The sequence below is a fragment of the Arvicanthis niloticus genome, chromosome 23 (assembly GCF_011762505.2).
Source record: "Arvicanthis niloticus isolate mArvNil1 chromosome 23, mArvNil1.pat.X, whole genome shotgun sequence".
NCBI lineage: Eukaryota > Metazoa > Chordata > Mammalia > Rodentia > Muridae > Arvicanthis > Arvicanthis niloticus.
In genome coordinates, this window is record NC_133430.1 from 39226500 (window position 1) to 39369907 (window position 143408).

A 143408-nucleotide genomic window follows, 5' to 3' on the forward strand; every position below is an offset into this window, starting at 1 on the left:
CCACTCTATTCCATGGACTCTACACAGCATGAGGTCCAGCTAAAGGGCATAGCTCAATTGTGAGTATGTTTGTCTCGTATTCATGAAGCCTTGGGTTCAGTCCCCAATACCACATAAGTCAGATGTGGTGGTGCCCACCTCTAACCCCAGCATCTGGGAGATAGAGGCAGGAGGACCAGAAGTTCAAGGACATCCTCAGCTACAGAATGACTTCATGGCCAGCCTGCACTACATGAGACACCATCTTCAAAGGATTGGATAGGCCTGTTCCCCTCTTTGCTGTCATTGTCTCAGGCCAGGAATTCAAGGCCTCGGTCATCCAGCCCTGAAAGAAACCAGTGCTTATCTTCTCTCTGCCCTTAGGTTACCCTTGAACCTCTTGATTTAGAGACCTAGGGTGGCAAGAGAACATGGGCTTTGGGCAGCTTGGGGACAGCAGATCTGGGCTCAGGTGGACTTCATCATTCAACAGCAGAAACCTCAGTGAGTCACCCAGTTCTCTGGCCTGTTTCTCCAGTTATGAAACACAGGTCACACACCTGCCTCACCCACTGGGTGAGACTGAGCCAGGCATCAGATGAGGGGAGGAAGGACATTAGGCAGATGGTCCCGGGTTACTGCTGGGGAGAGCAAGTAAGGGTGAGAAGCAGGTCAGAGCAGTAACTGGGAACCTCTGTGGCCTCAAGAATAATTTGGGATAGTTTTGTGTCTGAATGCTCCCAGCTGCCAGGCAGTGGTGGCGCACGCCTTTAATCCCAGCACTTGGGAGGCAGAGGCAGGCAGATTTCTGAGTTCGAGGCCAGCCTGGTCTACAGAGTGAGTTCCAGGACAGCCAAGGCTACACAGAGAAACCCTGTCTCGAAAAACAAAAAACCAAACAAACAAACAAAAACAACAACAAAAAAAGAATGCTCCCAGCTATACAGATAGTCCAGTTTTGAAAGTCAAAACTACTAAATGAGCTGGGTGTGGTAGTACAACCTGTCATCCCAACCCTTAGAAGGCTGAAGGAAGAAAGATTCTGAGTTCTAGGCCAGCCTGGGTTATATATAAGATGGACCAAACAAAACCAAACGAAACAAAACCCAAACCACTGCCTGCCTAACCTGCCAAGCCAGCCTGGGTTATACAGTCAGACTGAAATAAATAAAACACCGCCTGCCTGACCTGCCAAGCACAGTATGGAACCCACTCAGCACATTGCTTTCATGATACCATGAGGTCAACATTGTAAGTTGAAAACTGTCTATGATGGTAAATGCAACTCAGATCAGCTCATACAACTCAAAAACCAAACAGGGCCGCAGAATCAGTGCTCAGGCATGCTGTTAGTCTCCCAAGAGGCTGTATGTGCTCACTCATCAGCCTGCCTGCCTTCTAGGTAGAAAAGTAGCCACACTTGACACTGTCCCATTAGGAGAGAACGATTGCTTTTTCTAATCAAACTTCTTTGGGCTGTTTGAGATCATATTCTTGGCTCTGGATCAATCACTAGGGCCAAAGCAGGCTGCCTGGCTTATCCCTGGTTACCGTCAACCCTGAGCTAGAAGTTGAAGCAAAGACAAGTCAGGATGACTGGTTTGGGGTGGGATGGATGGCAGCTGTCAAGTCCAGGTTTCCGTTAACACCTCGTCCACGGTGGTGACCAGCAGAGGTAACTGGCCTCCTAAGCCCATTTCTTCTGTTGACTGCAACCTCAGTTTTTATTTGGAGTTTGTGGTATTTGAATAAGAATGTCTTTCACAGGCTCAGGTGTTTATAGTTTGTTTGTTTCCTGGTTTGTTTTGAGACTGGGTTTCTCTGTGTAGCCTCTGTAGACCAGGCTGGCCTGGAACTCAGATCTCTCTGCCCCTTGAGTGCTGGGATTAAAGGCGTGCACCACCACTCCCAGCTGCAGGCTCAGGTATTTGAACATTTGATTCTGTGTTAGTTGTGCAGCCTGGGGAGGTTTAGGAGGTATGCCTTGCTGGAGGAAGTGTGTCAGTGGGGGTAGATGTTGAGAGTTCTTCCTCTATAAGTTACCGTATGTTGTGTTTAATCACTGCAACAAAAAAGTTGCAAAAAAACAAAAAAGAAACTGGAGTTTCATTCCTTCCCCAATAGTTCTGGGTTGAGGGGGGAGGGGGAATGGGAGGGTCTTCCAATGTTTTGTGGTTTTTGGGTTTGTGGAGTTTTTTTGTTTTTGTTTTTGTTTTGTTTTTTGTTTTGTTTTGTTTTTTTGTTTTGTTTTTTTTTTTGGTTTTTTTTTTGTTTTTTGTTTTTGTTTTTTTTTGGTAGTTTTTGTTCTGTTTTTTGAGACAGGTTTTAGATAGTCCAGGGTGACCTCCAGCTCACTGTGCTGCTGAAGATGACCATTGATTAATTGACCTTTTTTTTCTTTCCTTCCTGTTGTTGTTGTTATGTTGAGACCCAGTCTCACTATGTGTTATGTATCTCTGGCTGGCCTGGAACTCACAGGTAGATCAGGCTGACCTTGAGTTCACAGAGTTCTGCCTGGCTCTGCATCTCAAATGCTAGGGTTAAAGGCATGTGCCACCACCCCAGCTGGCTACGGATTTCTTATCTCTTACCTCCACCTCTCCAGTGTTGGGATTCCAGGCTTGCAAACACTACATCTGGTTTTTAATTGCCATTATTTTTTAAAAAGATATATTTATCTTTGAGTGCACCGTAGCTGTCTTCAGACATTCCAGAAGAGGGCATCAATTCCATTATAGATGGTTGTGAGCCACCATGGCCAGATTGCCCATGTTGCCCAGGTGTGAGGGGCAGGGCCAGCCCTCCTGAGTGCTACAGCTTGTGGGGAGTGGGATGGGGCCAGCTCAGCACAGACCAGGGAAATCAACATAGCCCAAGGCAGCAGCCAGACCAGGGATGTCCTCGTGGCCTTTGGTGGTAACATGGGCCATTGACTCAGACCCCTGCTGCCGCATGGCCATGGGCCCAGATGTGGTCTCAGGTGGCCGCACAGGCCAGGACAGCACCACGGCCCTCAGGTGGCTACGCAGGCCAGGCCACTCACATCAGGTTGTTTCTCAGCCCAGCAGTTGCGTCTTCAGTCTGCCTCTCTTCACATCCTCGTAGCGCACAAACCATTTTGTGTCTCTCTCCCATCTCTCTATCTCGTACTTGCTCATCATCATAATGGACTTGCCCACCCACACCTCATAGTGGCACCAGAACCCAGCCTCTACCCCGTTTTTTTGAGACGGGGCTTCCAGTGGTTTTTTGAGGGTTGTTATTGTCGCTGCTGTTGTTGGGACAGGGTTCAGGTGACCCAAGGTGACCTCTAACTCTAACTAATGTAACTGAGGGTGACCATGGATTCTTTCCTTCCTTCCTTCCTTCCTTCCTTCCTTCCTTCCTCTTTCACTGAACCTTCTCTTCAGCCCCAGCATTTTTTAGATTGTTAATTTATTTGTGTGTGTACAGCTATGTTCACATGCTTGTCACAGTGCACATGATGAGATCAAAGGACAATTTGTAGGAGTCAGTTCTTTCCTTTTGTGGTGTGGGGTCCAGGGATGGAACTCAGGTAGTCGGGTCCCTATGTATCTCAGTCTGGTCTTGACCTTGGGCTGCTTCTGCCTCTGCTCCTGAATCCTGCAATTACAGATGTGCAACAGCACATGCAGCTGCCAGTTTCACTGTTATCTTTAGTTGTGTAGTCTCCATCCTTGTCCAAGGCAGTGATTGCCATCGAGCAATACGTATGAGTGACGGCAGTATTCAGTGATTGCCGTCGAGCAGTGCGTATGAGTGACTGCCGTATTCAGTGATTGCCGTCGAGCAGTGCGTATGAGTGACTGCCGTATTCAGTGATTGCTGTCGAGCAGTGTGTATGAGTGACTGCCGTATTCAGTGATTGCCGTCGAGCAGTGCGTATGAGTGACTGCCGTATTCAGTGATTGCTGTCGAGCAGTGTGTATGAGTGACTGCCGTATTCAGTGATTGCCGTCGAGCAGTGTGTATGAGTGACTGCCGTATTCAGTGAATGCCATCGAGCAGTGTGTATGAGTGACTGCAGTATTCCGCATGAGTTTTACTGGCCATGTGCATTTATGACTCTCACAGTACACAGTAAATATCCCAGCCATGAAGCTATGGCAGAACACTGAATGAAAACAGATGAGACCGCATCTATATATACCAGGGCCAACTGCAGCCCATGGACCAAATCTGGGTCACCACCTGTCTCCATAAACACAGCTTGGCTTGGACACGGCCACACTCCTGTGGTTTTGTGGCGGAAGAGAGAGTTGAGCATTGTAAGAGAATGTGTTATCCACAAAACCTAAAAGTACTGGTTTTATTTACAAAAAGTATGCATCCTGTTGTTATAGTTGATAAAACAGAGCGGGCAAACAGTTGCCCCTGAAGCATCTCTCCTCCCCAGACGGAAGCAGCACTGCCTGTAGCTCTCAGAGCAGCTCCAGAGGAGCAAGCATGTCTGAGTCAAACTTACCCTGTGCCTTCCCTGATACACACTCCGTGCAGGGCTCATATCTTTTTAGGCCACAATGAGAGTCTGGACAGCATATGGGTATGAACACGTCTATTCCCACTTGGGGCTTTGATACAGTCTTTTGGACTCAAGAAGCTGAAAGCTATAGTGAGCTCCTGCCGTTTCCCGGAACATACTTCTCTAAGAGGTGGTTTGAGTGTAACTTGAGACAAGCTTTAATCTTCATGATGGAATGCCAGCATTGTTGTCCAGATACCCAATACTTCAAGCCAATGGATCCTACCTCTAGCCACAATAACACTGCACCCAGGACCATCAATCACCTGCTGCTGCTGCTGCTGCTGCTGCTGCTGCTGCTGCTGCTGCTGCTGCTGCTGCTGCTGCTGCTGCTGCTGCTGCTGCTGCTACAGCCCTTTTTAAGTTTGTGGCTTTGAGCATACTAGGCAAATATTTTACCACTAAGCTGTTATTTCTGGCCCCAGACAGATCAATCTCTAATCCCTGGCCATTTAAGCTCCTACCCAAAGTATAGTTTATAAGTTTGTACTGGGAAAGTGTAAGGTGTATGCAACCCTCTACCTCTTACGGTTTCATTTTTAAAACATATATTTTCATGTATGCGTGTTTCCTTTCAAGTATGTGTGCATCACATGTATGCCTAGTGGGTAAGGAAACCAGAAATGTGTTGGGTCCCCTGGAACTGGAGGTAACGTGCAGTTGTGAGCCACCATATGGTGCTGGGAACTGAACCCAGGTCCTCTAGAAGATCAACAAACCTTAACCATCACAGCAGCTCCAAAGTTTTCTTTAAATCATTATTAATTTATTAATAATTAAATTATTAACACAATTTATTAACAAATTACTAATATAATTTTATAAATTGATTATATGTTAAAATACTTAAATTATATATTAAAATAATAAAATTCATAAATAATTGTGTGCATGCATACATACAGGCATGTGCATGTCACAGTGTACATGTTAACATCAAAGGACAGTTTATAGGAGTCAGTCCCCTCCGGTGGCCATGTGGGACCCAGGGATCAAACTCAGGCAGTCAGGCCCGGTGGCATGCTTTACCTCACAGACCGTCACGAAACCTCCCTCGTACCGTTATTTAAATTTTATCTGATGGGTTAAAACACCAGGAAGCAACACAGCCGGGTCTGAGTGAGGCTAGCTCTTGGCAGAGACCCTTCCATGGCACTGGTATTTAAGCATCTTTATGGCCTCTGCTTTTGTATGGTTTTAAGTGGCTTCCTATAGAGTCCTACAGGCTGTAGGACAGGGTGAGCGAGGAGGATGCTCTGGTTCACAGTGTCCCTAAGGCCTACGTGATAGATACATCTGTTATGGAATTTATCACCAGGAAGAGGCCCTTGGCAACTGGCATGTTGCCTTCATCTGCTAGAACGATACAGTCACCCACTTTAGCCTTTTGACCCCAGAAAGCTCTCCTTAAGTAAACTCAGTTCTGAGAGGTACCATACCTTCCTTCCTTCTCCAGGCTCCTGGGCCTCTATGGCCCCCTTTCTGGGTGTGTAGTCTGTAACAGCCCCATGGCATGGGAGACTGAGCGGGCTTTACCCTGTTGTAGTACTGACACAGCAAGGTACACTGCAGTTTTGTGCTTCAAAGGAACACACAAGAATAGACTCTGTGGTCCTAAGTTCACAGACCCAGAAAACACATGGGGCTACTGGCCAAGTGAAGAGCACCTGAAGATGGGCCTCTGTGTGGGTTCCATGGCGTAGACTAGTTCTCTGGACATCTGCACTCCTTTCTGAAGGCCACTGTGGGAGCTCTGCCACCAGGTGGGTGATGGCAGCCAAGCAAAGAGCACTAGCCAGTCTAAAGAAGCCTGAATCATTGTCTTCCTAGGATTCTTGGGACTCTGGGATGAGCATGGGGTTAAACCTTCATCTTCGGTGGAGAAGACAACATGGTGATGGGGAGGCCCTTCAACCCAACTCCGGATGAAGGTCCATCAGGCGAGGAGTCTCACAAGAGAGCAGTGGTACAGAAGAGAGCGAGGTGCAGGCTGGCAGTTCCTCTTACTGCCACCTTGGCGATGTCCAAAGAGCTACTGGCTAGATTCTCGCCAGATGTTACTGACCCAGAAACAAGGCTACAGTGAAAGGACAGTTTAAGAATGCCACCTGAGAACCATTCACCCTGGCAGATCTTGGAAGCCTGCCTTCTGTTGCCAGGGAGAGCTGGCAGGATCCCCAAGGTGGGCAGGAGGGGCTCGGGTGGACACAGAGCTGCTGTAGTTTGGTATTTATTTAAAGGGACATATTTCCTGGAGTCAAATGCTATGCTGGTAGTGTATTTTACTCAGGATCTACATAAAATATAGATCAAATAAAATCTGAGATTTCTCTGCAGGCCCACCTGAAGGCTCAATTGGGAAGTTCTCCAGAAAAGAAATTACAGAGAAAAGTCAGTACAAACCTGGAGACAACAGTACCAGTACCCTCTCCTCTACCTAGCCAACTCCACCTATCCTTCTGGGCCCTGCTCCAGGGTATAAAGACATCACAGACCGAAGTGGTTTCTTGACCCCAATTATGACTGCAGCTATCTTCATTACCTTAGGCTTCTGGTGTTAAGCCTTCTCTGTCAGTAGTGGTCAGGTAAACTTGGGATAATGGATTACAACCCAAATCTTTATTAGCAAAATAAACATTGCCAGGGGATGAGAGTTGCTGTCAGACTGTAGCTCTGGATTATTTGCATGGATGGAGTCTCCCCTGAGGTATCTATCCTTTCCCAAGGAGCAAGCCTCAGAAGACTGCTTTCTTGGCATTTCTTGTCAGAGGCCCTTCTAGTAACCCCAGAATTCTGGCTATACTCATCCCAGCCCTTACTTATGGCCAGGATGTCCACCCACCTTGTCCTGTGCAATGGCAGAACATAGTCCCCTCCCTGGTCGGCTGGAGACAGACAAATACTAGAATTCAGTGTGTGGAGGAAGCGCACAGAAGAATGAATTTCAACTTCATTCATTCACATGCAGGAGACAGGAAATCCCCAGTGCACAGGGGCATCCTGAAGGAGTTTCCTTAGTACAGACAGAAGACGGCATAGTGAGCTGGAGAGCTCAATGGCTAGAGCACCTGCTGTTCTTAGAAAGGATACAAGTTTGGTTCCCAGCACCCAGCCTGCACCACGTAACAACGGCCTGTAACTTCAGGTCAGCAGATCTGATGCCCTTTTCTGGTCTCTACAGACATCTACACACACGCACACACATGCACACACACAGAGAGGGGGGGGAGGGGGAGAGAGAGAGAAAGGAAGAAAGAGAAAGCAAGAGAGAGAGAAACAGAGACAAATTTTTTTCTGAAAAAAAAAAAAAAAGCATAGAAAATGTTACTCTTTTATTATTTCAAGGAGGTAATACATAGCCCAGTACACCAAAGCAATAGGGGATCAGAGGCAGCAAATGGCCAGTGGTTTTGGGATTCCAGGCCTCGGGCTGCATCTCCAAGCTCCTGTCTGCCTGCTCAAACAGGCTGGGACGGTGACTCGAGCTTGCTATGACTAGCAGTGGATGGATGAGTGGGCAGTTCCAGGATTCTGCACACCAGCAGCCCCACCTCCTTGAGGCTACTGTCCCGGCAGCAGCCAGCTTGCCTAGCATTTGACTCTGTTTCAGAGAGCCTGGAGTGGACGGGCAGGAATAAATCCTGAGTGATAAATTAAGGTGAAAGCCTTAGTAGTGTTAACACTCTAGACGAGAAAAGACAGCACTGTCTTGGAGGGATGAGTGGGGAGAACGGACTAGAAGGATACTAGGCGGCAGCAATGCCCTAGGAGAACCTCTCCTGGTACATGATGGGGAGAGGCAGGGGCTGGGCATTGGGGGGAAGCTGCTTCCTCTGGCACAGAGTTGACCTAGAGGTTGGTTTTCCACTCATAATTGATTACCTGGGTGTAGTCATCATACCAAGGACAAAACAAGTTTTGCTCATACCAAACATGGCCTCGGAAAGATATGTGACTCAGTTCTGGGGAGGTTATGGGGAGGGCTCAATCTAAGACCCTTCTTCATTCCCAGCCCCTGTCCTTTGCAGATGACTGGGGTGGAAGAGACAAGCATAAGTATGCCCCAGTGGAGCCTGGTGCTCTGTTCCAGAGAGCTCATATTGGCTGGATGCACAGCCCTACCCTTGCATGAAGTTGACATGTATACCAGAGAGGATGCCCGTCTGGTGACTGAATGGTGGCGTGTAGGTGGGGGTCACAGCACTGGCTGGGATGCAAATGCTCACAGACACCTTCCATGTCAGCATCGTGGGCCTGGCTGCTGCTTCCCAGCATGTACTGCTCTCCAACCTGGCTTTCTACATTGGCTCCCAGAGTTTTGGTTTGACAGGTATGAAAATAATTTTAAAAATCACACCACTGTGTATTCCAACCCAGAGCTGATGGCTTTGTTTTGTTTGACAGGAAAGGACAAAGAAACCACAATTCCACAGTGGCCAAGGCTCAAGTAGCACAGAGCGTGCTGTACACCCAAATGGAGAAACCTTGTCTGACGGGGGAGCTTGGGGAGCCATGGGGTCCTCTAGTCGGTGGCAGGATCTGAGGTCACCTCATCTTCGCATTCCTCAAAGCCTGGGACTGGCTTCTGCAGAAAGTGTGTGGTGGCCTGGATCACCTTGTCAGGTCCAATGTTGTACACAGGGTGCGTGGGCTGCTGTGAAGAGATGAGACACAGATTCGTCACCAGTGGCTCTGTGTCTGCAGAAAGGCACCCGGCAGAACTAGACTAAGGAGTGATACACACGGATCTATTCCAGGCCCAGATGTGCAACAAAACAAAACCAGTATCTGCTGACAACCTCTCATAATACACAGTCACAAGGGAACATTATTCAGCCACTTAAATATATGCTTTTGGGGGCTGGAGAGAGGACTCAGCACTTAAGAGCACTGGCTGCTCTTCCAGAGGACCTGGGTTCAGTTCCCAGCATCCACATGGCAGCTTACAACTGTCTGCAACTCCAAGTGCAAGGGATTCAACACCTTCATACAGACATACAGGCAGACAAAACACTGACATACATAAAAAATAAATATTTTAAAGGGAGACAGAGAGATCTCTGAATATGTGCTTTCAAATAGTTTAGTGATGTGGTGAAATGCCAAAATACATTTTGGAGTTTTTTGGATTTTGGAATATTCACATAGACTTTACCAGTTAAGCATCTTTATGTAAAACCCTGAACCAGACCCAGCACCCTAACATGTTACACATGTGCTCCACCACTGAGCTATCTCCTTGCTCCAAACCCTTTTTTTTAAGCACTGAAACTTTCTTATCACCAAATGTGTTTTTAATTAACAAAGTACTATCTGTTAGAGCATTTTCTTCCTTTAGTTCTGTTTTTAAGTCTCATCTAGTCCAGGCTGGCCTCAAATTTACTATGTAAGCTGGCCTTGAACTCCTGACCTTCCTGCTTCTCCCACATGCTGGGATTACAGGTGTGCATGGTGTCTGCCTTTTGTTGTGACATTTTCATGTATACTGTCACGCTTTGTTCTTATTTGTCCCCTAGCCCCCACTTCTGCTGGTCCCCCCACTCTCCCTTGGCAATGCATTCCATTGTCCTTGTGTTTCCCTTCCTGAGACCTTCGACATAGAAAGATCACATTTCCTCTCATATGGACGTAGATAAAAAGTAAAAGAGAAAAAGAAGCCTGGCGGTGCTGGCACACACTTTTAATCCCAGCACTTGGAAGGTCTGTGAGTTCGAGGCCAACCTGGTCTACAGAAAGAGTTCCAGAACAGCCAAACTTGGAAGGTCTGTGAGTTCGAGGCCAACCTGGTCTACAGAAAGAGTTCCAGAACAGCCAAACAGAGATAGATTAGATAAATAAAAACTATCTCCAAAAAACTAAAACAGCCAAACAAACAAAAACAAAGAGGAAAGGAAACATGAGGGGAGGAGAAACACTGTAGCATTTTAAAATTAAAGTTTGTCTATGCATGCACTGCAGTGAGCGCATTCCCGTCCTTCCTTCCTTTGAACCCCTCCCCTTCCCATTCATTCCCTGTGTCTCCACAGACAGCTTGATTTATAGTTTCATGTCCTAGACACATGTCTTTCTGAGACTGCTCCATTCACTTACTATGATGTTTCCAGTTGCAACCATTCCCCTGCAAATGACATGACTGCATTCTTTATGGAGTAAAAGAGTCCCTCCTCCGCCTCTTACTTTGGACAGAATGTATCCCTCCTCTGCTGCAGTTACAGATGTGCACAACCACTCTTGGCTCCAAAATTTTTGAGTGCTAGTATGATACTTGAAAAGAGCTTGCTGTGCAGTGGTGGCACACGCCTTTAATCCCAGCATTTGGGAGGCAGAGGCAGGCAGATTTCTGAGTTTGAGGCCAGCCTGGTCTACAGGTGAGTTTCAGGACAGCCAGGGCTACACAGAGAAACCCTGTCTCGAAAAAACAAACAAACAAGCAAACAAAAAGAGTTAGCTTTTGGGGGCTGGAGAGATGGCTCAGTGGATAAGAGCACCAACTGTTCTTCCAGAGGTCCTGAGTTCAATTCCCAGCAACCACATGGTGGCTCACAACCACCTCATCTCTGTAATGAGATCTGATGCCCTCTTCTGGTGTGTCTGAAGACAGTGACAGTGTACTCATATACATAAAATAAATAAATATAAAAAAGGAAAGAGCTTTTAAAGCACTTTAGATTTTAAGTGTTCGCATCAGGGAAGCCTAACCTGTGACACGTGAGCATTTTCACAGAAGCATCTCAAGTCTCTCACAACTTACTTAGGGCTATGACAGACAGGCTGGCGCTGGCAGGCCACCAGCATCCAGCAAGACAGCAAGAGCAAGCCAAGGGTTAGCTTTAACTCTTCCTATTCCTGTATGTGTCTTTCAGATACTAAACAGCATGGTGTATCTGTATTTGTAATTAAGAAAAAAGGACCACAGCTCTTTTGAGGGTAGAAGTGTCAGATCACATTTCAATTCTTTTACATTTATTTCCCTATATCGCAGAAATCTGAAAGAAATTTAAGATCTGAGACAGGGCAAAATTTTAGACCAGTATTGGGGGCCCTCTCATTCTGGGGGAGTAAAGAGGAAGAGAATGTAACTGCAGAAAAGATTTGAACTTCTTTCTTTACATCCGCCACCTCAAGTGCGCGTGCGTGCCCAGTTAGTGGAGCTGCTTTTCTCCTACTGTGCAGGCTCCAGGGTGGACTCAGGCTCTCAGGCTTGGCACCAAGCACCCTTACCTGCTGAATCATCTTGTCAGCCTCCGTCCCATTTATTTATTTATTTATTTTTATTTAAACAATGTCTCATGTAGCCTAGGCTGGCCTCCACCTTCCAAGTGCTGGGCTTACAGGCATGCATCACCATGCTTGCTTTATAGTGCTGCGCTGACGGAGGGCTGTTTGCATGCTAAGCTCGCAAGCACCGTACAGATGGACAACATGCCCAGCCCTCGGCTCTACAACGTTTCTGAGAGGCAAAAATGGGAGGGGGAAGCTGGACATGGTGGTGCACACCTCTCACCCTCATCCTCAGGAGGCAAAGCAGGCAGATCTCTGAGAGTTCAAGAGTAGCCTGGTCTACACAGAGAGTTCTAGGCCAACCAGCACTGCAGTGAGACCCTGTCTAAAATGGGGGAGGGGTCAGTATTGAATTTCATGAAACCAGTATATTTTAAAACACAAACTGAAAAATACATTATATAAAAAATGTATATCGAATCTTAAAAAATGTTTTTCTATTTATTTATTTATTTCTTTATTTATTTGCTTATTTAATGTGTGGTGCAGGGTCCCCCCATGCCACAGCAGTCAGTGGAGGTCAGAGGACAAGTTGCAGAAGTCAAATCTCTCTTTCCATAATTGAAGAGAACTCAGGGTCTTATGTGGCAACCCACTGAACCGTCCCACGAGCCTTCATGTGAGTCTAAGAAAGAGTCCAACTGACCTCCACTGAGGGGCTGGGGGATGACTCAGCTCATAAAATGTTTGCCCAGAAGCCATAAGAACCTGAGTTTGGTCCCCAGTCACCATGTAAAATGCCAGGTGTGAGTGGGGCACTTGTAATCCCAGCAGCAGGGAAGCAGAGACAGGAAGATGGGGTGAGGGTGGTCCCCATGAGACGCTCAGGCACCGAGGTTGCCCTCTGGTCTCCATGTTCACCCACACATGGGCCCCACCAGAGGCTGAATCACATATAGTGGCTGCAGCCTATAACCACAACCACCCCAGGAGGCAGGGGCAAGAAAGCTGACACGGTTCAAGGCTAGCCTGGTCTACAATGTGAATTTCAGGCCAGTCAGAACTACAAAGTGACATAATAGGACCTTGACAAAAAAAAAAATGATTTTTCATCTATTTGCACTTCTGCTTGAAATATTTACCAATGCAAGCAAAGGAAAGACATAAAAGACAGATGAAAAGAAAAGGCTCAATAATTATATCTGCTGGCCACTGCGGACAGTCTCAGCTGCATTTGTTTCTTGGGCTCATGTCTAGGTACACAGTGTGTCCTTCTGCCAGGCTGCTGTAGCACAGACTGTGGTGGGCAACATCTTGCTCCTTTCTTGTGCTGGGACTAAGCTCGGAGCTCTGACACATCCAGGCATAGACCCTACCCCTGAGCTACATCCCTAGCCTAGGGCTGCCACCTTATGGGGGAAGCACACACACATGCAACAAATACATGGCAAATTGGCGTGTGCTATTGTATGGCAATGTGGACAGAACATTCTCTGATAGCATCTCAGCTGAGCAATGAGGCCGGCCATAATACAGTGAGTGCAGCACCCGGCCCATGCTACAGCTTCAGGCTCTGAGTAACAACTGCGCCTGCCTTAGGGAGCTGTGGTCAGCAATGGGCAGGAATAAGGCCACAGCCCCCCCCACCCCCAGTGCAGACCACTCAAGTCCAGCCTCCGCCTGGCCCACTTCCTCCACTCAAACCCTCACTCATAGGCCAAAGAATGCCAGGAAGGTGGGGCCTCTGAGTTTCCTAACTTGCCCACACAGGGAACAGAGCCAGCTCTGCAGGATGCAAGTGGCCACTCTGAAATTAGATCCCCTGATCTGGGAAACCTTGTAGCAGAGGGGTGTTGAACTCGCCTTACCAGAACATTTTCGGGCACACCCATGACCACGTCATGCAGCATGGCTCCACTTCCGAAGTGCTGGGCGATGGACAGGCCGCTCAGGCAGTAGCAAGTGTGGTAGAAGTCACGTGACCTACAAGGACAGACAGACATCTCTGAGACAACCCCGTCCTTCCCTACCAATTCCCCCAAGTACTGCCACATGAATCCAGAGGACAGTGATACAGATGTACCTTGGACCCTTTTCTATACAGGGTCAAAGGAAGCATGGCTGTTCCCAGCAGTGTCCTTGAAGGTCCCATTTTTGAGTCCTACCCCACAACGGTTGTTTTGCAGTGATGAGAATGGGCCTCGGGCTTCCCACTTGCACGTGGTCCACAGCCACTGCTGAGCCACACCCTCAGCCACAGGAACTGTTCTAGTCTTTCCAGCTGTTCTGGAAAGGGCTTTCTGAGAGTGGTGGTACTAAATTAATGCATTTCTCTAGAAAAATGTCTAGAAATCAGTCACATGCCTCGAGCGCATGCATAGTGTAACCGGACATCTCATATTTACTTATCTTTCTCATTTGCGGCACCATACACAGCACCCTGGGTCTGCGTTTAGTCCTCTAATCTACTGTAGAACAGTTGCTGGATTAGAATCTATTTCTAAGTCATTGGTTTGATAGCCTATTCCTTTTCACTGTTTTACGATGCTCAGGATTGACCCCAGACCATCATAAGTGCTGTGCAAATGCTCCGCCCCACCACTGCTCTGCACCTCCATCCACATATTATTCTAGTTAAATGGGCTTAACAAGAAAAACACAGGACAGAAAAGTAAAAGAAGCCAGGCATGGTGGCACATGCCTTTAGCTCACGAGGCAGAGGCAGGTGGATCTCTGAGTTCAAGGCCAGTCTGAACTGGTCTCTGGCCTATAGAGCTACTTTTGGTATAGCCTAGGCTATATGGAAAAACTCTATCCCGGGGGATGAAAACAGTAATAAAAGGCTACTAAATCAGCCATCCATTTATCTCTCTGAGGAAGTAGGAAGGTGCACATGAGCTGGGGGTTCCAATGAGCGACTCTGGATGAGTAGCCAGAGGTGACCGCTCAATGGCACTGAAAGGGGGTTACCCCAACTGTAACACTTTCCCTTCGCAATGTTAGTGCTAAGCAGATGAAGGACAGGGATGCCCAGGTTGATGGGCCTGGCTCTAAGTGAGCCTGGGCAGCCCATCCCCTCTCCCCTCATCCCTCTCTCCCCAGAGAACACTTACTTGCCAGGTTTGTCCAGAAGGCCCCCCGCTGGACACTGGCAGCACATCAGAATGTACTCCTGCAGCGCCTGCTGATGGAACATCCAGTGGCTCATGCTGAGGGCAGGGTCACCTGGTGAACACAGGGTCAAGAGGGCAGGGATGACATCACTGGTTACTGACTCGTTCCAGTCACTCTTAGTACACTTGCTGTCTTCACCATGAGTGCCCTCTCCTTAACATGGCTGTGTCGTCCAAGAGCAGGTCTAGGTGGCAGTCTCATTTCCCTGAAGCGTACCAACCAACATGGATGACGGTCCAAAACCGCCTCAGTTTCCTGAGGGCACTGCCTTTAGCTCCTCTCTCCTCTCTGCAACTTGTTAAGTCACACCACTTACCAGAGGCTAGTAGCAATAGCTTACTCTGACCTTTCTAACCCTGACCTAAATCCACATCCAAAAGAAACTCCCAGAGACCCAAACATTTGTCCCAGAAGTCACCACTGCTGACTGTTCTGTGCCACGGATTGCACAAGCAAAAACCAACCATGCTGGGAGCCTAAGTCCTGGAGAAACCTGAGTCCTGGGTTTTGTTTTTTTTTTCCATTTCTTCCTATGCTGGGGAACATGCTGTGCATACCGGGCAAGCACTGCACCCTGGGCTCCATCCTAGGCCCTGGGCTCCTTCATTTTTTTAAAATATTTAATTATTTATTTAATGTATGTGAGTACACTGTCACTGTCTTCAGACATACCAGAAGAGGGCATTGGATCCCATTACAGATGGTTGTGAGCCACCATATGGTTGCTGGGAATTGAACTCAGGACCTCTGGAAGAGCAGTTAGTGCTCTTAACCGCTGAGCCATCTCTCCAGCCTGGGCTCCTTCATTCTTAAGTTCAGCTGATACAGCAAAAGAATTGTGCAGGTCACGGTTACCAAGCAGGGAGAGAAGAGAGAGCTCACCACCTTTGTTTTTATGCGTTTCCCTATATAGTGACAATTATTATAATTTTGTAGCTGCGCGTGTTTCATGTAACACTTAATCTGTTCTGCTACAGTATCATCTTCACAATCATCATTCTGAGTAACAGGGAAACATCCCGTTTAAGGAGAGGTACAAGATAACTGAGAAAAATAATAGGGCCAACAATCTCAGAGATATTGACATATAAATCTCTGGGGAGACTTCACAAAAGGCTAACGTGAACAGAGTGCATGAGAATACAGGGAAAACAAGTGTAAGCATGGGGACCCGAGTTCAGATCCCAGCACCCGTGTACACAGTCAGTGCAGCAGTGCACGCCTGTAATTCCAGTGCCGGGGAGGAGGGGACAGGAGGATACTGGTAGCTCATGTTCAGCCAGGTTAGCTGAATTGGCAAACTCCAAGTTCAATGAGAGACCCTGTCACAAAGAACTATGGTGTAGACTGATTGAGAAAGACAGCAATGTCAGCCTCTGGCCTCTATCCATACCTACATGTACATGTGCACACACAAACATGAACATACACATATACCACACATGGCAAAAGAAAATTCCACATTTAGCTATAGAATATTCAGACAGAAAGTATTTTATTTTCTTTTCTGAGACATGGTCTCAGCCCAGGCTGGCTTTGAACTCACTATGGAGCCAACCCTGAACTGATCCACCTGACTCCACCTCCTGGAACGACAGGTGTGCATACACAATTGGCAATAATTTTTTATTTGTTTTATTTTACTTTATTTTTATTTAATTTTTATATATGTGGGTTCTTGCATGTAGCATGTGCCTGAGATTTATGGAGGCCAGAAGATGGTATTCGATCTAGGATTACAGACAGATGTGAGGTACCATGTTGGTGCTGAGAAACAAACCCAAGTCCTCTGGCAGAGCAGCCAGTGTTCTCAACCACCGAGCTACCTCTCTAGTGCCCCCCCTTCCTTAAAAAGAGACAATGTACTTGTTGTCTTAGCTATTATGTTAAATCAAGGAAAAGATAAAGAAGAAACACACACACACACACACACACACACTAAATGTAATTTTAAAAATGTTCCCAGTAACTAAAAGGGTGCATTTGTACCTGTCAGCACATAAGGACACAGCTCTCCTCCTAGAGGAGATTTGGTGACAGGACCTTCCGTGAAAGCAGACACCAGAGTATGCTGGTACCCTAACCTTGGACATCCCAGCCTCCAGATCTTGCTGGGAATCAAACTCAAGACCACACACATGCTGGTTATCTGTAGCTCTCTATCAGGTCATCTCCACTGACAGAAGTTCAGGAGCCAGGAAAAGAATCTCAATCAAGTCAGATAATATGAGCACTGTGTATCTTATGCTACTCATGCATGAGTGAGGGAGGGGTATGTGTGTACACATGTACATGTGTGTACGTGTGCTACACGATTAAGCTCAGAGCCTGTGGGTGCTGGGCAAGTCATCCACCACTAGTTGGGTCGCCAGCCTTGGGGGCAGACACCCATCCCCTCTGAGTCATTACAGGCTGTATACCCTAATTTTTAAAAATTACCCCGAATTATTACAAAGATCAAACTAGATACTTAGAAGTAAAGGTACAAAAATTGCAAAATACTAATAATCTGCTATGTATTAAAGGAGAAGTGAGACATCCTGGGAACGGCAGAGGAGCTGAACATTAAGAACTCAGGCTAGGCATGGTGACGCACGCCTTGAATCCCAGCACTGTGGAAGACAGGTGTGATAACACACATGGAATCCCAGCACTTAGAAGGACCAGACAGAGGTTCAAGGTCATCCTCAGCTTCATAAAGAGTTTGAAGATCATACAGAGCCAGCAGAATGGCTCAGCGGGTAAGGCCCAGGTCTGATCTCCACACGTCCCCTGGCACACACGCCCCTCCCTTCAAGGAATACAAACAAGACTAAGTAATATAATAATTGTTTTTAATTACACGGAGCTGGGAGGATAGATGAGTCAATGAAATGCTTGCTGTACATGCATGAGGACCGAGTTCCACCCCCAGCACCCAGGTTAAAAATCTGGGCATGGCAGTACACCAGTACCAGAGCTGAGAGGTGGAGGCAGGGGGATCCTGAGGCTTGTTGGCCAGCCAGTCTCGTGAAACTGGACAGTGACTAAGGAAGGTAGTTGGCTGTTGACCTCTGGCCTTCCTATACCATTGAGATATGTGTGTGTACACCAGGACATACAGGTACACACACATGCACCCACATACAAACAGAAACAGTACATACATGAAGATTGTTAATATGTCAATGCTTGCTGGGTATAGTGGCACATACCTTTAATTTCAGCACTTAGAAGGCAAGTAGGAAAATCAGGAGGCCACCCTAGGCTATACAGTAAATTCTAGGCTAGTTTCAGATATATGAGACTGTCTTTAAAATTTTTTTTAATCTACATATTCTCTGTCATTTAAAAAAAAAAAAAAAAAAAAAAAAAAAAAAACAATTCATACTGAATTGAGAAAGACCCAAAATAGCCAAGGTAATCCTGAAAAAGAAGAAAGCTTGGAGGCCTGCATTTCCTTATTTCAAAACCTACCGCAGAGCTGTAATAATCATGGAACATAAGGATAGACACATAGCACAATGCAGTAGAAATGGGAATCAGGAGATAGGTTCACATCCACAAGAACTGGACTTCAGCATGCCCGTGATGAAGCCTGGTGGCAGAATGTGTGTCTAGCGGATAAGCTACACACCAGAGCCCCATTCAACCCCAGCGCCAGAAACAAACCAAAAGCCTTTCCCTGTGTGTGACAGCTCACGCCTATAATCCCTACACTGGGGAAGCTCAGGCCTGTGCCACATGGAAAGACCCTGTCTCACAAAATAAAACAAAACAAACCCGTAAAAATAGATCAAGAATTGAAATATGAGAGGTAGATATCAAAACTGTAGGAAGAAAACAAAGATACATTCCCATGATGTCTGTGGTGGTTTGAATAGGAATGGCCTCCACAGACTGTCTGAATGCTTAGCAACAGGGAGTGGCACTATCAGGAGGTGTGGCCTTGCTGGAGGAGGCGTGTCACTGCGAAGGTGGGCGTTGAGGTCTTACATGCCCAAGCTACAAGATCAACATGTAGAGCTCTCAGCCCCTTCTGCAGCACCGTGTCTGCCTGCACGATGCCATGCTTCCTGCTATGATGATAATGGACTAAACCTCTAAAACTATAAGCCAGCCCAAATTAATGTGTTAACTGTGGCGGCCTGGCTCAAGCGATTTCAGAGGAGAAGAATGTTAGTATGTGGCCTAGATACTGATCCTATGATATTTTGGCTAAGAATTTGGCTTTTGACCTTGTCCAAAGAGTCTGCCTGAGGCTAAATTAAAGAGTTTGGATTAATTTCATTGGCAGAGGAAATCTGAAAACAGCCTAGTATTGACTCTGTCATGTGGTTATTAGTGTTCACTCTTATGCAGATCTGCAAGGAAAAGGAGCAAGCTGAGCAAGGAAAAATAGAAAATGTACAATTTGAGGGACACCGGGAAGTAGACTGGAGCTAAACTCCATGCTTCATTGTGCTGAGCCTTTTCTGTTCTAATTAGAAATAAGATCATTGGCTCTTCCACCACACCAGTGCTGGACCTCTAACGCAGGGCTCGCTCACACAACCTAGGGAATCCTGCTACCGCTGAGATACAGTCTCAGCTGCAAATATATATATACATGACTTATTTTTATTTTATGTGTTTGAGTGTTTCGCCTGTATATGTATGTATGTATATATATGACTTAAGTATTTTTATTTTACGTGTTTGAGTGTTTCGCCTATATATGTATGTTTACCATGAGCACAGCTGGTGCCTGGGTCCTCAGAGGTAGAAGAAGGAATCAGACCCCCTGGAAATGGAGTTACAGATGATTGTGAGCCACCATGTGGGTACTGTGAACCAAATGAATCTGGGTCTTCTGAATGAGCAGCCAAGCTCTAGCCAGGCTAGAGAGCCATTTCTCAAGCCCCACAAACACATTTTTAAAAGTAATGATAAAGCCGGGCAGTGGTGGCGCACGTCTTTAAGCCCAGCACTTGGGAGGCAGAGGCAGGCGGATTTCTGAGTTCGAGGCCAGCCTGGTCTACAGAGTGAGTTCCAGGACAGCCAGGGCTACACAGAGAAACCCTGTCTCGAAAAACCAAAAAACAACAACAAAAAAGTAATGTTAAGGCTGGTGCTACAGTTCAGAGATAGAATCTAGACAACTATGGATGAGGCCCTAGGTTTAACCCCCAGTACTGCAAATAAATAAATAATACATAAACTTTCAAGTTTATGGATATAACTCAGTGGTAGTAAATGTTCTTAGCAGGATCTGGGCTCAATATCCGATATCAAAACATAAAAAAATTCTTTTTAAACGCATTTACTTTAAAGAAGAGACGGCTCAGGGGCTAAGAAGAAGAAGTGCCCTTGCAGGAGAGAAGAGTTTGGTTCCAGCGCTCAGTGCCAGGTGACTGACAACCTCTGTAACTCTAGCTCAAGGGACTCTGACCCCTCGGACACCCACATGCATGCACATACCACATGCACGCACGCACACATACACACTCACAATTTTTAAAAATTAAAATATAAGTAACAGCAAATACAATTTTTTAAAAGAAAATTAAAGGGCACAGTGGAGGATATAGTTTGCTTCTCTTAATATTATCCATTGTCAAGGGTTTCGAAACGCTGCCAGGAAAAGTCACTGGACACCAGCTGGTATGCACATGACTGCCCTGGGTGTGGCCTTTGATAGGTTATGTTGTGTCCTGGGAAGCTCTCTGTACAGGGCCAATGATGTAACTGCCATTTAGAGAGAGCATTGTTTATTCACCCACTCATGTTTGTTTGTTGGGAGCATCTTACGGTGCAGTCCTGGCTGACCTGGAACTTGCCACGTAGGTCTGGCTCTCCTTGAACTCTGCTTCTGCATCTTGAGTGCTGGGCTTAGGGTGCATGTGACCAGGCTGGGCAACTCTTCCCTTCTCAGTGGATATTCTCTGTTTGCTACTGAGAGCCTAGGCATCCTCAATTAACAACTCTGCGTGCAATCTCCTAACAGTGCAGTCGCCAGCTTAAAACCTTAAGTATGTTTATGAGTTAAACAGACATTTATATATTATACCCTATAAAACCAAATACCTACTTACAGTCAGTCCACTTGCAGGATAAATTGCCTATGTCCTCTGCCTCCCAAGTGCTGGGACTAACAGCATGCACCACCACGCACGGCCTCAGACTAAGTTTTTTTTTAATGTATATTCTTCCAGAGTTCTGGAAATTCAGTCATACAGTACACTGTTACTTTCTAGCATTCATGTAATAAGGGAAACATTTCCATAACTCTGTAACACTACTTAATGAGCAGGTGACAGTCTGTTGTAAGATGCACCAGGCTTTATGCCTCAGCCTCCCCTCACACACATCTGAACTTCTAAGTTGGTCTGACTCTGCTCTCAAACATATGGATGTGCAAACACGCTCACAGTATGCTTGGACACTAATACGTTGTAAGGACAGTTCCTAGAAGTGGCCCTGTCCTGCTGACGCAGGTTATCCATGGGCTGGGGAGGTGACAGTAGATCCAGCACTTGCTGTGCAGGCTTGAGGACCAGAGTTCAGCTCCTCAGAGCCAGTACACTCTGGGCAGTCATGGTGGCTGCCTGGAACCCCAGGCACACTTGGTGTGACAGAAACAGGGTCTGGATCTCACTGTGTAGACTAGCTAGACTGGCCTCCAACTCAGGAGTCAGGTCCCCTGGAGTTGGAGTTTAAGTCATTTAAGCTAACAAATGTGGGTGCTGGGACCAGGCCTCAGGTCCTCCGTTAGAGCTGGCCGTGCTCGTTAACAGTGAGCCGTCTCTCCCCACCCCTAACATGCATTACTTTGATTCTGTTTTGTTTCTTGAAGAGTTCTCTGTTGTAGCCCTGACTGTCCTGGAACTCACTATGTAGACCAGGCTAGCCTTGAACTCAGAGTGCTCTTGCCTCCCGAGTGCTGGGATTAGAGGAGTGACCCACCACTGCCCATCTAACACTTTATGAAGTGTTATCCGAGCTGGATAACTTTTGTGTGGGTATGTGTGAGGGTGGGGTTGATGTTCACCTGCAGTACTGCAAGCAGGGCTGCATTTCCCTGCCAGCTACTCCAGCTGCAGTCAGCTGATAAAGTAAGCCTTAACTGCGTGTACTTTGTTTCCTTCTCTGCGAAATGGGAACATAAAAAGTCTTGGTGTCACAGGGCTATTTGGGGATCACATGAGGAAACGTAAGTGAAACATTGTGGCACAGTGAATGCTGGGGAAATCTCTGCTGCTGTTAATAGAGCCACCATTCTGGAAAAAAGCAACATCTGTGGCTCTTTCTACAAGCCAGCTCACCAAAACCTCAGCTTATTTCTTCAGAAAAGTCAGCCTCTGGACCTGCGGGTCTCGCCCTTCCTAATGCCGCAGCCTTTAATACAGTTCCTCATGCTGTAGTGACCCCCAGCTATAAAATTATTTTTGTTGCTATTTCATAACTGTCATTTTGCTATTCTTATGAATTATGATGTAAATATCTGATACACAGGACATCTGATGTGTGACCCCTGTGATAGGGTCATTTGACCCCAAAAGGGGTCTCGACCCATCAGTTGAGAACTGCTGCTCTAGGGACTTCCTGACGGTCCTACTAAGGATGAGTCGGAGCCTGTGGAGGCTCCAGAGTGCTGGCCTTTCTGTGCCTCAGTATTCTGAGGCCTAAACCGTAGGGCCCCAGGCTGAAAGGGAGGACAGGGCCTCCGTGTGCTTTTAATCAGTATCAAAGGCATCTATAACTGAACAACTTCAGTGAGATTAAGGAATTAAAACAACTTCAGTGAGATTAAGGAATTAAAACTTAGGGTTCAGAGAGCTGGACGAAGAAGCTTAGGTGCAGGAGGTAATAAAAAAGAATCTCTACTTTTGGAAGAATCTCTTTTACTTTTTTGTGGAGTCTTTTACATCTGAGCAATTAGTCACCCAGCTGAGTCCACAGGAAAGTCTCCCTCTGGGCTACAGGATCTCCCTGCAGGAACAGACTGGAAGCCGGCAGGGTGGCCGCGCCTCCCCCTCCCACCTGTGAGCCCTGTGCTCACAGGCCAGCGTTAGCAGAGTCAGGGGCTGCTGAGTCTCTGCCTGCTGTCTTGCATGCTTTGTGGCGGCTCCTTAGAGAGGAATGTGGGGTTCTCTAGTCTAGCTGCTCAGGGAAGCAGTCGTAGGTCAGCTTACTAACTTTAAGTGAAACATTTCTAGGGGTGGGTTGCAGCTCAGTGGCAGGACACTTGTCTTGCATGCATGAGGTCCTTAGTGTCAACCCCCACTTCTGCCAAATGAAACAAAACCACTGACGCAAGCAGTGGCAGCCAAAACATTTCTTAAAACAAAACAAAAACCCAAACAACATTCTATTTATTTATTTTGTGTGGGAGGAGATCACATGTGGAGGTGAACAACTCACAGGAGTTGACTCCATTTCTATCTGGGATTGAACCCAGGTTGTCAGACTTGCCAGCAGAAGCCTTTACCCACTGGGCCATCTTACTGACCCCAAATAACCTATTTCTGATAGTGACTTGTGCTCAGAGTGGGTGAGTCTTTTCTCATAGGTCCAAGTCCTCTGCTCCTTTCCATACCTGCCTCTCCTGTCACCACTCTGACTACACAGACAGGGGTGTTTGTCACTCTGACATGATCCAACATGGCTCTGCTGTGGCATCACAGCTGAGATGGCAGCTCCAGTCATTGTGGGGCCTGGGGCAGGGTGGGGATGCTCCCTTCAGATAACAGGGAGTGGCTCAGGGGAAGGTCATCCTGCCCCAGCAGGCCAAGGCGGAAGTGAGTGGTCTGAAACCATGGGAACTGAATGGTATTCTGCTCAGACAGCCCCAAGGGTAGGAGGCTCCACACCAGCCCTCAAAACCCCTGGCAGCCAGAGTTTTCTTTCAACTCCTCTCTACAGCACTGGGTTAGTAACAGACCAGGGGGCTCCTCTTCCAGCCCCAGTAGCAGTGTGGACTCACCTTGAGCGTGGAGTGCTCGGTGCAGCAGGGGCAGGAGCCCTGCCTGCCAGAAGGAGTAGCAGCCGTCCACCAGCTTGTTGCAGCGGCCCTGAAATCCTCCTTCAAACCGCATCTGCCGGCTTGTCACCCATTGCTGAGAAAGAACACAGGAGAGGCGGTGTCAGCCAAAGACATACAGCCAGTCACTCTGTGGGACAATATCTGGGGTTCTGGCTTCCCTTCCTCTCCTCCCCTTCCCCAATGGTGACTGTCATTAAAGTTGGCCATTTTGAAGCAACCGGCAGTAATCACTGTATATATGTATATGTACATATGAATATATGTATATATATGTGTATGTGTATATATATATTCTTTGTCTCCTTCATTGCTATTTCCTGTATTTCCTGTCACCCCCTCTCCAGGCTTGTTCTCTTCCCCTCCCCAAATAGTCGCCCTTCAGCGTCCTGTTACATACAGCCCATTACCCTCTCTAGTTCCCACTACCCTGACAACTGCCTTTGCTTAGGTCCTGCGGAAGCAGGTGCTGAGTGCAGAGGCCACACTGCTGTGGGAGGTCTGCAAAGGTCTTTGACACTCAGCTTGGGGCAGAAAACTCAGGCAGGACCACTTGTCTCTTCTCATCACTTCTCAGGGGAATTTGTTCAGAGCGGAGGAGGGAAGTGTTGGGTTCATCTCATCAGATGACATCAGGCTAGTCCCGCCTTCACCTGGTACCTGAGGACATTCACCCAACAACATCTGCAAGTCCCTACCAGGGCTGGGGGTCGAACCACTGAGCATCACTACCAAATGATAACTTCCTGGTCTAGCCTCCAGTGCTCTTGGGGTGCTACAAGAGCCATCTTGGGCTGAAGCTATAAATGGGCACTTGTCACCCAGTGGCCACACCTGATACCACCGCTCCGGCTTATCTCCACATTTTCTAAACACACTCCATAAAGAGCCTTGGAGGGATGAGCAGAACCAACTGGCGGAGCAGATACGATGCTCTTCCTGCTCAGCCTGAGGCCAGAGAGCTCCCCCACTGGACTGAAGGGGAGCAAGCGCATACACTCCGAATCTGGAGCGCTCCTAGACTCGGTTCCTGAATGCAGACGCAAGGAACTCTTTAGAGGGAAGCCTGGACTTCTTCAAAGAGAATAGAGTTAGATTATGTCTCAGGCCATGGCAACACAAGTCAGTGTCGGACGCTTAAAAGGACAAAAACCTGTGGTAACACCACAGGTAGTAACACTTCCCTAGTCAGTCTTAAATGAACCTTCAGGAACTGCTATTTAATGACAGTAAACTAAAGACTCAAGGGTTGGGGGGCAGCCTCTCTGTGCATTGACTCACCCTGAAACATGAGTAGATTCGAGTCATGCTTTTGTTCCGGTGCCTAACGCCAGGGGTGGGACCCCTTCCCTTGAATATAGGAAGTCAAAGCCACCTCCTCTCTCCCCCTCCCTCCCTCTCGTTTTCGAGACAGGGTTTCTCTGAGTAGCCCTAGGTCTCCTGGAACTCGTTCTGTAGACCAAGCTGGCCTCAAATTCAGAGATCCGCCTGCTTCTGCCTCCTGTGCTGGGATTAAAGGCATCTGCCACCACCGCCCGGCTCAGATATTGGTTGTTTATAGCAAAGGAAGGGGGGGGGGGGCACTGGGAAAGGGAGGGATAGCATTATGGACATTATGGAGCACCTTCTGTCTACCAGGCTTTTAATGGGCCATCTTCTTTAACCCTCAAAGAATGATTATTATTCTAACTTTCCAGAGGGAAAAGAGACAGTGCAGCTAAAGCAGATCAGAAGAGTTTCCCAGGGATTTTTGGCTAAGAGGCAGAGGCAGGCTCAGGCCTACAGTACTGACATGTTAACTTAAGCAGTAGTATATTCCTCCTTTTTGCCTAGAACACGTGTACTGGCTGATTTTGTGTGTCAACTTGACACAAGCTAGAGTCATCACAGAGAAAGGAGCCTCCCTTGAGGAAAAGCCTCCATGAGATCCAGTTGTAAGGCATTTTCTCAATTAGTGATCGAGGGGGGAAGGCCCAGCCCATTGTGAATGGTGCCATCTCCTGGCTGGTAGTCCTGGGTTCTGTAAGAAAGCAGGCTGAGCAAGCCAGGGGAAGCAATCCAGTAAGCAGCACCCCTCCATTGCCTCTGCATCAGCCCCTGCCTCCAGGTTCCTGCCCTGCGTAAGTTCCAGTCCTGACTCCCTTCGGTGATGAACAGTAATAAGGAAGTAGAAACTGAATAAACCCTTTCCTCCCTAACTTGCTTCTTGGCCGCGGTGTTTCATTGCAGCAACAGAAACCTTGACTAAGACAACATAAGACTTTATCTTTCATCTCTTAAGAATGATCTCATTGGCCGGGCAGTGGTAGCACACGCCTTTAATCCCAGCACTTGGGAGGCAGAGGCAGGTGGATTTCTGAGTTCGAGGCCAGCCTGGTCTACAGAGTGAGTTCCAGGACAGCCAGGGCTACACAGAGAAACCCTGTCTCGAAAAACCAAAAAAAAAAAAAAAAAAAAAGAATGATCTCATTGTAACATATATCCACAAAGTTGGTCATTCAGTATCAATTTTCCAGAACCTTCATAGAGCATGCTATGTGAGAGGCTTTCTCTCACAATGAGGGCAAAACGCTGCTTGTTACACCACCATAAAATAGAAAAGCAATGCCCTAGAAGGCTCACAATGGCTCAACAATGAGGGCCTGGCATCTGCTCTGAGAGAAAGCTGAAGGTCTATTGTAGCTGGTTTGCTCTCATGATAACCAGGGCAGCAATACCCGCCAAAAGACAAGGGGAATATATTCACTCTGTATGTCCTAGGTTTCCCTTAACCTGACCGCTTTTTGAACACTGGCCAAGAGCTTGGGGGTCTAGAAGAGATGCCCAAATCTCCTAATAGCAAGCTCCCAGGCAGAGCTCTGCCAGAACACAGATATAGAATTTTCACAGGTACTAAATCCTTGGCCCTTAAATGTTTAAAGCTCTTCTCAGAGCCTTTTCTCTTAGGAGATTCTAAGACACATGGTAATATCAAATCCAGAGGGACCATTGCTATTCTTGGGAACATGGGAGAAAGGTACTCTGGGTCATTCCAGGTGGTGGAGGACTCAAGTCCACTCTGGGTCTGTTCAGACACCTCAAAGCAGGCAGGAGGAGAGGTAGAAGGGAGTTGAGACCGAGAGCAGCTGTCTGCTCCTCTGCTGATGCACTGCTGTGCTAACACCAGCAACCACACCTGAAGCTGCCTTCATCTGCTCAAGGCCAGAGCTCAGCCAGGCCTTCCCATCACCAGACCTCCCCATGGTCCCAGATGGAGTCACGTCACCAAACCTGGGCTCAGGGAGAGGATGGTGCAACAGCTACTCACTAGCAAGCTCTTCAGGTTCAAAGAACGTTCCTTCTTGAGGATCACCAGCGCGGCCAGGCCACAGAAGGTGTAGCCACCGTGGGCTTCCATCCCTGGCACCCCGCCAATGCCGCCTTCCCAGTTCTGGCACCTAAGAGATTGAAAGAAGCAGATATGGAGAGTGCAGGGATGAGGACAAGCATCCTGTCCATAATCTGGTGGCAGAGAATAAGTCAGCTCTGATGAAAGCATAGGATGGTAGCACCATGGATAGAAACGTGCTGATTTACTACCTTGGCTGCGTGTATATATGTGTGTGCACGTGCATATGGAGGCCAGAAGTCAGCATTGGGTGTTGTTCCTCAGAAGAACTATCCACTTTAATTTTTGAGACAGAGTCTCTCACTGGAACCTAGAAAATCATACTTTTGGCTGGGATGCCTTTGCCAAAGAGTCCTAGGGATCCCCAAACACATCCCCAGGGCTGGAATTACAAGTATATCTGGCTTTTCACACGAGTACTGGGTTCAGGTCCTCTTGCTTGTACAGAACACTTTATGGGCTCAACCATCTCCCTAGCCCCTTACCTATTACTGTTGGCAGATTCCTTTTCCTAGAAAACAAAACCAGTAGGCCTTGGAAATTTAGAAACTGTCCACTTATGTAAGAAACGTAGTAGCACTGGTCAATCCTCAATGGGGAAAAGTTGCAAAGTACTATATGTAGCAGAGTCAACAAGTTAAAATAAAATAGAACAATAACTGCTATTTCTGGCAATCTTCCAATACAAAGTTTATTAGTTTACTTTTGTCTAGTTTCCTCTTTTTCACTCTAGCTCTGGAGCTCAAACCCAGGACTTCACACATGCTTGACAACTGCTCTACCACTGGGACACACCCACCCCTCTTATTTCCAGTTTCTTTCTTTCCTGTGTCTGTTCCAGACCAGATTTCCCGCAGCCAGGCCGGCCTTGAGCTTCCTGAGCCCCTGTCTTGCTTGACGTCTATGCCACTCAAGTGCTAGGATCCAGATGTGTGCCACCCTGCTGTAGTGATTTGGGTTATCAGTTGGCTTTGTGTTTTGGTTTGGTTTAATTTGTTTTGGTAGTACTGGAGATTAGACCAGGGTGTTGAACACGCTAGGCAAGTACTCTACCACTGAGCTACCTCTCAGCCTGCTTTTTGCTTTTTGAAGTAGGTCTCCCTAAGTTGCCCAGGCTGGCCTAGCATTACTCATTCTGTAGCCCAGGCAAGACCTAGGTTTGGGATTCTCCTGATTTATCCTCTGGAGTAGCTGGAATAGAGGCCCACACCACCAGGTGTATGGCTTAGAACTTCTATGATGAACACAGACACTCACTTGTGCAAGCACACACACACAGTTACACAAAACCATTTTGAGGTATGATGTTGGCAACTATGTTGTATATTGCTCAGGTGGGCTCAAGTGATCCTCCTGCCTCACCTTCACAAGTAACTGCAACTACCTGGGTGTGGTGGCTCACGGCCATAATTTCAGAACTTGTAAGGCTGAGGCAGGAGGACTGCCTGGGCTACAGAGTAAGATCCTCTCTCAAACAAACAAACAAACACCACCAACAATAAACCCCCTAAGTATAAGACTGTGTCCAGCTTTGTAACTGCTCAAAAATGAACTTTGTTACTGCTCAAAAATAAACTTTGTTTTTAAATTTTAGAATTTTCTCTATACTTAATATCTGAGGTAGGTGTAGTAGCACATACCTTTAGCCTAGCACCGAGGACTGATGTCTGAGCTACAGGCCAGTCTGGTCTACACAGTAAGTTCCAGTCCATCGAGAGCTACATATGAGACTCTACTTTATTTACTGAAGTAGTTTCTTTCTTTCTTTTTTTGGGGGGTAGGCAAGGGGTGGTATTCAAGACAGGACTTTTCGGGGGCTGGAGAGATGGCTCAGTGGCTAAGAGCACTGCTTGTTCTTCCAGAGGTCCTGAGTTCAATTCCCAGCAACCACATGGTGGCTCACAACCATCTGTAATGAGATCTGGTGCCCTCTTCTGGTGTGTCTGAAGACAGCTACAGTGTACTCATCATATATATATAAAAAAAAAATAAAGTATTTAAAAAAAAAAAAAAAAAAAAGACAGGATTTTTCTGTGTAGCCCTGGCTGTCTTGGAACTAACTCTGTAGACCAGGTTGGCCTCAAACTCACAGAGATCTCCCTGCCTCTGCCTGCTGGTATTAAAAGTGTGTACCATCACCAACAGTCAGAGCAAGTTTCTTGTTGAACCTGCTCACCAATTCTGGCTAGTCTAGCTAGCAGGCTTGCCCAGGAAATGCCCTGTTTCTGTCACACCAAGTGTGCCTGGGGTTCCAGACAGCCACCATGACTGCCCAGAGTGTACTGGCTCTGAGGAGCTGAACTCTGGTCCTCAAGCCTGCACAGCAAGTGCTGGATCTACTGTCACCTCCCCAGCCCATGGATAACCTGCGTCAGCAGGACAGGGCCACTTCTAGGAACTGTCCTTACAACGTATTAGTGTCCAAGCATACTGTGAGCGTGTTTGCACATCCGTATGTTTGAGAGCAGAGTCAGACCAACTTAGAAGTTCAGATGTGTGTGAGGGGAGGCTGAGGCATAAAGCCTGGTGCATCTTACAACAGACTGTCACCTGCTCATTAAGTAGTGTTACAGAGTTATGGAAATGTTTCCCTTATTACATGAATGCTAGAAAGTAACAGTGTACTGTATGACTGAATTTCCAGAACTCTGGAAGAATATACATTAAAAAAAAAAAAAACTTAGTCTGAAGCTGTGCATGGTGGTGCATGCTGTTAGTCCCAGCACTTGGGAAGCAGAGGCAGGTGGATCTTTGTGAGTTCCAAGTCAGCCAGGGTTACATAGTGAGACCCTGTCTCAAGAGACAAAAGCAACAACCAAAAATGTATAATGGTTATTTTAAATTGTCAACTTGACACAATGTAGAATCACCTGGACAGACAGTGTCAATGAGGGACTTGCCTAGAGGTGGTTAGCTTATGGGTGTGTCTAGGAGAGATTGTCTTGATTATGTTACTTGATATGGGAAGACTCAGCCCACTGTGGGCAGCATCATCCCCTGTGTAAGAGTAGAAGTTAAGTGAGTACTAGTAAGCAGGCCTGCATTCATTTCTCTCTGCTCCTGCCCAGCAAGTTCCTGTTCCCTCTGCTTACTTCTGTTCTACAATGTATCCTAGACTCTGGAAGTAAAACAACCCCCCACAAACTGATTTCTATAAGGATATTTTACCACAACTCTAGGAAATGACACTAGAACTGATTACATCATGGTGGTAGATTACAAGTAAGTTAGATTTTCTTTTTTGCCTACCTATAACAAACATGTTTTATGTATGAAATAACTTTAAGGTCTGTGTGTGCATGTGCACACCTGGACGTGTGCAGGGGTTGAATCTGGGACCTCACTCATGCAAGGCAAGTACTCTACCACTAGCTCTGTCCCTAGGCCTGAATTTTAAATATATTTTTAAGTGACATTATCACAATGCATTTCCTAAAGTCATGCTTTTTCTCTGTTGCAGTGGAACAGCACAGGTGAGCAGGCCCTCATCCAGGAGATGACAGGACCTCCAAGCCTCTTCTCCTAGAAGCCTGGAGTTTAGAGAGCCCACAGCCTTTCTTCTGAGACAACTTGGGCTCAGGGAAACCAGAATGCAAGGTCTGAGACCAGCTGCATGCTTGGAGCAGACTGCTCTTTTTTTTTTTTTTTTTTTTTTTAAAGATTTATTTATTACATATGTATATGAGTACACTGTAGCTGTCCTCAGACACACCAGAAGGGAGCCTAGGATCCTATTACAGATGGTTGTGAGCCACCATGTAGTCGCTAGGAATTGAACTCAGGACCTCTGGAAGAGCAGCTTGCACTCCCAATGGCTGAGCCATCTCTCCAGCCCAAGCAGACTGCCCACTCCCCACACTCTCCCTCTTTCTTTCTGTTTCTCTCCTTTCTCCTCTCCTCTTCTCTCCTTCTCTCTGACTCTATGTCTCCCTCTGTCTCTCTCCCTATCTATCTATCTATCTATCTATCTATCTATCTATCTATCTACCTATCTATCCATCCTATCCACCTACCTCTAAAATCTACACTTCTACCAAAAAGGGAGGAGGGTACAAAATCCCAGCTTCCCCAGCAGAAAGCAGGAGGGATCAGCCGGAGGCCACTGCACAGCACCAACACCTCACCTTTTCTCTACTCATAATTCATAAGAAGCCGGCAAGGTTCACACCCTAGGCAAGAATTTGAAAGCTCAAGAACAAAGCCCTTCAGATACTGATCCGAGAGAATTCCCTGAAAAACAGCAGGGCCTTAGCTCAGCGTGTGCAGGCTCTCATCAGCCTTTCAGTATCAGAGGTGGGATCAACAGAGTTGCTGAGCACCAGATACAGGAGCACATCTCCATAAGGAAGAGAGACCCAGCCTCAAAGGCAGGCAGGGGAGACAAGCTGGGCACAGAAGAAAACTGCTTAAAGTTGCATCTTATTTTTATGTTTTAAAGGTTGTGTGTGTGTGTGTGTGTGTGTGTGTATGTGTGTTTGCATGGATGTTCTGCCTGCATATATACCTGTACACCATGTGCAGTCCCTGTGGAGGCCAGAAAAGGGAGCCAGATCCCCTGGAACTGGAATTATAGAAGGTTGAGAGCTGCTGTGTGAGTGCTGGGGGTGGAACCCACAGCCTCTGGCAGAGCAGCAGTGCTTTTAGCTGTTGAGCCATCTCTGCGGCCCCTTAACGTTGTATCTTAGATAATATCGTGTGAAGGAAGTTGCAACGATGGCAGAGCAGAGCAGCAGAGAATATTAAAAAAAGAAAAAAAAAGTATTGGGGGTGGGGAACCAAACTCTGGAAAACTAAACATAAGATTGGGGACTAAAACAGCAGAAGGACGAGAGAGTCAATGGTAAGGAAAGAGCTTAGAAAAGTCAAGAAGAAGTTAAGAGACAGAGGACAGACCCTCAGTGAGCTTTCAAAACATTAAGTCTCGGATAATGGTGGTGAGCAGAAACGTGTATGGCTGGCCAAGGTGCAGGGACTAAGTGTGGAGTGCTCGTTCTTTGACAGGACATTGATGCCACCCCTCTACAGCTCAGAGACCATCTGAGGGGGCTGGAAAGAATATAAGGGCTGTGAAGTGCTGACAGGCAGAACCCAGCCACTGCAGTCCTGATCTCACAGGACCTGCAATGGACCTGCACTGGGTCTGCCAATGCCACGTCACAGGAGTGGAGGAGGAGCTTACCAGGCCCTACCCCTCCCAGCTGAACAACTGGCTACAGCTGGGTTCTGGGGGAAGAACCACCATTGTCTTGAGCCGCGTACCTACAGAGGAATCCACCCAGCTCCAGGGGATATCCTCACAGCTGTGGTCACACGGACAACCCTGGGAAAACTCACTGAGTCACAAAACAAAAAGACATGAATGTGGAAAAGGGACTTGGAGAGAGGGTGGGGAATAGGTAGGGGGTGGAGATAAGAGAGGGTGGGGGGATGGGGGATAGAAGCGGGTGGGTTACAGTAACTAGAATGCACTATATATATATAATGTACAATGTGTCTAAAAACAAATTTGATAAAGGTCTTTCAAGATGAGTTAAGACTTCTGTAAAAGGCGCATGCCGAGTTATGTTGGCATATGCCTATAAACCTACCACTCAGGAAACCAAGGCAAGATGGCCGGCCAGTAGTACCAATCAGCCTCGGATTCACGATGAGACCTTGTCTCAAAAATAAAAACAAGGAAGGAGAAGCTGCCAAAGAAATACCGCAATGTAATTTCTTGGTCATGAAACATGCTTCCAAATGAGAGGCCTGCTGAGTGCCTAGCACACAGGGAAACTGGTTCACACCGAGCGAGACTCACCACTCCGAAGTTTCCAAACAGCACTAACAAAGATTCTCGAGGTCAGGTGCATGGGGGGCTAATGAGGGATACAGAGAAAACAAAACAAATGCCCAGGGGACCTGGTGTCTTGATGGCCTGGCACGGTGGCGGGCACTATGGTTACCACCCAGGCTAACTCACTTGAATCCGGTGTGTCGCAAATATGTATATAATTTAACATCCCCTCATTCGATACAAAGAAATGAAATACTATCTCCAAGGCACAAAGCTAGCTGTAAACAGACTGGTTCAGTCAGATTCTCATGTTCAGTGAGTGTCCTGCTAGAGAGGCCTCTTGAACACTGGGCTGGATACTCCTACTCGGTGCAAAACATCTCCTAGGCCTGGCCAACTAAGGAAAGGTACAGAGTTCAATGTGACATTAAAACTTAGAGCCGACAACTGCAGAGAGCTGGGCCCCTTCTATACTACCTTATCTTTCTTTTCTTTTTTCCTTCTGGTTTTTCCCGGGGATAGCCATAGTACCTTAATGGTGACAGTGGCAGCCTGGGTCTTAGGGCAGGGCAGGGCAGGGCAGGGCAGCTAAATCTAATAGAAAGCCACCATCTTTAGCAGGAAGAAACAGGCTACCAGAAAGTGAGGACAAGCCAAGAGAGTCAGAGATGGAAAAACCCAAATTAAGCTCAAGTTTCTACGTTGAAAGCACAGACACTGGGTAAACTGAACAGCTTGGAATCAAAACCAATCTGAGATCTGAGCCACCACCCACGGCAGGGCAGAGTACTGTTTGAAGTTTACAGTGTGAGTCTGACTAAGTGGCTTGTCTGCTAAAAACAAAAACATCCTTTGAAGCAATCTAACAGAGCCCACTCTCTACAACGTACCCACCACCATGTCTAGGACACCATCTAAAGCTACTCAATACATGAACACCCAGGAAAATGAGACATGTCCATTTCGCAACACTCACATGTTGAAAAGACCTACAGACAGGCTTTTAAATTTTGATTTGATTAATTTATTCTTCATGTATGGGTGTTTGTCTAACATGTATGTCTGTGTACCACATGCATATGGAGGCCATTAGAAGGTATTAGATCCCCTGGAAATTAAGTTATAGACAGGTGTGAGCTGCTATGGATTACTGGGAATTAAACCCCGGTCCTCTAGAAGAACAGGCAGTGCTTTTTTTTTGTTTTGTTTTGTTTTTTTGTTTTGTTTTGTTTTTTTGTTTTTCGAGACAGGGTTTCTCTGTGTAGCCCTGGCTGTCCTGGACCTCACTCTGTAGACCAGGCTGGCCTCGAACTCAGAGATCCATCCGCCTGCCTCTGCCTCCTGTGCTGGGATTAAGGGCGTGCACCACCACTGCCCAGCAGGCAGTGCTCTTAATAACTGACCCCCCCCCTCCACACACACACACACATATACCCCACCTTACACACACCACCCTTTTGAGACAGGGTCTCACTATGTTGCCCAGACTGTTGCTTGGTCTTGAATTCCTGGACTCAATGGATGTTTCTCCCTTACCCTTCTGAGCAGAAGGGACCAGCACATGGTTCCCCCAAGGGTTTCTAAGCAGATATAATTATCTATTTGCCACAGGAAGTAAAGAAAAGCATACTGGGAAGGCATAAAAAGATGAGCTATCTCAACTGAGAAACAGAGCACTAAAGAACCAAACCCAGGGAGTGCTGAGTTCCAGTCTCAGCACTGCCATCATTCCACAGCGTCCTCAGGTTGTTAGCTATTTTGGAAATCAGATCCCCTGACGATAGTCAGAAGACAATGAAGCAACACTTACAGAATTCAGACACATAGTCTACACCACTGCCAACTTATTAATCTCCAACCAGACAGACCACCAAGCAGGCTTACAAATAAAGATGTATGCAGGATTTTAAAAATGCATTTCCTGGGTATCCTTTTCTGAGAACTTCGGGAGTATTATGCTTTATTAAAATGAATAATAATGATAATAAAACAGGGCTGCTACAAAGCAGGAAAATGAAGTGAATTTCATGCTGGAAGGAAGCCTCTAGATGCCTGCTGTGCATCAAGCTGAGAGCAACCTGTCTAGATCTAAAGCAGGAGGGGGAGGGCTGGGGGGAGGGGGCGGACCCAGAACACACACACTCACACACACTCTCTCGCTCTCTCTCACACACACACATTCACAAATAAATATGCATGCATGTGCACAAATACACATAAAAATATTTTTGAAATATCTGACTGTATGAAGAATAACTTTGTAGTACTGGTGGAGAATTTAGAGAATATCTGGTAAATACATTCATGATATGTACATTAATTCCAGGAAAATAAAAGTTATACTAAAAATATGGCCACAGTATATCATCTGTACATCTGTCATGTCACTGTACTACATTTTATTACATGGTTATAAGTACTATTTCAATAAACTGTGCGTGCGCGCGCGCACACACACACACACACACACACACCTTTTGTTTTCTATTTTTATAAGGGTCTCTTATAGCCCAGGCTACCCTGAAACTCAAAATGAACTCCTTATCCCAGCCTCCTGAATGCAGTGATTACCATGTGGGTACCTAGAGCCACCACACCCAGTCCTGCTTCCAGTTTTTTGTTCTTATAAACATGTCTTTGTCTCTTTTATGCACGTGGGTGAGTTTCTGTAGGAGTGCAGTTCCTGGGTTTCATAAGCAGGGGTGTTTTGAGATATTGCCAAACTGCTTTAATCAATTTAGACTCTCACCAATGCTACTCACCAAAGGTTTTTGATCTGTGCCAATATAAATTATAATATACATTAATGGAAGTCTAAAAATAATCTCAAGTACTTATAAAAGAGCACAGCAAAGAACCCCTAAGACATCTCTTATAATTTTGTACTCCCTTCTGGACTTTAAAGTTTTTATGTTTCTTGGCTGCTTGCTCTCTAAGGACTGGGGACCACGTGACTTCTCCCACCTGGCTATCCATTCGGCCGTGCCTTCAAAGAGGTCTGGAGTGATGATGTTGGTGAGAGAGGCTACCGAGGCGGCACAGTACGCACTCCTACAAAGACAGAAACAGAGGGAAACACATTAGGCTCCAAGGAAAAGCCAGAACGAGGCTCAGAAAAACGCCTGGGTACATTACTGCAGTCGTGTCTTGATATTGGCACATAGCTATTCTTCCTGGGCCTCCGAGAGGTGCGACATTCTGTCGGATAGAGTTGCTCACAACACGACTTCGGTGAAGGAACATGACATTCTAATCTCTCTGTCTCTGCCCAGGCAGACCTACATCCTCAGAGTTGATGGTCATATCAATTTATCTCAAAATAGACTGAGCCCTTTTCCAAAGACCTACAACGGCTCCCACCATCTCATCCGGTGTTAAGAGGTTCGTGGACTCAGGAATCTCTGTCTGGATTAGGGAGGTGTGTGTCCTCTGACAGACTCACTCCAAAGCAGGCCAGCAAACTTGAATAGCTGCTTGAGCCACACAAGGGAAACAGGAATAGGTACATCCTTATGCCTCTAGAGGAAAGAGCTCCAATTTCAAGCGCAGTCGTCAGACACACAGAAACACACCTTTCAGCAAAAAAGCAGGAGCAGCGCTTGGGAAGTGGCTCCATCAGTAAAGCATGCACAACGCCCCAGGTTTGATCCCCGAAACTGGTCATGGTAGTGCATGCTCTAATCTCAACACTCAAGAGGCAGAGGCAGGAATATCCCAAGTCATCCTCACCTACAGGGCAAGTTTGAGGCCAGCTTGAGATACACGAGATACTGTTTCAATTGGGGAAAAAAAAAAAAAGGAAAAAAGGTAGAAACCTGTCTTTAGGGCAGGGCAATTCTGAGGATCTAACTCCAGGCTTTGGACATACCACAAACATTCCCTCCCACCAAGCTGTATTTCTAGCTCCTATCTGAAAATGTGCAAATAAAATAAAATATATCCGTTTGATTTGAGATAATCTTATCATTCTGTTCTTTCAATCATAATTCTAAGGACGCTGTTTCATCTTCTCCACCTGTCACGGAACACAGCCATAGACAGTCTTTTCCAATACCCATCATGGAAAGACAAACATTATTCATTTGAATTCTACTCACAAATCCTTTCTCTAAGAGTTCAGAAGGAACAGGAAAGGGAAGGAAAAGAAAGCTTGTCTCCCATCTTATTCTGTATACAGAGTTAACGTGAAGCCACACTCACCGAGGCACTCTACAGAAATCTCTGCAGAAGCCATGGGCATGACTGTCCTATCAGCATTATGACCAGCCAGGCTCCCAGTTTCACCAGCAGGCATCCAGAGTACACAAGGGTCAAGTGTGTAGGGGCCAAACACTGTCACTGTCGTTTACCATATGCTAACTGTGAAGGTATGATCTAATTTCCTCCAGGCCTTGATCCACTCACAAAGGCTCGGCAGTGTTCAGAGGTTCTTGAATCCTAATGAGGCAGGGAGGGGGCCTGTAATGCAGTCTGCCTTTCATCAGAACTGACAGGGGAGGCAGTTGTGGAATTCTGTCCTCCGGGTGTGACACGGCTGCTACAGTCTTGAAATCAGAGCAGTTGGGATGACTTCAATAGATCTCACAAGATAGTGTCTATTAATATTCCTGTGTAGAAGGAAGGTGGGGGAGAGGCATCAGATCCTTATTGGAGATGTCGGCCACTCCTTTTCTGAAACCTGCTTCCCCTGACCTGGGCTACACATGGTCTTAAAGTCTTAATGAGACAGCTATCATGACTAAATTGTGTCTTTGGTCTGTTATTGCCCACTCAACTGAGGGTGAACAAAATCCACCTCCCAGGATGAGGGCAACTAGTGGCTGGACAGGGGATAAACAGAACGAGAGATGAGTTGGGGGGAATACAGTTACATGGCCTCTGCTAAGGCAGATGGGCTAGCGACTGAGGCTGAGCTGTCTGAGGGGAGAGCATCCATGGGGTAGTGCCAATGCGGCCATCTTCCCCCACGTGGTATGGATAAGCGTGTCTCCGTGCTGGAATAGCAAGTGGGGGTTCCCCCGATACTGATGTAAGACATGAAACAGACATGAGCTGTCTACCCCAGAGGGAGCTTCAGTACCCAAAGTCTGCAGAGGAGATCCCAGGGGAACTGTCCTTCTCTATACTCCTTGACGTGACACAGGGTGACAGGCTCCTTGATGTCTGTACTGGAGACACCCTCAGATGGTTGATGGACTCAAGAACCATCATATATTACAACCCCTGACTCCACGTACAGAGAGACTAGGACTGCGAGAAAACCAAGTTTGATAAGACATCAGCTGAAACTGAGCTGTCTGCCCGAGGGTGAGATTGGCTCACATGAGGAGGAGTTAGAGTGGGAACAGGGCGTGTGGCAGCTGTGCTCCATGTTAGCCTCCCATCAGGATGCTGTAGCCTGGATAAAGACATGAAATGGAGGTGCTGGCTTGCCACTGCTTATGGCTGGGGCAAACAATGGATCTGTACAAATAACCCTCTGCAGTGCAAGAATCTGGAACTCGTGGGAAGAATCAAACGGGGAACCAATGATAGTGAGGGCAGGACACCCCGGAGAGGAGCATGTGAGAGTTGTCTGTGCTCGGCGGGGAGTTAAGAAAGACATTAAAGCAGTGGGCACCCTGGGACTGGCATGGGGTCATGGGGCATTTGAGGTTTGTCGGTGTCCGCACTGGGTCATGATCTTCCTGAGGTAGGAGAGGTGCTAGTGGACCTGAGTGATTTACACTGGCATGGCCATCGGGTTTGTAAAGGGCTAAAGCCATCAAGAGGAAGACTCAAAAAGGAAAAACCAGATAAAATGGCCTGTTGGTGTCCAGGTCACTTGAAAGCAAATGAGGCAAAATCTGTGTTCACATGAAGTTCGTAAGAAAAGCTGACAGAAAACCAAATACTTTGTGAACTTCTAGTATAGTGTTTCTCAACCTACAGGTCAAGACCCCCTTGGGGTCCAACAACCCTTTCACAGAGATCACCTAAGACTATCAGAAAACACAGATTCTTACATCACAATTCATAACAGTAGCAAAATCACAGATGTGAAGTAGCGATGAAAATAAAGTTAAGGTTGGGGGTCAGCACAGCATGAGGAACGGTATTAAAGGGCCGCAGCGTGAGGAAGGTTGAGAGCCACTGATCTAGAACCTTGAACAACAGTTGCCCAAAGAGGTGGGTGACGGACAGGTGACCCCAGTGTGCCCACTGCTATAGGGGAAGGAGTCCTGAAGGTGAGAACTGCCACAGCCACTTCCCTAACATGGTGGCCAATGCTGTTCACACGCAAGGGCCTTACAGGGCAACTAAGGGCCCACAATGAATTGAGGATTACTGACCCTCTTCTAATGTGCAAAGATGCTAGCTTGAACCATGAGCTGCCTCAGTTCCTGGCAGCCCCGAGGGTCATCAATGAACACCAGTGAACTGATACAAAGACAGAACGATGTAAGTAAAAATCTTGCTGGGGTGAACAATCATCCCCACTATGCTATGTCCGTTCTCCCCTTGAAAATACACTGGGAGTAGAGATTCTCTACCCAGCCCAGGGTTCTTGGAACAGCCAAGCCCAGGAAGCCCAGTCAAACAGCAAGTGTGACAAGCAAGAGTGCAGCACTGCTACCTCTTGGTCCTAGGCTGGGCAGCACAGGACAAGATGGTTCTATCAAGCCACCAGGCATGGGTAGGCGTGCATGTGACCTATGGCAGTACCCAAGATGAAGAAGTTGGCTCATGGAAAATGACTGTGGACACAGTGAGCTAAATAAGGTCATGCCTCCCACATACACTCCTGAGTCTTTGGAAGAAACTACTTATACAAGCAATTGGATCAAAGGCAGACGTGCCTTTAATCCCAGCACCAGGAGGCGGAGGCAGGCTGGTAGCCAGCCTGGTCTACAGAGTGAGCTCCGGGACAGCTACACAGAGAAACCCTGTCTCGAACAAACAAAGCAATGGGATCTGTTGAATCTCATTAACAGTTTTAAAAAATATTTCCCTAGCCACTAAATCCTAAAGCCTATTCTCACTTGCTTGGAACAGCTGCCTCCCGTGGTAGGCATTTGGAGATCCTTGTCCCCACTTTGTGAAAAAGAGTTCCTTTTGCATGTGACACAATGTTAACCTCTAGGCACTCTACAGATTTGGAAAAACACCTAGAAGAACAGAAAAATGGAGAGTAAAGAGTTCCAATGTATCCTGGGTGTGGAGGTGTCTCCTTCTATGTTATTGGCAAGGGAGACCCCTAAAGTCCCACTATGCGGGCTATATCATTATCGGTTACATACTAATGGTGTGTAACTAAATGGTAAGACCCTTCTGCTGAAAAGACCATATGCTCTGGTTGCAGAACATGGAGGAATCAAGCTGGGATTGAGCTAGAAGCTCACTGGCTGCTTTTCGTGGTGCCACAAGACACTATGCTGGCTGCCGGGAGAAAACTGTCACCAACAGGCCTGCTTGGCTATGCACTCTCTGTGTTAATGTCATCAACATGACAGGCAAAATGTGCCTGCTGGTGAAGCAATGGTACCACTGTTTGGGGTACAACCAACTACTTTTTCAGTGGAGGGAAACTATGTTGGGTATTGTAAAACAGGGCAAAAACAAAACAAAACAAAACAAAACAAAACCAACCTGTGCAGGCAGGAAGGCCACTGCTATTGTTTTGTCAAATAGTTTATCTTTAGCTTTTACCAGTTTACCTTCCACACATTTGTCCAAACAACAGTTACTAGAGAGACTCAGGACTGGTCAAACTGTTGAAACTGTCTTGTCTAGATACAGCAGCACAATGTTCAGCAGGTAATCATACATCTATCTAACTCCAAGGTTCAGGGGTCACTGCAGAAGAGAATATAAGAATGCAAGACCCAGGAGAAGGGCTGGGGTGTTATGGAATTCTGTCCTCCTGGGTATGACATGGCTGTTGTCATCCTGAAATCAGAGCATTTATGATTACCCAGGTGACACTCAGGAGATTAAGCCTATCAACGTTTCCTTGTTAGAGGAGGATGTTTACATCTTCAGCTGAGACTCCAGCCTCGGCTTTCTTCGTGACTCAGCTACCTATGGTTTCAGAGTGCATGGGATGTTCAGGACTGACTGGGAACTCCAGCGATGCAGCTTTTCTGACTGTCACCCATGGGTTCTGGTGACGCGGCTGCCTATGTCTCCCATGCTCTATGAACAACTCCAGTGCATTCAATCGTTCACCAAGCAGGACTTGGATGGAATTTTCATTGACCTCTTGTTGCCCTCTCTATCTGAGATGAACAGAAATAGACTCCCAAGAAAAGTCACACAACAGGTACCCAAACAACAGGTAGGTCCCAGACACACAGGGCTGGGGAGGAAACAAGGTACAACTTTCCATGCAGCTTCTTCCTGTCCCCAGATCCACCACCAGGGCTCTCAGTTTGTCTGCCTTTGTCTTCTCTTCACCACTGTCAGTCAAACAAAGCCATTATCACCCACCTGGATCAACCTTCTGTTTGTCTCCTTCCAGCCCAGAAACCAGAGGACATGACTGAACACCATAATTCATTCACTGTAACCAGAGAACTAGGAGAGTCCAGGTCAGCTCATATCACTGCCTACTTAAAACCTGTAAGAATTTATTTGCCAGCCTCTGTAATGCAAGCTCAGGGGCTCCTCAATCTGTCCCCAGCCTGTCCCACCTTATTGTTCCCAGGTGCCCACGGGTCTCCTACACCTCAGTAGCTGTCAGCTAACTGCTCATCCCTTGACCACATCCTGCTCTTGTCACTTGTCTCTCCTCTCTCCCCAGAAAATACTACAAATGTCATAGTTAATTCATGAATAAATAAAAATGAATAAATAATGGTTCCCCCCCCCTTTTTTTTTTTTGTTTTTCTAGTACTAGGAATACTTTGAATCTGGTGTCTCAGATAGATGAAGTAAATGCTCTAAATTAGAGCTACATGTCAATCTTTCATTTTACTTTTTATCTTGAGACAGGATCTCAAAGTTGCCAGGCTAGCCTTTAATTTATAATTCTGCTCAGTCTTCTGAGTAGGAGTCTGAGATTACAGGCCAGGCCCAGCAAACAGTGGCTCCTTTCTTAGCTGTTAATCGCAGGTTTCTGAGGTACCCAGAAACTATCAACACCTGAGTAAGGCATTCTTAGAAACTACGGGGGCAGTTGGTCTAAGCCCCAAGGATCAAGAGACCATCTCTGTCTGACCAGGCACTGGAATAAGCTGCCCTCTAAGTGATAAACTGTCTCTGGTTTCGACTTTCTCTCCTGAGTGGCTGGAGCTTCTAGGCAAAGGAAAAACAGAGAAATGTGGAGTGAAAAGCTACGGAAGTCATGTTCCAGGAGCCAGACAAGACAGGGAGACTGAGGTCGTCTATCAGTTTAATCTTCCATCCACTGTATAAATGACACCTGTAGGCTCGATGGCAGATCTGTCCCACAGAAGGGGAGAAGGATGGCCTGGTGCTTCTTGATGGAACACAGAGAATTGACTGGAGAAGCTTCCCTGCATTTGTCTAGCAAATATGAACACGAGCACAGAAAAAGACTGCATTTTGGAAACTTAGAGAATAAAATCTAAAACTAGTTTGTTAACGAAACACCATGGACCTTGCCATGATTCGCTTGCTTTGTGCCTGGTCTCATTCAGTTTTTTTATTTTTGTTGTTGATGTCATTTGGTCCTTTGAGACAAGGTCTCTGTATCTTGGCTGGCCTGGAACTCAAAGATCCGCCTGCCCCTGCCTCTGGAGTGCTAGAATTAAAGGTGTGCGCCACCACATCCAGTTGTTTTGACATCAGGATTCTGTATGTAGGACAGGCAGGCCTTGAATTCACTCTCTTCCTGCCTCAGCCTCTTAAATGCTGGATGTTCTGTGTGTGCTACCATGCCCAGCCTCAATTAATAAAAACTAAATTCCCTCGTAGGCCGCCACGATTCTCTAACGACAGTGTAGCCTTTGACTAAGCTTTGGCCTAAAGTCAAGGCAGGTGCCGTAGTTTGGTGAGTAGGTCTATGGTGAGTGGCACAATATGTGGTTTTGTCGGAGGAAGTACATCACTAGGGGCTGTGAGATCTCAGAAGCTTAAACCAAGCCTAGTGCCTCCCTCTGTCTTCCTGTCGCATGCCAATCTGGATGTGGAACTCTCAGTTACTCTCCGGCACCATGTCTGTCTGCGCACCGCCACGCTTCCTGCCATGATGATTATGGACTAAACCACTGAACTGTAAGCCAGCCCCAGTTTAATGGTTTCCTTTATAAGAGTTGCCATGATCAGAGTCTCTTCACAGCACAGACCTTAACTAAGATAGCAGGTAAGGAAGACTCTACACCTGGTTCAGCCAAAAGCAGACTGAGAGTGAATTCAAGGACCCAGGAATCAACTGATAACATAAGCTACTCAAGAGTGCGCCCCCTCCTGGAGGGGTGCAGAGGCTGCGTCATTATAGCCTGGTACTGTCACTCGGTGAAATTAGATGCTATGAGAAATCCACTGAGCTTGTTCTCAAAATCTCTTTTCAGTTCCTGGTGCAGAAACTTCTCAGGGCTTCGAAACAGACCTACATTTTCGGACCTCAGCCACTAGTGCTTTGTAAGAGGCAAACAAGGCTATCTGGTTGGCCTACTTTCTTTGAGATTGTTTAAAAATTATCATCACCATCATCACCATCATCACCATCATGTGTCTATGATGGCAGGTGGGGTATGCACCTACTACAGCACATGTGTGGAGGTCAGAGGACAACTCTGTGTAGTCTGTTCTCTCCTTCTACCAGGGACCAAACTTAGGTTCTAGAGCTTGTACTATAAATGCCTTTACCTGTAAGCCAGATACCACGCTAACCGTGCCAAAGTGTAATGCTTATGCCAAAAGCTATGGGGCTAGCACACCACTGTGAAGATCATACTCAAAAAGCCACTGTGAGGGGAGGCAGGGCAGATGTCTATAACAGAGTTCAAGACTAGCCAGGTCTACACAACAAGTTCCAAGCCATCCAGGGCTACACGCGCACACACAAAAGATATCTCTATCATTTTGATATAAAAACTTCATCTCCTCCCCAAAATGTATTTTTCCTAGACTAAATAATATACAATCTCAGTGATCCACTGCATTTAAGAAATTACTTATTTAGTAAACTCCTTGTATGCCTCATTGATGGACTGCCCGCAGGTCAGGAAGCTGCTTGCTGGTGTAATTAGTATACTTATTTCCCTTTTCTTCTTTTTAATCCACTCAGGGTCATGTAGTCCAGCTAGCCTTGAAATCATTATGTAGCCAAGAATGCCACTGAACTCCCGACCCACCTGCCTCTGCTTCCCAAGAGCTAAGATACTGATCACAGACCACCATACAAGATACACTTCTTGAGTAAACAGTGGGGTTTGAGCCAGCAGCTTGGCTCAAGTGCACTACACTTCAGTGTACCGGCCCACATGAACTATGCACCCCACAAAGAACCTCTCATGTGCCTTGGGTGTTCAGCACCTCAGGATTTCATCAAATGCAACCAGAAAGCAAGTACTCTAGGCTTGTTTCTCCAAGAGAGGAGAAAGCTTATATTACACTATGTAATTACTTATAGTAAACTATTGCACACCAAACAAATGTATTTTGTATTTCTAAATCAAAAGCATTTGATTTTTTTTTTTAATCCAACTCATATTCTGACATTTACATGAAAGAAGCTGAGAGATAATGACACCTGAGGACATTAGTGTCATATTAGCCATGACCATGACACTGTGCCAGGGACACAACATCTGCACGTCGGCATATGGGACAAAGCAGCACTTTGCCATGAGGCGTAGCAGCTCTAAGAACAGGTACATCTTAGCAGCCATGGATGCAACCGTCCACTCACCTCACATCCACCTCACCTCCGACGTGCATGAGAAAAGAGCCATCCGGTTGCTTTAGGGAGTACAGGTACTGAAGAAGCTTCTCTCTGAGGGGGGAGAGGGCAGAAAGGGTGATGGTCAATGGCGGCGTGCAGTGGAGGGGGCAGAGTCTCCAGCACGGAGGCCCGCAGCTTTACCTGTTAATGACGTTGTAGGCCTCCTCCGTGCCGATGATGCACAGCGCGTTGACAGCAGCATACGTGGGCGCGAGGTGTGGGTACTGACCTGGGCCCCCTCCAAAGCCACCGTCTGGGCTCTGACACAGCTCCAGGAACTGACACACACTAGGTGCATGGCCAAGGGGGGAAGACAAAGTTACACAGCGTTAATTTTCAGACACCAAATCCCTCTCAGATTCCAACCTTTCCTTACTCATCCCTCAAAGGGGTGAACCCCCCCACCCGCCACTTGACTAGAACCCCCAAAAGACTAAACTCTTCTCCCAGCTACTGTCCGTTTTTTGCACACTCCTGAGTCTTCTATTTAAGCATTTGTCTTGCCGTAGAGCAAACACCTTGAGGCTGGGAGGAAATCTTTGGCAGGCCTGGCGCTGAGTCTCATGCTTCTTGACCAAACGTTTCTCTTCTGTTTCAGTAAACTTGTCACCTGGACCTGGAGCAGTACGGTCTCCTCTGAGGACCTTTGGATTCTGCCTCTAGCTCTGGGCTCAACTGCTGCACTCCATGCTAGTCACAAGTCTACATGTGTCACTAGACCTCAGCCCACGAGCACTCGTCCTCACCTGAGCCCTCCCAGGCAACATCCTTCTGCTCCCACCACCAGTGAGAAGCCGGTTTTGAGTGCAGCCTGCTCCACTGCTGGGAGTATGGGAGAGCAGAAGGCTCAAGCCAGTGCTGCTTGGGGTCGGATGTGAAATGCCCTAACACCTATAGGCTTGCTTAGTTGAGTATTGAGCCCCAGGTGCTGGTGCTGTTTGTGGAATCGCTAGGAGGTAGACCCTCACAGGAAGCTAGAATTCGGGTAGATCTAGAACAAGGCCTACTTCCTGTGCACTCACTCTTTCTGGGTGTACACATAAAGCCAACTTCCTGTTCCTGCCACAGTGTGTTCCCTGCCAACGTGGACTATACTCCTGAGGCTGTAAACACAAACAACCACTTTCACTTTAGCCTGTAAACTGCTTTTTTCTTCTCTTCTTTCATTTTATGTTTACCACTCAGGCATCTTATTTATACTTATAACAACCCTAGAAAAAGGGACCCCAGGGTTTTTCCGTCCGTGTGCTTTTGTCTTGCTTCCTCATGGCCCATGATGCCATCTGAGGTGACCAGTACAATGAAACTGAATTGACGTGATAGTTTGGCCGATTTTCCAGGTCTCTGAACAGCACAGCAGATCTGGGCTGGTTGCCCCACACTTGTTGAACCTGCTTGTGAGGTTACAGTGATTTTCCCAGTTCTGAGATCAGTGGTAATTCCACTCTTGCCAAAGCCACCATGCTTCCTCACTACAGCCAGAGCCAGACAGCGGCTTTGGAGCATGGCCTGATAAGGGCCTGGCGTTTGCCTCTCTCTTTTGGTATCGTTGATGTTTTAAGCGCATCAGCTGGGACACTCAAGAGCGCCATTACAGCATTGAGGGGAGGCAGCAGAAAGATCTTAAGTGGCTTTTGTCAGGGCATTTTATCACAGTGATGAAAAGGTAACCAAGGCGGCTGACTCACACCAGGAGGAGACACACAGTAGTCTTGAGTCTGACGAAGTGCTTCAGGCAGTTGGCACGAGGCACAGTGGCGTGCTAGTGCAGAGTGCATATGTTGTGTCTTCAGAACCAAGGCTTGGGTGAAGTTGCACAAAGCAATTTAGGAACACTTACTTCCCAAAACATCATTGTTCCCTTGTGTGATGGTTTTGAATTAAGTTTTGGTCATTGTGAGTTCAGAAACGTGAATTTTTTCCTGCTAAACGTCAGAGGCTCCAGTTTCCTCACAGAGCAAACCTGTTCCTGGAGCATTTGCTGCTGGGCAGGGCATCAGGCGCACTTTTGCTTCAGGTGAAATCGAGGGAGCCTTTACTTGCATGGGGTTTTCTACAGTTTACAAAAAAGACCATTCCGGGAAGGACCAGGCTAGAGCCTCTCCTTCCCTGCCACTCTCAGGTCACAGCCTTCCTATCAGGGAGAACCTCCACCCAAGACACCTCCTGGCAAGCCTTCTTTCTGGGCTATTTTTTCTCATTTTGTTATTAATTTCCTTTGTCTGTCTGTCTGTCTGTCTGTCTTTCTTTCTTTCCTTCCTTTTTTTTTTTTTTTAATAAAATGAGAAATAGTTTATTCTAAGCCAAATGAGTAACGAGAAGCATGGTTTCAGTTTGCCCTAAAGGATATGTTCCAACACAGAAATAGCTACATAAAAATGTTTAAATCTTTTTGTAACTTAGTTTTTGAAAGCTAGCACCGAACCTGATGGGTTTGGTCACAGCGTTTGAGCTTATGCATCCCAGACTTTGTTCTAAGTCATCCTCTCCCACCGCCCTCCACTGTCTGCCTGCCTTCCTCCCCTCACCCAGATAGCACCCGCTCCTGCTTTCAGTCCCGTGTTCCAATATTATCTTTTCCTTTCCCTTAAGCTCTCTCCCTTCCTTCCCATGGTCTTTCCAATTTTATGACTTACACAGTATATAAATACAGGCATATATGTAATTTTAAACCCATCAGTCCATTATTGCTTATTCTCTGCTGCCAGGGAGACCATAAAGGCTAATTTCCATAAAGACATATGTGTTCATTACCCCATCCCACAGCACACACTTCTTTGTTTTTTTTTTTTTTTTTTTTTTTGTTTTTTTTTTTTTTTTTTTTTTTTTTTTTTTTTTTTTTTTTTTTTTGTTTTTCGAGACAGGGTTTCTCTGTGTAGCCCTGGCTGTCCTGGAACTCACTCTGTAGACCAGGCTGTCCTGGAACTCAGAAAATCCACCTGCCTCTGCCTCCCAAGTGCTGGGATTAAAGGTGTGCGCCACCACCGCCTGGCTCACAATTTTCTTTCTGAAGACAAGGTCTCATGTGTCCCAGGCTACCCCCCAGCTTGCTATGGAGCTGAGTCTGACCTTGAACTTCTGACCCACATCCCCTGCCCTCCACCTCACCCTATGCCCGCAGTCCCCCCACCCCCCACGCCGCGCTACCGTCCCCGCCAAAGTACTCAGATCACAGATGTGGTTTATGACGTGCTGGGACTCTCTAACCACTAAGATTCATCACCAGGCCTGTTTGTTTGTTTTATGGTTTGTTTTCTTTTGATTTTTGAGACAGAGTCTCTCTCTCTCTCTCTCTCTCTCTCTCTCTCTCTCTCTCTCTCCAACTCAGTAGAGTCATGCACTCAGCAATCAGTCGGCTACAGTCTCCCACGTGCAACCATCACACACAGTTACTTTTGATTTCAGGCTTTCCGTTATGTGGACAGGTACAGCAACAGACTGGCTGTTTTAGTCTTCATGAGTTAAGAAAACTCTTTTTGCTTCTCCTTATACCTAAAATCTTACTGTAGGTAACACAAGGATTGAAAGTTTATAGTCAGAAAAGTAAGCAATTCTAGAGCACTTTTTTTTTTTTTTTTTTTTTTTTTTTTGGTTTTTTGAGACAGGGTTTCTCTGTGTAGCCTTGGCTGTCCTGGAACTCACTCTGTAGACCAGGCTGGCCTCGAACTCAGAAATCCGCCTGCCTCTGCCTCCCAAGTGCCAGGATTAAAGGTGTGTGCCACCACCGCCATGGTCAATTCTTATGGAATATCCTGAAATAAATAGCTAATAACAGTTCCTAACAAAGGCTAGCTGCCAACGGAAAGCTTTCTGTATGCAAGAACAAAAGGTTTTAACTCAGCAGATGGACTGGAGAGGTGGCACAGTAGTTAAGGGCACGTGTTGCTCTTGCAGAGGACCTGGGTTCAATTCCCAGCACCCACATGATGGCTCACACCATCTGTGACTCCAGTCCCAGGGGATCTGATGCCCTCTGCTGGCCTCATACACATGGTGCATACATACAAAAGACTCATACACATAAAAATAATTCTAAAGAAACATTTAAAAACCACCAACAGACTAGAGCAGGAAACGTAAGCAGGTCAGTAACAGAGCATATGCACAAAGCCCTGGGCTCAATCTCGACATCGCAAAAATACTTTTTCCTTTTTTTGGTTTTTTGAGATTGGGTATCACTATGTAGCATAGTCCAACCTCCATCTTAGAATCCTGTCTAAGTCCTCCAAGTGCTGTAACTGCTCATGTGTTCCACTGGACCCAGCTGCCATAAGTCTGAGGCTAGCCTGAACTATGTCAGAAGTTCAGGCTAGCCTGAGCTATAAAGTAAGACCTTCAAAACAAAATTAAAAGAGAAAACAAAAACAGTCACCTAGTATCTGTTTCTTCCCCGGCTCCTAAGGTAGAGTACTGTAATGAAATGTAACACCCCTGACCCAGTAGCCTGAAGTCTGGAATGAGTGGGGATCTGAATGTTCCAGACACCTTGCTGTCCTGGCTCTGTGCCAACATTCCTCAGCTGACTGCCACGAGGTCGAGTGAGGAAACTGGAGGTGGGGTTTCCCTTGTGCCTCGCCCTCCATACTACAGAACATTCTGATCCTGAGGCTTCCCAGCGTGGGACTTAAGGAACAGACAAACTGAAGTGACAAGCTGTCATTAGCAGACTTCTTAGCAACTTTAAAAACCAGAATGTTAATATACTGTGACCTATCAGAAAGTAGAGAAACACTTAAAGACCAAAAATTCATCAATAAAAAAAAAAAATAGCAACCAGGAAGCTTTGAGCAAACACCAAAAATGACACTTTATGAAAAGCAAGTATTCATAAAAGCATTTGTTCCGATATGTCACAGGCACATGGGGTTCCGACACAGACGAAGATCAAGGTTACCTAAGGGGGCCAAGCTCTGCACCCCAGCACACACATCTGTTGAGGTTTGGTCTGTTGCTATATATTGTATGTAATGCTAAGTGCGGGCCCCCAAGACCTGGTTGCCCCCTAGATGAGAGTCTGCACATATACCCAAGTGACACTATATGGCCTTCCCCCCAAGTTATTTCTGATTTGTGAATAAAGATGCCTACAGCCTATAGCTGGGCAGAACTGAGACAGGTGGGGCTTAGTGTTCCTGGGCTTGCCATAGGTCAACGAGAGAGAAGAAGGTAGAGAGAGAAGGAAGATACTATGGGTTAGGAATCGAGAAAGCATGGCCATGAGGGCTGGCCAATTGGAGTTTAGTCCAAATGAAACATAGTAAGTATTGATAACTCGGGGTTATCAATAAGAAATAGGTTTTAGCAGGGCAGTGGTGGCGCACGCCTTTAATCCCAGCACCTGGGAGGCAGAGGCAAGAGGATTTCTGAGTTCGAGGCCAGCCTGGTCTACAGAGTGAGTTCCAGGACAGCCAGGGCTACACAGAGAAACCCTGTCTTGGAAAAACAAAAACACCAAAAAAAAAAAAAAAAAAAAAAAAACAAAACCAACCAAACAAAAAAGGGAATAGGTTTTAATAGCATAGGTATCTGCCCAACCTTGGTGCTATAAAGGTCTTTATTCCAGGATCTGAATGGTCAAAGTCGGGGTAGAAGCCTCAGAAATATTTTCTACACATATCAGTGACCAGCAAAATGGAAAACCCCCTTGTAGATGAAGGATTTTCAAACCCAAACCATGTGCACTGGAATCAACAGAGTAATAGAGACCTGGGCTCCCTGAAGCTGAAGAGTCTGTGCCCAGGTGACTCAGATACCCATAAATACCACCCATCTTTGCTGCACCATTAAAATTACTTCAGGACATTAAAAAAAAAACAAAACAAACAAAAACCCAACAACTAACCTATACCTAGTACCACTTAAATGTGACTCACTGAGGGCAGATGCAGGTTGCAGGTTTCTAACTCTCCATGTGAGTCCAGTGCTCACCCAGATACCATTCCTTCTTAGACTTACGTGCATACAATCACCTGTGGATCTTTGGTTTAGTTTGTTTGGCGTTTGTTTGTTAAGATTTATTAATTTCATTTATATGTGGTTGCTGGGAATTGAACTCAGGACCTCTGGAAGAGCAGTCAGTGCTCTTAACTGCGGAGCCATCTCTCCAGCCCTGTTGTTTGTTTTTTAAAGACAGATTTTACCCTCTAACTCCAGAAGGTCTGGAGCTCACTCTATAGACCAGACTGGCCTTGAGCTCACAGAGATCAGCCTGCCTCTGCCTTCTGAGTGCTGGGATCAGTGGTGTGCACTAACATGTCTAGTTTAGTTTTGTTTAAAGGGCCTATATCCCAGGCTGGCCTGCAACTCACTACATAGGTCAAATTAGCCTTGAGCTTGCAGCAATCCTCCTGCTTCAGTCTCCTAAGTACTGAAACTACCATGAGCTACTACATTCAGCCGACCACTTCTGAGAAGTCCCAGGATAACGCGTGCTGCTGGTCTGAGAACCACCTTGTGGAGATCAACAAAAAACACCTGTCCTGTCCTACAGGCAACCTTAGTCACAGGGGGCAACTTAAATCTTAAATTAATTAAAATAAAAATTTTAGTCCTCAGTCTCACAAGCCACATTTCAGTGCTCAGTAACTGTGCTTAGCTAGTGGTGACGACACTGGGTCACACATAAGCCACAGAATCTCCCCATTATTGTGGGACATTCTATTGAGTACTGCTTCTCTGACACCCAACCACTACAGAGAACGCAAAACTTCTAAGAGAACCAAGTTCAAGGGAAGAGTATTTGGGCCTTAGTTTTTAAATTTCATTTTCTATAGTTTACGTGAGTGTTTGCTGTCCACCAGACGTGTGGAAGGCAGAGGACACCTCTGTGCACTTGGTTCTGTCCTCCCAACCTCACAGGGGTCCCAGGGGTCAGACTCACATCTGTGCTAAAGCCTTTACTCTCTGAGCCACATCACTGACCTTATTGTTGGTCTCAAATCGGCCTCCTTGGACTTCTTGTAACAGACTAATCTAGACTCAGCAAAACTGTCGCCAATGGGGACAACAAAGGAGTCAAAAATATGTAAATAACGTGAGACAAGCAGGAAATTAATCAGAGCCCAGTGAGAATAAAACAAATGAAGTAGGTACAACTAGCAAATAGCATACGGCGGTCAGTGCTGGGGGAAGGGAATCACTCAAATACAGGCTCAGACCGACTCAGCACACAGCAGGGGAGGGACTGGTGACTGGGGCTATGAGATATGGATAAATCAACAAGTATTCCTGTTCAAGGTGACAACACAGCTAAGAACCGCACCTGGCTCTAGCCTCATTTTTCCAACTAAGAAAATACAGATTATACTTGTAAAAATAGCTAAATATTTTTTTAAAAAAATTTAAAGCTGAAAAGGGAACAAACTATTAAAAGAATTAAAATTGTGGCCAAACACAACAAGGAGGATGCCCAGCTACTTTCTTCTTAGTTCAAACTCCAGTAAATAACAAAAGCTGAGGCTTGTCTATAGTAAGAACAGCTTAGACTAGATATTAAAAACATCTCTAGGGCTGGAGAGATGGCTGAGCAGTAAAGACTGCTGACCATTCTTCTAGAGGACCCCAGTTCAATTCCCAGCACCATATGGCAGCTCACAACGGTCTGTAATGCCAATTCCAGAGGATCTGGCGCTCTCACAGACATGCAAGCAGAACACCAATGCACATAAAAATAAATCAATTTTTAAAAAATTTCTGGTCTTGGGATGTGTGTCTTGATGGTAGATTTTTGTTCAGCAAGCACAAAGGCCTAGGTACAGTTTCCAGCACGATGACGATGATGATGATGATGATGATGATGACAATAATGACAACAACAACAACAACAACAACAACAACAACAACAACAACAACAACCAATAAAGCAAAACAAAACTTTAACACCAGAACAGGTTACCACAGAGACTGCAGGCCCAACAAGTTCCAAGGAAGACTGCAGTTTGGGAGAGAATACAGTCATCCATGAACAGAATGGCATAGGAGGAGAAGCTTCTAGGCTACCTGGCTTCTTCCAGTAATGATTCTTCCAGAGCTTATTCTACAAAACAGCTATATCTTAATGTAACGCAGGGGCATTGCCTCAACTAGCGGAAGCCTGATAATGAACAGAGGCCAGAGCTACCCACAGTCTTTGCTAAGCCGATCTAGACAGCAGCAGTTGGGAGAGCATGGTCAAGTTTAAGGTGCATTATGCAGAGCAGGGTTTCTCCCCACTGGCACGATTGTCATGGTCAGTTTTCTGTTTTGAGACTTACCCCTACAAAAGTAATTAGTAGCTTCCTTGGCCTGTGCCCACTAGATGCCAGTAGAACCTGGCCCAGAAAAGTACCCAGAATATTGTGTAAGATGTCATCACTGAAAGGTAAGGAATCATGTCACCTATACTTTAACTTCGAATTTTAAAGGAGGGGCGGGGGCTGAGCTCACTTGTAGTGTGCTCACTTACCATAGAAAGCTCCCAGCAGCAGATTAAAATGACATGGTGGCACATGCCTGGAATCCTCCCATTTCAAAGGTAAAGGGAGACATCAGAAGTTCAGGTCATTCTTGCAGAACAGTGTCTCTTGTAGCCCAGGATGGCCTCAGACTTATATAGCCAAGGATAACCTTAAATTTCTGATCCTTCTTCAACCATCTCCTCAGGACAGGGATTAGAGACATGCACCAGCACATTCAGTTTATGCAGCACTGGGTATTGAACCTAGGGCTTTCTGCATGCTAGGCAAGCACTCTATCATAGAACTACATCCCGGACTTAAAAGCCTCGTCTTAACAGTACAATGGACTCCTGTGGCTCTCACTTTGCTCTGTTTGTGTCATTAAAGTAGGTGTTAGTAGCTAAGAATGGGAATTACATTAAAATAATTTCTTCAATGCTAAGCCAAGCAGGTGTCCGCTCCAAAACGCATGCTCATTCATTCATTTTATGTGAGCACATATATAATTTTATGTATAATCTCCTAGGAGATTCCCACCTCTGACTTTATTATCCTTGAGACACCTGCAATAATAAAGGCTTGGCCTTGCTGGCCTCCTCAGCCATCACAGGAAGTTTAACACAAGTGATTCTGTCCACTAGAGGGAACCCAACTATGTTATTTCCTAGACAAATAAGCTGGAGAGAGAACAAAATAGGAAAAAGAGACAAAACTTTGTGCATGTGCAAGCTATGTGAGGCACGGGGATGTGGACAGCAAAACCCCAAACCCCAGAGCTGGAGCCCCACCTGCAAAGTCACCTGGGTATTTGTAGGAGGGAAAACAGACCACATTTCAAAGCCATCCCTTTCCTTGTATAAGATAAATGAAAGGGGGCTGCAAATCTGAAAGGGGAGAGACCCAGAGGGGTGAGAAGAAAGACCCAGAGGGGTGAGAAGAGAGACCCAGAGGGGTGAGAAGAGAGACACAGAGGGGTGAGAAGAGAGACCCAGAGGGGTGGGAAGAGAGACACAGAGGGGTAAGAAGAGGAGAGACCCAGAGGGGTGAGAAGAGAGACTCAGAGGGGTGAGGAGAGACCCAGAGGGGTGAGAAGAGGAGAGACCCAGAGGGGTGAGAAGAGAGACACAGAGGAGTGAGAAGAGGAGAGACCCAGAGGGGTGAGAAGAGGAGAGACCCAGAGGGGTGAGAAGAGAGACACAGAGGGGTGAGAAGAGGAGAGACCCAGAGGGGTGAGAAGAGGAGAGACACAGAGGGGTGAGAAGAGAGACAGAGGAGTGAGAAGAGGAGAGACACAGAGGGGTGAGAAGAGGAGAGACACAGAGGGGTGAGAAGAGGAGAGACACAGAGGGGTGAGAAGAGGAGAGACACAGAGGGGTGAGAAGAGGAGAGACACAGAGGGGTGAGAAGAGGAGAGACCCAGAGGGGTGAGAAGAGAGACCCAGAGGGGTGAGAAGAGAGACCCAGAGGGGTGAGGGAGAAAAGGGGAGAGATGATGCAATTAGATTCTAATTTTAAAAACTTAAGAATTATTTCAAAAAATAAAAATTTTAAATTAAAAAACCCCACAAGGATCTGTCTTCAAAGGCAAGTTCTGATAGTGTTCAGACTGTGATTGTCCTTTCTCTTGAGGTTTTGGTTGTGACCCTTGGCCTTCAATGGCTAACCTATCTCTCCAGCTCTGATTCTTATTTTTCTAAAAACAATTTTTAGAATGCTTATCTTAAGCACATGTCTTTGATCTCAGCACTTTGGGGGACAGAGGAGGTGGATCTATCTCTATGAGTTCAAGGCCAGCTTGCCCTATTGAGTGAGCTCCAGGACAGCCAGGACAACATAGAGACCCTGTCTACAAACAAATAAGTAAATGTCTTTCAAAATGTAGGAAATCACCGGGCAGTGGTAGCGCACGCCTTTAATCCCAGCACTTGGGAGGCAGAGGCAGGCGGATTTCTGAGTTCGAGGCCAGCCTGGTCTACAGAGTGAGTTCCAGGACAGCCAGAGCTACACAGAGAAACCCTGTCTCGAAAAACCAAAAAAAAAAAAAAAAAAGTAGGAAATCATTATTTGAATACAATAATGAATAAATGGAAAAACCTAAAAACAAAAGAGATAAATGAAAACGCATTATCCTAGTTCAGGTAGTAGGTAGTCTGAAAAACAATCCTTATGTTTTTACAAAAACCAGTAAGATTTCTCTGGATCTAACAAAAATAGTTATTTCCTTCCCAGCCAGTGCTACCAGGCTCTGATCATAGTAAGCATTATCTGGACCATCAATTAATTGCTGCTTAGGACAAAACAGAATGAGGCATCACTGCAGGGAAGCCTTAAGTCATTTAAAAGTTCATTACATTGAGGCCATCAAGAACATGCAGGGTGTAAAAGCACTTGGTGCACAGACTGACAGTGAAAGCTGGATATAAGATTCAACTCCATAATCCCAGCACTCCTACGTGGAGCTGGGAGGTGGGCACAGAGTCACTGGGAGCTCCTGGGCCAGCCAGCTGGGAGTATGCTGAGCCTCAGAAGCAAGGAAAAGACTGCCTTAACGCCTATCAAAAGTTGTCTGCTGGCTTCCTCACATGCACCGTGGGTACATACATGCTTACAACAGTGATGTACACACATCATACAAACACATACAATAAAAGTAACAAAATAAGAAATATGTTAAGATGTCTGGAGAGATGTCTGAGGGGGTAAAAGCACTCACTATGAGAAGTGTAAGACCTCGGTGTACTTCTCTCTCTCTTTGTTTCTGTCTCTGTCACACACACACACACAAACACACACACACACTCACTCATTCATGCACGCATATTCCTTCATTAAATCAAGCTATGGGATACAGCCTAATGGTAGGACACTAACCCAACATGCATAAGGCCCTAGATTTACTGAAAAATAGAAACTTTAATAATAAAGTTCATTAAAGCAAGTCAGGTAGGCATGAAATCCCAGCACTCAGAAAGTGAAGCAGGAGGACACTATGAGTTTGAGGCCAGCCTGGGCTACATAGTGAGTTTCTATCTACAAACTGAGATCTGTCTCTAAAACTGGTAATAAATTAGAAAATAAAGATAAGGTTTATTAAATCAATGCTCAGAAGAACCGTGAATTAAACACTTTTGGGGTGGAAGGGACAATAAGATCTCACAATGTGGCTTTGGCTAGCCTGAAACTCCCTATGTAGACCAGGCTGGCCTTGAACTCAGACATCTATCTAGCTGATTAAATGTGTGCACCACCATGCCCAGCTACTTTAAGTAAAATGTAAAGCATCCCTTTGTACTGGCGCCCTTCTCCTCCCATCTAGTGCTCTCCTTTCCACCGTGTGTGTCCTGGGTCAGACTCAGGCGAAGCCATCTCACGGCCCCTCTTCCCATCTGATACTGCCACAAAAGCAGCGGACACTGACTTCCTCAGGGAAGTGGCCCTGAAACAGGACCTTCCATGCAACCTAGGAAAGCAAAAGAAGCTGCTGGTGGCGAGCTCCCACTGCCAGAGCCGCCATCTTGTCTCTGCACCCGACATGGTCTGTGCCCTTCCAGACCTCTCTCGGGCCTCTCTCACAAACTCCTCGTTCCCACCCCTTCCCTCAGATGCACCCTTCCTAGTCTAGCATACATCCTAACAGTGTAGGCGTTGGGTGGGGAGGGGAGGGGGGGGGCTTCCCAAACAACCCTCAGCCCCCAACTGGTATTTCAAAAACACCCGGGCCTTTATTTTGACAATGAAATTCCTGTGACTGCAGAAACTGTGCCCAACTCCACTTCCAGAGCTGGAAGCAAGCAGGCTTGTTGCAATGTCTAGATTATAAAAACAATGCCTATTTTCCATCTGCCACAGAAATATGAATTCTAAGGGTTAAAGGCTTAATTCTTTCTTATCTCCTCCATCCACAGTCATCACAAGACAGCCTTCCCAGGAAGGCAAGAATGAGAGGTTATTGTTAAGAGAGAATGAATGAGACAATGTAAGTTCTGTTCCTTTGACCTGACAGTGTGACCAAGGCAGGGGCCCTGGGACTAGGGAGGGCTCCAGTGAGCCTCCACAAGTCTTGGCACAGCTGCTACCTTCTGCTGCGGAAACACAAACCTGACTTAGGATGCTTGCCTCCCAAACTCCTCACCCTCCGGGGTACAACGGAGTGGAGGCAGCCAGCCAAGAAGACATGCTCTCAACAAACCCCCCTAGGTTCAATTCCTGGCCGTCCTTTCCTATGCCTGGTATTTCCGAGGTTGGGGGCATGGTCAGTTTTGGTGTTTGTTTTTCTTAAGATACAGTGGTGATGATCATGAGGTGCCACCTTACAAGCACCACCTGCACCAGCAGTGTGGACACAGCCAAGTTGTTTTACATGTCTTGTCATCAATCAGAGGTCAGTGAGACTGTGAGTCTCACTCACATGGCATTGGTACCCAAGGCAGTTACCCATCTAGTCCTGTGGAGAGCTGGCCTGTTCCTGGCCTCTACACCTCCACGGAGGTATTTAAGGAAGGTAAGAATATTTTGATTCACAGAGTGGTACGTTCCATGGCATTTCATCACAGCTGTCAGAGATGATGGTGAGAACTTGTTCTCAAAGATCAAAGCCAGAGTACATGAGAGGCAGGAAGCAGGTGGGTCGCTGTGAGTTTGAGGACAGCTTGGTCTATAGAGTGAGTTCAAAGCAGCTAGAGCTACACAGAGACCTTGTCTCTGAGTAAACTGGTTTTTTTGTTTGTTTGGTTTTGGTGGGGATTTTTTTTTTTTTTTTTTTTTGCTTTTGTTTTGTTTTGTTTTGTTTTGTTGAGACAAAGTTTCTCCATGTAGCCCTGGCTGTCAGTAGACCAGGCTGGCCTTGAGCTCACAAAGATCTGCCTCCCAAGAGCTGGGATTAAAGGCCTCTACCACCACGTGTAGAGACCTTGTCAAAAAAAAAAAAAAATAGAGGGGGAGTGGGGAGAGGAAAAGAGAGAGAGGGAGAGGGAGGAAGAGGGAGAAGGAGAGGGAAGAAGATGGAGAAGGAGAGGGAGAGAATGAAGGGAAAAAAAACCCTCCTCTGGAAGTTGAGAGAGTTGTTCTACCCACCAGCTTATGGTAGGGTTTTTGAGTGGAGGAGTTTCCGGAAGTTGCTGGAGGTCAAGGGAAGGGCAAGGGCTTCTTTGTAACTCGTTTTCCTCCCCATTTACATCCAATTTAACAGGAACAAAAAGAATTTCAAATCCAGGATGTGATTCCAGAGGACACCCCAGGTTCCCCAAAGCCAGAACTCACTCTGTAGCCACTATTTGGGGGATGGGTTCGTCGAGGAGTTCCAAGCTGTGCAGGATCCAGTAGCAGAGCCAGGGGCGGCTGGCATCCAGACACTGAGAGGGACCAGGAGAAAACACACCCTTTATTCAATCGGTCCAAGATCCTGTGACAAGGCTACATCTGTCTTAGTTCCTGAAGCCTAGCAAGGGAAGGAGGAGGCAGGCACCCTTGCTCGGACAACAATCAGTAATGAAGGGTGCTTTCATGTGTGACAAAAGAACAGCAGGGAACATTTAAGACCCTTAAATGCTTTCTGCCGACTCCGAGCTAGGCTAAGAACTTACACACAGGGAAGTTAACTGCTGCTGGTGTCCCATGCAGACAAAGAAACACATCCTCTCACAAGGACATTTCCTGAATTCACACATTTACAGATTTATCAAATATTTGGTATCTACTTGTGCCAAACATTAGACACTGGGGGCATGGCAATGTTGGGAACTGATTCAGTGCTCAGCATGTAGAATACTGACTGGCATGGCTATCTTAGAGAAAAGGCGGTAGACACATAAGCCTAAGCTACCTAATGTCTTTCTGGAATAAGGTTAACATGTGTACATATACCTGTTAGGTGCTTTGAGGACCTGCAGGAGGATGAGTGTGTCTGGAGACTAGGCAAAGGCTTCTGAAGGTGATGTGTGCACAGACCTCCATCCTAATTCAAGTCAAACACAGCTACTGAGCGAGCGTCACAAGCTCCGCAGGGCAGGTGGTACCAGCTACAGGTTCTATATGTCTAAAGTATACAAATGAGGTCTAGAGAGACTAATTTTCTCCACGTTATAAAAGAAGTTAATGCCAGAGTTGCAGTGTAGGTTGTGATATTCACATTACCGATGACAGACTTGGAAAATCCTTCCGCAAGAAAAAAATATATATAGAACTTTAAAATAAAAGCCAATTAAAGGCAGAGCGATCCTTTGTAATGGGGAGCAGGGAGATGGGAGCCCTGCTAGTCACAGCCTTTTCTATCCCCACCATGGCTCTTGGGTTCTTCCATGAATCTCACGGCTCTGAGAATCATGCTTTAAGATTCACTCCGTGTTTACTGTCCTCCAGGATTCAAATCCTGGTCCTCTGACCAAGACAGACACTGGATCAGCTTATAGGGTCAAGGTGTGGGGACAAGGTAACTGACTTTTATCTACATGTAAAGGGAGTCAGGAGAAGGCATGCTGTGATCAAACGGGGAAGAGCCCTAGCCCATCTAGAATGTTCCATCAGCTCTAGGGGTGTAGGGGCTAAAAAAGCTGGAGGAAATTTTGTTTTGTTGGTTTTTTGTTTGTTTGTTTGTTTGTTTGAGACAGGGTTTCTTTGTGTAGCCCTGGCTGTCCTAGAACTTGCTCTGTAGACCAGGCTGGCCTCAACCTCATACAGATTCACCCTCTGTCTACTCCTTCTGAGTGCGGGACTAAAGGCATGTGGCACCATCTCTTAGCTGGAGAAGACTTTATTTAGCTCCTTTCATAAGCAGAGTATCAGCTATGAAACAGCAGCCTGGTTCCTGCCAGAGCCACGTGGGACACGCAGTGGGTGCGTCTGCAACAGGTGAGACCAACAACCTTTGTGTTCAAACAGGAGCACTGCCCAGTGCTTGACAGGAAGTTCCCAGGCAACGTTTTACCTCATAGGCATCTGTCAGTTGTCGAAGGCCTCTTTTCAGATAATGGAAGTGCTTCTCCCTCTGCAAAATGAGCCTGGAAAGACAAAGAGCCCGTAAGCCCTTCTGATAGCTCACACACACGCACGTTCTTAAACACACCTGTTAGAACATTGCCCACAGTCACTAAGTGAACACCTGGTAACTTCAGTATGTACAAAAAGCAGCTACACCAGGGAAAAGAGGTACGCGGCTGAGTTCTCTGGCTGCCTGCACACTGTCCTGGCAAATGTTCTGAAAGGGAACACCTTGGGAAGGCGACTGCCCTGCACTGGGCACACGATGCTTGGTACAGACAGTCTACTCAGAGAGCTTCTCCAGGACCTAGGGGCTGCAAGCAATCTGATGGGCAATCCTGGGAACAGACGTGCTGTGATCAACCTAACTCAGAGCCTTGCTGCTCCCACCTCCCCCACTTGAGTCATTTCTTCTGAGACCACTTGTCTGAGATCTGCACTTTGTCCCCTGCCCACCCCTTGATTGTCCATCTGTTACTCTGGCCCCCAAATTCCACCTCCCACGTGCTGACCCACAGCCCTGGCCGGAGGATGCTTTTTGTATTCCACGGGCCAGGCACACCCTGGCACTGGGGTCAGCAGTACTGGCTTTAAGATGGAATGTGCTGCTCATGGCCACCTGCAAGGGGGAAGAGAGAGGCGGGACTTCTTGCTTAGTGTTGAAAGACGGCCTGTGTGCTTATGGAAGAAAGAAATGCAAAAATGTCCAGACGTTCACTGAGCCTGCTGACTACAGGAATAACGGGGAAGAGAAGCACTCTCTTCTAGGTAGTCAATAAACAATTGTTTCCAGAACTCCCACTGTTCTGTGCTCAGAATACGATCACTAATGTGGTCTCTATCTCAGAAGAGTCTTCCAAGGTAGGAAGAGAAATGCTGTCTCAAAAGAAAAGCAATGGCAGTGGTACCCACCTGCTGTAATCCTAGCACTCAGAAGGCAGGAGGACCACAAGTTCTCAAGGGCGGCCTTCTCAGAAAAAAAAAAAAAAAATCACAAGGGTCTCAAGATGCAGCAGGGTCTCTGAGCACGAAGGACTGTTCATTAAATCACTGAGGGGGTTGTAGTGCCTTTCTCAAATGACTAGGTGGTTTTCAAGAGTCACAGGTTACAAAGAGAGGGAATTCCTCAATCTGCCTCTTCCTCATGCACCCACTGGCCTCCTGCCTTCTGCTCTTCACTGAACATAGCAAAGGTCCTCACAGAAGCCAGCCATGCCACCACGCTCTTCAGCTTTCCAGCTTCCAGAATCATCAAGCAAAATATGCTTTAAATAGATACATATAGTAAAATTCCCTAGTTCAGGTAACAGAAAATGGTCTCAGACAATGTGAGATGCAGACAGGAACTCAGATCATATGTAGAAATGGGACAAGTGAAGCTGTAGAAGGCAGGAGTTCAAAACCACAAGAAGAACCATTCTTAAAGGGAGACAGGAGCAAGACAGGACAGGAACAAGGGCAAGTCGTGTCCTAGGCAGTGAGGGAGGAGAGAATCATAAAGAAGTATTTAACAATGGCAGATGGATGCATGAAGACTGAAGAAAAAGATGGCCAACAACAGTGGCCAAGGATCTTTGTGAACACTCAGGGCAGAGCTCAGAGCAAACTACACAGGCAGAAAATAGTAACTAGGTGTGATGTTGTAGAGTGAAAAATTACAAAAATCATTTTATAAAATGTATATAGGCTTTTCTCTAAGCCTCATTTTAAAGGGCATGGAAAATTTTCTCTGAAGCAAGCTAAAAATGTAGACTGGCCGGTTTCAGGAACCGGAGGAGAGGAATGCAAGTCATCTATGTGGTGCTGAGAAACTAGTAACCACGATGACAGGGCAGGGCCGTGTCCGGAGCAACTGAGAAATAGTTGAGCAAGTGACAGGGCAAGGCCACAATGACAGGGCAAGGCCACAGTGACATGGCAAGACCACATTTTTGAGAAGAATGAGTATACAGAGTGTTTTCCACATGACCCTGACTCACTTAGGTTGGGTTCCTCTGGAATTTTCCGCTATTTTTATGTTATGTTTCCTTGGTAACCCCCTCATCCCCTTGGTTTGTGATTCAGTCCTATATAAGCCCTCCACTCCCAGCCCACGAGATTGACACTCCTCTGCCCCTATGTGGGTCACGAGTCTCGGCCTCAGTCAACTGATCCCGAAACATACCTCTTGCTATTGCATCGAGAATGGTGTCTTGTGAGTTTTTGGGTGGCCGCGAATTCCTGAGGCTTGAGGGAGGTCCTCCCTTTGTGTGTGGGTGGGTGTCTTACAGTGTCACAGGACTATAAATTTAGTGCTGGAGGCAGGAAGATCAGGAGTTCAAGATCATCCTCTGCAATATAACAAGTTCAAGGCCAGCCTGAGCTACATAGGACTCTGTCTCAAAAACCAGAAGGGGCAGTGGCGCAGAGGATGAGCACAGTGGAGGGTGCAAATTGACCCACTGAACTCACTGACTATGGCCTCCAAGTGTCCCAAGTGTGACAGGACCATGTTCTTCGCTGAGAAGGTGAGTTCCCTGGGCAAGGACTGGCACAAGTTGTCTCAAGTGTGAGCACTGCAACAAGACACTGACCCATAGCGGCCATGCTGAGCAGATTGGAAGCCCTTCTGCCACAAGTCCTATTATGCCGCACTGTTTAGACCCAAAGGCATGGGGGGGGTGGAGCACTGGTTCCTTCATCTACGATAAGCCTCCAACAGGAGGCCCCTCAGGTCACTGGTCCCTGTGGTGTGACCTGAGGAGCAGAAGACCAGCACCCCCCCCCAAGGGTCCCAGAAAATCCTCTAGTGTCACCACGTACACTGGAGAGCCCAACATGTGTCCTCGATGTAACAAGAGAGTATACTTCCCTGAGAAGGTGACTTCCCTGGGCAAGGACTGGCACTAGCCCTGCCTGCGCTGTGAGTGCTGCTCCAAGACACTGACCTCAGGTGGGCACGCTCAGCACGGTGGCCAGCCCTACGGCCACAAGCCTTGCTATGGAATACTCTTTGGACCCAAAGGAGTGGATACTGGAGCTGTGGGCAGCTAAATCTACGACAAGGACCCGGAAGGCACAGTTCAGCCTTACATCCGGAGATGCTGTCCTTGGTGTCCCCTATTTGACCCTGAGGGAAAGTGACCTGTCGCCTAGTCCTGCCTCAGTGCGTCTCACCTGCAAATCCAGGACCTAAGTGGTGGAGGAGAAAAAAAAAACCTGGGTAGTCCTAGAATTTCAGCCCCCTTTGTCACCTTGGCCTACCCTGTGTTGCCCATGGTTTACTTTCTGTCTGTGTGCCTCTATAGCTCCGTGGGTCCTGTGTTCCTGTGCCCAGCATTCTCTCTGTCCCTGTGTCCCCAGGTCCCTGATAGCTCTCCAATGTGGCTGTCCTATGATATCCCTTTGCCCACACCTGCCCACCAGTATTATTTATGCCCTGCTTGTCAGTGATGGTCATGAGCTCACAGCATTCCCAGGGTGACAACACCCCTGCAAGAAGCCCACTGCTGGTTCCCACACTACTCCCTCCTTACACTCACATGGTTCACAGCTATGGAGACTTTTGCTGTCAATGAATAGTTTGGTTTGAGAAACAACAACAACAAAACCAGAAGAAAAAAGAAATGACCAGACTGTTTCTCTTTCAGAAGGTCTAACAGTCAGGACTCCTGTGCAGGGAGCACCTTGCACGGAGGTCCAGGATGACCATTCCCAACAGCTACCATCTGCTGGTGGATCCAGACAAGTAAAGGCAAGTTAGAGCCCTGTCCACTTGATGCTCTGACTTGCTAAGTGCAGTGCGTTCTGAGCTCACAGGCAGGCAGGGGAAGTCAGAAATATCCTCCCTAAAAGGACAGTATTGAGACAAAAGCAGGAAGATGAGATGGCCAAGCAAAAACCCAAGAGGACACCGTAGCACGTTTCAGTTAATGTAGTTAAGATGTTAGAGCTGAAGCACACGGGAGAAGCAGGCAGAAACTTGTCAGACTGGGGAGGCGCAGAACTTGAAAGTCCATGAAGAGTTGCTTAAGGCTTGAAAGAAGGCTGGGTATGGTGGTCCACACCTTTGATCCCAGTACTTGGGAGGTAGTAGCAGGTAAATCTCTGTGAGTTCCAGGCCAGCCTGGTCTACATAGCAAGTTCCAGGGTTACAAAGTGTGACCCTATCTCAAAACAAAAGATTTAAAAAAACAAAAACAAAAACAAAACAAAACAAACAAACAAACAAAAAAACAAAGCAAAGCTGGGCATAGGAGGCCATTCCCCTAAATCCAGCACTTGGAAAGCAGAGAGGCGAGAGGGTTCAAGGCTAGCCCAGTCTTCATAGTGAGTGCCAGCGCACCCAGAGAGCTTGTCTCTAAAACCAAACAAATAAAACCTAAGGGCAAACAGGAGCCTGAAGCACAGAAGGATGACCCTGAAAACATGCTAGGAGCCACTTACATGTAAGAAGCCACTTATAAAACACCACATATTATATGGTTCCATTCATATGAAATGTCCACATCGGAAATATCCTGAGAGACAGAAAGTAGATTAATTGGTTGCCTAGAGTTCATGAGGGCACTGAGGGTGTGACTAAGGGTCTTCTTCTAAGGGGTAATGAGATGCTCAAAAATGAATCTCGATAAGTTATACCGCTTTACCGTGAATATGCTAAAACGGATGAATTACACATTTGAACTCAATGAATTATGTATGAATTATATTTCCTTAAATGTTATTTTTTCCTAAAAGGAACAAAGCTGAACATGGTGTGTGCCTATATGCCCAGCATGCAGGAGGCTGGTGCAGAAGGCTGGTCCAAGGCCAGAGAGGCCCCACTTCCTGGGCTCTTAAAGCCCAGCTGTACAAGTCTAAGGACTCCAGTTCCATCGCTGAAGCCTGGGTATCATCATCCTCTGACCTCCACACGCATCATACACTCATATACACAACAATAATTACCAAGCAAAAAGGATTTTAAAGGGAATTACTGAAGAGGTTTAGAGGGGAAGAGAGGGAATAAGAACCTCGGAAAAGGAAGAATTCCACATCCTCAGAGACAGAGAGATGTGATGTGCCACATCTGGTGTATGATGCCAGCCAAATCATGGAGTCTGAAGTGGGGAAGAGGAGACGGAGGAAACCATGGGATGACAGCCTGTGACTTCTCAGGAATGAGGAATCCAGAGCACAGGAGTTACATATAGACTGTCTGCTGTGGCAACAGTGTTAAACAACACATGAGATGAATAAAGTGACCGGCAGCCAAGAAGTATTAAAATTTTAGTGAAGCCAGTTAGGTGGTTTCTTTTCTTTTTCTTTCTTTCTTTCTTTCTTTCTTTTTCTTTCTTTTTTTTTTTTTTTTTTTTTTTTTTTTTTTTGGGTTTTTCGAGACAGGGTTTCTCTGTGTAGCCCTGGCTACTGGCTGTCCTGGAACTCACTCTGTAGACCAGGCTGTCCTCGAACTCAGAAATCCTCCTGCCTTTGCCTCCCAAGTGCTGGGATTAAAGGTGTGTACCACCACTGCCCAGCTCTAGGTGGTTTCTTGATAACCTTTTTTTTAAAAAAAAAAAATAAAGACGGACTCTCACTATGTAGCCCAGGTTAGCCTCAAACTCAAAATTCTCTGCCACAGCGGCAGGGCTTTTGTTACAGGGGTGTGCCACCTTGCCTGGCTTCCTCGCTAGGACTCTTTGGGAAACAGCAGTGGGAAGAGCAGACTAAGCAGGGGATGGGGGGGATGGTAAGCACAGTTCTGAAATACCTCATGTGTCCTGGCTCAGCCTGAGCAGGATGGAACCATAGGCTAGCACAAGCCTATGACAAGTACAAGCAAGACCATTAATGAAGGTAGACCTGCAGTGACTGGAGACAGCCAGGTAAAATCAAACACTACCAGAAGCCAGACTCTCCACTGGTCTTACCCAAGTAGTCCAGGCTGGTTTTGAACTAAGATCTTCTTGCCTTTTCCTCCCAAGTTCTGGGGGCTACATGCATGGACCAAAAGCCAGGCTTTGGCTAGGTTTTTTGTTTGTTTGATTGATTGATTGGTTTTGTTTTTCTGAGACAGGGTTTCTCCATACAGCCCTGGAACTCACTTTGTAGAACAGACTGGCCTAAGACTCAGAGATCCTGCCTCTGCTGAGATTCTCAGCCTGTGCCACTACATATGTCACAGAAATGCAGCCCAGTGAGACAGCTCAGCACTAAAAGTATGTTGGCCTGATGCCCCGAGTTCAGTCCTGGAACCCACAAGGTGCAAGGACACAACTGGGTCCTTCAGACTGTCCTCTGACCTCCATGCACCCATCCTATGCACACATCCCCACCCCACCCCCACACAACATAATGTAAAAGCAAGTGTTTTCAAGTACTGAAGCTCTGGGAAGTCTTCTCCTCATCTTTTGAACAGTCTTTTTACATGACAAGGGGCTTTTCAGTCACTAAGAAATCAATGACCTCTGAGGCCCGAGCTTCTGGTCTCTAGAGGCCTTGCCGAAGTCAAAGAACTGCCTGAACCCTAGCTGCTCAGGAATTACCTCCTCAACTACCTCAGGCTGGTCCTTAGAACCTGAGCCAGCCTAAGGTTTCCCCCCTCCTGAGGAGCTCCCCTCTAACCTTGAGCCTCGCCCACAGACAATAGGCCCAAGAACCCCGGGGAGAGGGGAACTGTTTTCTAGCTGGGTCTGTGTGAAGAGGAACTTCGGCTTCATATGCTGGGGGGAAAAGGAGGGTAGAGGGTGTGGGGAGAGATTATCTCCAGTGACATTTCCCGAAGCCAACTTCTTACTTCTTCCATTCTCATCCGTTTAATTATAAGCATATAAACGTACTGTTAAGTTGAAGTGTTCAGTTTATTTTGGTCAATCAGAAATTTTACTAAATTGCACACACAAAAAAAAATTGCTACTATGAGCTAAATTGTGCCCCTCCCCCTCACAATCAATGCTGAAATCTTAACCCACAGTGGGACGGTGTTTAGAAATCAGACCTTTAAGGAAGAATTTCAGGTTAAATAAGACCCCCAGGGAAGAGCCCTACCCAATACTACAGGTGCTTTAGTAAAAAAAGGAAGAATGCCAGGGTGTAGCTCAGTGTGGAGTGCTTGCCCATCGAGCACAAAGGTCCTGAAGGAGCTGAGGGAGGAGGGGAGACACTAGGGAGTCTGAGCACAAACAAAAGGCTATGTTAGGACAGAGCAAGGCAGCCAACCGCAAGTCCTGAGACAGGCCTCAGGAGAAACCAGGCCTGCTAGCATCTTGATCTTGGATTTCCAGCCTCTTGAACTTCTTAAGCTCCTGGGTTTCAGAGCGCCCAGTGTGCACTTGGTTACCAAGCTGACTCACACCCTTACAATCTCCTTTCATTCTGTGTGTAGGAAGTCAAAAGCCAAAACTCCTCCCACCCCCAAGAGCTCAGCCTCAAATCCAAGAAGGGGGAAAAGAAAACTGAGGCTGGGATGAAGCAAGAACTCAGAACACTGGGTTAGGGCAGAGGGCACTCAGGTAACAAGCAGAGGGAAACTGGGGCTGTGAGTGTCTAGGGACTGGAATTAGAAGGGATTTGAAGCATGACTATGGAGTAATATCGCTTATATTTCTGGGGTAAGCCCACTGGGCTTCCAGGTCTTCCCCAAGTACCTCCTCTCCTTCCAGCCTCACCCCACGACCTCGCTGAGCTCTGCTTTCTGTAGCCTTGGGACTTTGCACATGTTGTCCCCTCTGTCTAGAACATTCTAGACACTTCTAGGTTAGCCAACTCATCCCGTGGGGCATTCTCTGGGTCCTGTGAGAATACTTGGCTCTTTGTCAAATCTTTAAATACTGGTGCAGAACGGGGGGGGGGGGGGGGGGGGGGAGGAACCCTGAAGGACTTCACAAGAATAACGCAGAGTAAAAGCAAGCATACTTCTCCAAACCTGGACCACCCCTGAGTGTCCTGTGGTTGACTATGGCATGGAAGACACTGCATGTAGAAAATACAGCACTAAGAAGAAGTGTGTCTCCCAGAGTCTCCAGGATTTATAAATAGGATGGCGGATGACACAGGTCAAGTTTCTAGGACTTCAGTGCTGGCTTCATAACCACACACTGCTGCACTTAATCTCCAGAGAGAACCTCTAGTGAGCCGCTAGCACTGCTTACTACACTAGGGAGTACATGGGTCACTTCTGCCCTAGAGAAAACAATTTTAAACACACACACACACTCTCTCTCCCTCTGTGTGTGTGCACATCCGTGTGCCTGTCTGTCTGTTTGTGTCTGCACCATTTATACATTTTAGGTTTCACATTACGGTAAATGAAATGAACTGGAAAAGTATCAGGACTGTGATGGACAGAGGTTAGTTACGGTGCTGGAATGGAAAAGTATATATTCCCAAGGGGCAGAACAAGAATACTCTGGAGAGGGCTGGGGGTGTGGTTCACTTAGTAGGACTACTGCAGGGCATGTGCTAGGCCCTGGGTTTGAGCTCAATGCTAGAAAAAAGTGAAGAGGACAATGAGGACGTGACCTCCCCTGAGGAGGTTTACTGTAGATGTGAGGAAAGCACAGCCACAGGCATCTGGAAGGGTCAGACTAGACATGGCCAGCAGAACAGACTGGACATGAGAGGAGAGAGAGACAGGGAGAGGGAGAAAGGAAGGAAAGAAGAGAGACAAAAGAAGACCAAGAGGGCAGAGAGAACCAAGAGAAGAACCAAGACAGCACATAGCCAAAGTGGCTGAGTTATAGAGAGAGAGAGGAAAAAGAAGCTGTAAAAGGAAGCAAAGCAGCTCGGGGTCTGGAGAGGTTTAGGGTGGAGGCCACAGGTTAGAAGTGCTGAGGGGAGCCAGGCCTCTGTAAGCAGTACTTGGAGCCACTGAGAGAGACTGGTGGCCAGAGCCTGCTTTGATATCCTAACAGGCACCGCATCCATCTCTTCCCAGTTTCTTTGAGACCTAACAAAAAATACTGACTTTTGTAAGAAACCAGGATGCAGTGTGGCATGTCGGTGTACACCTGCGATCACAGCACCTGGGAGGTGGAGGGAGTAGACCAAGCCCAGGGGCAGGCTACGTCGTTACATATCTCCGGACAACAAGAGAACCTCTTTCCAAAGCACAAAGCCAAAACCAAAGCCAAGAACAAAACACTCCAAAAGCAACAGTAATAAAAGAAAGCAGGATGTTGACAAAACTATAAAAGTACAAGAGGCTCAGTGGGTAAAGGAGCACACCACTGAGCATGATGGCCTGAGTTCAAGGGGCGGGGGGGTGCAGGACATTGGTAGAGAGGGTCCTAAAGTCATAAACGGAAAAGAAAAAGAACAAGGAGGCCTTTTTGGTACTGACCGTCTCACTCCAGGGCAGATGCATACTTCACAGTCAAAAGGGAGGAAAACCTTTTCTTTATGATTATGATTATTATTTGAGATAAGGTCTCCTGTAATCCAGGCTAGTCTTGGTCTTGAACTCACAGGTAAGGAAAACCTGGAACTCCTGGTCCTCCTGCCTTTGCTCCCCCACCCCCACCCAAGTGCTGGGACTACAGGCACATACCACCATGCCTCACAGAAAAGTCACTTCTGGAAGGGGATTAATGGCAAAATGCAGCAGCACTGCCAGTCAGCCTGACCGTCAGCCACATCTGTTTCCTGGCTTTGGCTCTGGCAGGCTGAACAAGCGAATGGCTGCTTCAGCATCACTGCGGGCATTCCTGGACCTGCACACAGCCAGGGGTCCTGACAGCCTGTCACATCTGATCAGCACCACTGTGACCTCAGGAATACAAACCAGCTGTCACCTGGGTGTGCTGCCAGCATCTGGGAACGCATGTGGCGAGCCACGAAGTCCACTCCTGAATCACGCTCTCAGGACTCTCAAATATGACTTTGTTCCTTTGGTTTGTTGTTCTTTGGGGGTTGTTTTGTGGTATAACTCTAGGCCTCATATCTCTATGCAAACATTCTACATTTCATTACACCCCCTAGCCAAGACTAAAATTTTGACTACCAAGAAGTTAAAATAATAATGATAATTTAAAATTCTGATACATTTCAGATTTTTCCTTAGTTGGGGGGGGGGGGTTGTTCTGGGTGTGGAAGCCAGTGCCTGGTGCACTCTGGCAGGTACTTTACCACGATGAACCACACACCAGGTTGATCTATACCCTCGCTCATTCTGTGGTATTTAGCTTTACATTGATAGTCTGACTTATACACTCATTTGGCTGACTTATTACTTATTATAATATCTCTATTATCAATTAACACGCCAATTATCATCTTTTAAGATACTCATGTTCTGGGCTGGAGCGGAGGCTCAGTAGTTGAAAGCACTGGCTGTTCTTGCAGAAGACCTAGGTCATGTTTCCAGCACCTATACGGGGCCTTCCATCCATCGTAATCCCAGTTCCAGGGGCTCTGCAGGCACCAGACACATTCATGATGCATATACTTACATGCAGGCACAGCACTCACATAAAATACCAGTTTGTAAAATATTTTTCAAAGATAGTCATTTTCATAGGCAAAAAAAAAAAAAAAAAAGACAAAATTTTAAAAAAGAAATACAAAAGCGCTGGGCAGTGGTGGCACACGCCTTTAATCCCAACACTTGGGAGGCAGAGAAGGCAGATCTCTGTGAGTTTGAGGCCAGCCTGATCTACAAATCAAGTTCTAAGAAAGCCAGGGCTACACAGAGAAACCCTGTCTTGAAAAAAACAAAAACAAAAAACAACAACGAAAAAAAAGGAAATACAAAAGAAAAACTTTTTAAAAGAAAACAGAAAAAAAGGAGAGAAAGAAAAAAAGAGAAAAATAAAAATGGGAAGCTATGATTCCTGAAACAAACCCAGAAAAGAAACCTGATATAATCTGCTTCTAGAAAGTTCCAAGCCCAAGAACACTTGCTTTCCACCCACATCTGACTAAGATCTATGAATCGGGGGTGGAGTCTCTACCACCACTCTCCAAAACCCTTCCAGACTGCAGCCTCTCGGCCCTCCTCATCTCTCGTTAAGGAAAACAGAATCCAAAGATCTGTGTGATGAGAATGAGAAGAAAATGTCAGATGTCACAGGTCACTTGCGTGGGAACACAGAGCCCTAGGCAGGAGCCAGGGACACAGAGCCTGGCCAGGTGAGTCATTCGTGGACACAATGCCTAACAGCAAAGCCCTCTCTACCATCTCCATCTCTCAGCACCCGAGTCCAACCACCTCTGGGAAGCCAAGCTGGAGCAGGTCTGTGTGGAGGAGGGGAGAGTGGCATAGATTCTCTTAGCGTCTGTTCACAAGCTGGTGACATAAATGTCATTTGCTAAGCTCCAGCTACGGCTCATGCAAAAGGAAAAGTTCCTTGGACTGAGGTCTCAGTTTTGCAGAGATGTAGCCTGGCAGGTTAGAGAAAGACCCTTCTAGCTGACTGACACTTTCCCCCTGGCCTTTCCAGGGAAGGATGAGGACTTCCACCTTCTCCCCAGCCCTTCCCTAGAAACGCTGCCTTTTCCAGCTGTTTTTTTTTTTTTTTTTTTTTTTTTTTTTTTGCACTGGCTAATTAGAGAGAGACCAAAGGCTCAAAGGTAACAAGGGTGGCAGACCTCTGTCCTGGGTCAGTGTCCTACAACAGGTGCTACTCCCCTAGAGAGTACAGACAGGCATTCGTAGCAGTCAGCCCTGTTGTCTGGTGAACCAGTCTCACAAGACTTGCATGTACTTGGCCCAAGGACTGTGCAGAATTCAAAAGCTTGCTCATACTAGGCATGGAAGGGTTATTTCTACGCTGGTGATATGTGATGTACATGTGAGGTCCCGAGTTCAAACCCCAGCACTGCAAGGCAAAGAAGAGAATGAATTCCTATGTCTTTGGTCTCATTATCTGTAGGAATAAATTTTAACCAGGTGTCTAAAAAGAAAAGGTCCCCAGAGTCTTAATTAAAAACTGTCTTAAAAAATCAGCAGACAGCCAGGCACTGTGGTACATGCCTTTGATCCCAGCACTGAGGAGGCAGAGTTCTAGGCCAGCCTGGTCTACATAGTGAGTTCCAGGACAGCCAGAGCTACACATGGAAACCCTGTCTTAAAAAGGGGGTAGAGGCCGGGGAGGAGGAGGAAAAAGAGGAAGAGGAGGGAGAAGAGGAGAATGGTAGACCTGCTTAGCAAGGGGAGGCTGCACTTCAGACCACACAGCATCTTAACCAGAGTGGTTCACCTGGTGTCCCCCTGCACTTAATTTGTATAGTGTCAAAAATAACTATTCTAGGGGCCTGAGAGTTGGCTCTGAAGAGCACTCATCAGGACATCACGTGCCAGAGGACACAAGCTTGGTTTCCAGCACCCAAGTCAAGTGGATCACAATCACCTGATCTCCTGTTCCAGTGACATAGAGATATAGTCGGGCTGGTGGGGGAAATGGTCTCCAAGTTGTTTAAGAAGAGGCAAGAAGGGAAGGTGAAAGGGTCCCTCAGGTCCCCAAGCTCCAACTCACAGCTTACCTTGGTACAAGGTGGTTAAACTTGTAAGAACTGAAGACCTCCTGGATCTTCTCTTCTACTTTGGCCTGATAAGGCAGCAGGACATGGAAGAGAGAAAACATAAAGATGAGATGCTATTGGCTTTCCCTTCCTACCACAGCAAATGTCTAACGCCTGAAGTTTTTCAGCGCAGTCATGTGCTGCACAGAGATTCATTCAGAGGCTGTATAGAATGGCTTAATGACAATCAAGACATAGTCATTGGGGAGACAGTTTAGAGACAGGAACCCTCAAACCAACAATTGCAGGAATATCATTGGTTTTCTAGTTAGGAATGCCAGAAGGGGAAGGGGGTGGGGCCTCTGGTTTCTAACATCCTAAATGAGCAGCTCACCTGGAGGCTTAACTTAGGGTTTCTATTGCTGTGATGGAATGCCATGACCAAAGCAACTTGGCTTTATTTCACCTACAACTCTCAAGTCACAAGTACAATTACTGAGGGAAGTCAGGGCAGAAATTCTCAACAGGAACATAGAGGCAGGAACTGAAGCAGAAATCATGGGGGAATATAGCTTACTGGCTTGCTCCCCATGGCTTGCTCAGCCTTTATTACACGATTCAGAACCACATGCCCAAGAATGGCACCACGCCCACTCCCATCCTGCCTCAAAGTGGGATGGCTGGGCCAAACCACATCAATCATTAATGAAGAAAGTCTCAGCACTGGGAATGAAGAGGCAGTAGCAGTCTCTGAGTTTGAGGCCAGTCTGGGCTACAGAGGGAGTTTTAGGAGACCCAGGGTTACATAGAGAAACCCCGTCTTGAAAAGGAGAGAGAGAAAGAGAGAAAGGAGAGAGAGAGAGAGAGAGAGAGAAAGGAGAGAGAGAGAGAGAGAGAGAGAAACAGAGAGAGAGAGAGAGAAACAGAGAGAGAGAGAGAGAGAGAGAGAGAGAGAGAGAGAGAGAGAGAGAGAGAGAATGCTCTACAGTCCTGCTACTGGCAACCTGAATGGAGGTACTTTCTCAGTTGGGGTTCCTCTGCCCAGCTAATTCTACCTTATATCACGTTGACAACCAACTAGCCAACACAGATAGAAATAAAACTCCAGTCCAGGCACTAATCCTTTCTGGTAAACATAACTGACTCTCTAGACTTTCCTGTTGGAAATGAGATTTGCTTTCTCCCCAGTTTCAGCCCATTCCTAAATGATTTTTAGGTTGCCTCAGAGACGGGATGTCATACAGTCTTGATCATGGCTCTGTAGAGGCCCAGGAAAGGAAAGCTATTTCCTCCTGGTCAAAAGAATGGAATCTACCTCTGGCCTTGGGTTAAGTAAGACACAACATTCCAAACTACCCAAAGCTTAAGAGTTCACCAGGTAGCGCTCAACCATGAAGCCATCTCTCCACTCCCTTTGTTTTGTTTTCCTCCCCTGCTCTTGAAATACATACTTTCTCTTATTTCTATGCAGGGGATCAAACTCAGGGCCTTGCACACGGCAGGCAGCACTCACCACCTAGCTATACTCCCAGCCCTGAGCTATTCTCCCTGCTCTGTAACCCTGTCAATCAAATATACAATCAGTTCCTATGAAAGACTGTATGCTATTGTCAGGTTGAGGTTTAAATAAAAATATGAAAATCACCTAAGAAATGTATAAGGACATCAACTGCTAAGATAGAGGAGTTAAAGAATCTGGTTCTCTGTCAGATACACATTTCCACAGTCTCACAAAATAAAGCCACTCAGAAAATCAGGTCACCAAAGAAGGCACCACGGACCTCTTCCTGCCTTCCTTCCTCTCTCTTTCTCACTCACTTACTGGGTTTTATGATTTAGATTTTGTTTTAAGGTGTGTAAGAAATGTGCAAAGCTTTTTTGCATTACTGAGAAAAATAGTGATTTGAACCATCTAAAATGGCAGCTTCCTAAACTGTCTCTATATTTGGTTTTAGGATATGTTTTGGTATTTGCATTTAAACGTGAGTTTGAGGGATGATGTGGTTACGAATTTTTAATACTAGAAGTAAGAGACAAACACGGCTTAGGAAAAGCAGAATATTATCCCAGATTCCTTACAATTCTTTCTCCATTCCAAATACTCACCTCAGACTAATGCAAAGCAACAGACAAACAGAACACAGACGGCGTTCCTGCCGTGCTGCTGCTGGCTGCACACCAAATGAGCTGGGAAAATAGGTATGCAGCTCATGTCAACAAGAACATTAGATCAAGACCTCCCTGTGGCATACTGTGCTATATCTGTGATGACAAATCCTCAAGGAAACAAAAACTGTGAGAAATTCACTAGCAAACCCAAGCCTATTCGAACCCATATAACCTGCAGATTCCACCAGAGGCACCATCGTCTCCCTAGAATTCTGCCACTAAGACATCTCAGGAGAAAACAGGTCTAATCAAGAACTGTTGCCGCTCCCACATGGGCAACATGAACAGTCAAACACCAAACAAGAGAACAGAGGTTTATTTCTACACTAAAAGACCTTGACAGAAACATGGGGAAATGCCATAATGCTCGGGGGGAAGATGATAAAAACATTCATCTCTGGATTTCCTAATCGCACCTTTTCATTTCAACGCTGCCAGCAGCAGACCGATACGAATCATTCAAGTTATAAGTCCTAATGACTACCTGTCATGGGACAGCTCTTTATAAAACTGAGCAGATAATTCATTGCCTCTTAAGTAGACATGTATTTTTGACGGGAACAGTGGCACATGCCCATAATCTCAGCACCCGGGAGGCAAAGGTAGGAGCAGGAGAACAGTGAGTTCAATTCCAGCCTGGGCTACACAGCAAGACCCTATCTCAAAACAGAAAGCAAACAAAAACAAGGCTTTGTTCATCAAAGTGCATGATTTTATTTATTTTATTTTATTTTATTTTAGCTTTTCGAGACAGGGTTTCTCTGTGTAGCCTTGGCTGTCCTGGAACTCACTCTGTAGACCAGGCTGGCCTTGAACTCAGGCTGGCCACCTGCCTTTGCCTCCCAAGCACTGGGCTTAAAGGCATATGCCACCACTGCCAGGCTCAAAATGCATGATTTTAAATATATTTGAAAATAAATACATACAAAAATCCAAGTATAATTTTTGATATTTGCTTTAGATATGGAGGTGGCTAAGCATGAGTTTGCTGTGGTGTGTAATATTTTAATACTGGGTACAGAAGAGAAGGCTCAGTGGTTAAAAGTGCTTACTGTTCTTGCAGAGGACCCAGGTTCAGTTCCCAGCACCCACATGGTGGCTCACAATCATCTGTTAGTACAGTTCCAGGAAATCTGGTGCCACTTCTGACCTCAGCAGACTCCTACACATAAGTGGTGCTACACACATGCTCAGGCTTATGCATGCACACAAACACACAAATAAAAATCACATAATTTTTAAAAATCTTAATACATGTAAATTCAAAATAGATAAATGGTATACATTAAATACATTCGTTAGATTGCAGCTATAAGTTTCTTCTCTATAATATTCTTTTATGTATAATTAGTAAATATGAGATTTGTATTAAGGCTGTCTTATATAAAAATATGTAAATATGTTTTTGTCAAAGATATTTATATTTAATTTCCCTCTCATGACGGAGAAAGTACCAAACCCAACAAACAGTAACATTCAACATCCAGGTACACTTTTTTTTTTTTTCCTTTTTTTTTGAGACAGGGTCTCCTGTGTCCAGGTTGGCCTTACACTCCCTAAGTATCTGTGGATGACCTTCAACTTCTGACCCTCCTGCATCCCTCTCCCATATGATGGGATCACAGGCATGGGTAGTCATCAACAGCTTATGAGAGACTGACCCCAAGTTTTGCTAGGGAAACGCTTTATCAACTGAGCTACATCCCCCGCCCCATGACAAACTTTTGTTACTCTATATAATAGGTAAAAGGACTGCTATTAGATCTTACCAAAAAGAAAAGTAACTAATACTTTTATTAAAATATTTTGTTAAATGTTGAGACAAAGTTCCAAACTTTTTGCTGAGAAAACTTAAAACATAAATTTAATAGACAATAAAGGAAGATTAAGGGTGGTTCTCCATCAGCAGATCTCAGCCTCTGGGTTGAGAAGGGGTCACATATCAGATATTTACATTACGATCCATAACAGTAGCAAAGTGACAGTTATGAAGTAGCGGTGAAATAATTTATGGTTGGGGACCACCGCAGCATGAGGAACTGTATTAAAGGGTCACAGCATTAGAAATATTGAGAACCACTGCTCGGGTTTAGTCCCAGCACTTGGGAGGGAGAGGCAGGCGGATCTCTGAGTTCAAGGCCAGCCTGGTCTACAGAGTGAGTTCCAGGACAGCCAGGGCTACACAGAGAAACCCTGTCTCGAAAAACAAACAAACAAAAAAAGAGAGAACCACTGCTCTATGTGGAAAGATATTGTTACATGGTTTCTAGATATTGCTCCACTTGAAATCTACATAAACTTTATCATGCTGAGATGGACTATTCTTGCTATTGAGATGGTGAAGTTGCTACTCAATACTCATTCAATGCTAATAGATAATATACGTTTTGTCAACAAACAATGTTGAGTTTAATTATTTTAATACCTAATTAAATATAAAAGTAATAAAAATTACTAAGATGAAAAGTCACAAAAAGGCAACATTAGATTTGGAGTCTCTATACTCTTTAGGCTCAAAGATAGCTATAGACACACATACACACACACACATAAAATAGATAGATAGAGAGAGAGAGAGCGCTTTGCTAGCATGTATGTCTGTACATACACATGAAGTGCCCTTGAAGGCCAGAAGAAGATGCTGGATCCTCTGGAACTAGAATTACAGACAGTTGTGGCCTTCCATGTGGGTTCTGGAAATTGAATCCAGATCTTCTGGAAGAGCAGCCAGTGTTCCTAACCACTGAGCTACCCATCTAGCCACCTCAAATTTGTATTTATATTTCTGTATGTAACAGAAAATGTTCTTATGGGAGCTGGAGAGATGGCTCAGCAGTTAAGAGCACTGACTGCTCTTCCAGAGGTTCTAAGTTCAATTTCCAGCAACCACACGATGGCTCACAACCATCTGTAATAGGATCCAATGCCCTCTTCTGAACAGAGCTACAGTGTATTCACATACATAAAATAAACAATTTTATGGAGTGAATAATTCTTTTTAAAATGTTATGATATGCCGGGCAGTGGTGGTGCACGCCTTTAATCCCAGCACTTGGGAGGCAGAGGCAGGCAGATTTCTGAGTTCGAGGCCAGCCTGGTCTACAGGTGAGTTCCAGGACAGCCAGGGCTACACAGAGAAACCCTGTCTTGAAAAAAACAAAAAAAAAAAAAAAAAAAAAAAAAAAAACCAAAAAATGTGCTATAACATATCCATATGTTAAAAATATTTCACTATATATATATATGACAGATACAACATGATAAAATTATCATTAAAATTTTTTATTCCTTTTTCGTGGTTTTTCAGCTACAACTGTATACAGCATGTTTCTAATTATAATCATCACTTTTTAGTGCAGACAATTGGCTATGGCCAAGCACTGTGCATTCCAAGCTCCAATAGCCAAAACGATTGAACACTGACCATGCAAATCCTGATCAATCACTTAAGTGAAAATAACTAGATTCTTTTGTAAATTGCTACATTTTCTTTGGTTTTGTTTTGTAAAGTTTTTCTGATATTTTTTCAGCTGTTGTCTGTTGATACTCTGCTACAAAAAGGTAAGCAATCTTTTTCTATTAGGAACCAGTGTATTTAATAGGCACCAGGAGGCCATACTTACAGCTGAGCCTTCAAATAAGAGAGCTAAGGGGCTGGAGAGACAGCTCTGCAGTTATTAACTGCATTTGCCGCCCCTCTAGAGGACTCAAGTGGGTTTCCTGGCAACCACATTTGGTGGCTCATAACTGCCTGTAACCTTAGTCCTGGATATCCCATGACCTTTTCTGGCCTAATTGGACTTTTGTATGCATATATTCGCGCGCGCGCACACACACACACACACACACACACACACACACACACACACACACACACACACACACACATGCCGCAGTAGATCTTTAGCTGAGTGTGATGGTACATCCTTTAATACCAACAGTTGGAAGGTGGAGGAAAGCAGAGCTCTATGAATTCGAGGCTAGCCTGGCCTACAGAGTAAGTTCCAGGACAGCCAGGGCTAGTGAGACCTGGCTCATCTACCCCCAATTATAATAAGTCAATTGATCTTGATTGAAAAGGGACTCAGAATTGACAAAAGTTCAGGAGACTCCAGGAAAACTCAGCCTAAAAGCACAACTTTCTCAACAGTTGCTTATGCTTGACCCAAAAAGAGAGGCCTTTGACACCGTCTGTTTTCCTACCTGCCTGCCTGCCATACTTCTCCCCACCCCCATCCCCCAACATAGATCAGATCAAAGGGCAAAAGCCTCATCACACCAAGGAGGGAGAATTAAAAGCAAACCACAAGCCTTTAGCAGTGGTGTCTTTATAGAAAAACTGTTCCAAGGCAAGGGGCATAATGTCAGTCAAAATGGAGTCCCCAGTGCCAACCCTTCTGAGAGTCACTAAGGCCAGAGGTTACAGAGAAGGGGTTCTTACGAAGGTGACCTGACACTGAGGGCCTTCTAACTGGCTGCTGCATTCTGCTGCAGACCTTTCTTTCAGGCACACGCAAGTCAAATTTCAAGAATGTTTAACACCAAGCCACCAACAGATAACAGAGCATCCCAAATCCTCAGGATTGAAGAATGGACGAGGAGAAGAGAGACTGCACTGAAACAGGAACCCCCAGTCAACGGACTCTAAAGAGAATTAGTTTCTGCAGGAATCCCTTGCTGGGAGAGAACAGGCTGAAGCCTGGAGCCAGAGGAGGAGGAGGAGGTAGAAGAGGAGGAGGAAGAGGAAGAAGAGAGGGAGGGGGAGGGGGAGGGGGAGGGGAGGAGAAACAGGAGCAAGAGGAACAAGAGGAGAAGGAGGAGGAGAAACAGGAGGAGGAAAAGGAAGAGAAGGAGGAAGAGAAGGACAAGGAGAAGGAGGAGGAGGAGGAAGAAGAAGAGAAGGACAAGGAGGAGGAGGCAGAGGAGGAGGACGGAGGACTCCCTCCCCCAGGAGAGACTGGTTGGTTCTGCCACCTCACCTCACAGCTAAGCCACCACAAGTCTCCTTTCATCTTTTCTACAAAGCTGTAACACTGCTGCATCAAAAGCAGACAGAATCTTAAGAACTTTTCTCTCCCCAGTTCTGGCCAAACTGTAAATAAATCCATTTTCCTTTACTAATTTGTTCTCTTGTTTCTCTGCAATATAGGGAAACTGAGGCAACACATTTATAGACCTGAGTGCCATAATGCTATCTTCCCACACCTTGCCACCTGTCTACCCAAACTGCTCTTCCTTTGTTTACCTCAGGCTCTAACCACCCCACTGGGCTACTCCTCACCAGATGTGTGTATGTTCACACATGTTAATAAACCTCTATTTGTGGCTGGGAATGGTGGCACTAGGAAGGCTGGGTATTTGACTTCAGCTACATAACAAGTTCAATACCAGCCTTGGCTACATAGTAAGACCCTATTTAAAGACAACAAAACGGGGCTGGAGAGATGCCTCCGTGGTTAAGAGGACCCAGGTTAAACTCCCAACATCCACATGGCAGCTCACAACTGTTTGTAACTCCAGTTCAAAGGGATTTGACTCCCTAACACCAGTGCACATAAAATAAAATGAAGTAAATGATTAAAACAACAACAACAAATAAATATGGCCTTGAGGACCTCCAACCCACCAGTGTAATGAGAAATGCACTTTGTGGGATGGGATTAGGGAAGAAATGACAGACAAATTCCTTTTAAATTTTTATTAAGACATATTGGGCATGGTGTCATGTACCAGTAATTCTAATGCTTGAGAGGCAGAGAAAAAAGTCAATACCAGCTCAGTGCTAGCCTGGTCTACATACGAAGCTCCAGGTACACCAAGGGCTACATGGTGAAACCCTGTCTCAAAAATAAACAAATTATTACAGTCTTCAGTTTAGAGGCTGGAGAGATGGTTCAGTAGTTAAGAGCACTTGTTCTTGTCTCAGCAACTACATGGTGGCTCACAACTGTCCCTAACTACAGTTCCAGAGAACCCAATGCCCTTTGGTAACTTTAGAAGGAACCAGGCAGGCATAAAGTGCACACACATACATGTGAACAAAACACTCATACACATAAAAATAAAATAAATAAATCTAAATTTTTAAAAATAGTTTAGTTTGCTGGGAAGTGGTGGCACATGTCTTTAATCCCAGCACTCAGGAGGCAGAGGCAGGTGGATCTCTGTGAGTTCAAAGCCAGTCTGATCTACAGAGCAAGTTCCAGGACAGCCAGGGTTACATAGAGGAATCCTTATATCGAAAAACCAATGATACTGATATTGACAATGATAATAATAATAATAATTTAATCTTCAATTTGGAGAGAGGAGTCAGTGGGTAAAATCACTTGCTGTGCAACCTCAAAGATGAGAGTTCAGATCCCAACACCTACATACCAAGCTGGATGTGATCCCCCAACATACTCCAAGGCTACAGGATGGTGACAAGAACATTACCAGGGCTTGCTGGCTGCCTAGCTCCAGGTTCATGGAGCGTCCTCAAAATAAGGTAGAGAGTGATGGGACACTCTGGGTCTCCACCCCAGTGCCCACAGGCACTCTCACCCACAGGCACCTGCACACACAAATGCACATATACGCAACACACACACACAATTCCCCCTCCCTTCTCTCTCTCTCTCTCTCTCTCTCTTTCTTTCTCTCTCTCTGTTTCTGTCTCTCTGTTCCCCCCTCTCTGTTTCTGTCTCTGTTCCTCTCTCTCTCTCTGTCTCTCTGTTCCTCTCTCTCTGTTTCTCTGTCTCTCTGTTCCTCTCTCTCTCTCCCTCTCTCTCTCTCTCTCTCTTTCTCTCTCTCTCTCTCACACACACACACACATCTTAAACACAGGTGAACTAGGCTTGGGATGGTAAAGGTATTTGTTTAGTATGCATGAGGCTTTGGGCTCAACTCCCCAGCACTTCACAAAAATAAATAAAAAGACAGAAATATTCAGGGTCTGGAGGTGATTGGCTGTTGTTGCTGTTACTGTTTCATTGTCTAAAGTCATGAAGAATTGTGAAAACTCTGTGGCTCTGAAACCTGAAATCTGAAAACAACAATAAAAACCTTTCAATACAGGGATTTTCACACACAAAAAGAAGAAAGCCCAGGGATGCCAAAACATGTGTACCTCCTCTGACCTCTCACTTTTTCTTTAATTTCCCTGCTTCCCTTTAATCCCGCCATTCTATTAATCTCTCCCTTCTACATAAAAATCCCCACCGGCAGTTACCAGCCCATAGCATGGGAAGGCTGTTCAACAGTCCCACAGCAACAGATCCTTTTCTTTGAATAAACAGCAAAGGGCCCACAGCTGTCTCCCAGAGCAGAGCACACTGTTCGTTCACAGCCATGTAAATGAACACGAGCCACTTCTCTCAGGAAAAGGCTGGAGTTCCGAGTATCTGATCTCCTTCAGAAACACAGCTACATGACAAGATTACAAGAGAGGCCAGGATCAGGCACAGAAGATTAATTCCCTAGAGACCAGCTCTTTACTGTTCAAAAATGGCCCCAAATAACTGAGCTTTTATTGGATCCAATTTAAATAGATAACCAAAGGCTATTAAAAACAAAAACAAAACAATAAAACATAGGCTAGTAAGATGGCTCACTGGGTAAAGGAACATGCCTCCAAGCCTGACCACCTGAGTTCAATCCCTGAGACCCTCGTGAGTGCAGGAACTGACCCTGCAAGTTGGCCTCTGACCTCCGCAAACACACTGTGACTCGTGTGCACAAGCTCTTGCTTACATATACACACAAGTAAGTACATACAATTTATTTTTCTATTAAATCTTTGGACAGTAGGGGAAATTAAACATGAACTGGATACTAGATGGCATTACTGAATTATTTTTCTTTTCTTAGCCATGATGTTGTTACCTTTATATAGAAGAAAGTCATCCTTAGGAGACAACACCTTCAAATTGCTTTAAAAAATTCAGGACAAAGCTGGGTGGTGGTGACACATTACTCCCAGCATTTGGGAGGCAGAGACACATAATCTCTGTGAATTTGAGGCCAGTCTGGTCTACAGAATGAGTTCCAGGACAGCCAGAGCTACACAGAGAAACCCTGTCTTCAGCCAACCCCCACCACCCAAAAAATTTTCAGGACAAAATCATACATAGATATACTTGTAAGAATATAAAATATATGTATGTTCATATACATGTAAGTACACATATTAAAAAAAAGAAAACACCTGTATCTTCCACACCTCTGCTATTTCACAACTCTGAAGAAAGTGAATGACCTTAAGAAGCACACCACACTCAGTATTCCAGCTCACATTTTTTTAAAAATTATTTATTTATTTTATGTATATGAGTACACTGTAGTTGTCTTCAGACACACCAGAAGATGGCATCAGATCCCATTATAGATGGTTGTGAGCCACCATGTGGTTGCTGGGAATTGAACTTGGGACCTCTGGAAGAGCAGTCAGTGCTCTTAACCGCTGAGCCATCTCTCCAGTCCACATCACATACCTTAAATACCAGCACTCAAGAGACAGAAGCAGATGGATCTCTGAGTTCCAGACCAACCTGGTCTAGTGAATTCTAGACTATGTAGGACTACACAGTGCAGAAGATTAATCCCTAGAGATTAATTTCCACGTCTAGGAAAAGATAAAATTCTAAAAGAGGCTAAATTTTTTTTTCTTCTAAATCAGACGTCAGTTACCTTTGGGGTTGGGGTCAGGAGTGGTCACTGACTAGGAAGAAGCATTACGGGATGCTTTGGTTTGACGGTAATGTTAAATCTTTTTTTTTTTTTTTTTTGAGACAGGGTTTCTCTGTGTAGTCCTGGCTGTCCTGGAACTCACTCTGTAGACCAGGCTGGCCTCGAACTCAAAAATCCGCCTGCCTCTGCCTCCCAAGTGCTGGGATTAAAGGCGTGCGCCCCGTCCCCACCCCCCCACCACCCCCCCACGCCCCCACCCCCCCACTCCCCACCCCCGTAATGTTAAATCTTGACAATGGTTTGGGTACACAGGAATGAGCACCTGCCAAACTGAGTGCACATTTAAATGTTACTCTTATTATATGCAGATTTTGCTCTGTATAAATTACATCTTGCATGAACTATATGTTAATAATAAACTCCAGTTAATGAGTATTTAAGAATTGTCTTGACATCTGCAACTTACTTTGAAATTCACTAAAAAAAAAAAAAAAAGATGGGTAGAAGTCACAGGCATGGTGGTGCATGCCTGTAACCCCAATACTTGGAAAACTTAGACTGGCGGATTACCTGTTCGTCCCAGGCAGCTGGAGATACACAGTGGGGCCCTGTCTCAAACAAACAAACAAACAAACAAACATAAGATAAAAGACAGATAAGTTTGGGTTCCGGTCAGTGTTGAGTGTAGGCCTTGAGTTCAACCCCAATGCCATGAGAAGGAAAAGGGGAAAGATTCCAGAAGCAGCAGGGTGATCCTGGCACACAGGAATCAGACACAGAGGCCTAGGAATTTACAGTCAGCCTAAGCTACAAGATCCTGACTCAAATCTTTCACCCCAGTCTGCCCCCTAAAGAAGTAAAAAAAAAAAAAAAAAATGTTAACAAAAGAATCTAGATGGTAAGTATATTGGTTTTCACCATGAAATTCTTTAACTTCGCTATGTTCAAAATTTTATAATAAACTATCAGAAAACAATAAAAATAATTATTATACTATATTTTATTATGAAGAAATATTCTCACCAAGTGCAAGTGTGGTGGTGCATGCCTTTAATTCTAACACTCAGGAGGCAGAGGCAGGTGGATCTCTGTAGGTTTTGAGGCCAAGTCGTCTACATAGTGACTTCCAGGATAGCCAGGGCTACATTGTGAGACCATGTCTCAAAAAACAATAAAATATTTTCTCAGGCTGGAGAGACAGCTTAAAGAGTATGCCACAGAAGCACAAGAACTTGAGTTTGTGACCGCAACACCAACATAAAAGCCAGGCACAGCGGTATATTGATTGCTTCAGCTCTATGGAACTGAAGAAAAAGCACAAACTGGGGACCCTGGCCAGCCACTGTAGCTATAGTGGGGAAAAAAAAAAAAAAAAAAAAAAAAAAAAAAAGCATATGATGGTTTTAATAAGAATGCCTCCCCCCACCAGGGGCTGGAGAGATGGCTCAGTGGTTAAGAGCACTGACTGCTCTTCCTGAGGACCTGAGTTCAATTCCCAGCACCCACACAGTGGCTCACAACCATCTGTAATGGGATCTGATGCCCTCTTCTGGAGTGTCTGTGGACAGCTACAGTGTACTCACAAAAACTAAATAAATCTTTAAAAAGAAAAAGAATGGTCCAAGAAAGAAAGAAAGAAAGGCTCACGTGTCTGAATGCTCAGCTGACAGGGAGTGGCACTTCTGAAAAGATTAGAAGAATTGAGAGGTGTGGCATTGATGGAGGGAGTGCATTACTGGGGTTCGGCTTTGAGGTTTCAAAAGCCCAAGACAAATCCAGAGTCTATGTCAGTTTCTCTGTCTGTGTGTGTGTGTGTGTGTGTGTGTGTGTGTGTGTGTGTGTCTATCTGTCTGTCTCAGTCTCTCTCTCTCTCTCTCTCTCTCTCTCTCTCTCTCTCTCTCTCTCTCCCCCAGTCTCTCTGCTTTAGGATCAGGATTAGCTCTTAGCTACTGCTCCATTATCTGCCTGCATGCTACCATACTGTGATGATAAGATGATAATGAACTCTGAAACTGTAAGCCAGCCCCCAATTAAACACTTTCTTCATAAGAGTTGTGTGGTCATGGTGTCTCTTCACAGCCATAGAACAGTGACTAAAACATGGTGGAAGATGACAGAGGAAGAAGACATGTGGCCAACCTCTGGCCTCCACAGGTGCACCTACACACATGCCAAAAGAAAATTTAAAAAAAAAAGAAAAAAAGGAAAGAAATATTTTTCTTAATGATACTGTCGCCTGGCAGTGGTGGTGCTCGCCTTTAATCCCAGCACTTGGGAGGCAGAGGCAGGCAGATTTCTGAGTTCGAGGCCAGCCTGGTCTACAGAGTGAGTTCCAGGACAGCCAGGGCTACACAGAGAAACCCTGTCTCGAAAAACCAAAAAATAAATAAATAAATAAATAAATAAATAAATAAATAAGAAGAAAAAAAAGAAAAAAAAAATACTGTCATCCCCCCTCTATATTGTAGGTGTCTAGAATACACCCACACTCTTTAAACATGAGCATGAAAAGGAAGAGTACAAAGAGGCCTCCCAGTGAGAACAGTGCTAGAAAACTAACATCCCAGAAGCTGGGAACCAGGCTGTTAGTGAGACCCGTGAGCTCCGTGCACTCAGCACAGACCTACACACTCAGAGCCTATGAGGGTGGAGTCCATCCACCAGTTCTTAACAAACCATTAGGAATTCTGATACATGCTCATGTTTGGTAGATTAAAAGGTGTGCGTGTGTGTGTGTGTGTGTGTGTGTGTGTGTGTTCGTGAGTGCCAGGCAGTGGTGGTGCACGCCTTTAATCCCAGCACTTGGGAGGCAGAGGCAGGCCTGGTTTACAGAGTGAGTTCCAGGACAGCCAGGGCTATACAGAGAAACCCTGTCTCAAAAAACCAAAAACAAAAAACAAAACAAAACAAAACAAAAAAGGTGTGTGTGTGTGTGTTCTTGTGAGCCTTGTAAAGGCCAAAGGTCAGTGCTGGGTGTCTTCCTCAATCACTCTCCACATTATTTTTGAGACAAGTTTTCTCACTGAACCTGAAGCTCACCAACTAGTTTTACAACTGGCCAGTGAGCTCCAGGGATCCTTCTGCCTCAGCACCGCCAGTGTAGGGGCTTTTACATGGGTGTTGGGCACCTGATCATAGGTCCTTACGCTTGTGCGACCTTCTTTGAAGCCATAAAAGGTTTTTAAAAGTGATAAAGTACTTTCTTTATTCACAAATGTTACTTTTTAAAACTACCAACCATACTTTTCCTCTTCTCAACTGAAAGGATAACAAAAAATTCTCTAATGTTTAAGAAGCAAATATTTTCCTAGGCAAATAATTTAATATTTGAGGGATATAGGTGAGTAGAATATGTCACCCCAAAATAAGTCTGTAGGAGACCAGAACCCATTTCTCAGAAGGAGCCGGTGGGCGCCGCAGGCAGCACTGGCCATAAGCCTCTTTGGCATGAGGATTATTTTGAGCTGATTATTTTGAGCAAAAGCAGACAAAGCTTTGAAAACAGAGCACAAGTTGCTCCTTTATAAGAGGAAGCTTATATCTCTAAAGAAAATCATCTTTCTCTACCCCCTCTGGCATCCTCCTCTTCCCTCCACCACCCACCTCCTCCCAACTTGAAAGATAACTCCAGATCTTCCCTCTCCCCCTACCTCCCCCTACCTCCCCCTGCCTCCCCCTGCCAAGCACAGTGTGAATCTGCACGACAAACCTTACTACTGATTCCTGTCTTCTTCCTGGTCACTTCCTGTCACAGCAGTAAAAGACCTTATTTAAGTCAGAAGCCTAAGTCACCTCTTAGAGAGTTACTAACTTGTCTGAGTGTCAACATGAGATGCATGTTAATGACCTTCTGTGTGGTTTCTTTTGCTAATCTCGGTTGACCCAGACAGTTCAAGCTGAAGAACTCAGAAAAAGGAGAAACTTCCTTCTTTAATATTCATTTTATTATCGGTGTGTGTGTGTGTGTGTGTGTGTGTGTGTGTGTGTGAGAGAGAGAGAGAGAGAGAGAGAGAGAGAGAGAGAGCCACAGCACACATGAGGACAGCAGAGGACAACTTCATGCAGTTGGTTCTCTACTTTCATCTTCCCATGAGTTCTGAGGATGAAACACACATCATTAGGCTTACAAAGCAGACACTTCCATCCACTGAACCATCCCATTGTCTCTCCGACCTTTTTACTGTCTGAGACAGGGTCTCACTAAATTGCCCAAGCTGTCCTTGAACTCACTAGGTAATGAAGGCTAGGCTTGAACTTGCCATCCTCCTGCCTCACCTCCCTCTCCAACCCCCAAGTAGATGGGATTACAGACTTGTTCTACTAAGCCTGAGTCAGTCCTTAAACCTAGGATAAGATATTCAATGGTAATTATCTTTTGTTTTGTTTTTTTGAGACAGGAATTCTCTGTGTAGCTTTGGCTGTTCTGGAACTTTCTTTGTAGACCAGGCTGTAATAAGACGATTCTGATGGCACGATACTGATGAGGGTAGACACTAATAGCATAACCTCACCTTGCTATCTACTCAGAAAAGGCCTTTGGCCATCACATCCTCTGGGCAAAATCCTTATCAAGAGATAGACCTTCACAACTGCCAACAAACTATTCCTTGTTACAAGCACAGCGGGCACTCTGTAAGCTGCTGTCACCTCTCACCCAGAGCACTGCAATAGCCTTCCAACCCTTGCGTGTGTGTGTGGGGGTGGGGGGGAGTATTTACCCCTGAGTGTGGGTGCCCTTGGAGAGCGGAGGCTTCAGAGACCCCTGGAGTAGGAGTTCCAGAAGGTTGTAACCACTCTGTGTATATGAAGAACCAAAGTCTGGTCCACTGGAAAGGAAGCAAGTGCTCTCAACAGCCAAGCCATCTCTCCAGCCCCCCAACCCACCGATATAATTCTTGACAGTAACCTGAGGACTCTATTAAGTTATGATTCAGAGTGTGCCACTCCGGAGTCCTGGCAGCTAAAAGGCCTGAAGGTGGCAAGGGAAGGAGTGGAGAGAGAGTAAGGGTCTCTGTGGAGAAGGCCCTGAAGAAGGGCTGACTTTAAGTCTGGGAAAACTTCAGGTCGCAGCACTGCAGGATCGAGGAAATCCACTGATTTCGCCCTTTGCTCTCTTGTCTTCGCAATATTTCATGGCTCAAACCCAGCACAAGAGACAAGGGAGCCTGTCAGTACAGATCTACTTCCTGAGGCAAACTTCAAGATCTGTGGTATGGTTGGTAAATGCAAGCTCTCCAGCCAGTGGCTTCCCATCCCAATTGGCCCTTTCAAACTCAGAAGCCATGGGCCACACACGATTCCATCTCATCTCCTGGCCTGTCCTCAGCTGGCACACGCCCACCTCAGGTTCTCTGCATGCTTTTCCAGGCCAGAACGCTCATCCACGTGGTCCACTCAGGACCTGTCCCCTCACACACTTCAAACACGATCAGATCAAGCATGATATCCTTGGCAACCCTTGCCTTATTGTGTTTTAAGTTTCTAGAAAACTCCTTTTTATCCTCCCTTCTCCGTGGTATTGGTCGTAGATCAGGCCTTGCACAGTTTAAGCACATGCTCTACCACCGAGTAACATCCCCGGTCCCTCATGCTTTTCTTTTCTTAATTGGCTGAGTCCCTGGCCTGGAGCAATTTCCTTAAGATTCCTTTTTTTAAAAAAAAAAATCAAACCCATTGTTCACGGACTCACACCAAGTGTCTGCGAAGTATCTAGCACCTAAGAGATTTTCTTTTTGTAAATTTTTATTTTATTAGTTTGTGTGTATGGGTGTTATGTCTGTGCACCACCTACATGAAGAGCTCCTGGAAGTAAGAATAGAACATTGGATGCCCTGAGCCTGGGGTTACAGACAGCTGTAAGCCACCTTGTGGGGTCCTGGGGATTGAAACCAGGTCCTCTGGAAGAGCAGTCAGTGCTCTCTCAACCACTGAGCCAGCTCTCTAGCCCTCAAGAATTTCCTGAAAGAAAATGAACAGAACAGAAGGCCTCATGAGAAAGAGCTCTTTCCACTCCTTGCAGATTTTACTCCTGTTATTAAAGTCTTAAATTACTGTTTAATAAGTGAAGTTTCCAAATGAGACAGAAAGCAAATGCAAGCATTGGTCCTTATTGTCACAACACAAAATTGAGCTGTCAGTAAATCATTGAGGAAGTTTTGGTCAAACCCAAAAGATTCAAACAGTACATTCTGTAAACAATTCCTCCAAGCAAATGTTATTTCTGATGACTGCGTTGTTAACCAGCAACAAGATGGTTCTCTGAGCCTCTGCCTTCTCTGTCAGAATGTGACTAAGTGACACAATGTCCGAAGAACATTCGGAGAGCATTTAGCACTCAGCTAGAACCAAATGAATGGTCAATGTGGTGATTATTAAAATGGAGAGGAAGCCATGAGAATGAAATATCACATTATCTTCTGTCTTAGTCAGGGCTTCCGTTGCTGCAACAAAACACTACGACCAAAAAGCAAATTGGAGAGTGAGGGTTTATTTGGCGGCTTACACTTCCAGATCATAATTCATCATTGGAAGAAGTCAGGGCTGAAAGCTGGAGGCAGGAGCTGATGCAGAGGCCACTGGAAGGTGCTGCTTACTGACTTGCTTCCCTGACTTGTTCAATCAGCTTTCCTATAGATCGCAGAACCACCAGCCTAGAGATGGCACAACCCACAATGGGCTGGGCTCTCCCACTGATCACCAATTGAGAAAATACCCCACAGCTAGATCTCACAGAAGCATTTCTTCAACTGAGGCTCCTTCCTCTCTAACAACTCTACCTTGTGTCAAGTTGACACACAAACCAGCCAGCACATCTTCTTTCTTACTGCAACTCTTCATCCTAGACTTTTAAAATGTGAGCTGGAGGGCTGGAGAATGACTCAGCAGTTAAGAGCACTGACTGCTCTTCCAGAGGTCCTGAGTTTTATTCCTGGCAACCACATGGTGGCTCACAACCATCTGTAATGAGATCTGATGCTGTCTTCTGGTGTGTCTGAAGACAGCTACAGTGTACTCATATACATTAAATAAATAATTATTTTTTTTAAAAAATGTGAGCTAGTGAATACTGACATAAAACATAAGGCTCTATCATACCATTGGGCTTGCATCTGACAGACACTCTATACTAACCTATGAGGACCTAACATCCTCCCCAGCCCTGGCCTTGGCCTGGTCCTTTTCAGAGCATCCTGTGTCCATTTTTATATTGCTCGTTATGCCTACTCAGAAGTTCTTTTCCTTATAGGAACCGAGCAAGGAAGGAACTTCAGCAGTCTACTGAAAAAGAAGACAGCAGTATACAAAGAAGAAAGATCAGAAACACTCCTGATGTTACCTCTCTAAACAGATGTTTTTGTAAAGTGACAGACTTAACTCTGATTCTATTTTCTTCATTAGCATCCTGCATACCCTTATCTGCTAAGTCAGCATTTCTCAACCTGTGGGTCATGACCACCCTTTCACAGGAATCGCCTTAAGACTGTTGGAAAACACCCTATTTACATTACGACTCATAACAGTAGAAAAATTACAGTTATGAAGTAGCAATGAAAATAACTATGGTTGGAGTCACCACAACATGAGGAACTGTATTAAAGGGTCACAGCACTAGGAAGGTTGAGAACTACTGATCTAAGTCAGTTCAGTAAGGATATAAAAGGTGGGGGTGTCCTGTTTAACCCCGTAACTTCAAAAGAAAAAGGCTTGCCATAGTCTTATCAACTACAGAAACTCCACTCTAACTGGGCAGTAGTGGCACATGCCTTTAATCCCAGAACTTGAGAGGCAGAGGCAGTCAGATCTCTGTAAATTCCTGGCCAGCCTGGTCTACTGAGTTCCAGGCAGCCAGGGCTACACAGAGAAACCCCACCTCAAAAAACAAAAACAAACAAACAAATCACTCTAAACCCTGCAAAGGTTCTGAAGGTTTTGTCACGGATGAAACATTTCTTTGCAATGTTTTGTAAAAGACTTCTGTGGGACACAGTTAACTAAGAAAGCTGAAGTCAAAATGTAAATTTTCTTTATTACCCTAAAGCCCACAAGGCATAAACTCAAAGATTAAAATAGTCCCTCTGCTACTATGTGAATAACCATGTGCTCAATCCCTTGTTCTGTTATGAATCTTCAGGGCAAGCGAGATGGCTCATCGGTTAGAGGTGTTCGCTATACAAGCCTGCCAACTTCACTCGGATCTCCGGAACCCAACATATTGTGTGCCCTGGCATCAACACCCACAAACATGCCATACACACATTCACACACATAAAAATTGAAAAATTTATATAGTCATCATTTGCAGTTAGTTTTGCCTAAATAGAGGCTCCCAGCTTTAGATAGGAAAGATGAAGCAGGTCCCTCCACAGTTAAGCCTGATCTTAGTAAGATCTTATTTTAGTAAGTGGCTGGATGCCTATTCCTTAGCGACAAGACTCATCCTGACCACTTCTGGTAACAGATGGGTAAACAACTCTACAACAACCAGTTTGGGAACAATTCCAAATGGAGAGTGAGAAAAATGAAAACTATAATTCACTACTCACACCTTAAACACTTTTCAAAATGGAATGTCTGGTACACTCTAGGCCTTAGTGAATCACAAGCAGTTCAAACTCGATATTTTTTTGTTCTTTCCGAATATACAGTTTTCCAGTCTGTCTTGCCCAACCAGGCTCTTGCCTAGGGGCTGTTATGTTTTTCTGTATTCTTAGCGTTCAACAGCAAGTGCTCAAATAGTTACCCACCAGGAGGTAGGCCTCAACCTGACCAGCAGGTCAGAAATTAAAACGATTTGGGGATGGCATGACCACAGTCTGGCCATTCGGTCCCCTAAATGTCCAGAAACTGCGAGCATGTGAAGGAAAGTGAGCGGTCGGTCCTAGAACCTCAAGACATCTAGACAGAACGGAGCGGGCTACCTGGTCCGCCCAGGCTGCTGTGGACTCCAGACACAGAACAAGATTCTTTACAACTTCCGAAGCAGAGAGGACGGAGGTACTGTCCTGTTCTCCAAACCCAACACTGACAACAACCCTTTCCTACCCAAGTAAGCCCCGCAAACGCTCCACTCGGAAGCCCCAGTCGGGGTGCCCAGAGCTCGGGGGCGGGGGCGCAGTGCACTACGGGAGTTGTAGTTCCACGGAGAGTTTTGCACCCAGACGAGCTTACAAATGGGACTCCTACTCCCAGAAGGCCCCGCGCGGGCGCCTCGCCCAGTCCTGCCACCTCACCTGTTCTATGGACGTGACTGTTTCCACTGAGTCGTCTTGCAACCGCTCCCGCGCGTGCTCAGGTCTCAGACTATACAGCGGTTCTGACCAAACAGGGGAGGAAGATGGAGGACAATAATAGGTGAAGGAACTCGAAGAAGCCATGATCGGGAGAGCTGAGAGCGCTGTATAGGACTCAGCTTCGTTCAGCAACAACGCGCATTGAAACTCGAGCGGGCTAAGGCGCTACGGAGAGTCGGAAGAGTCAAAAAGATTTTGAACGCGAATCTCTCCTCCCACCTACACATTTTCAAGGAGTTACTGGGATACTGCCGCCCCCCGTCGGACAGATGAGCTGCTGCAGGAGCTCAGCTTCCTAGAGCGCGAGAAAGGATATCTAGGATGCCTCAGTTCGTTATGCAAATAATAAAAAAAGAAAACGTCAACGTTTCGCTCTCGCCTAGTTGTAATGCAGGAGTTTGTGATTTCAGCTGTTCAAGAACCCAAAGAATGTAACTTAAAAAGCGTTTCTGACATCTCTCTTGATTGCGACGGTCACGCTATTAACTAATAAAATTACCTTTGGGTCCTTGACAGCCTCTTTTGGTCCTTGACCAGCCTGAGCTGGTCTGTAAATTAGCAGAATTGCAGGTCTCGGTACTCAGAGATAGAGGAGTGGAATACTGTAATTTTCTCCCATAAAGGTTACAGTGCAATGACAGAAACTAAAATACCATAGAAGAAACTAGTGTAACTACATCATCCAAAGAAATATTCATGGAGCACCTGCTACTTGTTCTGTGCCAGAGTCCAGGAATGCAAAAGTGAACAAAATTACAGGGTCCTTTTCCTTAGAATACATCCGAATTTCATTTTACAGGAATAAACAACATTAAATAAATGAACATAAATATTTGACAACTTCCAATTATGGTAGGACAGAAAATAATAGAGTCTGGCCTGGAGGGATGGCCCATCAGTGTCTGCCATTCCAGAGGATTCCAAGCACCCACCTGGAGACTTACAGCCACCCGTAACTTCAGTTCCAGAGCATCTGACACCCTTTTCTGGCCTCCACAGACAACATACACACAAGTAATGCACATGTGTACATGCAGACAAAATACTTATACATGTTATTTTTAGTGTTGCTTTTTCATATATATATATATTACTATGGCCTGATCCAAGTTAGATTGCGAATCTGATAAAGCCACTTCAATGGGTAAGGCCTGAGGTCCCATTTCTGGGGTTAATACTGTGTGGGTGGCAGAACTGAGGTCTAGTCCTGCGCTTCCTGGTGTTGCTCCACTAAGTTCTGAAAGGGATTGTTGTTCGCTGGTGTAAAACTGACTGCTCCATAAGCCTGTTTTGGCTTGCGTCGGTTTGGGGCCTGGAGCTGGCCCCTGTTCCTGTTTCCCTGATTATGGGAAAGGGTGTTACCTTGTGCGCCTTGTTTAGACCTACAATCACTAGCCCAATGCCTTCCACGTTTGCAACGTGGGCAGAGCCCGGGCTGTTTTCTGGGCTGTCTCTGGCTTAACTCATTTTTTACTTTGCAATCTCTTGCAAAGTGTCCAGACTTACCACATTTAAAACATGCCTTTCTGTCTTTACTTGCCAAAAAAATCTCTTACAGATTTTCCTTGCATAGCAGCCACCATAGCTAAGCCCTGTTGGTAAGAGGGACCTACGTCAGAACGGAGTCTGATATATCCCGTAAGGTCTGTCTTTTTCCTGTAAGGTCTAATGGCCGCTTGGCAGGCAGGATTAGCATTTTCATATGCAAGTTGTTTTACATAATCTACACCTGCCTCTGCATTACCAAAAATCCTTCCTGCTGTTATCATTAATCTATGAACAAAGTCAGAAAATCGCTCATCAGGCCCTTGCCTGATTGTTGTTAAAGATGCACCAGGGTCTCCCTTTACCGGAAGTTTACGCCAAGACTTCATGGCTGCATTTTGAATTTGAGCATATAAACCTGGGTCATATTGCATCTGGTTATCACTAGAAGCAAATTGTCCTTCTCCTACTAAGGCTTCAAAGGACCAACCATTGCCTGCCTGAATATTTCTCCTAGATATTTCTTTACAATTCTCATGATACTCTGATTTCCAAATTAAATAGTCTCCACCACTAAGAGCTGCTCTCGCTAACGCATTCCAATCACTAGGAGTCAGCCACTCTTCTGCGGCAGAGTCTAAAATTGCAAGAGTAAAAGGAGCAGTGGCACTGTATTGAGATACTGCATTTTTTAATTCTTTAATAATTTGAAAATTAAAACCTGTGTGATGTCTCCAAGCAACTCCTTGATTGTCTCTAGTCTCAGATACAGGGAAAGCCTCAGGCTTTCCCTCCTCTGGCTGATCTGTGGCTAATCTTAAGCTAGGTGATAGGGACTGCCTTTGGATTCCTGGTTGAGGAATGCAAGGAGCCAGGGAATTTTCACAGTTTACGTCTTGAGACATCTTTCCTGTCTTTAATTTTTGTAGCTGATTAAGTCCTGATACTCTTTTTCTAACTCTACTTGTTGTTTAAGAACAGATATTTTTTCCTGTAACTCCCTTATGGGATCTATAACCACCATCTCCATTGGGGGAGCACTTGGAGGTGGAGGTGCATAGGGAGGGGGCATTTCAGAGTCATAAAATTTGACTTCCTCTTCCTCTTGGTCAGCACAATCTGGCTCTGACAAATTGTCATCAACCTTTGGTTGTATTTTGGATTCTAACTTACGCTTCCTTTTATTTTGAACAAAAAAGACAACATTCAAGAACAAAAGCAGAAAATTAACACATGTGAGCAGCAAACAACAAAACCAAAACAGAGAGTTGAATTCAGGCTGACTAATTTCTTGTCCCATTTTCCTTACCTTTCTCGACGCGGCAGATTCCTGTGATGATCACCTTTGTTTCACTTCTGAATTTTCAGCAGATCCTTCTTCCAATAAAGTCCTTCACTGGGTCTCTTGTTCTTGCTGCCTCCTCATTGAGCGCCAAAAAAATGTTGGGGTCCACACTAGCCCCACGTTGGGTGCCAAAAAATGTTGAGAACCGCACTAGCCCCTGTTCGGGCGGCGAAAAATGTCGCGGCCCGAGCAAAATGTTGAGGCCTGGGCTGCCCCGAGTTTGGCGGCCACTGTATCCCGGTCCAAGCTGCTGCTCAGGCCCGAGGGTCGGGGTTCAGCAAGAGAGAGGGTGAGGGCAGACTCGAAGAATGGAGACCAGACAGAGTATGATTCAATCCTGTTTATTCTTCAGTCTCTCTTCCTGGTCCCAAGTCTTGAGTTCCTAGTTCCTAGTGCCTCCAAGTTCCAAGTTACTTCTTCCAAGTTCCAAGTGCCTAATGTCTAATTCCTACTTCAAGTTGTACTCCAAGTTGTACTCTCTGAAGTGTCTCCTAAAAGTGTCTCCCTAATGTCTGATTCTCTGATCTGTTCTGTCTCTGCCTTTTATATGTCTCACTTCTAAGCCATGCCTTTTGGTCACACCTTTAATCATGCCCTTAGGTCTTGTCTTTAAATCTTATCTCTAAATTACACTCTTAAGTCACACACCTTTAATCTCATGCACCTTTAATCTCAAGGTATCTAAACCAAGATTATCGGAGTGTTCTCAGCTGTTGTAGGCTATTGTAATCCAAGTCACATGTCAGGGTATATGGCTCAAGATGGCTGCAAAGCTGATAGCCGCTTTCTGCTAAAAGTCGGCCCCCAACATATTACTGAAATGATTTTGTCATGCAATATATTCAGATCATAGTTTCCCCTCACCCAAATCCTCCTCATCTCCCCATCCACCCAACCCCACACCTTCTTTCTCTTTAGAAAACAGTCAAACAAAAAAAGAAAATAAACTAGAACTTTAAGAAAAAAGAAGGCTCAGTAAATACAGGCTCACACACAAAATTAAATTTTTGGAAATTAGAAAGGAAAGAAAATAAAAGTTTCTATGAGACTGCCAGAATGAACTGGGTTCTAATTAGATTTAGTGGCTTAGCCAAGCTTTTCTTTCTTTGGGTCTCTTAAGCTGAGATCCAATGGAGCAGCCATCAATAACAAAACAATGAAGAACATCAAGAAGATAGAAGGCATTTGAAAGAACATGACACAAATATACTCGTGCATGCTTGGGTTAGTTCTGATAATCCTTGAATACTTATATATCCCTGTATCCCTCACAAAGACCATGTTAAAGTGGTGGTTTTAGGAAGGTCCTGTGGGGCCGGAGAGAGAGCTTAGTGGTGAAGAACACTTGTTGCTCATGCAGAAGACCTTTTTATTTCCCATCACCCTCACTGGCCACTCACATCTGCCTGCATCTCCAGTTCCAGAGACCCAATACCCTCTTTTGACCTCTTAAGTATATCTGCACTCACATGCACATACCCACATACAGACACACAGACGTAGTTGAAATCTTTATGGGGCTAGAGAGATGGCTCCTTGGTAAGGCGTATCTGGTGCTCTTGCAGAGGACCTGGTTGGGTTCCCAGCACTCGTGTGGTAACAACTTCTTCTTCTTCTTCTTCTTCTTCTTCTTCTTCTTCTTCTTCTTCTTCTTCTTCTTCTCCTTCTTCTTCTTATTTTTTTCTTATTTGTATTTTAATTGTTTGGTGTTTGAAGGTGTCAGATCCCCTGTAACTAGAGTTGCAGACAGTTATGAACTGCCATGTGGTTGCTGGGAATTGAACTCAGGACCTCTGGAAGAGCAGCCAGAGCTCTTAACTGCTAGGCCATCTCTCCAGCCCATGGTAACTTCTTTTAAACACCCTTTCCTGGTCTCTGCAGATTTTCACACACACACAAGGTACATATACACACACTCTATCACACACACGTATACATAAAACACACACACACAAATCTTTAGGAAAACCCTACCACATGTGGGCAGCAATAAACAAGGATCTTTTCTAGACCTACATCAAAGGCCTAATCAGGAGTAGGAGGGGGCTCAACACAATCTGTTGGACAAGCATGAGGAGCAGAGTTCAGATCCACGGTAGCCACATGTTTGTACATAGTGGGTATGTATGTTTATCTGTCTATAACTCCAGGCTCAGAAGGCCAAGGCAGTGAGCACCCGCAACAAGCTGACCAGCTGTGTGAGTAAGCTCTGGGTTGATGGTTGAAGAGGGAGTAAGGTTGATTCCCAACATCAACCTCAACCCTTCACATCCACAAACAAACATGTGCCCACAAACATGCAAAGCCATGCATACCTATGCACACCATGCACACAGGAGAAAGGAAAAAAATAACTACATCAGAGTAAGAGGTTAAATTATTTAAGATGAGGGGTTGTGGGAAACCATAACAGATGCCCTGGGGCTGGTAGTGTGGCTCAGTGGAAGTGTCCAGAGAGTGCACGGTTGATTTTGATCTCTAGAACACATACATTGCACACGCAGTCTACTTCCTGCTCAGAACATCTTAATACACTCCTACTCAACCCCAAGCCACAAGTCTAAGATCCAGGGCCTATATAGTATTACACAATTGGCCATCTCTCTGTTCTCAGGCAAACAGGTACTCAGATTCCAAGTGTGAGGTGGGGACTCGATGTTGGAGGCTTCATGTGGGTATACACTATCGTATGCCCACCTTTTTTTGTTTGTTTTTGTAACAGGGTTTCTCTATGTAGCCTTAGTTGTCCTGGAAGTCACTCTGTAGATCAAGCTGGCCAGCCTCTTCCTCCAGAATGCTGAGATTAAAGGCGTGTGACATCACCACCTGGCTTTCACATGCCCATCTTGGTGTGAGGGGAAACCCTGTAGTGCCATAAGACCAGATTACCAAATCTTGGAACACGTGGGACTTCGGTTAGGACCACGGAGATGAGGTATGAAAAGGTCTTATAGAACTTTCTGCTACGTTCACGTTTTTCTCTTTCTCTTAGTTCTGCCGGGTATCTGACAAGCTCTGGCTCAGATCTAAGGATTCAGCTTTTTATGTAAAAAGCTTCTTTGCCTAAGAGCTAGAAACTTAACATTTCGATCTTAAAAGTAGGGTCATTGAAGGACAAGGAGAAGGGATTTGTAACAGAGTGTTGGATCTGTCACGGGACACATAGACGTTGCAAATGTTATTCTAGAAATGGAGGTGTGTGTGTGTGTGTGTGTGTGTGTGTGTGTGTGTGCGGTTCTGGGGGCTAAATCTAGGGCCATGCACATGTTAAACACTCTACCATTGAGCTACATCCCAGGCCCAAAAATCCTTTCTAAAATCCAGTCTTCTGTGCAGTGAGATCCAAAAGATTTTAATAGGATCCTGCAGAAGAGTGTTACTTCATTCCATAAACATTTATTGAGTATCAGTTATGTAGTAGGCACTGGGCTAAGAGCTTAGGAGATGGTGCTGAACAAGCTGGTTGGTCTCTGCCCAGGGGGTCTCATGACTTATCAGAACAGACACTAATCAGTAATGCAAAACTGTTTCATTCTGGTTCAGAAAAACCACTATGGCAGAAAGAAGCACCGAGTGTTACAGGATTGTGTAACAGGTCAGACCTGAGGCAGTCTGACCTGGAGACTCCCATGAGGAAATGAGCTAGCTAAACTAGGGTGTTGGCCAGGTAGAAAACCCAATGATATCCAAAAGTCAAGAGAAACCAGCGACGACGAAAACCATGAAGAGTTTGGCATTGTGTATAAGCATCAAGATCACTCGACTCTGGATCAGCAGCAGACTGCCAGTTGTCCTTCTGGGTTTAATAAAACTGCTGGTTCCCAAACAGAATAAGGGCCAGTATGTGCATCCCTGCAGAGATTGATTGGAAGTGACCATCTTCATGACGATAGCCCATGGTAACTCCAGAAACTCCAGCCTGGATGGCAGATGGTGTGGGTTCATTTACCGAAATTTCTACTATTTGTGTGTTTCTTATTCTTTCCTGTATTGAATGTGGAATCGTAGTTCTTAAAGGATAATTTTATAATGTTGACAGTGCTAATTTGCATTTAGAAAAACAAGAAAACAAGAAAAAAGTTAATGATCTAAATGAACCACTAGAGGGCGCCTGTGACACCCTCCCACTCCCTACACACATACAAACACACAGAGCTGACAAACATATTTAAGGGCTCACTTGAAACTCTCCTCCCCGTACGTTTTTGTTGCTCATTTGCTTGGGTTGCAGCTGGTTTGAGTTTTTATTCAAATACCTGATACTGATTTTTTTTTTTTTTTCTAAATCAAATGAGCAAACGTTCTCAGAGAGTTGAAGCCTTCCTTAAACCCCTTGTTGCTGGATCCAAGGGCAATTTTCAAAGTCTTCCTGCTTGAAGTTCTGGCAGCATTGTATGGTTCACTTTACCTCAGTGAACCACTTTCTTTTTTAAAAATCTTTATTTGATGATGATGATAAGGGGCATGATGTGTGTATGGGAGGGGGCACATATACCCTAGTGTGTGTGTTGAGGGTCGGATCAACTCTCTCCTACCTTTGCACGGCTCTAGGGATCGAACTGGAGTCCACAGGCTTATACTGCAAGTGCCTTTACCTGCTGAGTCACATAGCTGGCCCAAAGCTTTCTTTTCTTTCTTGTTTGTTTGTGTATGTGTGTTCTTACTCCGTGCTCTCCAGTGTACGTGGATGTAGGTGCACCATGCCACCACCAACATGTAGGTCGGAGGAAGACTTGTAGGGTATCCATTCTTTCCTCCCACCATGTGAGACCCCAAGGACTGAACACAGTTTGTCAAGCTTGGTGGCAGGTGCCTCTAATCTAACTCTAATCTTGCTGGCACCAAAGCCTGCTTTGTAGAATCTAATACCGGGTTTCCTCTGATAACCTGACTTTGAGATGCCCCAGGATCCAGTGCTTGGGCCTCTTCTCCATCTGCACTCCCTAGTCTATGACTTGTGGGTTTTTTGTTGTTTTGTTTTTGAGCATTTTATCTCCAAGTTGTCCATGAAGTCTTTCTGGAGTGTGCCTCTCTCCCCTTTTCTATTGACAGAGCCCGTCCTCCCTAATAATCTTATTATGGATATACAAATACACCCGGGAAAAGCACAGTCTGCAATCTGGATGTGTAGGGGATATCTCTCCTTGATTTTTGAAGCAATGTGGGGTCTTAATACAGAAGTGTCATGCTTTTAAATGAAGTCTCAGCTGGGAGTGCTTTGTTTAAGGTAACAGGATTACTGCCACCCTGACTGCCTTAATGTCCTTGTGGAGCAGAGCCCTCCCCCACCTTCCTGTTCACTGGACTTTTCTAGAGAAGGAATCAGACCTTTAAAGTATGAATTCCTCAGATTTATACAGTTTGGTAGACCAGGAGGCCTTGACTATCAAGCCTTCTGTCTATGCCCCACTCCTAGGGGGCCTAAATTACTGTTGTGTTATAAAAAGATAAGGAGAGAAGGAATAGGTTTGGTGAGGTGCGGTCAAGTGTCAGGGATGGGGGTGCCTCCAAGGACCCATGCTGAAGCATCCCTTCCCCCCGAGGGACCAGCCACAGCTCCTCAACTCCCCTCCCCATGCCCTGAGTAAACTCTGTTCTATAGTATATATTCTATAGAATGTGGTATATATTCTATAGTATAGAACAGAGTTTACTCAGGGCATGGGGAAGGGAGTTGAGAGGGTAGTAGAGATAGAGAAAGGCAGAGAGAGAGAGAGAGAGAGAGAGAGAGAGAGAGAGAGAGAGAGAAGAGAGAGGTAGAGGCTAGCCATGAGCACATGGAGGGGGGAAGGGGAATGGGGAGACAGTGGGGAGGGGCAAGAGGACAGAGCAAGAGCAAGAAGGCAAGAGAGAGAGGAGGGGGCAAACAGCCCCTTTTATAGTGAGTCAGGCACACCTGGTTGTTGCCAGGTAACCATGCAGCGGACCTTAGACAAAATGCTAACAGTTACTATTATTATGTTTTTAAGCTCAAGAACAATTTTATTAAAGTTTAAAAAAAAAAAAAAAAAACAGGGCAGGCAAGCTGTAAATTTCAGTAACTGACCAGTGGAGGAGAAAAGGAAAAAGGCCATACCAGATAAGCCCTGCCAGCACAGAGGTGTGTCACGTGGCCCAGGAGGGACACACTAGAAAAAGAGCAAGGAAGCTCAAAGCATCAGAAAAAGCACACTCAGGTTCTGGCCAGCATGCAAAGGAAAGAAGCAGAAAAAAGCAAAAAAGGGAAAAGTTGCACCTTCCTAACTCAGAAAAGTGCTGGATGCAGCCGAGCCTCCTGGCTGCTTGGCTCACAAGAACTGCATCAGAGAGAGGGCTTCTCGGAAGGGAAAATGCAGTCTGGAACCGAATCTTGACCGTAAGTATTTAAGATGACGTGTATTTCATGGTTGCGGGTTGTAAGTCACGTCTCATAAAGGGAGAGATCTCATTTCTGAGACATTCCCATTACCAAATCCTCCACGTGCATGTTGCCCGGTTGAAGCAGTGAGAAGCACAGACGCTCATTTCCTGCTGTGAGAGAATGAAATGATTCCTAAAGCTCTGGCTGCACAGGAAATTATGTGTGACGAGGCTCCTCCTGGTTTGCTGCTCGCTATGGGATGCTGGTAGGTAGAGCCCCGCAAGCCCGTGTGGCCATCTTAACATGGGGCTGAGTCTTAACCCAATCTCAGCTAACAAAGAAGCCGTCTTCAAAAGAAATGAAAGTAAAAATGACTCCAGGGTGCAACAAGAAATATCAGAAACCTTTAGAGCTTCCCTTACAAAAGGAAGAATCCCTGACTATATCACGTGAGGAATTGACTCTTCAAGAAGGAATGACTTTCTGGAATCTAACAATACCTTGAAGGGTTTGAGAACACCGGTGTGGCCAGTTTTAAAATGACTTGACCTGGACATTCTCTCTCTCTCTCTCTCTCTCTCTCTCTCTCTCTCTCTCTCTCTCTCTGTGTGTGTGTGTGTGTATGTGTTTGCGCGCGCGCACACTTACAAATTTTATGTCATCTCTAGTTTATCTTGGGGTCCAACTGTTGGGCTTGATAAGAAAGAGCCCAGGTTGACTTTCCCTCTGGGAGACACTGATCCTGCTTAGCTCAGCCTGCGTTTCTAGACTTGCAAATATAATCTACACCTAAACAAAGCCCTCGGGGGCTTGGGTTGAACCCAGTGGTTGGCTAGTTGGCTCGATCCCCGATACTGCAAGACAAGATGACTAACCATTGCTGGTGTTTTGCTTTAAGCTTGTTTATGGTTTCTTTGTTTCTGATTTCTGAAGATACAGTCTTTTAAAGGGATACGTAAAGCTGTGCATGGTGGAACACATCTTTAATCTCAGGACTCAGAGGTGGAAGAAGGAACACCTCTGTGAATTTGAGGCCAGCCTGGTCTACATAGGGAGCTCCAAGTCAGCCAATGTTACACAGACACCATCTCAGAAGGGGGAAAAAAGATAATTAAGGTAATCATTTTTCTTATTATATACCAGTATGGCTGGTATATTTTCAGTAATATATTTTAAATCTATGTGTGTCTGTGTCCATCAGAGGAAAACTACTTGGAGCTGGTTCATACTAGCCACCTTTATGTGACTAGAAGGGCTAGAACTCAGACTATCCAGCTTGCATGGCTGTGGGGAGCTCACAGAAGGCAGCTATCATCCTTGCAGCCATCTTGAGCCATATACCCTGACAAGAGACTTGTTTACAACAGCCTACAAGAGCTGAGCACACTCTGATAACATCTTGTTTTAGATACCCAGGATTTTCCCTTGGGTGTGTGAGACTTAAAGTTGTGAGGCTTAAAGGCATGACTTAAAGGTGTGATTTACAGACAAGACTTAAAGGCATGACTTAGAAGTAAGACATATAAAAGGCAAGAGGCAGACAGAGGAGAGTACTTGAGACTTCTAACTTGGAAAAAGACTAGTGACTGGGAAAGGACTAGAGACTTGTAACTTGGAACTGGGAAAGAGACTAGCAACATAGAACTAGGATTAGGACTTGAGACTTATTACAGCTGGAACTGGGATTAGGACTTGAGATTTGGTGCTAAGAACTAGGAACTTGGAACTAGGGACTTGGAGAGAAGAAGAGAGGCTGGAGAATAAATGGGATTGAATCACCCTCTGTCTGGTCCTCACTCTCTCTCTCTTGATGAACCCCGACCCGCAGACCGGAGCAGCTTGGGGCAGTGCAGGCTCTAACAACTTAGTCCCCAAGGCTTTTGGCAGTGTGGGTTCCAACACTGATAGAGCAGTCCCCGACATTTTGGCCCCCAAGTGTGGGGCAGAGTGGTTCGCAACACATGACCAATGTCTTTACCCACTAAGCCATCTTACCAGCCCCTTGGTTCACATCTTATATGAAAAATAGATTAGGATCTAGAAACATACAGAAGAAAGACTATCTGCACAGGAAGATCCTGGCTACAAGGCAGAGACAGAGGCCTCAGAGGAAACCAATCTTGAAGACATTTCAGTCTAACGTCTCACTATGGGGGCTGAGAAAATCAACCTTGTGAAGGAAGAAGTGGGATGGAGAGCAAGGTACCTCAGGCTCCTGCAACGCCTCAGAGTCCTGATCTGCATACGTAGCTTCAAATCTAAGATGGCTCCTGGCATGCTGGTGAGACAACAAAAAGGAACCAAGGCCAGGGCAGCGGCCCCTCCACCCACCCCACCTCACTCCATCCTCTACCCCCTATCTTCATGGAAGTCCTCATAGATGACAATACCACTTGCCATTCTTTCTGAGTTACCTCATCAGGTAGGGCTTTCATTGGAGCATGGTGACCGTGTGGTGAGATGCGATTGGCCAAGGTTTTAGGGCCTTGGGATTGGCTCAAACACTGTATATAAGCTTATGGGCTGGGCAATAAACTCAGATCTGCACCCTGATGTTGGTCTCCAGAATCAGATCTTCCAGGACAGCACATGACTGTTACCTCTCACCCTGCACCTCACATCTGTGCATCCTGGGTCCTGTTCACACACCTTGCCTCCAGAAGTTGTGGGAAAATAAATGTCTGTTCTTTAAGTCTGGGTCTGTGGTACTTTGTTACAGTAGCCCTGCAGGGATTTTCTTTTTTCTTTTCTTTTTTTTTTTTTTTTTTTTCCAAAACAGGGTTTCTCTGTGTAGCCTTGGCTGTCCTGAAATTCATTCTGTAGACCAGGCTGGCCTTGAATTCACAGAGATCTGCCTGCCTCTGCTTCCCAGAAACATCATTTTGTATTAACACAGATCAAGGTCACAATTGTCTCCTTTGCTTATCAACCCTAAGGAGCCCACATTTCTAAGAATTTGTCTTCTGCCATCTCAGAGTCATGTTTTCCCATTACAGGATCAGACCTGTTAATTCCAACATAAGGGAAGAATGAGGCGGGAAGATTGCTATGGGTCAGCCTAGGCCACTACATTATAAGTTCTGATCTAGGCCAGGCGGTGGTGACGCATGCCTTAAATCCCAGCACTTGGGAGGCAGAGGCAGGTGGATTTCTGAGTTCGAGGCCAGCCTGGTCTACGGAGTGAGTTCCAGGACAGCCAGGGCTACACAGAGAAACACTGTCTAAAAAAAAAAAAAAAAAAAAAAAAAAAAGCTATAAGTTCAATCTAGCCTGAGCTACAATGTGATACACCTTGCCAACCTCCTTTTCTCCTTCCCACCTGAAAAAAAGAAAACAGAGAAGTAGGAGGGAGGTACTGTCAGAATGGCGGGGGATGGAGGGTGGGAGTGGGGTGTCTATCAGATTTCTTCTAATTCTGAGCTAGGTGGGGACCCTCCTACAAGGTGTACGCATCACTCACTATCACACAGGTTTGGACGCAGAAGGATGAATATGAGAGAGACGTTGAGAATGAAGCTAATGAGGAGTCTGTGGACCAGCTGTGCTGTCTCAGTGGTGGGTGGGCTGCCTACCGAGCATGTCTGCAGCTGATTCTGCTGTTGCTATGGCAGAACCCACAGTGGTGCCCTTGGGAGCATGCTCAGTGTGGCTGGTGTGGGGTGAGGGTGAGCCAAGAGACTTCTCTTCCTGGTAAAAGAGTGAGTATCGTTGAGTGACGGATTCTAGAAGGCTTGTGGGAGAGACATTCAGCTGTCTCTCTTCTGACAACTCTCAGCTACACCGAAACATCCTCAGTCCAAGCTGGATGCAACTGGAGAAGATGTCAAAACGCTCCACTGTGTGCCTGGGTTACAGGACAGTTAAAGCCAACTTTGTGGCCTCCACTGATCTATGTGATTTTTTTTCCCCTAGCATTGTCTCAACATCTCAGCACCTCCATCCCACAGTATTCACAGCTCCGCTCCAGAGGTGGGGATCTAGGCTGTCAGGACTGCTTTGGGGCCCTGAGGGATCATACTCTTACCTTGTCATCTTCATACAAACTAACACCTGTGGGACCCTCTGCACACCTATCACTGGCTGGTCTAGGCCAGCTTTCCCGCCTCTCTAGTTTTGTCTTTTTCGAGAAAGGGTCTCACAATGCATCCCAAACTTATCTTGAACTTGAAATATTCCTGCCTCATCCTTTCCAGTAGCTGGGCTTATACCACCATGCCCCAGAACACTCTCTTCCTCCTCTTCTTCCTCCTCCATCTTCTCCCTCCTTTTCCTTCTTCTCTTTGCGTGTGTGTGTGCACGCACATACATTCCTGCAAGGGACAGAGAAGAGCTTCAGATCCTATGGAGCTGAAGTTATAGGCAGTTGTGAGCTGTCCAGTGTGGGTCCTGAGAACCTAATTCCAGGCCTCTGTCAGAGTAGACAACAAGTCTTCTGAATCACTGAATCAAGTCTCTTCAGTACCACCTACCACCCAGATGCATTTAAACAATCAAACAGTGGAAGCTACTGAATTTGAAATCAGCCCTGTATGATGAAATAGACTTAAATTTTTAGTATCACCCCCCCAAAAAAAAAACTTTACTTTCCTGTCTTACCTAGAAAAAGCAATTTCTTTAAAAATAAAGCTCCCCTTTGGGTTGAGAGATCTGCCCCATCTTGCATGACTCCCCTGCTTTCTCTGACAGAGCCACAGACAATCAGTATCATCCTAAAAGGAGAGACCAGGGAGAGTATTCACAGTGGTTCAATGGGAAAGCAGCTAAGGTACCTAACATCTGGGCTGCCAGCAACACATGCTCTGTGCTCTTTGCACTGATGCAGGTGTTGGGGGTGGGGATCACAGCAAATTAGGCCTCAGTTCAGCAAAACTATCCCTAGTCATCATCTAAGGGCTATTTTTATAGCCCAAAGAGGCAGGAAAAAAAAAATCAATGGCGTGTTCTATAACTCAGGATTTATTAAGTCAAGTACCATGCTAAACAAAGTCCTTTCTATGTACCACCTTATTTTTACAATCCTATAAGAAGATCGTTACCCTAAATACTCTTATTTTGATGAGGAAAGTGAGAGGCAAAATTTCACAGCTGCTGAGCGGGGCACCTGGGAGAACTCATGTGTCTCACCCAAAAGCCCCCATAGTGCCTTTGAAGCCCAACGAAAACAAAATGCAGAGAAATGCACCTGTGAATATATATATTTTTAAAATTATCACATTTATACTTGCCTGTGCATCGCATTCATGCCTGGCACCTGCAGAGACTAGAAGTGGGCGTCAGAACCCCCACAACTCGAGTTAAGCTGCTGTGTGGGTGCTGCACTGAGAACTGAACCTCTGGAAGAGCAGCCCTTGTTTCCAACCTCTGAGCCGGCGGCGCACCAGTCCCACACCTGTGAGTCTTACTGGCCAGTCTAGGATCTATTCCTTAAGATCAATGTGGCGAGATCATGGTTAGGGGTTTCCCCTCTTTAATATGCATTTAGACACGTTGCTTGACTATAATTCAAGATAATAAACAGGCTCACCATTTTCCTTGATCCATTTCTCCTGACAAAACCATTTCCTATCAAATATTTAGCCTGAATGCGTGCGCGCACTCACAAACACACACATACACACACACACACACACACACACACACACACACACACACACACACAGAGTCGTTGCTTTTTAAAGACCCAATAGACTAGACTTGCTCTCCCCTAATACTAGTTCTTAAGAGCATGCAATTTTCTGAACCCCAGAGAGGATTGATTTTTCTCTCTGGTGCTAACACATTTGGCAGTAGTAAACTGGGTCTCTAGAGAGAACAATTCATTCTTGGGTACCATTTGTGTACAGAAATATTTAGTAATCCGGGAACCCACCCTAGCAATTTAGACCCAATGAAAACTTTACAGGAACCACCTCCAAATAATTTTGCACTTGGATTTCTTTTTTAGTGATAATTTATCTGTCTACTCTGATGAACCGAACAATGAATGGGTCAGCGGGTGTTTTTCCCGGTTTAAGAGGTGAGAGGGTGTGACATAATTCACTGTTGTGGGGAGGCCAAATGGCATTGACAGTTAATTCGGCAACACACGGGAGTGTTAGTAAAGGGAAGGGTGTTCCAAGCCAGACCCTGATGAAGGCCTTCCAACTAGGGTTGAGCCTAGGTGAGACCTGCCACTCATAAGCTGGGCCAGGCCGCTGTAGGAGCAACCCAGGTAGGGTGGAGTGATTAAGATCAGGCTTGGGGTGGGATTCGAGGAGAAGCAACGGGACTGGGAAGTCAAGGTTGGGGCATGTGCGCTGGGTGGGCTCTCCTTCCAACTCCGCCTCTCACGTCGTCGGTGGAAAGATGCAGACGTGTCCCTTTTCAGCCCTGCCTGGGTCCGGGCACCCCAGGGCCTGAGACCAGACCTGGGTCCCCGCCCCGGACGGCCGCGGGGTCCCCGCTGCTCTCCCCCCACCCCACCCCCAGCTCCCGCTGCATCAGCGGCGCAGGGGACGGGCGGAGGGCCCGGCAGGGGCGGCAGCCGCAGCTGTCCCCTCCCACCTCCTACCAGCGCGAGCTTCCCCGCGCCGCGCTCCCGCCGCAGCCGCGCTTCCCCGCGCCAGCGAGCCAGCGAGCGAGCGGGCGAGGCCAGCGCGGGGGCCGGGCCGCTTCCTTCTCGCCACCGCGGCGTCCTGGGGCGGGCTCCGGCCGCGATGGCAGAGGCTGAGCGGGGCTGAGCCCGCAGCCGCCCGCAGCCCTCGGGCCCCCTTGAGTCCCTGCCATGGCGAAACAGTACGATGTGCTATTTCGGCTACTGCTGATCGGGGACTCCGGGGTGGGCAAGACCTGCCTGCTATGCCGCTTCACCGACAACGAGTTCCACTCCTCGCATATCTCTACCATCGGTAAGGGGCGGTGGCCCGGGGCGCCCTATTCTCTCCCGGTGCCTGTTTCTTCATCCCCAGCCCGGAAGGGATCGCGTGCCCCTCAAGGTAGAGGCGGTGGCGCGGGAGGCCAGGGGTAGGGAATATATACACACCTAGGAGTGAGAGGTCCCCAGATTGGGGCCCTGATCCTGAGTTCCTACAGGTGAGGGGTATATGCTGCCTACAGTCAGGGTCTAGAGATGGGAGTTCTGCCTTCCGGAAGGGTAGCCTTCCCATCCAAGACGAGAAAACAGAGTGTAGGCCAGGGTGCCCTGAGCTGGGGCAGTGAGATTCACAGCCAGTGAAGTGATATACCCACAGCTCCAGATGAAGGGAGGAGAACGGGATCGAAGTGAGGACCAGTTAATAAGTCACTGAGGTACCCTTAGTTTTAAGGTGGGTCGATGTGGAGCCAGGATAGGAGTGGATAGAGGACATTAATCAAAGAAAACTAGTTTCCAGGGCAGTAGTGAAGGTGGGACACCTGGAGGAGGACAGGGATACCATAGTGCAAGGAGGGTGATGGGGGTGGGCAGCAACTGTTTGAAGAAGAATGGGAAGATGGGAAATTTTCATGCCGAGCAGGGGGTCAGCAAATAGGCAGGACCTACATTAGATAGGGACAAAGGCCTGGTGGTACCCTGGCAAGGCCATTGAGGGTCACTTTGAGAATGACTCAGTGGTCTCTCCTTCGTGGGCAAGGGAAGGTCCTCTCTTCCAGGAAGTGTCACTTGAGGGGATTCCACCCCTATCTGACTCCAGGTACCAGACTTAGCTCTGGAGTACCCTTCTCATGGCTCCTGATAGAAACAACCTGCTGGCTGCCTGGTCATTCAGTAAGATTCTTCTCCTAGAAGGCCCTGCTACCTTCAGGGCGGGCTCCAGCCCTCCTTGAGAGCTTCCTCTTCAGGCTTCCTTCTTTCCCTTTCACACTCCTCCCCCAACACACACTCCTTGCCAAGAGAGAAGGTGAGAGCAGTTGCAGTCTGGAGAAGCAGAGGCTTGTAGTTGAGGCAGACATTGCCAGGCAAACCTGGAGACCTGCCTTTGGGATGGCACAGCCATGACTATGACATAAACTTCTGAGCTTTAGTGTCTCCGTCTGTTGAATGGGTCTAATAGTGAAACTTTCCTGAGGCGTTATACAGATTAAATGAATGAAAGCTTGTAAAGTATTTGTTATGTGTGTGGTGCTGGCTGAGTGCTGGTGGTCTCTCTCACTGAGCTCGTAGGGTCTCCTCATGTGCTTTGCTCTCCTCAAGTCACTTAGAGCCAGAGAACAGAACTTGTTCATATTTCTCTGGAACGCAAAGGTCAGCTCCTAAGATATCCAGGAGCCAGGGTTGAGCCACTGTTTGAATAAGAACCATTATGGAGAGATTAGAAGGGAACAGGTACTGAGCCTTGCCTGAGAGAGGGCTGCCTGCCTCTCTAGAGCCCTTGGAGATGAGACAGGTGTTGGGGAAAGTCAGGGGAGTGAGCAGGGAGGGGCTGAGGAGCCATATGGGATATGAGAGAGTTTGCAGGCTTGGGAACAAAGGGCAACAGGTTACTTACTGCTATGGAAACTTGTCCTGATTATCCTTGACAAGGTTCTGAGGCCAGGAGCTGTTGAGCTATCTGCAGTGAGTCAAGGGGTACAGGAGTGGGGATTTGGTATGTGCCTGGATTTTGCCTGAAGAGCAGTAGTTTGCACTCTGGAGTCATGGGTACAAGTCCTAGGAGTGACCCGGACTTCTCCCTTTGAGGGTTTTACTGGTTCCCATCACTTCAGAAGACCTCACTCAGGACTCCTGTCTACTGTGTGAGGAGTCAGCCTCCCTCGAGAGACATATGGCCCTCCCCCTCTTCCATAGAAAGAATGAGGGAAGGAACATCTGTTTCTGAAATACCAAATGACCCTGCAGAGGCTGTACATTCCTTGAAAGAGAACCATCCCTCACCCCACACCTCCAACCGCTAGCCCTCCTTGTCTCTCTGCCATCTTCTTCCAGCCAGTAGAATGCTAGATGGAGTGCAGGGACTTCCCTGGAAACTGTCTGGAGCTCACTGTGATGGGCAGTGGTGAAGAGTTGCATGGTCTGCTTCTATGCACCCCCATCGCAGCTTTGGTATATCAGCCTAAAACCTACTCCTGAGGTTTGCTCTCCGCCATCAGAAGGTGGCCAGGCACCCCGTTTTACATGGTGCACGGACTCCTTAGGATTCCAAAGTCCATGGAAGACAAAGAAACATGTCGTTCTTCACTCCAGCCCTTCAGATCTGCCCCCCTGGGTTTCTTTAAGTGCTTTCTTATTTAAAGCTTACGGAGGCCCTGAGGTCTTCCCCATCTTGGCCATGTTTTCCAACATTAACTACAATGAAAGGGAAAAAGCTGGGTGTTCCAGAGAGGCTTTCTCCCGTGATTTGGAAAGTTTCCCAAGGAAGGGGCAGCCAGGAGATGAATCAAAAAGCCAGGGAAATGGGGGCTGCCACGTCAGATTCATAATTTATCCATAAGAAAATGGGTATGCTTGGGAGTGCCATGTCAGATGTTGGTCTAGACATCTTCCCTCATTTGTTCTGTTTTACTTATGAATGGAGAAAACGGGGCCATTTGCTAATTACTGCCAAGGTGAGAGTTCAGAGTCTTGGCTTATACTGAAGTCACTTTTGGCTGCTTCTTTTATAATTGACTGTCTATTCTATGTAAGAGCCCAAACATTCCAAGAAAGAGCCAGCCAGGGAGACTTAGGCCCTCATGTCCTTGCCACCTGTCAACCCTGAAACTGGTACCACAGGTACTCACTCACTCACTCTCTTCTTCATGCAGCTGACCTGCCAGTTGAGGGCTGATGGGGGAGTGGGGCAGACAGAACGAACCTTAATAATGTTCCTGCAGTTTCCTGATAAGACTATCTTATCTGTTAATGTAATGGAGTATTCCCGTGAAAGACCATGCTAGGCATTCTAGGGACATAAATGCACCCTTTCCTGCCCACAGAAGTCTCTCATCTGGTTGAAACAAGACACGAGCAATAAAGAGTTAGTGCCAAAACAAGATAACTATCTGCAAGTGCTTGGCAAAGCGCCTTTTAGACAGAAGGGATTGACTATAGCTGCACCACTGCTCCCAGTAAAGGTCTCTGAGTCTTGTATGTGCCTGAGGCAGCCAATGGGAGGTGATGTCGCTAATGGGGTTAGGAGGGGAGAGGGGTCCCTGTGGATTCCAGCAGACAGGGAAGGCTAAAGCTGGGCGCTGCCGTGTGGGCTGCCTGTGGGTGGGTTCCCGCAGTGGAAGGGAGCAGATGGAATAAGGAGAGCACAGAGAACAGAGGTGAGAAGTGAGTGGGAGTCCACGGGACTCCGGGCAGTCTGGTTGCAGCAGAAGGAAGATTTTAGGACAGAGAACATTCCTCTGTTTGGTGCTGTCTCCTAAACTATAAGTAATTTGAGGGTGAGGCCTAGTCATATGCCTCTGAGTTTTTATGGGTCGTAGCGCCAGGCCAGGCACCATCCCACCACCTGTGAGATAGTAAACGTAAGGCCCAGTTAGTAGAAGCCTTCACGGGCCTGGCTATGGCTTTAAGCCTGGCAATAGGAGAAAGGCACTTTTTCAAAAAGTGAGGTACCGAAGATGTTAACCAGAGAAGGAGGTGAAGACCTTGAAGGCCCCTCCAGGGTGTGCTGCTATCCACGTGAGGAGGAACCCTACTCAGCTCCTTTCCATACCCCAGGGACCAAGCAGCTGCCTGCACTGTCTCCTTTGTGATTTGGTTTCCGATCTTGACATGGGAAGTGACTCAAACCATCAGGTCCGCACTTCTGAAAGAATAAAGAATATCATGTGACCAGTGCTGTCTGGTCAGGCAGACAGGGGACTTCTGTGGATATTTGTGATCAGGCATCTTCTTTATGGTGGCCAGACTGGGGTGTAATGCTAGCTTGAGGGGGTTTCCCAGGGGTTGGTTTCTGCCTGCTCATGCCCCACCCTTCTTACTCCCTAAGTAGGCTCACCTGGTTCCCTGGGCCTTCCATTTGAAAAGTCTCCCTCAGGCTGCTCCTCTTCAGAGTGAGGAGGGGCTGTGGCCTCTTTCTGGTTGGACTGGTTCGCCTGCTGCAGCTCTACCTGCCTTATAGGAAGTTCAACTGGAACTGGATCTGACTGCCTAAAGCAGGCCTTTGTGGTGACTTGGGGTGGGAGCAGATATCAGAGAGGAGGAAGAACCAGGAGAGCTCTCTCTAGCTGAGCCTGGACCTAAGTGATCCTACAGACACTGGGCAAATGTTTGGGTACTGTAACCCTAGGGTTCGTGACCCCAGGGTCCACAGATTTCTAGAGCAAGGAGCCGGATATGAATACAATACAAGACACAATGAGCCGGGCGGTGGTGGCGCACGCCTTTAATCCATCCCAACACTTGGGAGGCAGAGGCGGATTTCTGAGTTCGAGGCCAGCCTGGTCTACAGAGTGAGTTCCAGGACAGTCAGGACTACACAGAGAAACCCTGTCTCGAAAAACCAATAATAATAATAAAAAAAAAGACACAATGAGGCTTAGGGCTCAGGCTCTCGGCTTCATGCTTTGTCAGACTTTAGCGGATCTAGGGCAGCCTGAGACCCATCTCCCCCTACTCTGTTCCTCCAGGCTTTGTAGAAAGGAAAAGCAGATAAAAAAGCCCCGGGCAGAACAGAAAGAGTCCAGCCAGTGACCTGCACATTCCAGCCCTGAATTTTTCAAACACCCACTTGATCTCTGCGCTTAGTTCTCTAGTTCCAAATAAAAGACAGCGACAGAGCCTTTCTTAATGGTTGCTAGGAAGATTACAGAGGTGAATAGACCCAGCGTACTCGGGAGAGTCCTCCATAAAACTGTAGCTGCTGTCACTCATTATTCTTAGCTCATGAGAATGTTATGGAGATGAGTAGATGGTCAGTGATATGCTATGATGTCATCCTGCCAGTCACCTGAAGACTCATCATTTGGAAGCTGTGTGTGTGTGTGTGTGTGTGTGTGTGTGTGTGTGGTGTACGAACTAATACCCATCATATGTACATCCATTGGATGTCATTCCTTGGAGCTGCCTACCTTGGTTTTTGACACAACACTCTCACTGGGGCCTGGGGCTCACCGATTCAGCTAGGCTTGGTAGCCAGGGAGCTCAGGGAGCTGTCTGACTCTAACCCTGTCAGCACTGGGATCACTGCCTCACCTGGCCTTTTGCCTGGATGCTGGAGAATCAGGTCCGCATGCTTTTGTGGCATGTGCTTTACCAACTAAGCTATCTCCCTGGCCCCATCTGGGCACTGTTTATTGAACAACACGAGAGGCCAGTGTGTGTCAGGCATTAAGCTAGGGCTGGGAATCCAGTGCTGAATGAATGGGGAGAAACCAGGAAGCTGTCTGGCACGCCACGGGTGTGGGACTAGTTTTTTGGTTTTTTGGGGGCTTTTTTGTTTTGTTTTTGTTTTGTTGTTGTTGTTTTTTTACCTCTGTTCCACATCCCCCAGCTCTGGTGCTGGCAGTGTCTTTGAAGGGAGAGGGTTAGTTAGTAAGGAGGTACCGCAGAGTTGGGTAGCCCAGGAGGGTGAAGGTGGTCCCTTCCAGGTGTCACTCTCTCAGCTATCTATTTCTCCAGCTCGTTCCTTCCCCCTTTTGACACAGGCACAGATCCAGCCTCCCACCCTTTCCCCAAGAATGCCATCCCTGGAAGAGAACAGCTGAAACCTGCAGGTCTTGCTGATCTGCACGCCTGCACCTCACTCACAGATCTGCTGGCTTCTTTGAGCGCCCTATTTCTCTCCTGCCTCCCTGCACGTGCTGGTCCTTCCTCCTCCTCCTCCTCCCACTGCACAGACAACTTGGAAATGAGGTTTATAACGTGAAAGTCAATATTTGGCCATTACCCTTCTGTCCTGACTGCCAGCTCTTCTCAGAGCAGCTACTCTTGTAATCTAGTACTTGAGACTTTTCCCTTGTAAAACTGCTGCTTGTCTGAACAGGCATCTGACTTCTCCTTGGTTCTTCTGCTTCACTGCTGAGCTCAGACAAAGAGGGTCCAGGGTTTCCTCCACATTTAATTCCTTCTGCTGGGGAGGAAGGAGCTAATTATCCACCCTAATTTCAAAAAAATATTCAGGACAATTAGTGACTGCCATCTCTTATGCAGGTGACCTGTACTTAAACTATTCCCTTCACTTCTTCCAAACTGGCTTTGGGCAGGCCCTTCATCCCAGAAATCCCTTCAAAGACTGCCAAAAGGAACCTCTACCCTGCAAGCCAAAGGGCAGAGAATGTATGCCTTTCCTGCCCAGCAGAGGGTTCTGCTACCTCTGCACATTCCCTGGAGGGAGCCTGGCATGGAGGTCTGAGGATACCAGATGAGGACCAGTAGGACGATCTGAATGCTACCCTTTTATTACTGGTTTGATGCAGATTTACTGAGAACTCTGGGATGGGGCACCATGATCTAGGGAGAGGGCCTGGAGTCGGCTTTGAAATGTGGACTAATCCTTGACTGCTCTCCCTTGATTAAAATTGTCTCTTCATCGCTCTTTTCTCCTGGCTTATAGTACATCCATCCATCTAGTCATTCATTCATTCACTCACTCAGTCATTCATTCACTGCTTTCTCATTCATTTTCTTGCATGTATTCAACTTCATTGAATATTATTTAATGCTCTGCTCTTCTGCCAGACAAAGAGAAGATAAAATGAACACAGTGCTGCTTTGCCTTCCCAGAGCTCAAAGGGTCATTGGGAGACAGGCTTCCAAACAATCAGGATATTACCATGTAACCAAGGTGACATGCTCTAATGCTTCGAACTCAGAGTGAGGAATTCCTCCTGGGCAGGTTGATAAGGCGTCACGGAAGTGACATTTGAGTAGGATCTTGAAAGCTAAGTTAGTTCCTCACGAGTCAAGGGTCAAGGGAAGGTGCTGGACAGAAAGCACGTGAAGGCTATTTCTCAGCTTGTTGGGACCAGCAGGGACACACCATAGCCCTTCCTGGCTGTGTGTGGAGGCCCTGCTCTCTCCACTACAGATGGATTTGTTAGGGTCAGAGCCTCTTCGTTTTGTGTGTGTGTGTGTGTGTGTGTGTGTGTGTGTGTGTGTGTGTGTGTGTACATGTGCCTGCATGCATGTGCGGGTCTCAACAAGATGCAAGGGTCTTGCATGTTTTCTCACTCTGTAAGAGCTAATATCACATGAAAGATAATGCTAGTCTCTACTAGCTAGATGCTTGTTGGCAGATGCTTGTTGCTTCCTCTGTCTGGAGCCCTGATCCTTCCGCGCTCTCTGTTGTATGCCTTTTACACTGAGACCTCAACCCAGGTACCACCTACCTCGAGAGGTCTTCTCTGAACGTCCCACTTTTAGTCCCTTCCCCCTTGATCCTGCTCTGGCTTCCTGACCATCTCTGAAATGGTGCATTGGTTTCTTTCCTCAGTGTCTGTCTGCCCTGCTAGAATGAGTGCTCTCAGAGCACAGGCTGTGTTTGCTGCTTGTTTCAGGGTGCCTTGCTTAGTCCGAGACACACGGTAAGCATTTGTGAGCACGTGGTTTATTTGAACAAAGGAACGTGTGCCCTTCCCTAAAAGACTTCCACGGTTCCCTAGGACAGACAATGGGTTGTATGAGGTTTTGGGGACTCATAAGACAATGAGAAACTAAGTATGTCAGGCACATGTAAGGCTGTGAGAGGAGAGGAAGAAGACTTCTGCAAGGGGTAAACTGTTTCTAGTAGCAGCTAGCTCTTTTGCTCAGATGCATTCTGTAGAAGAAATCAGACATAGCAGGGAAGGAGGCAGTGACTCCCTGGATGGGCATGTGAGTGGGGTTCTTGGGGACATACAAGGGTTGGTATTTCAGAGTAAAGTCACATGTTGCTTATTAGCCAAGGTTCCAGGGGTGAAGCGGTGCTCGTCAGCTTAGCCAGGCTGCTGGAGTGACCTTGCTAGACCACAGGAACAGCCAGGGAGGCCTGGAGTAAGATGTTTCTTGGACTCAAGCCTTGGGACCACATATTCCTTGTACTCTCATGAGAGTCACTGTTGGACAGGGAGACCCCCTCCATTATCTGATGATAGCTCCTAAACTCTTAGCTTCCCAAAGACTGAGCCTTTAAGCTTCCAAGGGGAAGGAAACACCTCCAATTATTATCATGGTCTCCCACCCATTTCTAATTTTTTACTTAAAATTAAAAAGAAAAAAAATGGCAGGTGAAGCCGGGCGGTGGTGGCGCACGCCTTTAATCCCAGCACTTGGGAGGCAAAGGAAGGCGGATTTCTGAGTTCAAGGCCAGCCTGGTCTACAGAGTGAGTTCCAGGACAGCCAAGGCTATACAGAGAAACCCTGTCTCGAAAAACAAAAACAAAACAAAACAAAACAAAAATGGCAGGTGAGACAGCTCAGTGGGTAAAGGTGCCTGCTGCCAAGCCCGCTGAGTTCAGTCCCTGGGAACACATTGTAGATGGAGAGAAATAACTTCTTCAAGGTGCCCTCCAAAACACACACATACACACACACACAGGCACACGTATACATACATACAGTCATGTATGTTTGCCATGACACACATAGGTATGTATAGATACACAGATACACAAAATAAATATGTAATAAAAATTTGAATAATTATGATTGGGTGTGTTAGAGGACACACAGTGTGTGCATTTGTTTGACTTCAAAGAAGAACAACTGGAGTATCTTTGTGAGATTTCCAGCCGTTCCAGTAGGTACACATGGGAATCGGAGCCTTTGAGCCCAGTATTCTGGAGGTTAAAACACACCCTGGAGTAAGATAGAGGATCAGGATTCTGTCTAGACCAGGGTACCTTCTTATGTCTGCTTCCTGACACTTCCAGAGCAAGACAAGTGTGATGGTGACTAATGTGTTTGCCTTGAGGTCTGTGTGTACCTTTTCCTCAAAGCCAGGGTGAGGGACAGTCTGTCATTCCATAGAGGAGAAAGTCAGTCAGCATGTGGTCCAGGGAAGAGTGAGGTAAGAGTCACCAGACTGAAAGTGGAAGGATGCAAGTGACAGGTGGGACACAAGGTTCTCTTCCTCTTCCTGGAAGGACTGTATGCCTTTGTCTTGAATCCTCTCTTGCTCTGACACACCCCTCACTTATGGAGGTGGCATTACTAGTCTCCTGAGGAGTTATTTGCTAAGTGAGAGGATTGGGATTTTTGTTTTGTTTTGGTTCTTTTGAGACAGGGTTTCTCTATGTAGCCCTGGCTGTCCTGGAACTCATCCTATAGACCAGGCTGGCCTCCAACTCAGAGGGTCACCTACCTCTGCCTTCCTAAGTGCTGAGATGAAAGGTGTGCACCACCACTGCCCATCTGGGAAGGAGTTTTGGAGTCAGCCAGCCACCTCCCCACAGAGTCTGCCTCTACCTAAAGCCTGTTTCAGTGTCGATCAGGGTGACCTGCTTAGAAGTGCCCTCCAGCCACACCCCATACAAACTGCACATGCCCAGTATATGCCAGTTTCGTGCCAGGGTGGAGAATGAGAGCATTCATGGGACTGAGGCTTGGTAACTGGAGCCAGCATGGCCCCAGAGATTGGGTGTCTGCCTTGGGTTTCAGCTGTATTATATTGTTCCTTATGTGGCGTCTCGTTGCTAATGAAAAGGCTCAGGTCACGATGCTGGTCCTTTGAGCTATGGTTGATCGAGGTGATAACATTTGGCATCCAGAGACAGCCCTGTTTCCACTCGAGCATGTGGCACTCAAGTTGGTGGACTGGCAAGCTGGCACCTGGTCTTAACCCATGAGGTGCTGGCTGGAGGGAGGCAGCTGCTGATACCCATAGAGACAGCTTAGGTTTGTTGTACTCTGGAGACCCTCTGGGTTCCACAGTTGGTAGACTTTGCCTTTTGCTTTGCTTAGAGCTCTGTTCCGCCCTCCTCCCCAGCAGGAAGCACTCTCTACTTCCTAAGGTTCTTTCCATTGCCCAGGCTGTGACTCTTGGTTTATGTTCTGGTTGGCCTTCTGTTACTGTGATAAAACACTCTAACCAAAAGCAATTTGGGGAGGAAAGGGTTTGCTTGGCGTACACTTCCTGGTTACAATCAATCACTGGGGGAATTCAGGACAAGAACTCAAGCAGGAACTGAAATAGAAATCATGGAAGAATGTCGCTTACTGACTGGCTCACTGGCGCATGCCCAGTTAGCTTTCTTATACAGTCCAGGCTTACTTGCCTAGGGATGGTGTTGCCCACAGTGGGCTGGACCTTCCTATATATTGGTGCTATATCAATCACCAGTCACAACAGTTTTTTATAGACATGATCATAGGCATGTTTATAAAGAAGCCAAATCTTCAATTGAGGTTCCCTCTGCCCAGGTGACTCTAGGTTGTGTCAAACTGAAAAACAAACAAAACAGACCAACCAGGGTAGACTCCACTCTCCTTCTCTAGAAGAGATTGGTACGGTCTACAGCTAACATTTCATAAAGCCATATGCTGGATTTTGGTAGGGGTTTTATACATTTTCTCATGCTCTTCACAAGCGTCTTCTGACATTGGGATTGTCTTTGCCCGCTGAACAGGTGAGGAATTGGAGGCCTAAAGAGATTAACCAGCACTCCCATGACCACACGGGTAACTAGTGGTAAACACAGAGTGGAAAGCGAATTCTGACCACCCATCGTGTTCTTTCTGCTGTTGTTTTATTTTTGTTTTGGAATTGTTTTGTTTGTTTTTGTTGTTGGTTTTGTTTTGTTTTGTTTTGTTGAGACAGAGTTTCTTTGTGTAGCCCTGGCTGTCCTGGAACTCACTCTGTAGACCAGACTGGCCTTGAAATCACAGAGATCCACCCGCCTCTGCCTCCCTGGGACAAAAGGCCTGCGCCACCACCAGTGGGCCCCCATGGTGTTCTTAATGTAGTCCCTGCATCATTTCTGAGGGTTGCCCTTGTCACCTTCAGCAGTGGACAGGAAGAGCCCCAGACAAGTCCTGTTGCTTCCTTTCCACAGCCTTCACCTTCATTGCTAGACAGGAGAGCTGGCAAGCCTTTAGGATATTTTTGGAACCAAGTAAGCACCAGGTCTTGTCTCTGGCCCTGTCCTCATGTCACCCCAGATGTCAATGCCCGGAGAAGAGCCGTGACCATCTCTCCAGTCACTGAGGCTGGCACTAGAACTGCACTCGGTCCTGCCAGTCCCTGGCTGGCACTGTGGAGACTGATGCCCCAGTGGTAGAGGCCACACAGCCAGAACCCAGCAGAAAGAGAAGAGGTCAGAGGTTCCCTAGTCCACAGCCACATGGAGAGGGCATCGCCATTCACAGATGCCCAGTGCCTGATGTTGGCACAGAGCGTGCCTCTCTGTTCGTAAGTCACAGGTGCATACCTGGCCTTTGTTATGCTCTCTGGGGCAAGAGCTTTATCCCTAGTGCTGTGTTTACACAGAGGCAAGACTCAAAAAACAAAGCAAAGCGGTCAACAACAAGAAGCCTTAGACCGGAAATATGTTCTCTGGCCCTTAGGTACTTTGTTTCTAGATAGGGCTTGAAGACAAGAGTAAGAGGCAGCAAAGATAGGGAACATTGCTTTCAACTCTTCTTCCAAACCCCATGGTTGGAGTACTGCCTACCAATGTGGGAAGCCTGTAGGCAGCAGTGGACAGTCATAGATAGGCTGAGGCTCCTTTGGAAGTCCTAAGACACCAAGCCAGGTGTCGTGGCTATGCAGATACTCAGAAGCTGAACTTGGAGCCTGGTCTAATCTGATTCCAGTACCATGGTTCCAGTTCCATGGCTCATGGCTCCAAACAGCATGTTCATTAACGAATGCCTCTGGTCCTTTTTAGCATCCCTTTGCCCATGTTCCTCCTGACAGGACCTGGATAAGCCTTTCACTTCATTGAACTCCTGGGCTCAAGCAAGTTTCTTGCCTCAGTTTCCTAAGTAGCTGGGACTACACGTGTGTGCCACTATTGCTGGCTTGGAGGGAGTTGGTCTCAAGTTAGTGAGCTAACCCTCCTTGCCCTTGTTAGTTAGGCCGCCTCGGGAATCACCTCTGAACCCGTCAATGACATACAGTCAAGAGCACACTGCACCCATACCTAATTCCTTGAGTGGAGGACTTGGCTGCGGCAGGCACCATGTTGGATACAGCAGCTTGCTGGGCTTTGGGTCCTGGGTTGGAAGAGACCCCATCTGATGCCTCCTCGGCTTCAAAGGGTTGGAAGCCACTGGCTGAGTCAAGAGCATCCCTGTAGATTTTAAGAGACTGGTTTTTCCAGTTCTGACTCAGCTATAGGATATGGGCACATGAACAAATTGGTTTCTACATGCCTTACAATAACAGTTTCCACGCCCGTGAGCTTCACTGGGATTCTGTAGCTAAGAGGCATTTTTTTTTTTTTTTAATAAAGGCAAGTATTATTATGAACCTTGGGTGTGGTTCTGCCTGGAGATTAGCTGGAGGTTCAGCACGAGTTACATTTGATGAGTCTGGGCCCCAAGAGTTTCCATCGCAAAGCTCCCTCAGGCTGTTCTTAACCCACCAAGAATAGCAGAGTTGTCAGGATCTTGATGGTGAAATCCATTTTGTACTGAGTCCTCGGGTTTTACAGTCCCAGAGCTTTTAGGTGCCTTAGTCAGTAAACAGAAGGTAGACGTATCAGTAACTTTTGTATTGCTGTGATAAAACACCACCACCAATGAATGCAACTTAGAGAAGGAAGAGTTTATTTAGCTTTTGTTTCCAGAGGGATGAGAGTTAAGGTAAGAAACAGACAAACAGTGGCTGGAGCAGAAGCTAAGGGCTCTCTCTTACACCTTGAACTCCAAGCAGGAAGCAACAGTGCCAGGCCTTGGAACCTCAAAGCCTACACCAAATGACACATTTCCTTCAACAAGGTCACACTTCCTAAGGCTACCCAAACAGGGCCACCAACTGGGGACCAAGCATTCAGCAGACATCTGAGCCACTGAGGAACATTCTCATTTAAACTACCATGGTAGGAATAGAAACTGCAGGGGGTTCGATGTTGTACACTTTCTACTTCATTATACACAGAGACCTTTAGGAGGCAAGTGGTGGTCTCATTCTACAGGTGAGAAAATGGAAACTGGAAGAAATTATGATTTGCCTGTAGTCATATGTTAAGTGTCCAGTTCAGTCCCAGGTCTTTCTGATTCCAGGGCTAACCAATGTCTCTCCCCTACATTATGTTCTCAGACTTCCTCTAGCTAACTTTCCGCCAAATTCTGCACCAGTGGTTCTCAACGTGTGGGCCTTGACCCTTTTGGGGGTCAAATGGGTTTCATTTCAACCCCTTTCAAAGGGGTTGCCTAAGACCACCGGAAGACACAGATATTTACATTATAATTCATGACAGCAAAATTACAGTATGAGGTAGCAATGAAAATAATTTATGGTTGGAGGTCAGCACAGCATGAGGAGCTGTATTGTAGGGCCGTAGCTTTAGGAAGGCTGAGAACCACTGCTCTACACTGTCTGTTAAAATACAGTTTCTGAGTCTTACTCAAATTAGGACTTAGTGGATTTAGGCAAGTTAAGGTAGCTATATTTATTTCTTTTTCTTTCTTTTCCTTAATTTTTATTATTTAGGTTTTAAGGTAGCTGCATTAAAATAAAATAAAAAAGAAAAGAAAGAAAAATTTCCTGGGTAATTCTAAATTTAGCCAAGGTTTTGCAAAGTACACTCTGAAAGAGACTGCCCACACTGCCTGCCTGTCTTGACAGTTCAGGTGCAAAGCTTTTGATCCACGTGGCTGGCAAACTTAAGATGTGTGGGACTCTCCCGGGAGCTTGCTGAAACAGACTGCTGGCCTCACACCGCTGGGGTTCTGAGTCTCCAAGGCTGAAGTGGGATCCAGGCACTCGCCTTTCTAAGTCCAAGAATGCTGCCAGGCTGGGAATACCCTTTGAACACTAATGTCCTGAGAGCTCACTGACTGAGGTGCAATCCACAGATGCTGAAGCAAGATATAACTCCTCCAGCTTCAGTTCACACCTCCTGAATCCAAATCTGTGTGCATCTTAATTCTGCCTTGGAGAAGCAAGATGTGAACAAACCCTGGGGTGGAGGGAGATGGAGAACATAAGGCGCAAGAAGGAGGAGCTTCCTGCTAGCATCAGCAGCAGGGAAGACTGCTGAGAGACTGAGATTCCAGGAGAGAGGACTCTTCTGTGAGAAAGGGTGACTTTCTGTGCTGTGGAAAGTCACCCTGAGGAGAGGGCACACAGGGGCTGAAGGACAGTGACATGAGGATGTGACAGGTGAACACATTTGAATAATTAGTTTGCTGAGCAGCCAATAGTCTGAGGTAGGAAAGCTTGAGTCTACAGGGGACTCTGTCAAGCTAGTGTTTTGATTCTGTCTTGCAATAGAAAAAACAAACAAATCAACCAACAGTCATGCAGCATAGAGCAAGGTCCTGGGTCAGCACATGGTACTGCCGGCCAGGGTCCCATTGGTAGGATGGGTAGAATGGGAAGCTCAGGGGAGGCGGTGGACATAGGGTAGAGGAGTGCATGGAGATCTTTGGAGATCTTTGGGCTATCGCATCTTTTATATTTAAAGAAAAAGGTGGGGGAAAGCCTTCAGAAGATACAGACCGTTCCTTCATACATTAATACATATGAATAAGCTAAGGGGAAGGCCTTTATTTCTCAGACATATTAAAACAAACTTGGAGTGGCGAGGTCGCAGTACAGCCTGTAAGAGTGGAGGTTGCTGGGATCCCAGAATTGCCTAGTCTTGACTCCTGTCCATGCAGGTCCAAAGAGAGAGAGAGGACTGAACCGGAATGAGGCTCCAGCATCGACTCTGTGAATTCCACATCTGCTTATCCCTTCTGTCCCTTCTAACAGCATCGTCTCTCCCCCCTCCTCTCACAATGAAGGTCTCCTTAGGATTGACAGCTCCCCTCTCAGCACAGCCCTTCCTTCTCAAGGACCCACAGGAAACCAGGAAACGGAAACAGTAAAGACTTCTCTTTTGGTTTACGTTTCTTTGTCCCTATGACAAAATGTCAGACAGAATCGACATAAGGAAGGTGGAGTTTGTTTTGGCCCACAGGTTGAGGGCCATGGTAGATGCTTGAGGGAGCTGTCACATTGCATCTGAAGTCAGGAAGCAGGAGGAACTGAATGCTCCTGCCTTCTCGCCTTCCCACTTTTATTCAGCTTAGACCCCCCAAATCTTGAAATGGCATCACTCACATTTAGGGTGAACCTTCTCACCTCAGTTGATAGAATCTAGAGACTCCCTCTTGGACGGTCCAAAAAGCTTGTGATTCTGCATTCCTGTTGAGTTGATAATATTAACCACTTCCATGTGGAGTTACATGCTAACACATAACTCTCCCCTCACGCCCCACTACAGACCCCCAAGAAGCGGTACAGGAGGGAGCATGCATTCCAGCATCAAGCAAGCCTTTGTTTGAAACTCTGATCCACACTGTGCCCACCTCAGGCAGGTTATTTGCATCTGGGCCTTTACTTCCTTCCTACTCTCCCCTGTAAGGGAGGGACCATGTGTCTCTGCTGCCATGCCCACCTTGAGACTGAGACCTGTGCAGGGCACAGTGGAAAATTTCACAGATGTTCAGGAGTAGAGACAATAAAACTACTTATTCCTTTTCTCCAATGAATACTTTGAGAAGGAATGCTCCTGACCAGGCTATGAGCATGAGTTAGTTTATTATATGGGGAAGTCCCTGTTCCTTCTTGGTTGAAGGTATCATTCTTTGAAACAAGAACTTCTTGATTCTTGATTGCCTCCTATGTCAGGTTCTGAGGAGAAGCCAATTTCTGTAACTGTTTGTCCAAGGAGGGAGGAAGTAGGCTGCTGCCTCCCACCAGGGCCAGGTGTCCCTCTCCTTTCATCTTCTTCCTCTTCATCATCCATCCTCTTTACACAGGGAAGAATGCCATTTGGAAAAGTACAGCCGAATAGATATGAATCAGCTCGGGCAGGCAGCAAATGATTCATGTCTGACCGACTTGATTTAGTTTGGGTCTTCCATTCTGAAGCTTCTTCTCCCTTCTAATTAAACAATGATTGCTCCTGGTGGTGGGAGGGACGAGGCTGACTTTAATGTCTATATTGGTGGAAACCTGGGTTCAGGAGAGATAAGAGAACATACTTTCCTGCTTGGCAAAGCCCAGATGTGGAGGGAGAGTGGCGGCAGGGTTGGGAACACTAGCTCCCTTGGGACTGTCTGTGCCCGATGTACAGCTACTCGTGGATAGTCCACAGTACCTTTCCCATGTTCCCCGCTGAAGACTGTGGGTTATGATGCCCTGTGACTTGCTTGTGGACAATACATGAACCTTTCAGTTTACCCCATCAGACCTAGCTCTTGAATCCCTGGGCATAGTGCCTGGGCACAGTTGGGACTGGGAAAGGCATGGTGATCCAGGCATCTCTCCGGACCCTGCCAGCACGCACATGCTCACCTCTCTTCTTGTAGATTTCTCAAATGTTTCTGCTCTGGGTCCTTCAATCTGGAGGGACTGGCAGTTTAGCTCTTTGGGGCCTGGGACAGAGGTTTCGGAAAACTCTGGGTTTCCTGTGCCTTCCTGCATTCTCTATCAGTTGATGGTCTTGTGCACCTGCTGCATGCCAGACACTGCGTGCATCGGAGTGTGCAGGCCGGCGCTGTGTCTCTCAGGGTCTTCTTAGCAACCCGAACATAATTTGTAATGTTCCCACTTCCCTCTGTCTCTGTCTCTCTCTGTGTCTCTGTCTCTTTCTCTCTGTCTCTCTGTCTCTCTCTCTCTCTCTAGCTCTGGTTATTCTGGAGCTCGCTCTGTAGGTCAGGCTGGCCTCAAACTCAAAAATCTGCCTGTCTCTGCCTCCCCAGTGCTGGGATTAAAGACGTGCGCCACCACTTTTTATTGCCGAGAAAATGGGATCTTGGGAAGTTAAGTGGACATCCCATCCACAGGTCTCAGTGCCTCTTTAGGGTCCGTTTAGAGCTAAAACGTCAGTGCAGGTGTTTGCTTCTGGTCACCTTTGTCACGTTAGACCCAAGCGCAATCCCTTCCGTGCTTTTGCTTTTTGAGTGTCCCGGCCTTCTTTGAAGGAGCCCTTTCTGACTTGCTTGCTTTCCCCAGGTGTTGACTTTAAGATGAAGACCATCGAAGTAGACGGTGTCAAAGTGCGGATCCAGATCTGGTGAGTCGAGCCGTAGGAGGAGGCAGGTAAAGGAGGGACAGCTCTGAGCTGCCCCTGAGTATCCATCACTTGTAAAATCTCTACCCTTCATCCGAGGTAACTGGATACCTGTATGAAGAGAGAGGTCAGAAACCCCCATCTTCTGTTCTGTGAACCTTAACCTCAACAAACTATGGGAGTGGCAAGAGCTCACCAAAGGGAAGGAAGTGGGGGGAGTTGGTAGGAAAGTGTTGTGCGCTTATCTCAGAATTAGTCTTCACTCTGGAGCTGTACCACTTCGGTTAAAAGGAAGGCTGAAAGCACCACTCTCTGCTTTAGCTTGGAACTGTTCATTGAGATTGCCTCAGTACTAACTACATGGTACAGTTTCCACTATTGGCCACCAGGGGCTGCTGCATCTTTCTGGCCTAAAGGTCTTAGAAGTCCTTTCCACTATATGGCGCTACTTCCCTGTCCTGGGCACTGGGTGTGTGACAACAGATCCTCCCATCTGCTCAATCATGGCCAAAGTGACTGAGTTCTGGAGAACTGTCTAAAGCTCCGTCAGGTTGTAAGTCCTGAGAAGAGCCCTTGGGGTCTTGTTCGTGGCGATGCCAAGGACCAGGCCTCTCACTGCAGACTAGGGTGTGTTTGGATACTCCCAGAGGTTAGAACACTACTAAGTTTTCACCCTGAAATTCTGCAGCATTTCCTTCTAGGTACAGGGGCTCCTGGCTCCTGCTCCTGTCTTCTCTTCTATCCCCATGGCCTCTTCTCTGAGGGACTGTCTTTTTCTTGCAGGGACACAGCAGGGCAGGAGAGATACCAGACTATCACAAAGCAGTACTATCGGCGAGCCCAGGTGAGCCACCATTTCAGGGTTAGACTTGGGAGACGGCTACTCACACTTGCAGCACTGGGAGTCCGAGATGCCTGTGTCACTGAACACTGATGTGGAGCCTCAGATTGCCTGCCGGGAACCTCAGTCTTTCCCACTAGTCGTTTGTTCTTCAACTATTCACAGACCCGCTTATTGTACCTTCTTCACTCTCACACACAACCTTTGTTCTGCTTCCTCTACCTCATGCCAGAGAGCCTGGTCAAATCAGGCAGTGCCCTGCTAGCTAAGAGAATCTAAGGGAAAAGCAAGCAGGTCTAGACGCTGAGGTATCATCACTGTAGGGAGGGAGAAGGGGGGAGTGGGCCGGACATACAAGGACCACCAGTCTGTACATGACCGTACATTCTTCTGTGTATGTCTCTCCCATCTTTGTCTCTCTCTTTTTCCCTCTCTTTCTCAGGGAATATTTTTAGTCTACGACATTAGCAGTGAGCGCTCTTATCAGCACATCATGAAGTGGGTCAGTGACGTGGATGAGGTAGGAGATACCGCCTCACTGATGGGATGGGGGAAGGGTGCTTAGGAAAAAGCAAAACAAGGGCCACAGGACAAAAACAAGCTCTAAGGTTCGGTCAAACAAACAATCTTGCCCTTTCCAACTTGACATAGAGACCTTTGCGTAAGCCAGACAGGAAAAGCCAACACTTCCACACTCGTATGCGTTATACCCTGCAAGGCTTCTGTGGCCATGTTTTTCCTGGAGATGCATTAGTCCCAGGACTGCCTCATGGGCAGCTTCCTTCCCAAAACTTCAGGGCCAGGTGGAATTGCAAGTCTGTGCTTCTAGACCTGCTGTGCACATGGTGGAGCCTTGGCAAAGCCACATCGACTCCTTGGGTCCCTGATCCCTCATCTGTCAAGTAAAGGTCAAATGAAGCCCAATGTAGTTCAGACATCATTCGTCCAGCCCAGAGAGGCTTCTGTTGTGGTGTCTTCTACCCTAAGATGTGCCTGTGACACCCTTTGGGGGTCAGTCAATGGTCCCCATGACACTCCATTCCCAGACTCACAATGGAAGCTGGGCACTCAGTACCAAGCCCTTTATAAGCTGGCTTTCCCTAGTCTTGAATACCTGTGACAAAAATATATAAATTAGACCAGCAAAAAAAAAAAAAAAGAAAGAAAGAAAGAAAGAAAGAAAATTAACAACAATAATAGCAAGATCGCAATGTGCTATCATAAAAGTTACTTATGAATTGTTTACTTCTGGAATTTTGCATTTAATATTTTTAGATCAAGGCTGGCTGGTGGTAATTGAAATTGTGGGAAATCCAACTTCAGATAAAGGAGATAGGATTCTTGTACTCTGGGAGCCTATTCTGTCTCTAGGGTTCTTGAACGTGGTGGTGGAGACTGGTGGAGACTGGTGGAGACTGGTGGAGACGTATGGGGTCTGGAATGAAGAAGAGAACTCACTTAGGCCCACCTCCATTTTGTCCCTAGTATGCTCCAGAAGGAGTCCAGAAGATTCTCATAGGGAATAAGGCTGATGAAGAGCAGAAACGGCAGGTGGGGAGAGAGCAAGGGCAGCAGGTAGGTGGAGTCCCACCCTTCAGGGCTTTTGTGGTACTTGCAGGGCCTGTCCAGAGAGCAGGGACCCAGGAGTGCACACACAACACAACCTTAGGGAGTTGACTTTCTTGAGAGAGAGAGCTTGCTTTCCGATCCTCAGGGGTCCACATGGGGGAGAAGATAAGAGCTCTTAGGCAAGGTCCAAGACGCCCTAAACAGGATGGCACTCAGAAGACCACCTCTGTGACAATGAGGAAGGAGCTGCTGACATTTTCAACAGCATCTGTGCACAACTGACATTTTGTACTTGGGGAACATCTCCCACTCTACCCCTTCCACACCCTGACTCCACATGCCTGGAAAGTGTGGGAATGAAGGGTCCCCAGGGAGCCAAGCCAGGGGCAGAGAGGGTTCAAGCATACCCACACACGCAGGGAGACCACACTCCGACACAGCAGAGAGGTTAATATTCTGAGGCATCCTCTTAACCCTGAGCACCTCAGGAGTTTTCCTCTTCCTCTGCAGTCAATAGCATTCCATTATTCCTTAATATAAAATTGATTTGGGGGGGGGCATAAAAAAGTAACACAAGGTTATTAAAATGTGAAAATAGAGACATACCCGACAAGAGAAACAGGTTTTATTGAACACTATGCACGTGGCACCGTGGCAAGTGCTCTTAGCTGTGTGACCCCGTGCACTCATCCTCCAACCCTGCATGCAGACACTGTCATTCTCCTTTAACAGAGAATGAAGCTGGGCCTTGGAGAGATTTGGTAGGAACTTGTCCCCGCCTTTACAGATCTTGAGTGGCAGGCAGCATGGCGCCTAGATTGGGTCTGTTAGACTCAAAGCCCCGTTTTCTCATTTATACACCTCATGTTGCTGTCTGTGTCCTAACGTAGTGGTGCGTGTGTGTCTGTGTGCGCATGTGTGTGTGTATGTGTGGGTGTGTGGTGTGGACTTGGATGAAATGGGTGTATTGGTGGGACGTCTTGTCCCATTCTCGGCTAGCCTATGTCCTAAAAAGCCGGCAGTTTCCTGAGAAGTGAGGCTTCCAATCATTACCCCAATGCAGCCTGGCTGGGGCGTGCACTGGCAGGAGCACACACCAGCTGGCATGAGCCTCCCCTCCCTCACTGACTGTCTTTCAGAAATGCCCTTGTCTTGCAGCTGGCTAAGGAGTATGGCATGGACTTTTACGAAACAAGTGCCTGCACCAACCTTAACATTAAAGAGGTGAGAACCCTGAGACTTCCCCTCTGTGTCTGGTGGGATGGTGAGAAGCAGCCGCAGACAGGAGCCAGGATACAATGGGCGGCCCCTCCCACCTGGAGGCCCCTCCCACCTGGGCACTTGCAGGGTCACTGGAAGCAGAGATGGAGATGCTGGCCTAACTTGTGTTCCTTGGCTTCCCAGTCCTTCACGCGTCTGACGGAGCTGGTGCTGCAGGCCCACAGGAAAGAGCTGGATGGTCTCCGAACATGTGCGAGCAATGAGCTCGCACTGGCAGAACTGGAGGAAGACGAAGGCAAACCTGAGGGCCCAGCAAACTCTTCAAAGACCTGCTGGTGCTGAGGGTCCTATGTGGAATCGCGCCCCGCCCCCCAACTCCCCTTCCCTCAGGATGCCTGTGGAGGCAGGGAGTCTGGGCTTTGAGCACCACTGTCCTTTCATTTGACGATCCTGTTGAAAACCAGTAGCTGCTACTTCCCTGCCTGGCCCTGTGAGCAGCTCTGCTGTGGTCTCCGAGCAGCCTCTGCCCCTAGCCCCTCTATCCTGGAGAGGTAACCTTTCAACCTGTCTCCCAGCCGCAGGCCTGCTGTGACCCCAAAATGTGCTGCTGGCCATCTCACCAGCCCAGACTCCTGGGACAATGGTCAAGGCTGGAGTCAAGACCACTTAAAGACTCCTTTAGTGCATCTCGTGGACTCTTTGCTTTTTCTCTTCTTTCTTCTCTTTCTCCACTCCCTTCCTGCCCTTGTCTTTTGCATCCCTGTCATTTACTCTCTCCTCCCTTGCCTGTGTGTCCTGCTGAGCACTGCTGATGCAGTTCTTCTTCTTTCCTTCCTGATTCTGCCTAAGGGAATGGACCCAGGCTCTGCCCCAGGGAGGACGGCTCACCCTGCTCTAGGGTGGGCTGAAGGCTAAGGGTGCTTCTTCCTCCTCCCCTCCCCAATGCCCCTCCTTGTGCCATGGGCTGCCTCCCCAGTGGTCTGGGAAGGTAGAACACTGAGGTAGGAAGGAAACACTAGGTGGTCCTCAAACATGGACTGGCTTCTTCTGCCTTTGCCTTCTGCTGGAGTTTTGGCCTTGTCTGCCTCCCTATGTGCCTCTGTGAGGAACTGAGTCCAGAGGCGGGCACAGCAGAGAAGAAAAACGAAAAGATGGGGTGGCAGGGATTAAGTCACCTCTGTTCTCTACCTCCCATGCAGTGAGTACACAGCCTTTTCACCTGGATGCATGAATTTAAATATGGGGATCCAGGCCTGAGGACACCAAAGGGCAAGGGAAGCCCTGGGGTCAGATACTGTACAGTCAGCCATGAACTCGAGAAAGAGGCAAGCGCAGATGTGAAGGGCTGGCTCCTAGAACCAGGGTTAGAACAAGAGCAGAGGGCGCTTCACAGAACAGTGAGTGCTGTGGTGACCGCAGGGCGTCCGTCCTGTGTGAGAACATTTACCCAGACTCCCCGGCAGAGGTGACAAGTGATGTCATCAGTCACTCCTCTTTCACTGAACCCAGCCTTTGGAAGTTGAAGTTTTCCCCCAGAGTCTGGACAACAGGCCTTAAAACATGGGAAGAGAAGGGTGTGTATGGATGGAAATACTTGGTGCTGTTCTGCCTTCCAGGACTCCCTCCCCCTGTTCCCTTATTCTAAGTCTGCTTGTAGCTTTGCCAATTGCTGTGTGGCTACCAAGGGAGGGAAAGATACACCCTCCTCCAGAGTTCTATGCTCAGGAAGTTTCTTTAACCCTGTGGTCCAAGAGTAGCTTGAAGGAGGCCCCTAAAAAAACAAAAACCCAACCCTAGTAGGGTTCATCCTTACATTCCCAAGGTGGGAGGAGCTCAGGTAAGAGAATAGTCCCAAGATGCACTTCAAGGCTGGGGCTGGAGCCAAAGCAGAGGAAGAACTGGGCACTGCCTGAGCATTCACTGACCAAGGTCCTTTCAAATCCAGGGCACGCTATGATGACAGAGAGCCCCACACCTCTTTAGTTCTCTAAAAAGGGAGATGGGGGTGAAATTACTGGGAATTTCTCCCTGACTTAGCAAACCAGGAAGCTGGTGGCAGGAGAGAAGAGCTCAGGATTTCTGGTGGAGGGAAAAGGAGAACAGGAACAGTAGTCCATTGCTCACTAAAGAGAAACAGAGTGTTGGCTCGAAGACTGGACCACGACTGGCTGAGGTGGTTTCCTTGGGGACCTTCTCCCAAGTCCTAGGTAGACTGACACAACAGTGAGCCTACCTGCCTTTAGGCAGGGACCTGAGGAGAGCTACAGGGCACAGGCCCTAACCTGTCACAAGTGTCACTGTCTTCTTGTCCTAGCCCCTCAAAGAAGGACATGATCTTTACTACCCTGAGGATTCTGGGAGGGAATCTGGGGCTACGATTCTGTGGAGTCTGTGCCATGGTCACAGCTCTCAAGTACAGCAACAGAAGGAGGCTGGGATATGAGGAGCACCTGTGCTAGCTCTCTTCCTGAGTTTGCCTCACCCTAACTGCCAGTCTGGGTGGTGGCTTGGGTTGTGTCATTGGCCTTGACTGTTCAGCAGGCTTTCCTGGCCTGTGTGCCTGTTGCCTGAGATCACCTCACCCTGGTACACCACCTGAGTCCCACTATCTCCCTGTGATGGGTGACCTTTGCGTACTGTGTCTTGGGTCCATTATATGAATTGTGAGCAGGGTTCATCTATTTTAAAACAAATGTTTACAAAATAAAGAATATTTCAAACCATAGGTGTGCGAGCCTGCATGAGTCTCTGTGAGGGAGAAGGTGTTATCAGGACCTTGATGGTGTGACATGGGATACAGTGACACTGACAGAAGAGGTCTGAGAAGGCTAAAGCCACAGTGGAATGACAGTGGACCTGGTGAGCGTTGTCTGTCTTCTCTAGTGACATCTGCAGAAGAGCCCAAAGCAAACCGCCCACTGCCCACCTGTGAGCTTACAGGAGCAGGGGTGGGACCAGGAGGAGGCTGAGCATCGTAGGGATCTTTAAAGCCAAAATGGTGGCCATCTGTTGTGGCTAGATCAGGAAGTCCTCCCTGGAGGCATTAGGAGGGACTGGGTAATGTTTCTGATTTGCTGTAATAGAGCAAGCACAGATGTTCTCCATATTCCAGATATCCCATCCCATGAGATACCCCATGGGAGCCTAGGTTAGACTGGAACCTAGGAAGGTGAGGTGTTGGCGGTATGGAGATGCTGGAGACAGCCAAGGTGGGTAGGAGGATGAGAGAAGGCACGAAGCAGGACAGTGGCAGTCCTAAATCCCCACTGCACTTTAGAGAGCACTTGCAGGACTCTGAACACTTGCTATGTGGGAGGGAGTGGTTATCTTTATGAGTCCAACCGATAAGGAAACAAGAGTCTGAGAGAGGTTTAAGGACTTAACCAAGGGTTCCAAGGAAATAGCGGAGTTATAAATGAAAGTCACTGCCCTGGACTTCCTAGAACCTAGAGTGTAGATAGTAAAGCTTTGGAATATCTATCTAGAAAAATCTCTATAAGCAATTCTCTTTTACAGTCAGAACTGAGAACTGCCCACCTAAGCTTTTCTGCCTACTGAGACTAAGGAGACTCATTCTGTTCCAGAAACCATAGGGAACATGCTTTGTTAGTGCATACCCGAAGTTTCCAGCTTCTGGAAAGTGGGGGCAGTGTGTATACCTGGAGACAGCCATTTTAGGAATACCTTAACAGTTTTACTCAGCGGTCAGAAGTGAGCCTCCAGGAGACCCATGAGGGCCCTAGGTTTTCTTGAAGCAGTACAAAGCCATGCAAGACGTATAACTTGCCTGAAAAGGGCTTGCAAAGGGTTAGCAAAGAAAAGGCATCTTTCTCTTTGGAAGTCTTGGGTGCTGGAGGAAGCTCTGGAGAGCAGAGAAACCTGGCAAATTACTATCAAGTTCCTATTTACATTATTCCCAAGTCGTCGTCCCCCCCCCCCCCCCCGCCCCACACCCTTTAACAAGCTCTGCGGCATTAAGAGATGGGCAGTCCCTGGCAAGTAGTTTCTTTGTCTCCCAACAAATCAAATCCGGAAGACTAGTTGCCTGACTTGCTGACTGTTTTAGGAGACAGCTCCCATTGGATATGTACCTGTGAAAATGCTCTCTGGGAAACATTTGCCTTATTAAAATAGCCAGGATAAACCTAATGGTTAGTTTTACTGATGGAGAAATCAAGTGTTTCTGAAAAGTTCCTTGTTTAGTTAGCTAATGCTTGGATAATGGTGTGCCGTCATGTTCTTTTCATCCGCTGAACTTCCAAGAGTGGGCCCCAATGACAACCCTCAGCAAGCCCATCATCCGTGGCTGGCTTTGAAGATGTCTGAGTGGCCTACCTGGAGCCACAGCTGCTGTGCCTTCCTGTTCATTTCCTCCTGTGAGGAGATGGTCACACTCACACAAGCCTCCTCCAGAAAGTCTCAGAGACTGAACCTTCGTCGGAGGGGGAGCTAGGTGTAGTTGTCTACACAGAATTTACCATCCATTCTGAGACTCCTGATCAGCGAGGACTTCATCCTCATGCCTGGCTTGGAAATGTGGAACAGAGGTGGAGGTTCTAAGGTAGGGCATGCTACAGTATGGGGGACAAAGACCTCCGTGTTCTCCAGGACAAGGAACATTACTCAACAAAAGGCTTTCTAAGACAAACAGCTTTGTCCCTCTGCCTGGCACAAACTGAGGCATTGGAAGTCATTGCTTCTAGAAAATGACACACTCTCCTCCTAAGGGTCCCTTTGATTCTGCTTGAGAAGCTACCTGACTCAATTCAGACCCAAGCACATCTGACCTCCCACAACTCAGAGACTGATGCTCAAATAAATGTGTTGAAACAAATGTCTGTGCCAGGCAAAAACAACTTGCTGGGGCAAGCAGAAGTCAATCTTGCATGCTACCTCCCTTCTTTTCCTCCCCACTTGACCTTTAAGGCTCTGGTTTCCAGCAAGGAGTGAATTATTCACATCTGCTCATAGATATCAAATTGGCCCTTTCCAGGCTGCCAGTAGGGCGGGGCAAAAGGTGGCTTTGTTCAGCAACTGTAACTAGGAGGAGCCACAGCCTTCTTCAAACAGTTCCGCAGGTGGGCACCTGGTTTTGCTAAGTCATCCTGGGAAAGGTCCTCAAAGGCCCTTTATGAAATCCTTTCTGCTCTTCCTGGCTCCTCCTTTCTTCCCACCCATTCAACAGACTTAAGGAGGCTCACACAGCAGGGCAGGGCTCACTGCACTTCAGCATGGCTTACATTGCCAAGTCTTTCTACGATCTCAGTGCCATCAGCCTGGATGGGGAGAAGATAGACTTCAACACGTTCCGAGGCAGGGCTGTGCTGATTGAGAATGTGGCGTCACTCTGAGGAACAACTACCCGGGACTACAACCAGCTCAATGAGCTGCAATGTCGCTTTCCCAGGCGCCTGGTGGTTCTCGGCTTCCCTTGCAACCAGTTTGGACATCAGGTGAGGAGTCCCTGGGGTTCTACCAAAGGAGTTGATTGACAAGGCTAGAGAGGGATAAAGAAGGGGTTGAGTGTGTGTCTTGGGATATCTGGACTTGAAGGGCATGCTTCATCGATCTAGGTCTAGGTGATTGTAAAACATCACAGGGAAGTAGTTACGGCCAGAGATTAAATATTGAGGGTGTGACTTTTATTACTCTTTCCAGAATAGTTGCTTCCGGGTCCCTCCATTGTGTCTTTGAGTACTTCATTAATTATTTGTTGAATGAATGAGTAGAGAAAATAGAAGGTTATGAACCACTAAGTTGGCATGGTGGAAGATTCCTGTAATCCTGGGATGACGGTGTGAGGTGGAGGCTGGGGATTGATGTGAGTTTGATGATAACCTGGGCTTACCAGCAAGGTCTCAAAAATCAGCCTGTGAATATAGCCCAGTCAGTAGGTTACTTGCCTGGCCGACATGAAACAGCGGGTTTGACCCCAAGTACTGCATTAGCCAGCTGTGATAGCTTGCTTATAATCCCAGCACTTGGGAGATGGAGACAGGAAGGTCAGAAATTCAAGGTCATCCCCTGACTACAGCAAGTTTGAAGCCAGCCTGGCCTGAAGACTTTGTCTCAAACAAACAATTTCGATTAAGCTGTCAGTTACTTGGGAGTTCTTAGTTCCTGTTGCCTTGGTTCTATGCTTCAATGGCTCTGAGACCATTAAAAGGTGCTTAGTTTTCTGTTTGAGTTTCCGAATGTGTTGGTTTAATATAAGTTGACTTAGCTCATAAGTTTATTGTGAGGCTCGTGGAATAAGGTACACAGAAAGGAAGGAGAAAGATGTGGAAATAGTGTGCGAATATAAACACTTTTATTATTTAAAGGCCTGCTTCTAATCAGCAAATTGGAAAAGGAATATGGAAGAAGGGAAAGGTCTACGCACGCATACATCTCCTCTGGATATCATGTGCACCTTCTGTCAAACAATACAGAGCTTCGGCATGTATGCCTCAAGATATCTTTTAGGGATTCTGTTTCTACTTATGATTTAACTGTATAAGCAATCCAGGTGTCCCTAAGTGGACTCTTTAATTAGAGTGCCCATAGTTCAAATCACAGTGGCAGGAAGGGACACAGAAAGGGTGGCTGAGATATACACAGGAAGGGTGGCTGGGATATACACAGGGAGGATGGCTGGGATATACACAGAGAGGATGGCTGGGATATACACAGGAAGGGTGGCTGGGATATACACAGGGAGGATGGCTGGGATATACACAGGAAGGGTGGCTGGGATATACACAGGAAGGGTGGCTGGGATATACACAGGGAGGATGGCTGGGATATACACAGGGAGGATGGCTGGGATATACACAGGAAGGGTGGCTGGGATATACACAGGAAGGGTGGCTGGGATATACACAGGGAGGATGGCTGGGATATACACAGGAAGGATGGCTGGGATATACACAGGAAGGGTGGCTGGGATATACACAGGGAGGATGGCTGGGATATACACAGAAAGGGTGGCTGGGATATACACAGGGAGGATGGCTGGGATATACACAGGAAGGATGGCTGGGATATACACAGGAAGGGTGGCTGGGATATACACAGGGAGGATGGCTGGGATATACACAGGAAGGGTGGCTGGGATATACACAGGAAGGGTGGCTGGGATATACACAGGAAGGGTGGCTGGGATATACACAGGAAGGGTGGCTGGGATATACACAGGAAGGGTGGCTGGGATATACACAGGAAGGGTGGCTGGGATATACACAGGAAGGGAGGCTGGGATATACACAGGGAGGGTGGCTGGGATATACACAGGGAGGATGGCTGGGATATACACAGGGAGGATGGCTGGGATATACACAGGGAGGATGGCTATGATAACCCAGAGACCCAGCCACCACTAGCTCACAGATCCTTCCCCCTCAAGCCTCTCTTCAGACTGCCCAGGAGAGACAGGAAGGGCTAAACCTCATTGGAGGCATTTCTCAACCCAGGAAGTACCTATGGCCTTACACCCCACTTGTGGCTGGCTAGCTGCTGGAAGGAGTCATAACTCAATATCCATAGAGCAAGAAGAGAGTACAATCAGGGCAGAGGAAAGGAAAAATGGTAGTGTGTGTGTGTGTGTGTGTGTGTGTGTGTGTGTGTGTGTGTACACAAGTAGAAGGGCCTCCTTCCCTTCTCTTCCCTGATCTCAAGGATCCTTAAAGCACCAAACACCATTGGGTTAATTGCCCAGAGTGGATTAGGGTCCAAAGCAACTGTTAAAAACTGTTGAATCTTTAATTACATGTATTTTAATGTGTGTGAGGGTGTGCACACGCCACAGTGCACAGGTAGGGGTTAGAGCACAATTTGTGAGAGTGGACTCTCCTTAAATCACTTGGTTCTCCCTGGCCCCCAAAGTTTTGGATGTAGCCTACCATTCCACCAAAGGCCATGGCTGGTGAGATGATCCAATGGGCAAAGGCACTTGCCACTAGCCTGATGACCTGAATTCAGTCCTCAGAACCCATGTGGTGGAAGGAAAGAAATGAATTCCCCTGACCTCTACATGTGCAATAATGGCACTCAGTATAAAATAAATATAAAAAATAAAAAACCCACAACACGATGGTTGATAGACAGATTAAGGCAGAGCAAATGAAGAAGAAACACACATATGTGCAACACACGCATGCACACACAAAGGAAAGTGTGATCGTGGGAGGGAGTGCTGGGGAAGGAAAGGTTTGCACTGCTGCATCCTTGGTTTCCTCTTCCTGTCTTCATGCTCTTTGTCTTCTCATCCAGGAGAACTGTCAGAATGAGGAGATCCTGAACAGCCTCAAGTATGTCCGCCCTGGGGGTGGCTTCCAGCCCACCTTCAGTCTTACCCAAAAGTGTGACGTCAATGGGCAGAACGAGCATCCGGTCTTTGCCTACCTGAAAGACAAGCTGCCCTACCCTTACGACGACCCATTCTCCCTCATGACGGATCCGAAGCTCATCATATGGAGTCCGGTGCGCCGCTCAGATGTGTCCTGGAACTTTGAGAAGTTCCTCATAGGGCCAGAAGGGGAGCCCTTCCGTCGCTACAGCCGGACCTTCCAAACCATCAACATCGAGCCTGACATCAAGCGACTCCTCAAAGTTGCCATCTAGATGAGGGCTGCTCAGCCTGGGAATCTCCCACTGTTTCCCCAAGTAGTCTTCCTCAGGGCTCAGTCTACTCTCAGGAGACACTGGGAGACTGGCATTCCCTTAATATCGCCCCCTCGCCTTCCCTGCCTCCATTTCCTTTAGCTTCCTTAAGGCTCTTGGGGCTCTAAGTCTGGGGTAGGTTCTGGGCCTTCACAGAATGATGGCACCTTCCTAAACCCTTCTGGGAGGTGACTGAGAAGTTGTGATGGGCCCAGAGCCAGCCTGTTTTAGAGTCCAATAAAGGGTAGGTGTGACAATGGCCTGGGTCTTTTGTGTCTTGCTTTCTAAAATTTTCAAGTATTTCATTCTGTGTATGAGTGTACACATGGGTGGAGGTTGGAGGACAACTTTGGGGAGCTGCTTCCCTCCTTCTACCTTGGTTCCAGGGACTCAGGTCACTGGGCTCGTCTCACGGAGCCATCCTGCTGGCCCTGTTCGTATCTTCTTCCTGGACAGAGCTGGAGGGGTGGTCAGAACTGTGGTGGGATGGAGGGGCTGGGAAAACACTGAAGTTTGGGAGGCTGTGGCTCTGGTCGAGGGGATACTCCAGTTACTATATGGATGAGGTTGTGGTCAGGTCTGCAGTGACAGTTGGAGTCACAGTAAATGTGAATTATTTCGTGGCTCTTTTAGAACCAGGCAAAAAGAGGTTGTGATAAAGTGAAATAAAGAGAAGGAAAAGACGGCAGGGCTCTTTGGCTGAGTTAGGAGGCTGTTAGACTATAGTCTACAGTCAGGAAGACATCACATCATTGTGGGTCCTGGACTAATTAAACGTTCGTTAACTGACAACTTTTACCGACCGCACGGGTGCAGAAAGTGCAGTTACCAGGAAAATAAAACACTTTATCCTTTCCTTGATTACTTTACATTTAAACTTCTAAGATTACAGTGTGTTCACTCACGTGCATGTTCACATACATGTATGTATATGGGCATGTACTGTGGCATGTGGAGGTCAGAGAGCAACTTGCAAAGCCTCCCTCCGCCATGTGTATTCCAGGGATTGAAATCAGGTCGTCAGGCTTATAAATGGACACCCATGTTCTGCCTTTGTTCTTTCCAGCTCACACAGTCACAAACCCAGGCACACGGCAAACGGCTTTGTCAGGATGCCCCGATTCCTCATCCAGTGCACACACATTGAAAAAGTACCAATACCACCAAAGCCAGGGTCTGTCATGCTCTGGAGGATTCCTTTCTGTTAACATTCTTCCCTCTGGGCAATAGATGAACATTTCCATCTTGAAGAACGGCGGTACTGACGATGATGTTTCCCTTTAACTGGCTCCTTATAATCTGTTCCCAAGCACTTGCAGCATTTGAGAAGTGAGTGTGGGACTGAGGTTAGTGATGCCTACTAACTGACCTACTGTCTGGCCTTCAGCTCCAGCCGTCATATCACTGACGGTGCTTCATTTCAAAGGGGTAACCTGAGTGTTACAGTGGAGAGCCCAGGCATCCTTCTGAGGCACCTTCTATTAAGGCTGCCCTCAGCTTGACTCTTGAAAATCCTGCCCGTTTGGATTGCCTATCGTAAAGCCAGCAGCTGGTGAATAGATTCCTTTGCAGAAGGACCATGCACTAATTTTAGAGAGTAATGATAGAGACAAATTTATCTCTGATGAAATGGGATAGGGGATTTGTGCCGGGTGCTACGTTTTGTTTTGTCATCTTGATGGTGCCTGTCATTGTATCTGATAACTGGGACAGTTATCCTGGATGTCCAGCTAGCCTAGATGTTGGCACTATGCCACTGGCAACTTAGGGTGCGACATGCCAGCGCAGTGTGTGGGATTTTTCCATGCGGCTCAAAGGAGAACTAGAATTTCAGTATGATCTTGGGCAGAGTCAAAAAGGGCAAACAATGGTAGAAAGTGGGCTCCTCACTTAGACGGATGCTGTTTGCTTCAGACAGGACCTGCTCAGTTTTTCTCAGAGGCAGAGAGGCAGGAGGACCTTTTATGATGCTATTGTTTATGAGGAAAAAGGGTTGCTTTCCTTCATTCTCCATCTCATTTCCCCACACTCTGTCCTTAGGAGAAGATCAAACTTGCCAGGGACACTGAGGAGCAGGATGAGGTCCCCTTAGGAAGCTCTGGCAGACTGCTGAGATACTGCTGTGGACTTAGGAGTGTTCGGATTGCACCGAGGGCCCTGCACAGACAAGCTTGGGAGGGTTTTAGAGGACCAAGACACACAGACTAAAGTGAGTGGGTATAACTTATAATATTTATTATGTGCCATAACTACATCTCACCTTAAGAAATACTGAGCCAGCTGGGCAGTGGTACACGCCTTTAATCCCAGCACTTGGGAGGCAGAGGCAGGCAGATTTCTGAGTTCGAGGCCAGCCTGGTCTACAGAGTGAGTTCCAGGACAGCCAGGGCTACACAGAGAAACCCTGTCTCGAAAAACCAATAAAAAAAGAAAGAAAGAAAGAAAGAAAGAAAGAAAGAAAGAAAGAAAGAAAGAGAGAGAGAAATACTGAGCCAAATTCTACAACTTTCTTATAAACACCATTAACCACTATAATCCAAGATACCAGTTACTGAAAGACTATATTCATGCACTGCATTGAGTAATTTATATGCATTATTTATACTGACTTCAAGAGAAATTCTCTCTAAAGAGAGAGAAGCTGAGTGTACTAGCTGGACCACAGTCTGTAAGCCATTCTAATAAACTCTGCCCCCTCATGGATCCAGTCTATAAGTTCTGCTCATCTAGAGAACTGCAAAGACCTTTTGAAGCACAGTTACAGTGCCAACTACATGGCAGCAGCCTGGAGTACTGGGCCAGGGATCTTTAGAGAGCAGTATATGCTTGGAATCGGTGTCCAACACATGGTACACTTTCTCCCATAACCACGATCCAGAGGTCCAGGAATCAAGGGGTGGAATAGTGCCTTTCACTATCACTTCCAGTGACCGAGTAGAAACATTTTTGCTTCCTGTTCCAGTGACCTTAAGTTCTATTTGAATAGAAGTTTTCTCCTGCCAGGAGTCACAACAAACATTCCATTGAACTGGAAGTTCAGACTTCCCTGTGGCTACTTGGGGCTATTGATGCCCTTGAGCCAACAGGCTAAAACAGGAATAAGAGTGTTAGGAGGGGTGACTGATCCAACTACCCAGAAGGAAACTGGATTGCTTCTCCACAGTGAAGTAAGAAAGCTTATGTCAGGAGCACAGAAGGTCCTCTAGGGCAGTTATTCTCAGCCTGTGGGTTGCAGCCCCTTTGGAGGGCACTGAACAACACTTTCACAGGGATTGTGTATCAGATATTCTGCATACCAAATAATTACAGTTATAAAGTAGCAGTTAAATAATTTCATGATTGGGGTCAGCACAACATGAGGCACTGTATTAGAGAGTCACAGCATTAGGAAGTTTGAGAACCACTGCTTTAGGGCATCTATAAGTGCTACCATGTCCTGTGATTAAAGTCACTGGGAAAATATAAAAACCTAATCCAGGCAGGATGACAAAGGGCCCACACCCTTGAGGGATGAAGGTATGGGTCAGTCCTCCAGGAAAAGAGCCAAGAGCTGCTGAGTGGAGGAAATACAGAGTGGGTAGGAGAGGAAGGAAGTTATAAAAACCAGCCAAGACCTGCTACTTGACCATTTGCAGAAATGAGGATTGTAATTGACATGAGTGTTTTTGCCATATTTTGCTAAGTCTTCTTTCATACAAATATTTGTGTTTTCTTTATTTATCATGTAATGTAACAGTTAAGAGAGTATCAGTGACTATATTTGAGATACTAAAAGAATGTCCTTCAAGGGACATTGCCCCCTATTCTAAATTTACAATTCATTTTCAGCTTTATGGGGAATAGTTATATCATGTTAGGTATAATTATAATATGGTTAAATATATAATGTGTTTGCAATTGTATTTGGGATGGTTACATCATGTTGAGGCATTATGACCTCACTATTGTTTTTGTTTGGTGATTAATAAGGAGATATGATTGTGTGTCAAATTGGCAAGGGTGGACTTGTGATGGCTATTCTTAGTTGTCAACTTGACGGCATCTGGAATGAACTAAAACCCAAATGGCTGGGCACACCTGTGAGGGATTTTTTTTCCTTAATTAAACTTTTGAAGTAGGAAGACCCACTTCTATCCCAGATCTTTGAGATGGGAAGATACATTTTTAATCTGGGCTACACCTTCTGCTGGTGGCCTATCTAAAGGACATGGAAGAAGGAAGCTTGTTCTTTGCCTGCTCTCCCTAGCAAGTCCATTTCCTCACTGGCATTAGAGCCTACTTCTTGGGGATTGTGGCATATATGATGACCAGTTGAGATATCCAGCCTTGTGGACTGAACAATTACTGGAATTTTCTACCTTCCATTGAATAAGCACTAGATAAATCGTGTACTCTTATTCCCCCCCTTCTCTCTCTCTCTCTCTCTCTCTCTCTCTCTCTCTCTCTCTCTCTCTCTCTCTGTAGATGGTCTGTCTTTAAGTTCTGTTTCTCTAGAGAACCCTGGGTAAGACATCTACCAAGGATAAAAAGGTAGTAAATAGCATGAAATTCTTTAAAAAAAAAAAAAAAGATTTATTATTTATTATGTATGCAGTGTACTGACTGCATGTATGCCTACAGGCCAGAAGAGGGCACCAGATCTCATTATAGATGGTTGTGAACCACCATGTGGTTGCTAGGAATTGAACTCAGGACCTCTGGAGAAGCACACAGTGCTCCTAACCTTTGAGCCATCTCTCCAACCCAGGGTGAGAGTCATATATATGGCAGGAGAGATGGTTAAGAGCACTGACTGTTCTTCTAGACATCTGAATTCAATTCCAAGCAACCACATAGTGGTTCACAACCACTTGTAATGAGATCTGATGCCCTCTTTCTGGTGTGTCTGAAGACAGCTACAGTGTACTCACATATATTAAACTCTTATCAACATGGTTGTCTAAACAAGAACGGAACAAGGACACCACCAATTGACAAGCTAA

At 46.5% G+C, this 143408-nt stretch overlaps 3 protein-coding genes, 1 long non-coding RNA gene and 1 pseudogene across 6 annotated transcripts; 4 read left to right on the forward strand and 1 right to left on the reverse strand.

Annotated features, from left to right (window-relative positions):
* Positions 1-7839: 7839 nt before the first annotated feature.
* On the reverse strand, positions 7840-93100 carry Fntb (farnesyltransferase, CAAX box, subunit beta). The gene is made up of 12 exons (XM_076921934.1): positions 92872-93100; positions 72824-72888; positions 60330-60402; positions 58667-58758; positions 45114-45260; positions 44940-45023; positions 36047-36133; positions 27226-27355; positions 23862-23994; positions 14857-14968; positions 13612-13726; positions 7840-9176 (listed from the first exon to the last, which is right to left on the reverse strand). Exons 1-12 carry the CDS (start codon positions 93013-93015, stop codon positions 9045-9047), a joined length of 1314 nt encoding a protein of 437 aa, XP_076778049.1. The 5' UTR covers positions 93016-93100; the 3' UTR covers positions 7840-9044.
* LOC143437076 (uncharacterized) lies at positions 9173-10470 on the forward strand. Its single transcript, XR_013106761.1, has 2 exons — positions 9173-10222; positions 10285-10470. It is a non-coding gene; the product is annotated as an uncharacterized LOC143437076 (long non-coding RNA).
* Positions 62839-63505, forward strand: LOC143437148 (cysteine-rich protein 2 pseudogene; annotated as a pseudogene).
* Positions 93101-108095: 14995 nt separating the features above from the next.
* Rab15 (RAB15, member RAS oncogene family) lies at positions 108096-132511 on the forward strand. Of its 3 annotated transcripts, none has more exons than XM_076921931.1 (7): positions 108096-108117; positions 126098-126158; positions 126939-126999; positions 127439-127516; positions 128482-128571; positions 129724-129789; positions 129970-132511. In XM_076921931.1, exons 2-7 carry the CDS (start codon positions 126112-126114, stop codon positions 130126-130128), a joined length of 501 nt encoding a protein of 166 aa, XP_076778046.1. In that variant the 5' UTR covers positions 108096-108117; positions 126098-126111; the 3' UTR covers positions 130129-132511. The 3 variants fall into 3 exon arrangements, with proteins under 3 accessions (XP_076778046.1, XP_076778047.1, XP_076778045.1); XM_076921932.1 differs by lacking the exon at positions 108096-108117 and adding an exon at positions 108243-108312; XM_076921930.1 differs by lacking the exon at positions 108096-108117 and adding an exon at positions 108679-108988.
* Positions 132512-134847: 2336 nt separating this feature from the next.
* Gpx2 (glutathione peroxidase 2) lies at positions 134848-138685 on the forward strand. The gene is made up of 2 exons (XM_076921933.1): positions 134848-135239; positions 138037-138685. The coding sequence occupies exons 1-2, from the start codon at positions 135018-135020 to the stop codon at positions 138385-138387; spliced, it is 573 nt and encodes a 190-aa protein (XP_076778048.1). The 5' UTR covers positions 134848-135017; the 3' UTR covers positions 138388-138685.
* Positions 138686-143408: the final 4723 nt, after the last annotated feature.

Excerpts from the sequence above, each read along its gene's own strand:
- Fntb (XM_076921934.1), bottom strand. The coding sequence starts at position 93,015 with ATGGCTTCTTCGAGTTCCTTCACCTATTATTGTCCTCCATCTTCCTCC. Across the intron at positions 45,261-58,666 it reads CCCCAAATAGTGGCTACAGA|TGTGTGTCAGTTCCTGGAGC; the intron begins GTGAGTTCTGGC and ends CCATGCACCTAG. Across the intron at positions 14,969-23,861 it reads CCGAGCACTCCACGCTCAAG|GTGACCCTGCCCTCAGCATG; the intron begins GTGAGTCCACAC and ends TGTGTTCACCAG.
- Rab15 (XM_076921930.1), top strand. The coding sequence starts at position 108,865 with ATGGCGAAACAGTACGATGTGCTATTTCGGCTACTGCTGATCGGGGAC. Across the intron at positions 108,989-126,097 it reads CTCGCATATCTCTACCATCG|GTGTTGACTTTAAGATGAAG; the intron begins GTAAGGGGCGGT and ends TGCTTTCCCCAG. Across the intron at positions 127,000-127,438 it reads AGTACTATCGGCGAGCCCAG|GGAATATTTTTAGTCTACGA; the intron begins GTGAGCCACCAT and ends TCTCTTTCTCAG.